Here is a 109,308-nt window from a genome sequence, read left to right as displayed (position 1 = left end):
CTAAATTAGTTTTAGTGAGAAATTATACCAAGTCAGTTAATATAAGATTCTATACTAGGCTCTAACTTTTTGAAATGTTAATTATAAATTGAGAGAAGATACACACATTCATATCCCACTGATAAATGATTACAATTTGTGAGCATTGGCATCATTATAGATTTCAGAAGCAGCCTTTAAAACCATTTGCTTAACCAGAAATATTACTCTAACATATGCCCTTGGGGGTTTCCAGTTGAAATCAATGAGCTTTCCCCACCAGGACTTAACATGACATATATTTCTCCCTCAACATGCTATGAAAGTAGCACTGGCACAGGTACACTACCATGTGTAAAATAGATAGCTGGTGGGAAGCTGCTGTATAGCACAGGGAGCTCAGCTTGGTCCTCTGTGATGACCTAGAGGAGTGGGAGGCTCAAAAGGGTGGGGATATATGTATACATAGAGTTGATTCATTTTATACAGCAGAAACTAACACAACAATGTAAAGCAATTATATTACAATTAAAATGTTATTACAAAAAATCTAAGCATATATATTTTTGCTTCTAAATTTGTGTTATTTCTTACTTTTATCATCAATGTATAAAGACATGTGTTTTATTCTTTGAAATAGGACCTTACCTTATAAGGTCACTGACTTCACAAAATTCAATGCTACAAAATTAATTTTAGATATAAAACCATCTCTCTTTTAGCGAGATTGACTCAGGTTTAAAGCTCTGACTGAATGCTTCAGGATACCCATTTTTTCCCTATTTTCTTGCACCAACAACCTGGGCTCACTTCATTTCTAAAACACCTATATCATTTCCAACTTTGTTTCTTAATGGTATTTAGAAACACGAGCAATGTTATTATTATTATATTGTCATTGTTATAAGAAAGAAGAAAATAATTCTAAAATAATAACACTATACAAGTATTTTAAATTGTTTGCCTCAGTCTCACAGGGAAATTTCAAACAAATTATATTACTTGCTATTCAGACATGAGGAAACAAGACTGATTCTGGTTCCTGAGTAAGTGGATGTCTTTTTTTTTTTAATTTATTTATTTATTTTAATTGGAGGATAATTACTTTATGATATTGTAGTGGTTTTGCCATACATTGACATGAATCAGCCATGGGTGTACATGTGTTCTCCATCCTGAACCCCCCTCCCACCTCCCTCCCCATCCCTCAGGGTCATCACAGTGCACCAGCCCTGAGTGCCCTGTCTCATGCATCAAACCTGGACTGGTGATCTGTTTCACATATGGTAATACACATGTTTCAATGCTATTCTCTCAAATCATCCCACCCTCACCTTCTCCCACAGAATCTAAAAGTCTGTTCTTTACATCTGTGTCTCTTTTGCTTCCTCGCATATTGGGTCATCATTACCATCTTTCTAAATTCCATATATATGCATTAATACACTGTATCAGTGTTTTTCTTTCTGACTTACTTCACTCTGTATAATAGACTCCAGTTTCATCCACCTTATTAGAACTGATTCAAATGCATTCTTTTTAATAGCTGAGTAATATTCCATTGTGTATATGTACCACAGCCTTCTTATCCATTCATCTGCCGATGGACATCCACACTGCTTCCATGCCCTAGCTGTTGTAAACAGTGCTCCGATGAACATTGGGGTACACATGTCTCTTTCAACTCTGGTTTCCTCGGAATTGCTGGGTCATACGGCAGTTCTATTTCCAGTTTTTTAAGGAATCTCCACACTGTTCTCCATAGTGGCTGTACTAGTTTGCATTACCACCAACAGTGTAAGAGGGTTCCCTTTTCTCCGCACCCTCTCCAGCATTTATTGTTTGTAGAGTTTTTGATAGCAACCATTCTGATCGGTGTGAGATGGTACCTCATTGTGATTTCTTTTAGTCTGAATCACAGGTGCAGGTCTTCATCCTCAGTACAAAACTGCTTTGTTACAGTTACCCAGCTCTCTGACCTTCTGGTATTCCCAGCGTTCTGCCCAAATGTGTTTATTTTAGAACTAAGTAGTCAGTTCTTCATTCTTTTTCTTGTGCTACATTAACCTTGTAGTTAACGATCTCCAGTTTTTTCCATTACTCTTCCTCGTTCTATACTACCTCTTGCAAATTTTAATATAATTGGTCTAAATACACATTTCTAAAGAAGAGGGAACCAAATATGAGTGTGTTCTTAATTGTAATCCATGAAGGACAGATTCTCTTCTCTCTTTGAAGAGAATGAAATAGTATTAATAATAAGAAATTTGACCTCTTCTTTGAAGCTAAGGAAGTTAGAGGACATCACAGTACACTGTTCCCTTAAGATTTTAGGAAATCTATGTAGAAGATTCTAAGAATAAAAGAAGCATGATCCTTCAAGAGAAAAGATAGGAAGCTAAAATATCTAAATATCTAGATATACCTGTTGTAAAGTGTATACATCAAGACTGATACGAGGAAGAGAAAGAAGAACCAGCATCATCCTCCCATTAATCTCCTAGGTCTCTTAGTTACTCACGCTCAGAAAGGCTTCATGGAACTCAGCGATGACTTATAATATTTCTCTCCCAGGACCCAGTAATTCTACTCCATAGCTCTCTGTATGGCTATTTAATCAATGTCTGAGTTCCCATGTAATTGTAAGCTTCATGCAGAGTTGCATCAGGGGCCAGGAAGTGGTTTTGTTCATCATTATTTCTCTAGCACAGGATTTGGTGGATAGCTGTGACTCAAAACATTTATTTTACAAAAAGACTGAAGGAGTATGTAATTATTCATTTTGAGTCCTGGTCAAAAGTCCTCATGTTAGAAGAATGGTAACAGATATCACACAGTATATCTGGCAGTTAAGGATGGAGAAATGAAAACGAAAACCATAATCCTCAAAAAAGGGTACTCTGAGTACATAAGGAAGAGAATTCTGATCAGAGGCTTTCCTGACAAGGAAACTCTCAATGGGCCTGTGATGTAATAAAAAGAAAATACAAGGAGGACATTCTAGGGAGAATTTTATAAAAGCAGGTGATCATGACAATCAAAAATAGGAAGTCAAATGTGACTGGTAGATTTGTTCATGCATAACTTGTTTTCCCATGGGACCTCCTGACTAGCTGGCTACTCTAACACACCAATAAAACATCAATAATATAGTTTCACAGTGGTACATTTTCAAAAATCAGAGTTATTCAGTCTTTTGCAATGTCAACTTGTTTTCAGCATAAAGTCATTATTTATTCTATATTAGAGTGCCTAAACAGAATTGTACAAGGGGCAAAAGTGTGATGTCAAAGACTTGTGAGATCTTAAATGAAAGCCTCCTGAATAAGGCAATTCAGGAGGCCCCTATGTAGGACAGAAATAAATTAAAAGTAAAAATAGGGGGAAAATTGCTGCAAAACAGCCTCATCTGGCATGTCACCTATCTAAAAGATTCTTATTCACTCTTAAAGATCTTTGTTCCTATATACAATGAACAATAAAACCTCAATAACAGTGCTAAAACCAGAAAGATGTTCAATCAGGTATTCTGCAGTCCTGGATAAAGGAGTACCTGTCTGTAAGATTAAAATTGTTCTTTTGCACAACACTGAGCCAGCCTAGTTCAGAAGCAACTATTATAGTTCAGATATATTTCAACTCAAATGAGATTCATCTTCCCATTCTATACCAAATAGAACAGGTGGATAGCTAAATAAATAAATAAATACATGTTCATAATTTGAGAGAGAGAATATCATCTTACTCTTTCCAAATTTGACTCTAATACATTTTTTAATTTTAATTGGAGGATAATTACTTTACAATATTGTGATGGTTTTGCCATATATCAACATGAATTGGCTATAGGCACACCTGTGTCCTGTTCCTCCCGAAGCCCCCTCCCAAGTCCCTCCCCACTCCATCTCTCTAGGTTGTCATGGAGCACCAGCGTTGGGTGCCCTGTGTGATAGGTTAAACTCCCACCAGCTATCTACTTTAAATAAAATAATGTATATGTTTCAATGCTCTCTCAAATCATCCCAGCCTCTCCTCTCACTAAGTTCAAAAATGTGTTCTTTATGTCTGTGTGTATGTACAGGGCAGCAAAGGAGATTCTAATATTTTTTTTTTAAAACCTAGATGTCCATCAGCAGATGAATGGATAAGGAAGCTGTGGTACATATACACAATGGAATATTACTCAGCCATTAAAAAAAATACATTTGAATCGGTTCTACTGAGATGGATGAAACTGGAGCCCATTATACAGAGTGAAGTAAGCCAGAAAGAAAAACAACAATACAGTATACTAATGCATATATACGGAATTTGAAAGATGGTAACGATAACCCTATATGCGAGACAGAATAAGAGACACAGATGCATGGAACAATTTTATGGACTCTGAGGGAGAAGGTGAGGGTGGGACGTTCTGGGAGAATGGCATTGAGACATGTGTATTGTCATATGTGAAACAGAGCACCATTCCATGTTCGATGCATGTGACAAGGGCTCAGGGCCGGGGCAATGGGATGATCCAGAAGGATGGGATGGGGAGGGAGGTGGGTGGGGGGTCCGGGAAGGGGAACACATGTAAACCCATGGCTGATTCATGTCAATGTATGGCAAAAACTATTACAATATTGTAAAGTAATTAGCCCCCAACTAAAATAAATAAATTTATAAAAAAAAAAAAAAGTAATAAATAGACTTAAAGAGCAAGTAATGATTGAGTTCTACAAATAGCTACTTTTACAGGAAAGAAGAGATGTGATTTTAACAACTGATTATCTTTCAACTGTTATGCGTTTTTGTGTGCTCAGTTGCTCAGTCGTGTCCAACTCTTTGTGATCCAATGGACTGTAGCCTGCCAGGCTCATGTGATTTTCCAGGCAAGAATACTGGAGTGGTTTGCCATGCCCTCCTCCAAGGGATCTTCCCAGCCCAGGGATCGAACCCATGTCTCTTGCATCTACTGCATTGGCAAGCAGATTCTTTACCACTAGCTCCACCTTCTAGTGTTGTGTGTTTTATGTACAGCTTATATATTTAATGCTAAAGTAAAAAGTGAAAGTAGTTCAGTCATGTCTGTCTCTTTGAAACCCCATGGACTATACACTCCATGGAATTCTCCAGGCCAGAATAATGGAGTGGGTAGCCATTCCCTTCTCCCGGGGATCGTCCCAACCCAGGAATTGAACCCATGTCTCTGGCTCTGCAAGTGGATTCTTTACCAGTTGAGCCACCAGGTAAGTCCATTTAACACTAAACTTGCTTGATAATATGGAAGACTAAATCAAGAATTTGTAAATAAGTAGTATTACAAGTACTTGTAAACAAGTAGTCTTATATGTATAAATCAGCATGGAAATTTCATTGTATGCTTTTAAGAAACTACAAACTATTTGGAATCTGAAAGGAATTAAACATATTGAGGCTTTTTATCATGCGTTGGTGTGATTTGAAAAAAATTTTAGAATGCCTTTTTTGGATATTAAATACAAAATAATATTCCAAAATAACCTGTAGCATGACAAAGTTCAGTAGAATTAAACTAAAAGAGAGAATTAGAAATGGGAGAGGGGGGAAAGAGATACAGAAAGAAACAAAGAAGCCAGAATATGTAAGGGAAAGGGATAGAAAAGATGGAACAGGAGGAGAGAGAATTTAGCAATATCATAACAAGATGCTTAGTTGACTGTTTAGCTTTTTCTTTTTATTCCTCTTTTCATTAAAATTAGAAATACTTGTACAAAAAAGTAATAAAACACTAAAATACACAGAATTACCTACAATTCTATCAATTATAAATAAGAATGTAAAATATTTTGGTTTATCTCCTCCAAATTAATTTCATATGTAAAGTTAGTGAGGGGGTTAAATCAATAGATTCAAGTCCAAACTTTCCTAATCTATATGTTCAAATACATGTAGCCACAGCTAAGCCTGCACCAACTCACCAGCTTCAGGAATAGCCAACGTTAGAAAAAAAAAAATGTACAATCCAGACTGATAAATGCTCTAAGCATGTCTCAGCACTGTAACTGTGGTCCAAAGAGTAAAGCTTACTGGGATGGAAAATTTACTCCCGGACTGGGAGTAGCTACTCTTCTGGGGCTCCACAGTATGAAAGCACCAAAGAAAATGAATTCACAAGTTCTTACCACAGGTTCAAAGGCATAAAAAAGGACATGGGCAAAGGAAGCCTTCGGGACTTTCAATTTTCTCCCCATAAGTTCCCAACTTCCAAGTATTTCTAATTCTCTAACAACCCAATAGTTCTAATTATTCCCTTGCCATCAGTCCTATAAGAAAAACATCTGAAGCAACATATGATTTTTCTATCTGGTCCCCCAAGGCTGTTATATTCTCTAATTATTGTGCCACTTATTTTTCCAGCAAATATCTTTGCCTTGATCTAGAAGTCAAGTAGCCATTGAACACTTATTTAAAATTAAGACTGTGTAGACTTCTCAGTGGTCCGGCGGTTGACTCCATGCTTCCGCTGTAAGGGGTATGGGTTCCATGCCTGGTTAGGGAACTAAGATCCCTCATGCCACATGGCCAAAAAAGATTAAGTATGTGGTCAGATATGTTTTAATCTGTAAATCTTTTCCCCATGAGGCCTATATTCTGGTTGCATAGACAATACTAACCACGGGATGTTGTTGTTTAGTTGCTAAGTTGTGCCTGACTCTTTTGTAACCTGTCTGGCTCCTCTGTCCATGAGATTTTCCAGGCAAAAATACTGGAGTGTGTTGCTATTTCCTTCTCCAGGGCATCTTCCCCGCAGTGCAGGCAGATTCTTTATCCCTGAACTACCAGGGAAGCCCCACTAACTACTCATAAATGTGCAAATAATTAAGTTTAAGTTGTACAGTGTTAACACTAGAGCTACAGAAATTCAGAGAATCTGTACGTTTTCTATGCTCTCTAGCCTAATTTCCTTTAGAAAGGGCTTGGAAGGTGGCACAATAAAAACTCCAAAGGAAAATATAAACTTACATTACTTGTGGACATCACAGAAGGATTATGCACTGTGTCTAGCCTGGATAAGTATATAATTGTGAAGCTGACTTCCTTCAGAGAAAGAAAAAAGCAATTCTAACAGTTGTCACTGGCTCACTGGACTGGCACCAATATCTTGACCATGAAAATACCCACTTAACATAAACAAATTTTTAAGATATGAACATCATACAAAGTCACTCTGCGTTTGTGATGATGGAGTGAATTGAAGTGCAAAGGGTAACTTCCTGAGATACTGCCAAATAGTTTTCTAAAATGATTTTACCAATTTACCATCTCACCAGCAATGTTTGAGGATTCTAGGTGCACACATTTGGTACTTTGGTGGTTTAGTCGCTAAGCCGTGTCTGACTCATGTGATCCTTTCACTTTATCCATTATGGTCAGTATATAGTGGAATTGCTTAGTGATTTTATATGTATTTCCCTTGTGACTAAGAAAACAGTGCATATTTTCACGCTCACTAGAAATTTGGACATCTTCCTCTGCAAAAGCCCCATGCAAACCCTTTTCTAAGTTTTCTAGGTGGTAATGTTCCATTTTCTTATCAATTCATAAGCATCATGTATATATTCTTTAATATGAGGCATTTGGTTTGTCTATTCTCCCTATTATTTATTTGATAAAATATATATTTGATATGTTTGTTTGATAAAAGATGTTTTTAATGTTAATATACACTGACTAATCAATATATTTCCCATATTGTTAGCACATATATGTGTATGTATTGTGTCTTTATAATCCATTCTTATTGGAAAGTTGTGAAGATACTCCCTTTTTGTCCAGAAGTTGTATGGTTTTCCCTTTCAAGTTTACATATACAATTCATTTGGGAAGGATTCTTTGTGTAATGTAAGATAAACATCAAAATTCACTGTTCCTTCCTGTGACTCTCCAATTTATCCAATACCTTTTACTGAAAATATCATCTTTTGTTACTGTACTACAATGTTATCTCTCCTATAATTCGTGAAAACATGTGTCTGTGGGTCTGTTTCTGGACTCTTTATTCAGTTTCATTGGACTAGTTTTCTATACTTGCACCAAAACAATAATCTCCAAATTACTATGGTTTATTATAGGTCTTCAATACTATAGCTTTAGAACAGGTCTTGTTGTCTGTCTTCATGTCTTCCAATATAATTCTTCAGAAAGAAATGGCTATTTTTGGACACTTTTCATGAATATGATACTATTCAACATAGTATAGATTATTCTGAGCTAATATCCACTCCCTTCCAAATTTCAGTGTATTAAGAAATAAAAGGTTTAATTCTTATTCCTATTACATGACTAATACAGGCTTTGGGAGTGGGGAGGGAATCTATTGTATAGTCACTCAAGGAGTTATTCTGACAAAGGTCAGAATTTTATGACATGACATCTGAACAAAAGCCTTCAGTGAACACGAGGTGGGAGAGAGAAAATGAAAAAATACATAATTAGTCTTAAATATTTCACTAAGAATTGACAAAGGTCAGTTCTACAAATATTTTGCCATAGCAAATCCTATGGCCAAGTCTAACTGCAAGAAGTTTTACACACATAAACCCCCCATGTTCCTGGAAGAAAAAGAAAACTTGAAAATATCGGTAAACACCAGGAACGCCTAACTAAAACGTGTCAAAAAAATTTTTTTAATTTTCATCCTCTGACTACTGAAAAACAAATTGGCTAGCTATATGTTCTTCCTCAAAAGTCTTCAGGAGTTTTTTTTCTTACTGTGATTATTTTATCCAAAGGCCCATTTTGCTATAGATAATGTTCTAAATTTTTTTTATGTTTACTTATATCTGAATATGATAATATTATTTTTGCTTGTTAATGTAAGCTCCTCTGATGTCTTTTTGGATGACTAAAACTTTCTTGCCTGTCTAGAGTCAGAAGGTTCTGAATATATAGGCTAGCTTGACTCAGTTTATCTGATATCTGTTTATTTGCCTGAGTATGTTCTTCTGGTTTGTTAAATTTTCTAAACACAAGAGATTTAGCAGTTGCTATGGAGTTTTTTTAAGCAGGTATGATATATCCATGCCTATGCTGTCCTGTTTACAACATTTTTGCTAAAATTAGCTGTAAGATTTAGAAGAAAATACCTATTTTTTAAATTTCTCTATGACAGTTTCTGGTCATACAGTAAAATGTCCATGCTCATAGCTGATGAAGAATCAGAAGTAAAAATTTCTGAAGTAACTGAAGTAAAAGAAATAATTGTGGAAGACCCTCGTGAATGCAATTTCAAATGACACCTCCTTTATGGACTAAGTCAATAACTTTTTGTATGATTATTCTAGAAAGTGGAAAAAAGCCAAATATATTTCTAGTTTTGCCTGGTATTCTTCAATATACTGATGCAATATTTGTAATATTTATTGGATATTATTGCAAATTTTCTAAAAGGCTCCTCCCAAAATAAAGTAATATACAAACCTATAACAGAATGTTCTTAGCCTTAATAGCCTAACTTTCCTACCATGGGATTCTCAGGACATAAGACTCTCCCTTTCCATCTGTGTATCACCAAATAGCCACATACAACTTAGCATGTGTTGAAGTTCATAAATATTTATTTACTGAATGTATTTTTCATAATTATGCACTGTTATTCTTTATGCACCATTCTTCTTCTTCTTCTTATTATTGTATGTTGCCCCAAGACTTGCAGAATCTTAGTTCCCCAACCAGGGATCAAACCCATGCCCTTGGCAGTGAAAACAGACTTCTAACCACTGGACCACTAGGGAATTCCCTATTTCATTTCTAACGCATAGTTTCTCCTGTTTCCCTAGGGTGAAAATCATGATCATAATTTGTTTTGGAGAATTTTATGACCCATCATTTGCTCATATAAAAATGCAAATTTTAAAAGTAATCACGTCACAGAACTCACATAAGAAATACGTGTGTTAATATAAGTAAATTTTCTAGAACAATAAATACTAATGATTCTAAATAATATCATTGTTATTTTTTCTAAAATCCTACTACTGAGTTTATTCTATTGGTTTCACATTTCCTCTGGTGATCCAGAAACTATTACAATTTTAAAGCTACATGACTTAGTAATCTACCTTCCACTAACAACTGAATTTTCAGATGAATCAACTATTCATTTGAAGTTTGCAAATAGAGTAACTATTACACAGGGCTATCTTGATCAAGCAATCTAACTATAGACAGTTTTCAAAAGATATAATCCTTACAGATGATTATATTATCACCAATAAACTCATTATTCTTAAACTAAAAGAATTATGGACAAAGGAATGTCATTACTGTTAATAATCACTGTTAAAGCTCCCTGCCCTCTATTTTTTTAGACAATGCTACTGCTGCTAAGTCGCTTCAATTAGACAATAACCCCCTTCTAATAAGCATATGGAGAAAATATGAACTGTTAAACATTCTAAGGCTACTGATGGTTAACCATTTTTTAAAAAAAATTCCTCAAAACTCGTTCCCTAATTCGCTTAGTTCTGATTCCGTAGATTACAGGATTGAGGGCTGGTGGAAAAATCACATATAGATTGGCTAAGAGGATATGGATAAACTGAGGAATGTTGTGGCTAAAACGGTGTGTTAAGAAAGAGAAAAATGCTGGTGTGAAAAAGGTTAAGATAACACCAATGTGGGAGCCACAGGTATTGAGAGCTTTGAAACGGGCTTCCCAGGAAGGCAGGTGGAAGACAGTATAGAGGATCCTGATATAGGAAAGAATGATAAGAAGTACATCCAAGAATAAGATAGCCATATTCCCAAGACCAAATAATATGTTGACTTTGATGCTAGCACAGGCCAGACGGGCAATGCCCATGTGCTCACAGTAGGTATGAGGGATGATATGGTGCCCACAGAAGGGTAGTCTCAGGAGGAGAAATATCAGTGGAGCCACCATGTACAGACTCCGCAGAATAGCAATGCCTGCAATAACGCCAATGATTTTGCTGGTGAGAATCATGGTGTACTGAAGAGGTTTACAAATGGCAATGTACCGGTCAAAGGCCATGGCCACCAACACAATGCTCTCCATGGCAGTGAAGAAGTGGATAAAGAACATCTGGGAAAGGCAGCTTCCAAAGGATATATCTTTGAGGCTGAACCAGAAGATGCCCAGCATTTTGGGGATGGTGGCCGTGGACAAACCCAGGTCAACGGAGTCCAATATGGCCAGGAAGTAGTACATGGGCTGGTGGAGACTATGCTCGGTCTGGATCACAAATAGAACAGCAGTGTTCCCCAGGAGTGCAAGAAGATACACAAAGAAAAAGGGAAATCCAATCCAGATGTGCACATCTTCTAGCCCGGGGATGCCCAACAAAAGGAATGAAGAAGGATGGAACTGGGTATCATTAGGCATAGACATTTTTTCTGCCACAATTATTCTGCCACATCATTTCTGCCACAATTTTTCTGCTGTCCGTATCAGAAACAATTGCTGGCTTCCAATCAGTGATCCCTCCTCCATGTCTCCATTTTTTCAGACTCCTGTTAAGATGCAAAAGAACATTTTAATCTTCCTTTGTTTTTATTAAAAAAAATAAGATAAATAATTTTTGTCAGCAATACTGATTACGTAGTTCAAAATTGCTAACCGACTGAATGTTCTCATCACACAGAAAAAATGTCTATGTGATGTGAGGGGAGTGATAGTTAAAGCTATGGCAGTAGTCATATTGTGATATACAAATGTATCAAATCAACACTTTGAATACCTTGAACATAATGCAACACTATGTATCAATTATATCAAATTTTTTAAAAAGGGAATAAGGTTAAATACACTCCCACTTCTTATTTTTTGCTAGCCTCGCCTGAGCATCATATGACACCAGGAATAGAAATTGCCTTACTTTTTTGCTGCTTTCCCTAATAAAAAGCTGATATAAACAAGAGAGGGCAGAATAATATCCTCTGCACAATGAAAATTAAAAATCTGGAGTATAGCCAGAAATAAGTGGAAAGAATAAAATTCCAGAGTCTATGCATGTGATAGTGTTCCACATATTTTTTGCTTAAGGTGTGTGGTGATTTCTTTGGTGTTTGTAATCTCAACTATTACCCTATTAGGGAATCTAAAAACCCCTCAAAATATAATGTGCTGTGTGTATGTTTATGCATTTTTGTGGTGTTTGTGAATAATAGATGGTCTGGTTTTTTAGGACAGAAGAAACAATTTACTTTTATTTACACATATGAATGAAAAAATTCTACCACATAAAAATTAATTTAAAAACTTCATAAATAGATGAATTGCTGAAGAAGAAACAGGACAAGAAATTTCTATGTCCTATTTTAGAAAATAAACAACTCATTTCTCATCATATATATTTTTTTAAAGTACCCATCAAATTTGGAAAATGGATAATATGAAAGAGAGGGAAATACTTGACAGAGTATTTTTTTAGTTATGATGAAACATGAATTGAGAGATCATTCTAGTCTAAATAAGCCTATCATTTAGAGAGTTCATTCTTTACATTCAGTAAAAACATTGTCCAGAAACAGCCCAGCAGAGGGAGCAGAGATTAAATATTCTGGACTAGGCAACTTTTAAATATATTTCTGCCTTGTAACCATGAGGAGAGGGCAGAGCATTTTAGATACCCTAGATCTTACTTCCTAATAGGGTTCTATCCTGGCTGTCATGTCTGTATGGATACCTTCCTTATAGTGACATTGAAAAGAATTATCAAGTGATTTTGTTTCATAGCACTCATCCAGAATACATGGGAATTCTGAACTTAGTTATAATAAATAAATATTTGAAGCAAAAAGAGAAGATTTTGTGGGGAAAACTAGCTGTATAGAAAATGTGGAAGTTTGACATGTGCAATTGTATGGAAAGTTTTGATTCAAATTTAGGAATATTCAAATATTGAGGGAAGTCAAAGTTGAGAAGGATCCATCAGAGATAAATGCACAAGAAAGTATATACATCTTTGACTTTGACCCATGTCAAGATTTTCTGTGTCCTTTAAAGCCAATGAAGACTAGCAAAAATGAGAGATAATTTGATACTTTGGGAAATCCTCTCAGGAAATATATATATATATATTTATATGCTATGTTATATAATATGCCTGTGGGGTAAAATTGGACTGCTAGGGCTGAGGAGAAGACAGTTGAAGTTCTCAGTTTTGTAATGTTAAGCTTTCAGAGATAGCTTTCTGTCTTTCATTAGTGAGAATATATAAGGTAAGTGGAGAGGTGTGTCCATGCTGTCATGTCCAACTCTTTATGACTCCATGGACTGTAGCCTGCCAGCCTCCTCTGTCCATGGGATTTTCCAGCCAAGAACACTGGATTGGGTTGCCATTTCCTTCTCCTGGAGATATTCCTGACCCAGGGGTCAAACCCACGTCTCCTGAATCTCCTGACTTGGCAGGTGGATTCTTTACCACTGGGCCACCTGGGAAGCCCAAGTGGAGACATACTCTTCTCAATTTAGCCCATCAAGTACTTGAGAGGTCCTCTGTGTACCAACCTAGATTAGGGAATTTGAATACAAGTTTGAATAAAATTGCCCACATACCCTCAATGAGACCTCTGAGTAGTAAGGGAGATAAAACTCCAAAGATGAAATTTGGAAATTGTATTGTAAGTTCAATTTAGAACTATGCACAGAATGCTTTGGTGTAGAAATGGGTCAGAAAAATTCCATGGAGGCAGTTAGGCTTATGCTAAGAATCACAGAACTGTTCTTCAGCCAAAGAACGAAATGTTTTTTTATTTCAAATGGAGTGAAGAGTAAGAATAAAGTGAAAATGAAAGCACAGTGGACAGAAAGGACATAAAAAAGGACTAACAGATTCTCTCAATGATCTTATCCAGAAATCCAGTAGATTAGTGACCAAATCCTTAATCATCTGATGTCTTAGTCTCTCTTAAGGCCACCATACAGCAAAAATTTAGAAAATAAATACAGTTACATCCCAAGAAAACCAATTACTCCACTTATTTCTGTGAATTTTCTAAGTGGACTTGAAAATGGATGCTTACCTCTTCTCAAAGTCAGCATCATTTCCAGTCTGTAAACACTTAACAAACCAACAAATCATTTAATCATTTTATAACGTATTTCAATATATATTTATATATCTTTCAATCTCTCTAGGTTCAGAATTAAGACTGGTCCCAATCCCTCATTTACCTTCTAACTTTAAAGTTCTATATGAGAGTATATTTAGCTCTCCAGCAACCATCTCTTTGACATGGTATCTACTTACTCTGCCCTATTCCACCCACCACCAGCAGACTCCAACTATCCACATTCCCATTTCCCAGAACTGATGAGCACAAGGAGCATGTACACCTTCTTCTTGTCCTGGCCTAACTTTGTTGTCTCATGGTAATCCTGCTATTTCCTTTCTCAGATGTTTCATCAGCCTAGCCCTTTTCATCAAGTCTGTTCTCCAGAGCTATGCTTCAAGATTCATTTATTAACAAATTCATGAATTCAAAAGCAGTTCTAGAAAACAGAGAAAACTAGTCCTTGTCCTCTTGCTATTCACATACACACAATTGCAAACTAGGTCAGAAACAATAGCTAAATCAATGCAGGCTATATTGGTGCATCTCCTTCCACATTTTCCATATGAGATTTTGCACAATCATAGGTATAAGAACATAGAGGTAAAAGTGTAGCCTCAGGAGGTTGTGACTGTGCTTCTCATTTCATCTTTTTTTTTTTTTTACCTTCACTTTTCCTCCAACTCTTCATACTATCTTGGCATACACTCTTTTCCCATTCGTCTTGATATTTTCACAGCCTAACCATTATATAACTTACCTTGGTTTCTAAGAAACATCCTTTGGCATACTATTTATTATGCTGAGTGGGAGGTATTTATACTTTCCTTAAAACCCATATCCCCTGGGATGGGTCCCAATAGTATCTTACGGGCTTTGATGCAGTTAATAGGCTCCAAAGAATTCTTTATTATTACTATTATTGAAATACACTTGACACACAATATTATCTTAGTGTCAGGTATCCTACACTACATAGTGATTTAAAATTTGCAACATTATGATATAATCACTGCAATAAGTCTAGTAAACATCTGTCCACATACAAAGTTCCTACAATATTATTGACCATATTCTTTATGTTGTATATTGCATAAGGCTTATTTTATAACAGGAATTTGTCTTTAATCCCCTCCACCTGTTTCAACCCCTGCAGTATTTTTCCCCTGTAACTAATCTAATAATTTAATCTAAACTAAACTAATACAAATAATTGTTATTTGTATCTATGAGTCTGCTTTCATTTTGTTTGGTTTTGTTTTTAGATTCCACACACAAGTGAGATGATATTGTGTTTGTCTTTCTTTATCTGACTTATTTCACTTAATATAACAAACTCTAGATACATCCATGTTGTCACAAATGAAAAGACTTCAATTTTTTATGGCACAGTAGCATTCCATTGGATATATTATACCATATCTTCTTTACCATTCATCTATCCATAGACATTTAGAAGGCTTCAAAATCTTGGCTATCATAAATAATGTTGGAATGAAAGTCCAGTTCAGTTCAGTTTGGTCGCTCAGTCGTGTCTGACTCTTCGCAACCCGTGCACTGCAGGACACCAGGCTTCCCTGTCCATCACCAACTCCAATTATAAACGAACTGCAATCTTTGAAGTCTCACCCACAGAGCTGATGCACTGCTTGGGACCCTTTCCTAACTAGGACACCAGATGTACTGTGACATGGGACTTCCCAGCACTGATTAAGTCTGGATGTTGGTCAAAACCCAATTTGGTGATGTATCCTCAGTTCTTTCTATTTCTCTTTTCTTTTAATGTTAGTATATTGAAAGTAAGCTAGATAATTCTCTAATAAATATTTGTACTATTTATTTGCATATAAGGAGTGGGTTATTTTGTTGACAAATCCTTTGAACATGAGACCAAAGTGAAAACTTTCAGCAAAACACAACCGTGAGGTGATATCTCATTCTGGTTTTGCTTTGCAATTCTATAATAATTAATGATGCTAAGTAATGATGAAAAGAATATTTCTTTTCATGTGCCTTTTGGCCATTTGTATATCTTCTTTAGAAAAATATCTATGAGGTCTTCTACCAGTTTTTTAATCCAGGTGTTTATTTTTTATATTAAGTTGTATGAACTGTTTATGTAATTTGGATATTAACTCCTTATATCAGTCATATCATTTGAAAATATTTTCTCCCATTCTATAGGTTGTGTTTTTGTTTTGTCAACAGTTTCCCTTGCTGTGCAAAAGCCTTTAAGCTTAATTAGGTCCCATTTGTTTATTTTTGCTTTTGTTTCCTTTGCCTTAGGAGACAGATTCAAAAAAATATTGCTACAATCTATGTCAAAGACTGTTTGGGAGTGTTCTTGGGGGTTTTATGTTGAGTGAAATAAGTCAGAAAAAGACAAATACTGTTGCTATCACATATGTGGAATCTAAAAAAAAATAGTGAATATTTTAAAAAAAGAAAGAGACTCACAGACATGGAAAATAAATTAGTATCTATCCATGGGAAGAGAGAAGGAGACAGACAAGATAAGGGTAGAGGATTAAGAGCTACAAACTGATATGGATGAAATAAACAAGCTTTATAAGGATATATTGTACAACAGAAGAAATTCAGCCAATATTTTAAATAACTATAAATGGAGTATAATCTATAAGATTTTTGAATCACTATGTTGTACACCTGCAACTAATATCATATTGTAAATCAACTATATTCCAAATTTAAAAAGTTAAGCATAGAATTGGACTTCCCAGGTGGTACAGTGGTAAACAATCCACCTGCCAATGCAGCAGTTGCAGGAGATGTGGCTTCTATCCCTGAGCTGGTAAGATCCCCTGGAGAAGGATATGGCAACCCACTCCAGTATTCTTGCCTGGAAAATGCCCTGGACAAAGGAGTCTGGAGGGTTACACTGCATGGAGTTGCAGAGTCGGACATGACATAGCAACTAAAGGACAACATAGAATTGTCATCAGTTCAGTTCATTTCAGTCGCTCAGTCATGTCCGACTCTTTGTGACCCCATGAATTGCAGCACTCCAGGCCTCTCTGTCCATCACCAACTGCCGGAGTCTACCCAAACCCATGTCCATCGAGTCGGTGATGCCATCCAACCATCTCATCCTCTGTCGTCCCCTTCTCCTCCTGCCCCCAATCCTTCCCAGCATTAGGGTCTTTTCCAATGAGTCAACTCTTCGCATGAGGTGGCCAAAGTATTGGAGTTTCAGCTTCAACATCAGTCCATCCAATGAACATCTAGGACTGATCTCCTTTAGGATGGACTGGTTGGATCTCCTTGCAGTCCAAGGGACTCTCAAGAGTCTTCTCCAACACCACAGTTCAAAAGTATCAATTCTGCAGCGCTCAGCTTTCTTCACTGTCCAACTCTCACATCCATACATGACCACTGGAAAAACCATAGCCTTGACTAGACGGACTTTTGTTGGCAAAATAATGTCTCTGCTTTTAAATATGGTAGCTAGGTTGGCCATAACCTTCCTTCCAAGGAGTAAGCGTCTTTTAATTTCATGGCTGCAATCACCATCAGCAGTGATTTTAGAGCCCCCAAAAATAAAATCAGCCACTGTTTCCACTGTTTCCCCATCTATCTGCCGTGAACTGATGGGACCAGATGCCATGATCTTAGTTTTCTTAATGTTGAGCTTTAAGCCAAATTTTTCACTCTCCTCTTTCACTTTCATCAAGAGGCTCTTTAGTTCTTCTTCACTTTCGGCCATAAGGGTGGTGTCATCTGCATATCTGAGGTTATTGATATTTCTCCCGGCAATCTTGATTCCAGCTTGTGCTTCCTCCAGCCCAGCATTTCTCATGATGTACTCTGCATAGAAGTCAAATAAGCAGGGTGACAATATACAGCCTTGACGTACTCCTTTTCCTGTTTGGAATCAGTCTGTTGTTCCATGTCCAGTTCTAACTGTTGCTTCCTGACCTGCATACAGGTTTCTCAAGAGGCAGGTCAGGTGGTCTAGTATTCCCATCTCTTTCAGAATTTTCACAATTTATTGTGATCCACACAGTCAAAGGCTTTGGCATAGTCAATGAAGCAGAAACAGATGTTTTTCTGGAACTCTCTTGCTTTTTCGATGATCCAGCAGATGTTGGCAATTTGATCTCTGGTTCCTCTGCCTTTTCTAAAACCAGCTTGAACATCTGGAAGTTCGTGGTTGACGTATTGCTGAAGCGAGCATTACTTTACTAGCGTGTGAGATGAGTGCAATTGTGCGGTAGTTTGAGCATTCTTTGGCATTGCCTTTCTTTGGGATTGGAATGACAACTGACATTTTCCAGTCCTGGGCCCACTGCTGAGTTTTCCAAATTTGCTGGCATATTGAGTGCAGCACTTTCACAGCGTCATCTTTTAGGATTTGAAAAAGCTCAACTGGAACTCCATCACCTCCACTAGCTTTGTTCGTAGTGATGCTTCCTAAGGCCCACTTGACTTCACATTCCAGGAAGTCTGGTTGTAAGTGAGTGATCACACCATCGTGATTGTCTGGGTCGTGAAGAACTTTTTTGTACAATTCTTCTGTGTATTCTTGCCACCTCTTCTTAATATGTCCTGCTTCTGTTAGGTCCTTACCATTTCTGTCCTTTATCGAGCCCATCTTTGCATGAAATGTTCCCTTGGAATCTCTAATTTTCTTGAAAAGATCTCTAGTCTTTCCCATTCTGTTGTTTTCCTCTATTTGTTTGCGATGATCGCTGAGGAAAGCTTTCTTATCTCTCCTTGCTATTCTTTGGAACTCTGCATTCAAATGGGTGTATCTTTCCTTTTCTCCTTTGCTTTTTGCTTCCCGTCTTTTCACAGCTATTTGTACGGCCTACTCAGACAACCATTTTGCTTTTTTGCATTTCTTTTTCTTGGGGATGGTCTTGATTCCTGTCTCCTGTACAATGTCATGAACCTCCATCCATAGTTCATCAGGTATTCTGTCTATCAGATCTAGTCCTTTAAACCTATTTCTCACTTCTACTGTATAGTCATAAGTGATTTGATTTATGTCATACCTGAACGATCTAGTGGTTTTCTTCACTTTCTTCAATTTCAGTCTGAATTTGGCAATAAGGAGTTCATGATCTGATCCACAGTCAGCTCCCGGTCTTGTTTTTGCTGACTGTATAGAGCTGTTTCCATCTTTGGCTGCAAAGAATATAGTCAATCTGATGTCAATGTTGACCATCTGATGATGTCCATGTGTAAAGTCTTCTCTTATGTTGTTGGAAGAGGGTGTTTGCTATGACCAGTGTGTCCTCTTGGCAAAACTCTATTAACTTTTGCCCTGCTTCATTCTGTACTCCAAGGCCAAATTTGCCTGTTATTCCAGGTGTTTCTTGACTTCCTACTTTTGCATTCCAGTCCCCTATAATGAAAAGGACATCTTTTTGGGGTGTTAGTTCCAGAAGGTCTAGTAGGTCTCAATAGAACTATTCAACTTCAGCTTCTTCGGCGTTACTTGTCGGGGCATAGACTTGAATTACCGTGATATTGAATGGTTTGCCTTGAAACAGAAATAGAGATCATTCTGTCGTTTTTGAGATTGCATCCAAGTACTGCATTTCGGACTGTTGTTGACTATGATGGCTACTCCATTTCTTCTAAGGGATTCCTGCCCACAGTAGTAGATATAATGGTCATCTGAGTTGAATTCACCTATTCCAGTCCATCTTAGTTCACTAATTGCTAGAATGTCAATGTTCACTCTTATCATCTCCTGTTTGACAACTTCCAATTTGACCTGATTCATGGACCTAACATTCCAGGTTCCTATGCAATATTGCTCTTTACAGCATTGAATCTTGCTTCTATCACCAGTCCCATTCGCAACTGGGTGTTGTTTTTGCTTTGGCTCCATCCCTTCATTCTTTCTGGAGTTATTTCTCCACTGATCTCCAGTAGCATATTGGGCAACTACTGACCTGGGGAGTTCATCTTTCAGTGTCCTATTTTTTTGCCTTTTCATACTGTTCATGGGGTTCTCAAGGCAAGAATACTGAAGTGGTTTGCCATTCCTTTCTCCAGTGGACCACATTCTGTCAGACCTCTCCACCATGACCCGTCCGTCTTGGGTGGCCCCACACGGCACGGCTTAGTTTCATTGAGTTAGACAAGGCTGTGGTCCACGTGATCAGATTGGCTAGTTGTCCGTGACTGTAGTTTCAGCCTGTCTGCCCCCTCATCCCCTCTCTCAGTGCCTACCGTCTTACCTGGGTTTCTCTTACCTTGGACAGGGGGTCTCTCTTCATGGTATTGTCGAACACTTCTTTCTCATTGTGTTATCTTAATTCAGAAAAAAACATGTGATGTGAATTGTCATTTTCACCCCTTTTTAAAATTTTTTATTTATTTATAAGGCGGAATGTGAGGCTTATAGAGGTAAAAAAAAGTATGCTCAAAGTCTCTCTCTTTATTGTATTGTATAAAAAAGATTTAAACTTAAGTTTTCTGACTCTAAAATGTTGACTCCAGAGATAATGCCATAAATTAATTAAATAGTCAGTGTTTAATAGCAATTAATTTCTAATAAACAGTGATAGAGTCCTTTCTAGGCATTATCTTATTGTTTCATTATGACAATCCCGTTAAGTTGATTTTCTTTCCTCATTTCCCTGTGAGAAAACCAAAGCTCAAAAGGTAAATTGAATGGACTAAAGTCATAGAACAAAGGGGTGGGCAAAGGGACCATGTTCCTAATATACATGATACATAATTACTATTATATCTAGTGTTAGAAGTGCTATATACTCTCACAAAAATCACTTAGTGTAATTCTTAAAACAAATATAGCTCAAAGTTTGTAAACTTACTTATGAATTCTGGCTCTGGCCTTTATTAAATGTACATATATTTCTGCACTGAGTTTGAGAAATGCTGGGTTTTTTCCTGCAGTGCTCTTTCACTGTCTTTCCTGTCTTCCAAAAGTAACTTCACCTGATCCACAGTGAGATTTAAGAGTTTGGTGAAAAAAAGGTGAATCTGAAAGTTGCTGAATTGTGTCTGACTCTTTGTGACCCATGGTCTGCAGCCCGCCAGTTTGGTGGGAGGCCATTATTCCTCCAACTGACTAGATTCCTGAGAGTACTCACTGGAGGATGCAGACTATAGATCTGTAACCAGAGGGAATTTCTGACCAGAAAATTTTAAGATTGTCCTCAGGGATATGGAAATTTTCCATGCCATATTACAGGTCTAGGGACACAGTGGGAAGGCCCTTCCAGGGGGCTAGAGTTCTCATATAACTCCTTGGCCTTGGCTACTGAGAACTCAGACATGTGCAGGCTGCAGTCTGTGGCATCCAGTTCTTCACAAACGGTTTCTCTGATGCCAGCCAGAGGTAGGTGAGCCAGTTTCTGGTTATGCTGGAAGAGGGATCACAATGACAGTAACTGAAGTGATTCATGGAATGATGGAATTCCAGTGGCTCCATCAGAGTCTCTGTAGAGAAGGCCATCTCCAAGCAGAGCAGCAAGAAATTGTGTGGAGAAAAACCTGAATTTATAGATGCACATCAGTCATTAACACAAAATCACATAGCAGGACACAGGACTAAATATGCAAACTGATATCAACAAACTCAGCAGATAGGGAGACAGATATTGAACAGATAGATTCAAACCTATGAACAAAGAATGTGATATGCAAACAGGAGGGAAAAATACTAATGGTAACTCATTGGCTGGAGCAAATGAACTCCTTCCTTCTCTATAGCCTTCAATTTTGTCATCTCAGAAGAGAACCTCTTACACTGGGCACAGTTAGCCTAGTGGGAGGTTACAGCATCTCTGAAAATGAGGCATGGAGGGGTTGAGAGATGGGAAGCCTGGAAACCTGGGCAAAGAGATTATTCAATTCTGCTGCAAAGATGGAAACCAGTCCCTGGGAGAAGCTCACCACAGTTTACCTGAGGAACTGTGTGTCTGAAAGGAAAGAGAGGTTCAGAAAGGAAAAGAAAGAGCATCAGAGAGTTATAGCGACATAAACTTTAAAAATATACATGAAAGTGTTTATTAAACAGAAAATAATATTAAGCACACAGAAGGTGAAGATGACTGCATGAGTAGTGGTCACAGTAATGGCAATGCATGTGTACATGCTCAGTCATATCTGACTCTTTGTGACCCTATGGTCTGCAGCCCACCAGGCTCCTCTGTCCTTGGGATTCTCCAGGCAAGAATACTAGAGTGGGTTGCCAAGCCCTCCTCCAGGGGATCTTCCCAACTCGAACTGAACCTGCATCTCTCAAATCTCCTGCATTGGCAGGTGGGTTCTTTACCACTAGAGCCACCAGGGAAGCCCAGTAAAGACAATGGTTTCAACATATTGATCTAAACAGACAGTATTTTTGCCAATGACAATATGCTTCTATTGATATTAGCCCCCAGAAAATCCTCCATGATCATACAGTGGGATGATAATAAGATCAAAACAGTAGTAAACATTGGAAACACTGGACAATCTCATTGAACAGGAAATGAATCTTTGAACCCCCTACTCCCTTTGAACAGGATATGAGTCACCGCATCTCAATCACATTTTATTGATAGTATTATATTGATCAGTCATATGTTTTTCAAAAGGAGAATTACTGAGAGTCATTGGTGAAGAGGGATGAATTATTGAAAAATTAAGATAAAAGATTATAGAAGTCTTAATTAACTCAGTAGTTGTGAGGGGGAAGAAAAATAGATTTGATAGCTATTTCTGAAGACTAACACTATTAAAGTACTTGTTGGCTCAGATGATAAAGAATCTGCCTGAAATGCAGGAGACCCAGGTTCAGTCCCTGGGTCGGAAAAATCCCCTGCAGAAGGGCATGGCAATCCACTCCAGTATTCTTGTCTGAAGAATTCCATGAACAGAGGAGCCTGGCGGGCTATAGTCCATAAGGTCACAAAGAGTCATACACAACTGAAGCAACTTAGCACGCATACAAACGTGAATTTTAGTCCAAGCCATGTCCAGTAGCAAATTAAAGTTTTGCCCCTGACACAAGAAATGCAGAGAATATTGGCAGGTAGAGAAAGAAGAAAAAGTAAGATGTGAAGTTCAAATGCAGACAACTAAGTAAGGAAAGAGTAAATTTCCTGAGACTGAAGGAGAAATACAGCCAAGAATGAGCAGAAACACAATGCCATCTGTGGTATGCCCTGTGACACACCTTCCAGGTCTGCTTTTTAGGAAATATGCATCTACCTCCCAGATACTAGGAATATCAGATACTGGGATCTCACATCTGCACCCCTTTCTGGAACTGTCATCCAACCCAAGAAACGATCTCAACCAAAGTTTTGCCCCATCACTCAGGGTAACACACGGCCAATGGCAGGACACCGTGGAATGCAAATAACTGACTTCCTTGCATCATTGTGGGACAACATAGAAGGGCCATTCCAGCTCCAGAGCTTCCCATAATATCACTGGAGGCCCCAGATGCAATCTCATGGTGAGTCAGCTTCTCCTTAGACCCTGTTCTATTTTACTAGCTCTTTTACAAGTATAATTTCTGAGAGATCTCCAAAATCCCTCTGCATGCCACTCTATAACCCAGTTTGTGTTTATCTAGGATCTCATATTTATGTAATAATTGGAAAGATTATTTCCACTAAACCTTTAACTTTTATTTGCTAATTATTGCTGATCTCTGCCTATCACTATGTAAAGTATAAAGATACTTTATACCATGAACATAAATGTGACACAGATTTTGACCTCAAAGACATTATGCTGCTAAGTCGCTTCAGTCGTGGCCGACTCTGTGCAACCCCACAGATGGAAGCCCACCAGGCTCCTCCATCCCTGGGATTCTCCAGGCAAGAACACTGGAGTGGGTTGCCATTTCCTTCTCCAATGCGTGAAAGTGAAAAGTGAAAGTGAAGTCGCTCAGTCATGTCCGACTTTCAGCGACCCCATGGACTGCAGCCCACCAGGCTCCGCCGTCCAAGGGATTTTCCAGGCAAGAGTACTGGAGTGGGGTGCCATTGCCTTCTCCTCAAAGACATTATACCCGTCCAATTACCAAAATAATTCTTAGTCTAGATTTAATGAAACACTATCCACAGAGCCTTCCCCAGCTGGCTTATTTCATGATTATTTATTATTTTTGTTATTTTCCAGAAGTCTATTTATCTTGCTGTTATGCTAGTTATTATTGATTATTAGTGGTTCTTAAAGTGCAGTCCCTGGGCCATGGGTATCAGCATCATCGAATGAGCATTAGAATGGCCTGGAGGGTTTAATTAGCATTATTAATATGTCTCAATCCCAGAGATTCTGATTTAGAGAGTCTGGGGTAGTGTCCAGTAATTAGCATTTATAACAAATTACTAGATGATGCTGATACTAAATGCTGATCCTACATTATAGGATACTAAATGTAGCTATCTGTGATATACAGTAGGACCTTGTTGTTTATGTATCCACATACCATCTTCTTTTCAGGCCTTTCTTGAAAGAATATGTCATTCCCCTAAACCATCTATATCAATACAAGTCCTATGATTTTATACACACACGCACAGATCATATTGTTTAGGCTTTACATGATGATAAATAGATATAGTTAACAATCAATATTTGTTATTTTATAGCCATATACAGTTTCTTCCTTAAAGAGTGAAGGGAAAACAATACAAGTGCAGACTGGCTTTTTTTTGAAATTTTCCACGTGGTTTTCTATATGGGTGAGGTAAATACTTTGAAGTGAGAATGTCTTTTTAATTCTGTCTCATATTCCGTCTCTAGGTCTCCTCAGCTATGTTATGAAATTAAAGAGTGGAGTTTTTATTCTTCCAGAAAACAGGTGACATGCTCTGAAAGCGGTTATGGTCTCTCCCTGGAAGCAAAAAAACTGCAAAAAATATATCTATAACCACTCCAAACAAATATGCTGCACCCCAACAAGACACAGTTCCATCCTTCTTCCTTTATTCTGATTGGGATTCCAGGGCTGGAAGACGTGCACATCTGGATTGGCTTCCCCTTCTTTGCAGTTTATCTAATAGCTCTCCTGGGAAATATTACCATCTTGTTTGTGGTCCAGAGTGAACGCAGCCTCCACCAACCTATGTTTTACTTCCTGGCCATGTTGGCCTTCACTGACCTCAGCCTGTCCACAGCCACCATCCCCAAGATGCTAGGCATCTTCTGGTTCAATCTCAGGGAGATTGTGTTTGGTGCTTGCATCACACAGATGTACACAATTCACATATGCACTGGCCTGGAGTCTGTGGTGCTGACAGTCATGGCCATAGACCGATACATTGCCATCTGCAACCCCCTGAGATATAGCATGATCCTCACCAGTAAGGTGATAGCTATCCTTGGCATAGTCATCATATTTAGGACTTTGGTATTTGTGACTCCATTTATTTTCCTTATCTTGAGACTGCCTTTCTGTGAAGTCCGGATCATCCCCCACACCTATTGTGAACACATGGGTTTGGCAAAGTTGTCTTGTGCCAGTATTAGAGTCAATGTTATCTATGGCTTGATTGCTTTCTCTGTGGGATACATTGATCTTTCTGTAATTGGATTTTCGTATATCCAAATCCTCAGAGCAGTCTTCCACCTCCCATCCTGGGATGCACGGCTCAAGGCACTCAGCACCTGTGGATCCCATGTCTGCGTCATGTTGGCCTTCTACCTGCCAGCACTCTTCTCCTTCATGACCCACCGCTTTGGCCACAATGTCCCTCACTGCATCCACATACTTCTGGCCAATCTATATGTGGTTGTACCTCCTGCCCTTAACCCTATCATCTATGGGGTCAGGACAAAGCAGATAAGAGAGCGAGTACTTAGGATGCTCAACCCAAAAAGCTATTGATGTTTAGCCCCAAGAAAATCTTCCATGATCATCAGTGGGATAATAATAAGATCAAATCAGTAGTAAACACTGGAAATATTTTCATTAAAATCCTCTGGCATTCCCACACAAGCCAATCACACTACTTTTTTGCCCATCAGTCATAATCTGTATATCCCCACTGGAAGGCATAGCTCAAAGATTCAAAAATAATCATGCTACTTTTTGCCACAGGAAAAGTACATCAAAAATTCTCACATTGAAATCCCTCTGATGCTACAAAATTCCTAAGAGGAGAAAAAGGTTTGAAAAAGTCATGCCCCGGTACCTTAAATAATTTTCTTTCTCATGGTCTTGTCATTCATGGGTCAGAAGCTGAAGTTCATGACTATAAAATGATGAATTTCATGAAAGTCAAGCAGGACACAGTGGTAAGGGACATGCACGAGTCATGAGATCCAGGTTTGAACTCAGGCTCTGTCCTTGACTGGAAGGTTTACCTGAGTTTGTCACTTAGAGCTCTTTGAGTGCCAGTATACTTGCTAATAAAATAACTGAAAAACAAAAAAACAAAAAAACTATTGTGAACATCTTTGCAGCTTCTAAGAACAAAGAAACATTGAAAATAAACACATGTGTTTCTGGTGTGGTTGTTACTTCTGGTGCATGTAGATTAATTTACTAATTTCAATTCTACTCTACAGTCACTGGTCCCAGCTGCAGATGACCCCAGTGCTTGGGGGTCTGCAGGGACTCAATCCTGACCTTGGTCAAAGCCTTTAAGCCAGAAGGCTATAATACCTAAACAGTTAAGAGTGCTTTCTCTGGGCTTGAGGACTCAGTGAAACCACATGCCCTACAGGTTAGGGCATGAGGCAGAATGGTTAGCTTTAGGGCAGAATGCACGAAAGTGGCTACTGACATAAAGTCATTCTCATCTGAGTGTGGAAGCTAGATAGTATAACTAATTTCTTTGGGTATTCTAGGAATTGCAGAAACATTCAGTTGGCTTCTAATTGGAAACAGGACCCTGGTTAAAATTCAAGAGAGAGTGAGCAAGGAATAAACAGAGAATGGGACTATGGTAATGTAAACAAAGAGAGGTAGCGAACTGCAAAAAAAAATGATACTTTGTATAAATTTATAAAGAAAAATGACCAAATGATCAGTTTCTACATAGAAATTACAATATTGACACAAACAAGATTTTAAAAAACTAAACAGATCAAAATGAAGGGAGATGACAAAATAGGTCATTGTAGATTTTCATCCAAGTAAGACGGTGTGTGTGCTCAGTTGCATCCAACTCTTTGCTATCCCTTGGCTCCTATGTCCATGGGATTTTCTAGGCAAGAATACTGAAGTGAGTTGCCATTTCCTCCTCCAGGGGATCTTCCCTACCCAGGGATCGAACCCACATCTCCTGCATTGCAGGTGGATTCTTTACCACTGAGCCATCAGGGAAGCCCCGGTAAGATGGTAAGAAACCATAATAACTTGTCATATGTTTTTTATATTAATACTATATTAACTGTTTTGCAATATTAACAAATTTGCAAATCTTTCAAAATCATTGAGAAAATTAATGCTATCCTGATGACAAAATCAGAAAATAGAGAAGAAAATACAGAGTCTTTAAATCAATGCAAATAGCAACACAATTATGAGAAATCTGACTCAAAGTCAGTGTTCACAGGGCTAGATACTACCAATTTGTTGTAAGGATTTGTAAAGGATGTAGGATTCCACACACCAGTTGTCATTCCTCATGATAACTAGCACGATTTTGGCACATGAAGGGGCTCAGAAAACATTCCTTTACTCACGATACTGAAGTGTATAAATGTTGAGTTGACAAATAGTGTTTACAATGGATCTCTAGTTCTACAGATGTCAGTCTCTAAATATAAGAGTGCTTCTCTGCTCTGGTTCCAAGGAGAGAGGTTAAAGAGGACCACAGGTTCTCACAAAATTGTCAAAACTAGGGAAGGTGGTTCAAGGAACTGGACACAATGGTCCTAAGCCAAGGTTTCAGGTGACTCTACATACAGATAAAGGGGTTGGGAATAGGGGGCCAGGATTACTCAAAGAACCAGATCTTAAAGGGCAGATCCAACACTGCCAAGAAGTTTCGACAATATTAAGAAAAAAAAAAAAGTCCTCTTAGCAAAGTCTTAGTTGGCCAGATTTAGTATTAACTAAATGCATTTTAAATTAGTAGACTGTAGTTGTTTTTGTCAATTTAACTGAGAAAATCTAAGAGTCATTTTGCTATTATAGTCTGACTATGGTTCAGCTGTTCTGAAAGAAGTTGTACGAAGAACCAGAGAAGGGTAAGGTGGGACCAATCAAAGCCACTCACCTCACTCCCTGGTTTGCAGGTTTGTCATATTTGCATGAGAAATTTACATGAGCAACACAAATCCTTTTGAGAAATAAAGATCTGAAACTATTGAACAGTATTGAGAAATAGAAAATTTTAATCAAGGGAGCAACAGGTTACTTGGGAATTAAATATCTAGAGGAAAAAGGAATCTATCCTAGTGACCAAGACTCAAAACAAAGAGCTAAATATTGTTGAGGAAATAAAACTATGCATTCAACATATCATAAATGGAGCTTGCAAGCCTCTTAGTACATCTGATGTTATATTTTGCTTAGGATATATTCCAAGCATGTGGGTGCTAATGATGACAACTGTGACCTCAGAGACCCAGAGTGGGACCTCAAGACAGGGAATCTTGGAGACTAAACAACATTTGTTGTTGTTGTTCAGTTGCTCAGTCATGTCTGACTCTTTCCGACCCCACGGACTGCAGCATGACAGGATTCCCTGTCCTTTATCAGCTCCTGGATCTTGCTAAAACTCATGTCCATTGAATTGGTGATGCCATCTAACCATCTCATCCTCTATCATCCCCGTTTCCTCCTACCAATCTTTTCCAGCATCAGGTCTTTTCTGATGAGTCAGCTCTTCACATCAGGTGGCTAAAGTATTGGAGCTTCAGCATTAGTCCTTCCAATGAATATTCAGGATTGATTTCCTTTAAGATTGACTAATTTGATCTCCCTCCTGTCCAAGGGACTCTCAAGAGTCTTCTCCAACACTACAATTCAAAAACATCAATTCTTCGGTGCTCAGCCTTCTTTATCGTCCAACTCTCATATCCATACATGACTAGTGGAAAAATCACAGCTTTGACTAGACAGACCTTTGCTAGCAAAGTAATGTCTCTGCTTTTTAATATGCTGCCTAGGTTTTTCAAAGTTGTTTCTTTTTTTCCCAAGAAGCAAGCATCTCTTAATTTCATGGCTGCAGTCACCATCTGCAGCAATTTTGGAGACAAGAAAATAAAGTCTGTCACAGTTTCCACTGTCTCCCCATCTATTTCCAATAAAGTGATGGAACCAGATGCCATGATCTTAGTTCTCTTGAATGTTGAGCTTTAAGCCAGCCTTTTCACTCTCCTCTTTCACTTTCATCAAGAGGCTCTTTAGTGCCTCTTCACTTTCTGCTATAAAGGTGGTGTCATCAACATATCTGAGGTTATGGATATTTTCCCCAGCAATCTTGATTCCAGCTTGTGCTTCATCCATCCCGGCATTTCACATGATGTACATTGCATATAAGTTAAATAAATAAGCACGGTGACAATATACAGCCTTGACGTACTCCTTTCCTAGTTTGAAGCCAGTCCATCGTTCCATGTTCAGTTCTAACTGTTGCTTCCTGACCTCATACAGATTTCTCAGGAGGCAAGTGGTCTGGTATTCCCACCTCTTTTATTTATTTTTTTTTTTTATAAATTTATTTATTTTAATTGGGGGCTAATTACTTTACAATATTGTAATAGTTTTTGCCATACATTGACATGAATCAGCCATGGGTTTACATGTGTTCCCCTTCCTGGACCCCCCACCCACCTCTTTTAGAATTTGCCACAGTTCATTGTGATCTACACAGTCAAAGGCTTTAGTGTAGGCAAAGAAGCAGAAGTAGTAGTTTTTCTGGAATCTTCTTGTTTTTTCTATGATCTAACACATGTTGGCAATTTGATCTCTGGTTCCTCTGCCTTTTCTAAATCCAGCTGAACATCTGGAAGTTTTCGGTTCATGTACTGCTGAAGCCTGGCTTGGAGAATTTTGAGCATTACTTTGCTAGCGTGTGAGATGAGTAGAAGTGTGTGGTAGTTTGAACATTAGTTGGCATTGCCTTTCTTTGGGATTGGAATGACAACTGATCTTTTCCAGTCCTGGGGCCACAGCTGAGTTTTCCATATTTGCTGGCATATGGAGTGCAGCACTTTAATAGCATGATCTTTTAAGATTTGAAATAGCTCAGCTAGAATTCCATCACTTCCTCTTTTGTTCATAGTGACGTTTCCTAAAGCCCACTTGATTTCACATTCCAGGATGCCTGACTCTAGGTGAGTAATCACACCATCGTGGTTGACTGGGTCATTAATATCTCTTTTGTAAAGTTCCTCTGTGTATTCTTGCCACCTCTTCTTAATATCTTCTGCTTCTGTTAGGTCCATACCATTTCTGTCCTTTATTGTGCCCATCTTTGCATGAAATGTTCCCTTTGGTATCTCTAATTTTCTTGAAGAGATCTCTCTCGTCTTTCCCATTCTACTGTTTTCCTCTATTTCTTTTCACTGACCTCTTAAGAAGGTTTTCTTGCTATTCTTTGAAACCCTGCATTCTGATGAGTGTACCTTTCCTTTTCTCCTTTGCCTTTCACTTCTTTTCTTTTCTCAGCTATTTGTAAGGCCTCCTCAGGCAACCATTTTGCCTTTTTGCATTTCTTCTTATTGGAGACGGTTTTGATCACTGCCTCCTGTACGATGTTATAAACCTCCATCCATCATTCTTCAGCCATTCTGTCTATCAGATCAAAACCTTTGAAGCTATTTGTCACTTTCACTGCATAATTGTAAGGGATTTGATTTAGGTCATATCTGACTGGCCTAGTGGTTTTCCCTACTTTCTTCAATTTGAGTCTGAATTTTGCAATAAGGAGTTTATAATCTGAGCCACAGTCAGCTCCGGGTTTTGTTTTTGCTGACTATATATTTCTTCTCCATCTTTGGCTGTAAAAAATATAATTATCTGATTTCAGTATTGACCATCTGATGATGTCCATGTGTAGAGTCAGCTGTCTCTCGTGTTGTTGGGAGGTGTTTGCTATGACCAGTGCGTTCTCTTGGCAAAATTCTTTTAGCCTTTGCCCTGCTTCATTTTGTACTCTAAGGCCAAACTTGCCTATTACTCCAAGTATCTCTTGACTTCCTGCTTTTGCATTCCAATCCCCTATGATGAAAAGAACATCAGTTTTTGGTGTTAGTTCTAGAAGATCTTGTAGGTCTTCATAGAACCGTTCAACTTCAGCTTCTTTGGCACTAGTGGTTGGGGCATAGACTTGGATTACTGTGATATTGAGTGCTTTGTCTTGGAAAAGAACAGAGATCATTCTGTCATTTTTGAGATTGCACCCAAGTATTGTATTTTGGACTCCTTTGTTGACTATGATGGCTACTCCATTTCTTCTAAGGGATTCTTACCCACAGTTGTGGATATAATGGTCATCTGAATTAAATTTGCCCATTCCGGTCCATTTTAGTTCACTGATTGCTAAAATGTCGATGTTCACTCTTGCTATCTCCTGTTTGACCACTTCCAATTTACCTTGATTCATGGACCTAACATTGCAGGTTCCTAAGCAATATTCTTCTTTACAGCATCAGACTTTACTTTTACCACCAGACACACTCACACTTTGGCTCAGCCTCTTCATTCCTTCTGGAGCTATTTCTCCGTTCTTCTCCAGTAGCATATTGGGCACCTACCAACCAGAGGAGTTCATCTTTCAGTGTCATATCTTTTTGTCTTTTCACACTGTGCATGGGGTTTTCAAGGCAAGAATGCTGAAGTGTTTTGCCATTCCGTTCTCCAGTGGACCACGTTTTGTCAGAACTCTCCAAAAGGACCCATCAAAGGCTTCATTGCTGGCAACTCAACAGTGTCTCCTTGTGGCTATTAATCAAAATAGCAACACTGGAGTTATTCCTCTTAATGTCTGCTTGGTGTTTGAAAGGAGATTGACAACTTTGAAATCAAAATTTCTGGGATCTCCAACAGTAGGGGAAGGATAGTGGATAGCTTAAAGAAGAAAATACTGTACTTCATGATCATAAGGCACATGGGAATTTTAATGTTTAATTTAAAAAATAAAAGATATATATGACAATTTATACTCTGATTTCCTTTTCTCCATTGACATTGAAAAGTCAATATAAAATCAATGACATGAGTCAAGTATTCATAAAGATAGAATATATCTCAGTATTTTATAAGATGTTACATTAGCAATATTTGACTAGAGACTATACACAATTGTAACATTTATTCATTTTTCAACTAAAAAATTAGTTATCAAGTGCCATATGTGTGATTCACAAAATAGTGGTTAGTACAGACAGTTACCAAGAAATAAGCTACTTTAAGAAAGATTATGTTCAAAACAGCCCATGAATTATCATTATTTCCAACCTTGCCAGTTAGGCAATTAAGCAAAATGATACATTCCTAATGATCATTTAATTAACAGTGGCCGGAATCAAGACTGGTTTAGGCACATCTGCTACATAAATCTTCTTTTCCTATTACATTTTTGAAGAGTGAGTTGCATTGTTAGACTTCGACTGGATAGTTTTGTAGTTTTCTGGACTTTTTCATGGTCCATATTATAAATAGCAAAGGCAGACCACTGTACAACCCGACATATAGTGACTTGCTCAGTGTAAGTAAAGTTGATTTCTCCATCAAAGATATCATAGTAACTTGACACACTTAACAATAAAAGTTTACTTCTCATCCACATACCATTCCAATACCCGTGGGCTTTGTTTCACATCAGCATTTAGAGACCCATGCTTCTTTGATTAGTTGACCCCTTCATGTTCTAATCCCTTACAGACTGCCACTGGTGCTTCTGAATCTGTCAGGCAAATAAAGGGGGAGAATGAGCAGTATTTTGCAAGATATTTTACGGATTCAATTTAAGAGAAATTTACACCATTTTTTCTGTCATTCCCTTGGCCAGAATCTTTACATAAATCTAGCTGGAGAGGCTGGTGACTAAATATTTATTTCTTAAGAGAAATGAGGTCAAACTAGTCAATCCTAAAGGAAATCAACCCTGAATATTTATTGGAAGGACCGATGCTGAAGTTCCAACACTTTGGCCACCTGTTTCGAAGAGCAGACTCATTGGAAAAGAGTGCGCAACTGGGAAACTTGAGGGTGAGAGGAGAAGGGGGCAGCAGAGCGTGAGATGGTTGGACGGCATCACTGGCTCGATGGACAGGGATTTGAGTGGACTCTGGGAGATGGTGGAGGACAAGAAAGCCTGGTGTGCTGCAGTCCATGGGGGCTCAAAGAGTTAGATGTGACTTAGTGACTGAATAACAATAAGAAAAATGATATGAGAGACCCTCACATGTAAAACATATATAACCTCTTCCCAAATGAGACTACCGGAACCCTCACCTAGGCACTGTATTCTCAGAGAGTCCAGGGTCTCCAGGGGTGTGTGGTCATCTCCATCAAGTCCTGATGTAGTTCCTCTTGGATGAATCATCTGCCTCCTCCTACCATACATCTAATAGTGGAGCATAAACCAAAAAGATTCCCAGTTGAACTACATTTAGCAGGAATACATTTAGCAGGAACTTGTCAGTGGTAATTCTGAAATACTTTGGGGGCAGGCACTGCAATAATTTTATCTCCTAACAGTTGGGTAAGTTCCCTTGACTAGACACTTTATATGATTCTGGGAAAATCTCTCCTGGCTGTTGCTTTCCGTGTTCTTTTTCTGCATCTGTGGAGTTGTGTCTTCTTCAATGTTCCCCACTGCCTTATATGAAGCAGGCACTGGAAAATGTGACTTCTTTTGCAGATATTGCACCTGGAGACTGTTTTGTGTCTGTCAAATATTAAAATCAATGATTGTTTCAATTTTTAATCAAAAACTTTTTAAAAGCCTTAATCAGGTTCCTTTAGCAATGAATCCCCTTAAAAACTTAACAAGATTTTTCTTAGGTAAACTTTCTTTCCTTTTTTATGTATTTTTGCTTTCCCCGGGCAACTGCTTTTCTACATAATGGTGTCTATCTAAGGCTATCAGACTTGAGAGGACAGCGATTCACATAATCTAGTCTTTTCTCAGGGTCATTTTCTATGAGTCTTTGCTACTCAAAGACATTCTAAATCTTTCTCTTAATCTTTGACTAGGAAAATTCTTCAAGACTTTATATTTACAAACTTTATCTATTGTGATTAATTTCTTCTTGGAAACCAGCTAACTTTCTGTTAAGCTCTCTTATTACTCGTAACAACTTATTAAATTAAATCAACAATTGCAAACACACCACACTATTTTGAATTCTTTCAACCTTTCCCCTAGAATTACCAACTTCTGTGTGTGTGTCTGTGTGTGTGTCTGTGTGTGTGTGTGTGTGTGTGGTATGTTCAGTCAGGCATGTCACTCAGGCATGATCAACTCTTTGGACCCCATGGATTGTGGCCCGACAGGCTTCTCTGTCTATGGGATTTTCCAGGCAAGAATACTGGAGTGAGTTGACAGTTCTTCTCCAAGAGACCTTCCCAACCCAGGGATCGAATCCACGTCTTTTGCATCTCCTGTATCGACCAGCAGATTCTTTACCACTGCACCATAACTTGCCAGCTGTCAAAACAAACAATTGCAATTTACCAGTGAATTAACACAGTGAAATTGCATACTTTTTAATGACAGTGAAATCAGTGTATGTAAAAGGTGAAAGTTCTCTTCATTCCAGCCATTCAGGGTCCTAGCCTTGTTCACTGTGTGGTTCCACTATTTTCTATGGGTTCGTGTCTTCCAGTGAATTATCTGCAATGAGTCAGAGGAGGAGGAAGAGAGAGAATGCAGAGGACATTAAGGAGGTTGTAAAAGCCATTCCTGGAAGAAGTGCATGCCATTCCCTTGGCCAGACTTAGTCATAAAGCCTCACACAACTGCAAGTATGAGCTTCCCAGTTTGCTCAGTGGGTAAAGAATCTGCCTATAATGCAGGAGACACAGGACCCAAGGGTTTGATCCCTGGGTCGGTGGAGAGCATGGCAACCCACTCCAGTATTCTTGCCTGGAGTATCCCATGGACAAAGGAGCCTGGTGGGTTGCAAAGAGGGTTGCAAAGAGTCTTATGCAACTGAGCACATGTGCAACTGCAAGTATGCCTGGAAAATGTAAATTTACTTGTATTTAGAAGGAAAAAGAACTCTGCTTGGAAAAATTAGCCTTGTCTCTGTCATTTATATACACTGATTGCCAAGCTAAAATACAACCACGACATGAGAATGGTGAGAAGTGGTAGGAGAACCTCCAAATGTGTCTATGGCTCTTCTGGTCTCTCTGAGGCACTGTCTGTCCTACAGCCTGATCTACTTCTTGTTTACTTTTTCCAGATGCTTCATTAAATATTCCCCATGTTTATTTTAGACAAAAGAGAGAGAAGCAGAGGGACACATTTAGATGCCTTCCATGTTTTCCCATCATCCCCCTCACCTGTGGTAGGAAGGAAGAGGAGGCATTGAGTGGAGTATGGGTAAACTGAATGTCAGAGACAGAAGTTCAACAGATGCGGGACAGGGATTTGAATTCCTCCCCAGACCCAGCCCCCAGCCCAGAACCATCTAAATATTCTCTGGAGACCTGCTTTGCCATTTTGCCGGGGTGACATCAGTAGTTCAACATTTAATTCAAACAAATGAGGATTCTCTTTGAGTTTACGTAGTTTGTTGCCTGTCAGAAGACACTGTTGTTGGGATATAACTGGGAAGGGAACTAGAGAAGTTAATATCTAAGGAAGACAGACCTTGATGGATTTCCTCAACAAAATCACCGAATTTGCATTTACTTGGATGTTTATAATAGAATTAAGAACTGTGTTCTATTTGAGAAATAGGCTGAGAGTTTCCCAAGACCTGTGCTCACTCCTATAAAAGTAAATATTGATTTGTCTGTAGATTGAGCCAAAAGGTGGGAGAACGTTGTACTTGTGGGTCTGAGTATCTTGCTTCCTCACGGCCGAGGTGAGAGCAGGCTGCCTGACTTTAGGTACTCTGCTGACTTAAGAGATGTCTGAGGAGTTCTGTACATTTATCCAGGCAACTAATATCAGTGAGAAGATATTTCTGAGATTTTTCTTCCTGTTGTGGGCTAATACTGCCTTGCTTAGTGTCATCACTTCATATTCCTTTTGCACCAATTTTCTTTTCTTAGAGAAAGGGATTGCTTAGTTCAGCAAATAATACACATGTTATAATGATCACCATGGCTGATTCTTCGTACATTGCACTGAGGGACAGATTGGTCAATATGCCATATACTCTTGAGAAAGATCTTCCTGACATTCACTTTCAGTGTAAAAAAACCTGGATTTTAAGTGTGGAAGCCAAGTTTAATATTTCAGCTAGGCTATTGCCAACCACACAAAATAAGCAATTAATTTAAACTCCCCATATTTCTGTCTCATTGTCTAAAACACTGAAAACAGTAATTATTTTACTTTTTTCACTCAATTATATACGCATGTAAAAACATTAATTCACTATCTTTGTGTTTTTTTCCTTCTTATAACTTGTTTTCCTTCCCCTCCCTCCTTGTTTTTTTCTTCTCTTCTTTCGTTATCTTCCATAGCTCCTTTCCTCTCTATTTCACCTACTTTCTCCTTTATTCTCTCCTTCTTTGTTTCATAAGAATCTCAGGTAAATTATTCTGCTCTTGACTGTGACCCCAAGACTATCTTGGTTTTTTCATACTCTCTTCCTCCAAAGTGGGTCACCATTAAAACATACTTTCAAGATCAATCAATTACTTTGGGTAATCTAGTAAGTATTTTGAACTCAGGTAGATAAAGCACAGGTAACCAGCTTAATTATCTATCTAGCTAAATCCAGAAGGAGAGAAAATAATTGCATGAATAAAGGTAACAAAATTTTAGAGTGCAAACACTTGCTACTTAGTGTCATTTTCTCATGTTGCACACTGAAGGTTATTTCACACCATTATATGAGGAAATGAGTCCTTCCTTCCTGTAAAGAACATTTCTGACTTCCTGGCCCCCACAGTTGCCCACAATCCAAGCTCCTTGGAGGCCCCTGCTCCTTTGATCACTAGGGATGTCACTCTGTCATCTCCCTCTGAGAGTAATTTATTCAGTTCCTTCCCCACTGGTGCAACCATAGAAATTTTTCCCAAGAAGATTCTCATCACTCAGTTCTTAACGCTTCTTTTCTTGGGGCAGTTTTTCTTTGTTCAGATTCCCCAAGAGCTTTTGGTCTCTCTCACTTTGTTCACAGTGCTGAATTAAGTCTTTTACAATATACTCTCCTGGGAAATAGACCATAGGGCCTCGGGGTCCAGGCACCAACCGTTGAAAGTAATGGGGATGGAAGGGGCACAGAAGAGCCAGAGGCCATAAAATCAGCCTCTAGAGCCTTTGAAGAGGTCAGGTCAGGTGTTTTTTCCAACAACCAGAAATAGAGGCAGTGCAAACTTTAGAAGCTGGTAAGTCCTAAGTTGAGGCCAGGAAAATTGTGAGGAAGGAGACAATGAAGAAAGGAGGTGAGTCCAGGAGCCTGGAGTGAAAAGGAGATGGAATATTTCAATAGGGCCTGATATAGATGTCGACTCTGCAAACACATTTAGATCCTGTGGCCATACAAAGTTTATTGACTCCAAACAACTGTAGACTCAAAGCCCCCATCTATATCACGACTAGAAGACCAAGGTGGTGTGACTGGCTGGGTCAGGACCTTCCTTTCTTCTCTTGTCTAAACCCATCTGTGAGCCAAGATGATCACTTTGCTTCTAGGCAATCATAGCTGTTATCATTTGGGTTATTTAAGACTTGTCCGTCCTTTACAGACTCTCAATATTTCATGGTCAGGGATCATGTCTTGTTCTTTAGCACTTGGAATAAGGAACCACTATGACCACTCCTTTGTAAATATCAGTCTGTGAGCATAACTAATGGAATTAATGGAGTTAATGAAATTGGAGTATTGAAGATCGAAGCAATGCCCCAGATGGCCAACAAGTCCTCATTTCTCATATTAAGAGGCTTGAGTTTCATTGAGGAGAATATTTATATAGAGAAAAAATGGTCCCAGCTATTGAGGAATTTAAAAGGATTCTAAGATTGGATTAAAAGCTAAACTATATCAGCGTTATATGAGATCCGAAAAGGACATTTCTTCCCTGTGTCTGTTAAAGACTTTTGATGATGTTCTTGACATCTCCAGTTTCTCTGTGTCTTCAGTCTTCCTTACACTAAATCTAAGTGTCCTTCTCACCCCTCAAATATTAATATATCCTTCCTTCTCCAGCTACCTGCCCGTGTTCAGATATTGATCACTTTTCCTTTGGACTCTTCAGGATTCTCTAAAAGTCTGGTGTGTGACTTTCCTTTGTCCCATCTGTAGCACAGAACTTCCCTGTGTCAAATTCTCTGTTGATTCCTTAGGATGTACCTGACAATGCCTACTGGCAGGTGGAATGTGAATGGCTGCATATGCTCCTGCACACATTTAAACCTTGTCTCCTGATACTCTGCTCTCCCACCTCCTATCCCCAAAGACCTTAGGATCTACCAGCCCCTAATACTTCATCATTAATCATTACTGAACAGCCACCTAGGCAGACCTTTCTTCTCTTGCCATTGCCTACAAGAGTAACCCTCCCCTCTCCCCAGATGAATAAAACCACTTTATGTGTCCTTCTCAGATGATCTAAGCTTGTTATGTCCCTGGGCTAATAGGATCTCAGGAAGTGATCCTTTCTGTCCCCACAACAACAGCAAAGCTAAGTATCATTTATCTGTTTCACATATGAGAAAATTAGATGCCAAAGAGTTTAAATAGCCTTCGGGGTCATATAATGAGTATAAGAGCCAGAGTTGGAACTCAAATTTTCAACAACAGAACATTCGTTCATTCACCTGTACTTTTGTCTCTTTCCCACTGCTTGTAAGATCATTTTTACTATAACCACAATTATAACATGTGTTATTCATGTTTATAAGGCAAGTTTTCTCTATTAGTTAATCTCCTTGAAAATGATCATTTTTACTTAATCCATGTTATAGTTATACATCTGTATGCCAAACAGGATCAGGTCTGAAAAGTCACTGATTATCTTCTTGACTTTTCAAATAGTTTGAGTCACTCTGAGGATCTAGAACTTTATCATTGAGAAGGAGAAGGCTTTTTAGAAGAGATAGGTATGTTTTCTATCCTCCTTATTTCTCTGATTCATACTGAGAATAATTTCTCTAATCGCAAATGGAAATACAGAACTGAGCTAATAGATAGCTGTGCCTACCCCAAATTTGACCCCTGAGCCCCTGAATCTTTGGTTTCCTAAAGCCCTACACTGAGTAGAAAGTTGTGTGTGTTTATTGCATAATCTGCATTTGGAAAGTCTATGATATTCAAAGTGAAAGTCTTTGGATCAAGAAAAACCCTTCATTTCCTTCTCTGGCAGCCAGCATCTGACACCTTCTCACACACACTTCACTCTCCTGGAGGAGGCTGGTCAGATGGAATACATGAAAAGAACCAGTAACCCCAAATCTACTGATTGTATGTCTCCTGGGCTCCTTCTCTCATCCTTCCATGGCTCCCTGGCTCTCTCCTGGTCTTCGGCTGCTGTAGTCATTGTTATCACTCTTCTTAGTGTCCGTCAGTCTGCTCTTTGTTTAGCAGTGAGGGGGTTAAGACAGAACCCAACACACACACACATACAAAAAAAAATCCCAACTAGAATCACAGCAGGTAAATTTTCAGAACACAGATTCCATATGCTGAAATAATTGGATCCTGGTCACAAGGATTCATGGATAATTTTGCTTACCAGTTAAGTAAGCCCTATTTGAGTTTATGCTACAAACTCACTCACTAACTATTGAAAACTTCTATTTCACCTTTGGTAACCTCCTGGCGTACCTTGTGACTGACTGTCTCTGTCACTAGAATAGGAAATTCACTGTTTTTTCTAAAGGACTCAAATCTAATAAAGCACTCTTGAAATTTCACAAAGAGAAGCAATAGCAGTTAATTGAGTAAGAGAATGATAAACATTATACTTTGAAGTGAAATCCTCTTCGGAGCTGGAAGAAATTGTTGTCCTTGGATGGTGCAAAGGGCTGCTCCACCTCTAAGCCAATATTTCCTGAATACTGAAAATAAAGAATCCTGAAGTCAGTCCCTGTCCAATTGTATGGGGCAGAGGGCTCTGCTTCTCTAGAATCAGCTGAACAGAGCTCTCTTCCTTATAAACTCTGAGGGAAGGAAAAGCTGAGTTAAGTCATTGGGCTTAATGAGGCTAAATCTTGTACAGGGGCTGAAAACACAGGCTCTAGAATCAGATTCCCTGGTTTTCAGTTTGGCTTTGCCACGTGTGTGTGTGTGTGTGTGTGTGTGTGTGTGTTAGTCACTCAGTCATGTCCGACTCTATGACACCATGAACTGCAGCCCACCAGACTCCTCTGTTCATGGAGTTCTCCAGGCAAGAATGCTGGAGTGGGTTGCCATTCTTTTCTCCAGGGATTTAACCCAGGTCTCCTGCATTTCAGGCAGATTCTTTACCATCTGAGCCACCAGGGAATGTGGCTCATGTTCTAGCTTTCCAATTTTGATCAAAGTACTCAGCCTCTCTTTCCTTGTTCCCTTCGTTATCTATGAAAATAACAGTATTAGTTACTTTCGCATGTTTTTAAAAGAGGAAGTGATATAATGAATATAAAGCATTTAGCATGATGCCACATGCATGGCAAGTCTTTAGTTAAATGTCAGCAATGATTAACAATGATGATGATGACTTGAACACATCACTGAGGCAGTTTCAGAGCTCTAGTGAAAACCCGAGTTTTACTACAATTATAACATACACTTCCCATGGTGATATTTTCTGTTCTACATTTTAAGGACTCTGGATTTTCAATGTGATCAGGATATGCTGCATGGCATCACACAGCAACTACACCGCTGCTCCAGTCTCTGAATTCCTCCTCATCTGCTTCCCTAACTACCAGGGCTGGCAACACTGGCTGTCCCTGCCCCTCAGTCTCCTCTTCCTTCTGGCCATGGGGGCCAACACCACCCTCCTGATCACCATCCGGCTGGAGGCCTCTCTGCACGAGCCCATGTATTACCTGCTCAGCCTCCTCTCCCTGCTGGACATGGTGCTCTGCCTCACCGTCATCCCCAAGGTCCTGGCCATCTTCTGGTTTAACCTCAGGTCTATCGGGTTTTTTTCCTGCTTCCTCCAGATGTTCATCATGAACAGTTTCTTGACCATGGAGTCTTGCACATTCATGGTCATGGCCTATGACCGCTATGTGGCCATCTGCAAGCCTCTGCACTACCCATCTATCATCACTAACCAATTTGTGGCCAGAGCCACCATCTTTGTAGTGGCCCGGAATGTCCTTGCTTCACTCCCAGTTCCAATTCTTTCTTCCAGACTCAGATACTGTGCAGAGAACATCATCAAGAACTGCATCTGCACTAACCTCTCTGTGTCCAAACTCTCCTGTGATGACATCACCTTCAGTCGGCTCTACCAGTTTGTGGCAGGCTGGACCCTACTGGGCTCTGATCTCATCCTTATCATTCTCTCCTACTATTTTATCCTGAAAGCTGTGCTAAGGATTAAGGATGAGGGAGCTGCCACCAAGGCCCTGAACACCTGTGGTTCCCACTTCATCCTCATCCTCTTCTTCAGCACAGTCCTGCTGGTCCTGGTCATCACTAACCTGGCCAGGGAGAGGATTCCCCCAGATGTCCCCATCCTGCTTAACATCCTGCACCACCTCATCCCCCCAGCTCTGAATCCCATTGTTTATGGTGTGAGAACCAAGGAGATCAAGCAGGGAACGCAGAAACTGCTCAGGAGGTTATAAGAGGTAAAATGCGAGAGGCCTAACCTTGGGAACAGAAATTGCTAACAGGAAATAATTTCATTGGAATGACTGATGTTGAAGCTGAAACTCCAATACTTTGGCCACCTGATGCAAAGAGCTGACTCATTTGAAAAGATCCTGATGCTGGGAAAGATTGAAGGCAGGAGGAGAAGGGGATGACAGAGGATGATATGGTTGGATGGCATCACCAACTCAATGGACATGAGTTTGAGCAAGCTCCGGGAATTGGTGATGGAAAGGGAAGCCTGGCGTGCTGCAGTCCATGGAGTTGCAAAGAGTTGGACACGACTGAGTGACTGAAGTGAGGTCTTGATTAAACAACTTTGGTTGCGTTGTTAAATTTCTATCAGATCATTTTGGAATTTGAAATCTAAAAGAGTTAATCAGTTCACCAAGAAAGCTAAAAAGATAAATGGAAACTTTGATGCCAGAAGACTTTTCATAAGTTACGTACTATTTATACTAAAAAAAAAAAAATTCCATTGAGGCAACATAAAGGGTTCTGTGCAAATTTCTAAAAGAAAATAACTGTAAAGATAACCTCATATCCTAAGCAAGTAATGTCTTATATAATATTGTCTTACATCTGGCCTCTGACTTTCCTTGAGTTCTCTCTAGTTATCTACATACCACAGTAACCGTAGAGGTAAATTTTAGACCCAATGAGATCCCAGTAACATCAGGTATGTCCAGCATGCAAGCTAACATAGTTAGCTTCTGGCACAGAAATTAAAATGATGGCCACCAGAATAAATCAGGATATGCCTATGGTAGTGAACAGACCCAAGTGATAATCAAAAGAACTGGAAAGATCTTGTCAAAATTCTTTCCACCACAATTTGAAAAATGTTTCACAAGGCTTTAATCCCCCTGACACCTCATTTCAGCCATTGGGACTCATGGCGTCCCAACCATGAGTCTATCACACTTCCCCGGTTAGAGGGTACTCCTAGGCAGAGTCCCAGGAGTTTGCAACAGAACTGCATGGATGTTTGTTTTAGTTGGAGTAAAAATGCTTTACAATGTTGTTAGTTTCTGATGTAGAACAAAGTGAATCAGCTATATGTATACATATGCTGCTACTGCTGCTAAGGCGCTTCAGTCATGTCCGACTCTGTGCGACCCCATAGACAGCAAACCACCAGGCTCCCCTGTCCCTGGGGTTCTCCAGGCAAGAACACTGAAGTGGGGTTGTCATTTCCTTCTCCAATGCATGAAAGTGAAAAGTGAAAGTGAAGACGTTCAGTCATGTCCAACTCTTAGCGACCCCATGGACCGCAGCCTACCAGGATCCTCCGTCCATGGGATTGTCCAGGCAAGAGTACTGGAGTGGGTTGTCATTGCCTTCTCCAATGTATACATATATTCTCTCCCTTTTAAGTCTCCATCCCAGCCCTCATCCAGCCCTTCTAGGTCATCAGAGAGCAGGGAGCTGAGCTCCCTGTACTATACAACAGTTTCCCACTAGCTATGTATCATGAGAAGAGTACCCTTGTGTGGGTGTTAAAGTGCAGGAGCAGCAAGGACAGGGCACTGACAGCTTCTGCTACAGCCACTCCTGTACTGTCAGATGGTCTCATTCTCTGTGTTCATTAGTGCTGACCTTCGCTAGTTCTTCAAGACAGTGGCCTGTCACAATTTTTCTAAAGAAGGATTCAAGACAGGGAGATATATTACTGCCGCTGCAGCTAGTCCCTTCATTCTTCACCTCCTCCTTCACCATTCATTCTAGATTCTGCTCACACTCAATCAGTGTTTTTAGAAGTCACTACATCTAGCTGTCGCGTTGTTCCTCACCTCCTTTTCCCTGATACAAGCTCCTTGGTGGCCGTTAATATGAACCATTATATTCACATGTTTTTTGCCAAATCCCATGGGAGTATTCATATGCTTCTTCCCCAAAACCTCTTTGCCTCTGATTGTCAAGTCTTGCTAATTCTCTCTGTACATCAAGTTGATGACCACATACACTGCTTAGAGCTCTGCCTCTATCTTTGTAGTTCATTCATGACTTAAGGCTGTAATGTGACAACATTTTAGCTTGCACGACATAGTAATATCACTCATTCATTACTAGGCCTAAGCTCTGACCTCTCCCTTTTATTTAATCATAGGGAACCTCCTTGAGGCCATTGACATGAAGAGAAGGAAAGACAGTCATTTAAATGAGGTAGGCAAAATGAGGTCTGGGACAACCGACTATATAATCTATGCCCCCGTGGTTGCTCTAACCAGTGGTCCCCAACCAGTTTTGTGGAAGATAATTTTTTCCACAGACTGAAGGTGAGGATGGTTTCAGGAAGATTCAAGTGCATTAAATTTGTTGTGCATTTTATTTCTATTATTATTACGTCAGCTCCACCTCATATCATCAGGTGTTAGATCCCGAAGTTTGGAAACCCCTGACCTAGGCAATTCCCAAAATACAATCCTGTTGGAACGGGCTACTGCTATGCATATACAACTTTGTTACTTCTTGCTTCATACAATCCAAGCTGTGTTTTGAATGATAGCTAGTTTTCTGCTGCATTCTTTGCTGTAGACTCTATGGGTTTCCTCTGGGACTCTAATATTATGTAAGAGACTCTACCCAGCTATTTTTTTACTTACCGTTAACACCAGGAGCACTTTTGTATCCCCCAAATCATATATTTTGAGGCTGCTTGAACCTCAGCTTAAACTTACTGTAGAGTTCTTTCCTGCTCTTCAGCCCAACCAAAACTATGAACCTTCAGTCTCACCTAGTAAATAGATCACAAATCAAATCAGAATCTTTAAGAGTGTTATGAGCTGTCTCCAAAATCCAGAGAGGTTGCTTTCTTAATGGTAGGAGGTCAAGGTGAAATAGTTTGTCCTTTGACACAGGAGTGATGTCTGAGTACGTTTCTAACCATTGGAAATGTAAAAATGTCCTTAATGTGGCAAGCTCCTGAATCCTCCGGATCCTTTATCTTTCACCATTGTCGTGTTCATATGTTGTATCAGAGAATTCAGGGAACTTGACAATTTCTGCTTAGCCACTCAGGTTAATATGATTGATCCATGTACTGGATCAGTGTGATATGAAGTGTCAAAATGGTCACGATTCTTTCAGGCTACATTGTGACAATAAACAAAAAAGTCACCGTAGCCTTGCAAACATTCTTATATATGCACTGCCTACCCCAGTTGAACAAAAACTGCTTTGGATATGTTTCAGTGATAGAAATTAACTAAAAGAAAACATCAGCAAGATCAATATCTGCATAGCAAATGCTAGAGATATTTTATTAAAAATTCCTTTTTAGGGATTTCCCTGGAAGTCCAGAGGCTGACTTCGCACTCCCAATGCAAGGGGCCTGGGTTCAACCCCTGGTCGGAGATATAGATCCCATATGCCGCAACTGAAAATTTGCACTTCACAACGAAAAGACCCCGCAGGCTACAATGCAGATGGAAGGTCCCAGATGCCACAACTAACACCTGGCACAGACAAATAAATAAGTAAATAAATAAAAATTTTTAAAAGTCCTCTTCATTAAAGATGTCACATCTGGCACAACAGTTGTCACCAGGGCTGTTACATCTTGGTGAGATTTACTTTGGGCCATCTTTATCTGCCAGAGGCCATGGTTTATTCAGGGACTGTGCTGGTGAACTAAATAGGGACAAGTCTGTGGGCTACTGCCTTGCATTCCTTGGTCTTTGTGCCCTTCCACCAGGGATGCAGTACTTATTATGATTAATGACATTGATCATGATGAAAGAAGCTCTAGTTTCAAGGGCAATACAGGATGTGCTAAGTTATTGCCGTGGACAACTGGGACCCAGTCCCAGCTGGGGGCTCATGAGAGATTGATTACAAACTCTTTCAGATTATTCAGTTGAGGGTAAGAAAGCTGGAGTATCCAACATCCATCAGTCATTGTTTGAGGATTTTTCTTGTAGGGATTGACCACCCTGCTCTTCCTGTTTGCACTGGGCTCAGGCTAAGATGCTCTTGAGACCAGAAAATGTAGTCCATCAAAGATTCACAGGTAATTTTGAGAGAAAGCTATTGGTCTATGAGAGGGGTGAACATCAAACAGCAGTGTCTTCCACTTCAATCAAACAAAGCTAGTCCCTGCCATGCCTCTTTTCTGATGTGCAGCCTCACCTCAAGTTGAAAGTGAAAATGAAAGTGAAAATGTTAGTCACTCAGTAGTGTCCAACTCTTTTGCGACCCCATGGACTATAGCCCACCAGGCTTCTGTGCCTATGAAATTCTCCAGGCATGAATACTAGAGTAGGGTAGCCATTCCCTTCTCCAGGGGATCTTCCTGGCCCAGGGGTTGAACCCAGGTCTCCCACATTGCAGACAGATTCTTTATCATCTGAGCCACCAAGGAAGCCCCTAACTCAGGTTACTTACACAAAATTTTTAAATGCCTGGCACCGAATTGCTGGATCTCTGTGACAAAGTTTTCGCAAGTCTGGGTTACAAAGCTGAGAATGACAGAGTACTAGTATATGGGATGCAAAATATATTTTTCATTCTAAGATTTCTAATCATCCATCTCCATTTTGGACGTTAAAATGTCCAGTTCTAAAAAAAATAATGGTGATAGTGTGTTATAATATTTTAATGTGCAACTTGCAAATTGCCTTTCTTCATTTGTGTGCATTTTTAAATTTTTATTTTCAGTACATTAACTTTACTCATAAAAATATGCATTTTTATCAAGTTTATTAAAGTATTATTTATATGTAATGAAATACATATTCATTTTCACTTCATTCATTCATTTTCACTTTCCATACAATGAGTTTTACAAAATGTGTATCATCTTAACAACCATAAAAATCAAGAAAAAGTCTATTTTTATCACTGAAAAATGTTGCCTCATGCCCATTTGCAGTTGATATCTTACTTAAGCAAGTATTGGTTTGCTTTAAAGTATGCATTGCTGCTGCTGCTGCTGCTGCTGCTGCTGCGTCACTTCAGTCGTGGCCGACTCTGTGCAACCCCATAGACGGCAGCCCACCAGGCTCCGCCGTCCCTGGGATTCTCCAGGCAAGAATACTGGAGTGGGTTGCCATTTCCTTCTCCAGTGCATAAACTGGAAAAGTGAAAGTGAAGTCGTTCAGTCATGTCCGACTCTTAGCGACCTCATGGACTGTAGCCTACCAGGCTCCTCCATCCATGGGATTTTCCAGGCAAGAGTACTGGAGTGGGGTGCCATTGCCTTCTCCGAAAGTATGCATTAGCTTCTCATATTGTAGAATTTCATATGAAAGGAATTATGCAGTATGTATTTTGTGTTTAGAAGAAATAATTCCAATTCTACATAGATTTTTCCAGAAAAAACGAAGGAGAGGAGATACTGTTCAACATATACTATGAGAACACATTTACCTTTATGCCAAAAGCAGACAAATACATTATATAAAAAAATAATAGATATCCTTTAAAGACATAGGTCCAAAACTTTAAACAAAATTTTAGAAAATTAAATTGAACAATATACAAAATTTAGATACGTCCAACTAGATAAGATCCAGTTTGGTTAATTCCAGGAATACAGAGTTGATTTAACATTCAAACATCAATTAATGTATTTCACTATATTAACAAACAAAAGCTCCTATAATCACCTTAGTACATACAGAAAAACTTCTAACAAAATGCAGCCTACCTCTTACCTCAGACCCTTAGTATGCTAATGATGTCAGAGAAGTTTTTAAATCACAGAATGCAATACAAAACCTATGAACATTTTGGAGTTATCTTGATGCCTAGCACTTGGAACAAGAGAGGATCAGCCTTAGAGGAAACCAGATGAAAGAGCTAAACTTTATGGCAATCTTTACTTCGCCCATGCAGTCACTTGAGCTTGTGGTGCCATCTCTGAAGCTGTTGAGAGGGAAGAAAGCTGCAGAATGTTTGTCATGGCTGTGCTATATGTAAGCACAGAGCAGGCCCTCTGTAGTTCCAACTGAGGTCTGTATAATCTTACTTAATAGTAGACCCTGAAAACAGCAGTGCTGGGGCAGTAATGGGTGATTAACTAAGAGGCCTGTTTGCCTCAGTTGTAGAAAACAAGAAATATTAATGCCCAGAAGGCAAGGAAGCATTTCTCTGACATCACAAAGCTCATCTGGAGGATTCGCAGCCTGGAACTTGCTCTTTATCCCTGACTCCCTCTACCCCTAGGTGCACTTTACTAAACAAAATAAGCATTTATTTGGTAAGTAAAAGCATTGATGCCCTCAGAGACTTAATGGAAGACATTGGAAATATAAATTCAGGAAATTCAGTTATAATAAAGAATTAACTAAAAGACAAAATAGTTGATATGAGGCATCCAGTAGATGAGTTGAAGAGCTGACAGCTGAATTAATGAACTGTCTGTAACAAAAAAAATTTCCCAGTCATGGTATATAATGGTCAGAAGATGCAGAAAGAAGGAAGAGGGAATGATTAAAAGACTTTGTGCAAAGGGGCCAAAATGTTAATTTGGTCTAATAAAAAATCACATAAGGAAATAAATGAATGGAAGGGAAGCACCTGAATAAAAATGAAGAATTGCTCATCTATTTTTAAAATGTAAGACTGAAAGGTGTCGTATAGAGACAAATTAGATCCTAAAAAAGAAAGCTCCTAGATATACTATGGTGATTGTAAGGCAAGCGCAGAGAAAAAGAGAGCAAGCCAGACATTCAAGCAGAGAAAGATTTATCATAGGAAGAAAGAAAGAAAGTGACTGGCTTTAGAGTAAAACCAGTGCTCTTTTCACAGCCAACCCTTCTTATACCCTATCAGTAAGAAATCATGTCCCAGAGGGAGGGGGCCTCAGTTTACTTTTGGTCTGCAGCTGGGGCCTTGTGGTCACGTAGTTGAAGGGGTCTCATGGTTCGGGTGGTCACGTAGTCTTGAAAAGCTGGCACCAGCAGGGAAAAATAGGATTTCACCTTAGGGAAAAACAGGATGCCCAGCACGGCAATGTAGCCACTGTGACTTCATCTCTTGTTTGTCAGGTCACCACAATAGGCCATATTTTAATTATATGCTATGAGGCCCTTGTGAACCCTAACAGCGATATCGGAGAAAAAGAATAAACTCTTAAGGATGCATGTGATTAGATGGATTCCTAAACAAGCTCAGAGATTCTGTTATTTGTTGGCATTTGGGAGAGTTGACATTAAAAATAAAAGGACAGAGAAACATAAGTAAATCAAAGTAGCAATTTTAGTAATAAAGAAAGAAAATCACAAAGCAGAAAAATTAACATTACCTGTGAAAGTTTTAAAGATGACCACAAATTGTTTTATACTTCTCCATGAAGTTGTTTACTGTCCCTCCTTGTGAATCTGGGTTGGCTTTAGTGATTCACTCGTAATCAACAGAATGTGGCAGAAGTGATGCTGATTATAGAATATGTGTAGAGAGTAAAAATCTAAAAATCCCTCAAATTTTTTGGATAGAATTCTAATAGGAACTCACTTTGATATATAATAGTATGACTTACAAAGCATTAGTAGTAAAAATATTGTGTCACTGCTTTTAAGTAAAGTCAGATACACCAGTGATGGAACAGAAACAGAGACGTGTATGTATTAGAACCTGGTATGTAATAAAGCTGAGGAGAAGGGGACAACAGAGGATGAGATGGTTGGATGGCATCACCGACTCAATGGACATGGATTTGGGTAGACTCCGGCAGCTGGTGATGGACAGGGAGGCCTGGCGTGCTGCTGTTCATGGGGTCGCAAAGAGTCAGACACGACTGAGCGACTGAACTGAACTTAAATCAGTGGAAACAGGATCAATGTGTCCCTATGTGGATAATAATAAAGGTAGAGTCATATTTAACACTATTAACAAGAGTGGTATTCAAAAATACTTAGTAACTAGTAAAGCACTTCCACCAATAAAACAGAAGATACTCAGGCCTTGCTCTAAAGCTAGGCACTGGTAGACCCTGAACTTCAGGCATTAACCCACTACTTGATGGATCATGGGGAGGCCTAGATACCACAAAAGGGGCCATGGTTGAGGTGAGTGTGTTCAGTGGCTCACAGTAGAGAACAGTTATAAAAATAACAAGCAGTATTATTTGTATTTTCACACCTCATATGACTATAGCACTGTATACTAAATAACACTTCTAACTCTTGACAATATAAACCACAAGTAGATGTCAATATATCAGCAAGAAACATAAGACACCATGTTTAAATTAAACATTAAGACAAACCAAAAAATTAAACAAAACTTTGTGATTTTATGGACTGTTCTGGAAATACAACCCCCAAAGAAAATCTATTAATAGAAAAATAGCTTGACTTGATCAAATTTAAAGATTTTCATTAAGTAATGGACAGCATGCACTAAAATTGACAGCTGTATGACAGACCAGAGAGGATATTAACAACATCTAGTCAACAGGGGCTTTAATATATAATTAAATTTTAAATATGCAAGGAAAACAGCAATTAATAGACAAAGAAGGCAAAGGATGTGAATATGAAATTCACAATATAAAACCCACAAATGGATAAATAGTATATAAAGAAAGCTCAATTATCAGAAGAAAATAAACTTAAAATAAAGAGATACTATTTTACATCCATTGAGTTTTCAAAAAAAGTATCAAATGGTATAAAGAATGTGAAAAATAAAAAAACCTCAGGAATTTCTTCTGGGATTTTGTAAATATTTTGGACAGAAATTTGGTAATTCCTAGTCAGATTAGCTCCTCTGTCCATGGAATTCTCCAGGCAAGAATACTGGAGTGGGTAGCCATTTCTTTTTCTAGGGGAATCTTCATGACCCAGGGATCAAACCTGAGTCTCCTGCATTGCAAGAAGATTTTTTACTGTTTGAGCCACCAGAGAAACCTGATATTTATATTTAAATATGTTTATATTTTTATAACTGAAAAAATCATATATATACAGTTACTAAGTCCATAAAGAGAGATATAAAATGATATTGACAGCAGCAGTAATTAATTTATGGTAACAATTAATTATAGGTCACTTGGGTGCTGGCTACTTACATGAAAAGGGGCAAATGCACATAACAGAAATTGAACAGCAGTTTAAAATAATGAAATCACATATATGAGCATGGATATATTTTTAATATTTAGGGTTGATGGAAAATTAAGTAGCATCAGTCTTACAACCCAATGACCTTTATATAAATTCAACATCCAAACTATCCTCCCATAAATGAGCAAACAACTAAATAAGCATACTAGTGATTAATTAGAAAGACGTTTTAAGTGCACTTGAGTTTTTACTTTTCTGAAAGCGAGACAGCAAGGAGGAATGTTGAAGCATGTAGAAGAAAAATCAAAATAAAGCAAAGGGCCTTAGAGAAACTGATAATGTCTGTCCCCATAACTTGAGATATATGATTAATGCCTATAAAGTTCAAAATGAGAATAAAAAATAAACAACAAATTATGTTTCCTAAAAATCAGTTGTAATCAAATCCCATTTAAAAATCCTTTATATAGCAAAAATTAATGTAGAATTTTCTTTCTGAAAAACACATTGCATTTTCTCAATAATATTTTGTTTAGTTTTCTCTTACATTTTTATTATTACAATGTCATGATAAATTCATGATAAGATAACATTGATCTGTTCAATAGCATGATTCAGGATGTACCTAGGATGATTCAGGATGTATCTATCTAACAGCAGGTACAGGAAATCCAAGAGAACTTCTGAGTGAAGTTACTGGATCTAGAAAGTACCAAGTGTGCATGTACAAATTAGCATGAACATGTAGGGATGTATGTAGGACACTCAAACCCAGGAAATGAACTAACTGCCTACAGAGCACCCAGTGTATGTACGACTACATCATTAGAAGTACTTTCTTTTGAAAAGAAAGAAGATAATTTCTTCTCCCAACTGCCTGCCTTCCTATTCTAGAATGGCTTTTTGTTCCAAAGGGAGAAACAATGGAGAAGTTCCCAAAGGGAAGAGTCCCTTAGGCTCCAGAGGTATAACTACCCCAGGTACTTCAGGAACTATCCAAGGCTCCAGTATCCGTAGAGCCAGACCCCATCTTCACATCTTTGGCAAGTGAGTCTGGGTGAAGGGTGCCTGAGAGGCAGCTGTACCAAGATTAACCAGAAGACAGGAAAGACCTATATCTTCATTGGATATCTGTGTTCCCCACTATTCCTGAGTCAGTACTGCTGAAATAGTCAGAAAACCAGGTGGTAGATACTGCCTCCTGTCTCAGGTGAGTAAGCACAGGTGAGATTCTCTGCTCTGGGACCTCCTTCTCTCCTTTGTCCTTCTCTTCTTTGGTGGCATCTCTTGGTGGCAATAGAGATGCAGAGAAGCTGGAGTTTGCCCATAGGAGATTAATAAATAGTGGAAGAGTTGGAAAGAGCCCATTTGTAAAAATTGGATATTTACAACTATAAATATGGACATTTAGGTGCCCTAAGGCAAACCTTCTACCCACAAATGCTCCAGTCATGGAGTAGGAATTTAACCTAGTCTATATAAGTTCACAGATTGAGGACAGAGACCACAACTAGAGGTCAGTGGGGATCTGAAAATAGTTCCTCAGTTTTCAAATCAGATTGATTTTCAGATTAAAGAATTTCAAAAAGCTATGGCTGCCAAAATGAGAAAATGATGCTCAAAGATCAGTGAGGTATCTGGCACTGGATACCCTCAATATTGTCTATAATTTTGGACAGATGCCTTATAGGTATATCTGAGTTTTGTGCAGTTTTGTTGTTTAGTCAGTAAGTTGTGTCTGACTTTTCATGACCTGATGAGCTGTAGCCTGCCAGGCTCCTCTCTCCATAGGATTTCCCAGGCAAGGATACTGGAGTGGGTTGCCATTTCCTTCTCCAGGGGATTTTCCTGACCCAGGGATCCAGCCCATTTCTCCTGCACTGGCAGGTGGATTCTTTACCACTGAGCCACCAGGAAAGCCCTTTGTGGAGTTAGGTGATCCCTAACAACCTTTTCAATTCATGAAACAGGGCTTCCGTAGTGCTATGTCGTGGCTTAATCTGCAGCTTGGGAAAAAGCCTGGGTGTATATGTCTCCACTTTAGTCTTGAACCGTCAACTTTCCTGGCTTTTTCCTACTCCTGGCTAGAACCAGTAACCATTAGCCCCAGGTCCTCAGCCCTAGAGCAGTAATTGGCAAGTTTTGATTACAAGCAAAGACGGAAAAGGAGAGGGTGAGAAACTGATGCTTCTTTACTTCTAAAGTGGAACAGGTTGTTCAGTGCTTTTTGAATGACATGGGTTGAAGAACATGTAGGAACAAACTTTCCAGAAAAAAAGAGGAGAAAAGAATGGTCAATTAGTAGGAAAAGAGACAAAATAATCTTTTTGCGTTGTTCTCAGAAATGTCATCTTATTACTAGAAATAATTATTCCAAAGCTCTTTAGGAGATGAAAATCATGCTTCTTCCTCTAGGTTTCCCCATGGATATTCTTGTCTGAATTGCTAATTATTCCAGACTCTCTGAAGGTCATTTCAAGAGTTTCCCTGCTTTTATTCAGGGAATTATGAATTCTTTCAGGAATTATTTTAAAATCCTCAGATACGAAAAGTATCCTGGAGATGGTGAGATGTGGGGGTATAACTTGTAAGATGGAAAAGGGAAGCAGAATGGAGATGAAAGGACTCTAGAAGGTGGACTTCAACACCCTCACACTATTGTAATCAGAAGAATCAGCTTTTCATCTTTAATGACAGGCATTGCTCCCATATAGCTATGAGATTTTTCTCACTCTCCTTTTAAAGTTGTTTCTTCCAAAGGTTAGGAATCCTACTAATATGAAAATCTGACAAAGAGAAAAAAAAGCAATTCTTTTCAGGATCTGTACCTATCAAATGAAAATGAATTTTTAGGCAAAAGGCAGATTAACTAACTTGATTTTCAGTGTATAGTTTTAAAATTACCTAATTGAAGAAAAACAAGTATAAGTGAATTGTCAGATTGGGGTAGCTGAGAAGTTAAAGCCGTTTTCTTTTGTCCTTAGTTTGTGCCAGGATCTGCTGCTTATTTGGCTGTACTGCTATAGTTCAATCATATGTATGGTGGTCTATGTAGTCCATAAAAGCAAAAAAGAGGAAGAAATTAGGAGTACAAATTTGGAGATTAACCTTTCACAAAGTAGTTTTCTAAGTTATTTTCTCCTTCTTTTAGCTTCTATAAAGATTTAAAAGTTCTAATAAATATTGAATAAATCCAGCATATATAGACAAATCATATCACTCCAGTTCTAGTTTTTTAACATAAAAGGAATATACCAGTAGTATGGCACAAAGGATATACAAATAAATTTCCTTGGCTCTGGAAAATCTGCTAGGATGCAACACTTTCACTTAAGCAACTTATTCTACAATATCTTCATGCACCTTGAATCAGTAGCTAAATTTTATCCTAATTTTACAGATCACTGAAAGAAAGCTGTAGAAATATATGACAAAATATGACAGCACACCAAAATGGCAGCATCTCCACTGAGATTTCAGACTTCCTCCTGAGCTGTTTTGTCAGGTCCCCCAGCTGGCAGCACTGGCTGTCCCTGCCCCTCAGTCTCCTCTTCCTCCTGGCCATGGGGGCCAACGCCACCCTCCTGATCACCATCCGGCTGGAGGCCTCTCTGCACGAGCCCATGTACTACCTGCTCAGCCTCCTCTCCCTGCTGGACATGGTGCTCTGCCTCACTGTCATCCCCAAGGTCCTGGCCATCTTCTGGTTTAACCTCAGATCCATCAGCTTCTTTACCTGTTTCCTTCAGATGTACATCATGAATTGCTTCCTTGCCATGGAGTCCTGTACATTCATGGTCATGGCCTATGACCGCTATGTGGCCATCTGCCATCCTCTGAGGTACTCATCCATCATCACAGACCAATTTGTTGCAAAGGCAACCATCTTTATTTTAGCCAGAAATGTCTTTTTCACAGTGCCCATCCCCATCCTCTCTGTACAACTCCATTATTGTGGGAGAAATGTCATTGAGAACTGCATCTGTGCCAACCTGTCTGTGTCCAGGCTCTCCTGTGATGATGTCACCATCAATCGTGTCTACCAGTTTGCTGGAGGCTGGACTCTGCTGGGATCTGACCTCATCCTCATCTTCCTCTCCTACACCCTCATACTAAGGGCTGTGCTGAGACTCAAGTCAGAAGGAGCTGTGGCCAAGGCCCTGAGCACATGTGGCTCCCACTTCATCCTGATCCTCTTCTTCAGCACCATCCTCCTGGTCTTTGTCCTCACTCACGTGGCAAAGAAGAAGGTGTCCCCTGATGTGCCAGTCTTGCTCAATGTCCTCCACCATGTCATCCCTGCAGCCCTCAACCCCATTGTCTATGGGGTGCGAACCCAGGAAATCAAGCAAGGAATCCAGAGGTTATTGAAGAAAGGTTGGTAATTAAGACAACTTGGATCTCTGCATTCCTAAAGTAGGATGATTTTGAATCAATAATGGGTGAGTGGACTGACGTTCATAAGTTTTACTCTCAAACTGGATGAACTGTCTATGTTGCCTATGAACTCCCTTTAATAATGCTGAAGTTTCATTTAGAATTTCTCTTTCTCTCACTCCTCAATCAGGAATTTTCTTGGCCCTTTCTCCTTTTTCCCACACCTATTATCCTATTTTGTATAAAATACTATGCTTCCTTAGGGCAGGCTCTAAAGTGAGAGATTTACTTTCCTGAATAGCCAACTGTTAATATGACGTAAAATTTATAATGTTAAGTATACAACTGTGGGACTTCCCTGGTGGCTCAGACAGTAAAGCATGTGCTTACAATGCGGGAGACCAGGTTTCAATCCCTGGGTGGGGAAGATCCCCTGGAGAAGGAAGTGGCACCCCACTCCAGTACTCTTGCCTGGAAAATCCCATCGACGGAGGAGCCTGGTAGGCTACAGTCCATGGGGTTGCAAAGAGTCGGACACGACTGAGTGACTTCACTTTCACTTTTCTTTCATACAACTGTGGATATTTGGTGACTTGTGTTATAATGTGTAATGTCTTATTATTTCCACAGTAAGGAACATACTGGAGAATAAAAATAAGAGTTGACATTTCAGTCCTGAATGGTGGAGAGTTACTACTGGTCTTTAATTGGGTCTTTTTCTCTCATCCTTCAACCGCATGATTGTCTTTTTTTGTCACTGCTTCCGTTTCTGGTTCCTGCTCTGCTCTTGTCTGGGCCTTTGTCTCTATCTTCTCTTCTAGAAAGCAAGGTGATTTCTGGCAATGTACTTTGCAAAAAGGCAGGGTGGTCTCCTGAATTGCTCATGTGTTATCAATGAGTTTTATTAGATTTAAGAGACTTCTAAATTCTCGTTACCACCTATCATTTGAATCCAGAGTGTCACCGTTTCTGGTATGCAAATAGAGCTCTGCTAATGAGTTAAAGAATTGCAAGCATTATAAATACAATCTAGTAATAATTCTGAAATATAAAACACACTAGATGAACTTTGTTTTCTTTTCATCGGACAGTTTCTAAGCACACCTTGTATCTCTGGGAAATCTGTTAGCTATTAAAGTACAAAGATATTAAAACATTATTGCTGTTTTCATTGGCTCAAAGTTTTGTTTGGAGGAATACAAATATTAATTCCAGGAATACACACTTCTCAAATGAAATATCTCCCCCAAATTTCGTTTTCCCAAAGATTTTAGCATAACAGAAATCCTATCTAGTCTAAAATGTGCATAATTGGATGCCAATGGGAAGGTCTTATGAATACAGATATAATATTTCTCTAAATTAAATTTAAGCCACTAAATCTTAGAAAATATTAAAGTCTTCAAGTTTTAACAATATTATATTTATATACTAACTTAAAACTTTGTGGAAGATCTGTATTAGGGTAACAGTGTTTGTATATCAAACCCAGATCTCTCCAGTAGAAAAAACTTGAATGTAGAAAAATTTTTTCAATGAGCTACATTGTCAGATTTGGAGCACATACTTTCCCAGGACTAAGGAAATTTTACATAACTTTGTCTCCCAGAAGAGACCAGTACTATGTTCACATTTTAAAAATATATGTCTGAAAGCTTTATGTTGTTTTGTTTATATACATTTATACGTTTGTGGCCCATATCAAAGCAGTATTGACAGACTCATTTGATAAACAAGGTAAACAGATTTAGCAATGGCTTTATTTCCCTAAAATGGGTGATACAAAGGAAGATGTCTTCTAGAATATTTCTCTCCATTTGAACCACATATTTAATTTTGGGGTTTTGGTAGCCAAATCAAAAATTAAAAAGTTAATTATAATAGTGCATTTTATTTACTCCAATATAATCTAAACATTATCATTATAGTACATAATGAATATAAAACAATTTAATAGTGAAATAGTGTACATTCTTTTTTATGTGCTACATCTTTGAAATCCCTGGTGGCTCAACAGTAAAGAATCTGCCTGCAATACAAGGAACACAGGAAACCCAGGTTCAATCCCTGGGTCAGAAAGATTCCCTGGAGGAGGAAATGGCAACCTGCTCCAATATTCTTTCCTGGGAAATGACCTGGACAGAGGAGTCTGGCATGCTATAGTCCATGGGGGCACAAAAAACTTGAATACAACTTTGTGACTAAACAACAACAACAACTTTGAAATCCAGTGTGTATTTTATATTTAAAGCATTTTTCAGTTGGAACTATCTACATTACAAGTGCTCAATAGTCACATGTGACTTGTGGCTACTATATTAACTAACGCAGCACTAGACTTGAAATGGGGAGGAGACCAAATGAATTGGGGATGAATGCATCTTTTTTGGAAAAGAGGTACAGCGATTTTCTTTCTTCTTTGCTGTAATTTTTCTCTTTTTCTTTGCTTTGCCACATGGAGAAAACTAAGCCAGGATTTTAGACATTAAATAATGATTTCTTGTATTAAAATGTGCATATTATGAAAGCTAATTCCTAGAAACCAATGTGTAAAGATTAAAATAAGAGATGGTTTATATACTGGCTTTTTACAACATAAAGTCTTCAAATCCTGCAGTGACGAAGCTGAAAATAAGCCCTGTACAAATCTTCAAAGTTACAGAGCCTAAGGAAAAATGCAAATAAAGATTTTACTCATCTTAAGTAGGGAATATTAGTGCTTAGTGCTAGAGTAAATAAGTGTTATTATCAAAGGTTTACCAGAAGGTGATAATAATCATAATTTATAATTCTTTAAGTTTCTTTTTACACTACTTACACACAGGTGTATGTATTTCAAGTTAACTGAATTATTTTAATAGAATATATTTTCTATGAAACATTTAATAGTGAGATTATTATAATTTATTATCCATTCAACCATATGAGCAGGAAACCTGTCTCTTCAAACCTGATAGCCATTATTAATAAAATGTTAAAATCCAGATTTTGTTGGTGAGAACTTGCAGTTTGGTCACACATTACCCATAATTACATCCTTCCTCCTGCTCTCCATATTTGAGAGCAGACACACCGGACATAGGATATTGAGCTGGGAGAACAATGCAGAGCACATACAGAAAATGGTGACAGCCCTTCAGGGCCAACATTTACCAACAATCATCTGTCAAATATACATTATCCCTAATGTAAAAAAATCCTTGTTATGGTAGTAAGGTTGCAAAAATGAGTAAATAGGCAAGGTCCATGTGTATAAGTGCAAAGTCTCTGAACCTGGCAGAAGTAGTAGTTCAAGAAGCAGTGGGAAACATCAATAGATAGACAGGATATAGCCAAGAAGAACCTAAGGTAGGGGTCCAAGGCCATGGCCACTTGGCAGAAAGTCCAGACCTAAATCTAAGAAAGGATTTGAAGATCTAAGCAGAACATTATAACAGAAACTTGAGTTTGAGTCAAAACAGAAACATAATCCTCTAAACTATAAACATACAGAAGAAATTAAGACTGAAAAAGGAGGCCCATTATCAGAATCAGGCACAAACCAGAGAAAACACACCACGGTCTAATCTAGCAGAGATAATAGCTCAACAGTAAGACCTCTGTTCTCCAAAACTGTAATTAAATATTTATATTTTTACTCCAGCCTTTCTAGATGAAGTGCTATGTGGGTAAAAGCTAAGAAAAGTAGCAGAAAATCCTCAGATCTAGCTGCTTACAGTAGAACCTAAGATAAGAGTGAGAATCTAATTCCAAGACCAGGGACACATTGTCTTTTGTCAGTGAGGACTTTCTAATGCTAGTGACTAATGAAGTACATATTTATATTTTTCTTTTTGCATAATTGTAAATCTTATGTATGGTTGTACGCCCTATTTTGTGTATATGAAGATAAGATTACTTATGATGTATTATTTTAGTGGATGTTTTATTGTTGTCAAAGTTGTACTTACTTTTATATTAGGACTCCATAACCTAGATGTTAGCTACTGGAAATAAAAAAAAAAAACCAACTCATTAATTTTTGTTTTTCTTTCCTATGTGTCAGGCCCTATACCATAATTCCTAGAAAACAGATGAATTGCACACTGTCCCTGGTCAAAAAGAGTTCACAGTACAGTAAGAGAGACAGGTAAAGACAGGTAAATGTGGGTTTGAAAGCTCATGTAGTCGAAACAGAGGCTTCCCAGGTGGCTCAGTGGTAAAAAATCTGACTGCCAATGCAAGAGATGTGTTCAGTTCCTGGGTCGGGCAGATCCCCTGGAGGAAGAAATAGCAACTCACTCCATTATACTTGCCTGAAAAACCCCATGGATATAGGAGCCCGGCAGGCTACAGTCCATGAGATCACACAGGGTAGAACACGATTGAGTGACTGACACTTTTCATAGCCAGCCAGAGTGGAGAGACTATATTCAATATCTGGTATTCAGGAGGATCTCCAGGATAGCCATATATAATTAGTGATACTAAACTAGCCCTGGGGATAAGATTACTCTATATCTACCTTAAAAAACTAAAAACAAATCTTGAGAGGAACAGCCTGATCAAAACATGCCTTACTGGTTTGCCAAAACAAACTCACATACTCCTCTCTCTGGTGTGAACTTTTGTGCCCCTCCTTCACTGATCTGTTGAAATCCCAACCCTCACTGATGATGCTATTAGGAAGTAGGAACTTTGGGAGGTGTTAAGGTCAAATGAGAGTGGAGCCCTCATGAACGGGATTACTGTTCTTATAAAAGAGACCCCACAAAAGCCTCTCACCTTTCCATTATGTCAGGACAAAGCTAGAAGTCGCCAGTAATGAACCAGGAGGAAGGGCCTCTGCAGAAAGCAACTCTGCTGGTGCCTTGATCTTGGACTTTCAGTCTCCAGAATTATGAGAAAGAAATTTCCTCTGTTTACAAGCTACTCAGCCTGTAATATTTTGTTTCAGCAGCCCAAATGAACTAAAACTCTCTTTAAACCAAAACAACTATCAAAAAACCTAGATTTCCAACATTGTAAGATTCTCAACATCTAGCAAAAAACCAATACCCATACTAAGATGCTGGAAAATGTGACCCATAACCAGGAGAAAAGCTAGTTAGCACAAACAGACTCAGAAACTTACAGAGATGATGCAGTTATAAAGCTAAAAATATTAAAACAATATTATAAATATGTTAAAGGAGAGAGAAAAAACAAAGAAAAGGAAGGTAAAAAAAGAAATTAATGGAATTTCTAGAGTAAAAATAAGTAATATCTGAACAAAAATTAAAAGTCACTGAATGGGTTTATAGAAGATTTGGCATTGCAGGGAAAAAAAACTTATGTAGATAAAGATATAGAAATGCAGCTTATTTAAATTAAAGAATGAGAGAAATAATGCAGAAGAGATATAGAGACAAAATGTACAAAGGAAAAAATATGAGACAATATTAACCAGTCTGGTACTCATGTTCTAAACTTGGTAACTGAAGGTCTAGACAAAAAAAAATGGACGAAGGGTCCAGTGAAGAGAGGTGGATACACTGTGTGAGCTGTTTCTTGTCTCTCTGGACTGACTTATCAGAACCACCTGCATGTTCTGTATCTGTCTGGGTGGTGTCCTCAGAGCTCTTGACATTAAGGTGGGCTCCAGTGGTAGTTTTCTGTTTTTTTTTTTTTTTACATGAAGTAATAGAAATACAAAATACAATTTTTTTTCAAAATTTAATATTTTCCATAAAATCTGATGGCAAAACCTCTTCTCCCTCCCCATCTAATTTTTTAATTTTTACTTGCTTGTGGGTTTTTTATAATTCTTTTCCCTCTCATATCCAGAGGACTAAATAAGCAGCACAGACAGATGTTGAGTAAAATAGCAAGTCATGATAGGTGGTAGTGTCCCTCATTTTTCTCTGTTAGTGAGTTTTAAAAGAGGGCTTTCCTGCTGGCTCGGTGCTAAAGAATCCATCTGACAATGCAGGAAACGTGGATTTTATCTCTGGATTGGGAAGATTCCTTGGAGAAGGAAATGACAACCCACTCCAGTATTCTTGCCTGGGAAATCCCATGGACAGAGGAGCCTGATGCGCTACAGTCCATGAAGTGGCAAAGGAGTCAGACATGACTGAGCGACTAAATAACAACAACAAAGTTTTAAAGGAGTGTATGAAGATAGTCGTGAATGTATCAAGTGTTCGACACCTGCTTCGGTCCACTTTGGCTACGTCTACATGACAACACATGGTTGAGAGGGAACAAAGCTGCGTCCAGTGTCATGGATGTTATTGTGCCTCTCCCTCTTCAGTGTTGGCCCCGAAGCTTCCTTTCTTTTTTAAGTTTAAGGGGAGGAAGCACCACATCAACAGCAATCATCAACCAACCAGTGGGATCTGAAAAAAGTGAAAGTGTTAGCCATGTCCAACTCTTTGTGACCCCATGAACTGGGGCCCACCAGGCTCTTCTGTCCTTGGAATTCTTCAGGCAAGAATACTGAGTGGGAGGCATTCCCTTCTTCAGAGGATCTTCCCAACCGAGGGACTGGACCTGAGTTTCCTGCATTGCACGCCAATTCTTTACCTGCTGAGCCACCAGGGAAGCCCCACCAATGGGATCTACTTAGTGCTAAATGGATTAGATGTTTAAATGCTGAGTCACTGTCCTGACCACACCACAACATGGCCACTCAGGTTCCTGCAGAAATGGCCTCAGTTTCCACCTTTGCCCCTACATGGTTATTTCTTGCCTACTTGAAGAGGAGGGTCTCAAGACCCTGAATTGGAGATCATTGAGCTCTTATTCTGCCTCACTGAGTATATCAGCTCATTTCAGTTCAGTTCAGTCATTCAGTCATATCTGACTCTTTGCAAACCCATGGACTGCAGCACTCCAGGTTTCCCTGTCCATCACCAACTCCTGGAACTTGCTCAAACTCACGTCCGTTGAGTCAGTGATGCCATCCAACCATCTCATCCTCTGTCGTCCACTTCTCCTCCTGCCCCCAATCTTTCCCATCATCAGGGTCTTTTCCAATGAGTCACTTCTTCACATCAGGTGGCCAAAATATTGGAGCTTCAGCTTCAGCACCAGATCTTCAGATCTCCTTGCAATCCAAGGGACTCTCAAGAGTCTTCTCCAACACCACAGTTCAAAAACATCAATTCTTCAGCACTCAGCTGTCTTCACCGTCCAACTCTCACAACCATACATGACTACTGGAAAAACCATAGCCTTGACTAGACAGACCTTTGTTGGCAAAGTAATGTCTCTGCTTTTAAATATGCTATCAAGGTTGGCCATAACCTTCCTGCCAAGGAGTAAGCATCTTTTAATTTCATGGCTGCAATCACCATCTGCAGTGATTTTGGAGCCCAAAAAATAAAGTCTGACACTGTTTCCACTGTTTCCCCATCTATTTGCCATGAAGTGATGGGACCAGATGCCATGATCTTAGTTTTCTGAACATTGAGCTTTAAGCCAACTTTTTCACTCTCCTCTTTCACCTTCATCAAGAGGCTCTTTAGTTATTCTTTGCTTTCTGCCATAAGGGTGGTGTCATCTGCATATCTGAGGTTATTGATATTTCTCCCAGCAGTCTTGATTCCAGCTTGTGCTTCATCCAATCCAGCATATCTCATGATGTACTCTGCATATAAGTTAAATAAACAGGGTGACAATATACAGCCTTGATGTACCCTTTTCCCTATTTGGAAGTAATAGAGACAATAATAAATGATAGAAACAATGCTAATTTTTCCAAACAGAGTTCTTTTACCTCCTAAACACAAATAAATTAACATTTTCCAGCATACCTGCAATTGGGAGGGGCTGTAAGGCTGAGTCTGGCCAAGAGAATGGCATTTACCTCTTCCAAGAATGGCTTTTACAACCTCTTCAATGTCCTCTGGATTCTATCTCTTCTTCCTCCTCTGACTAGTTGCAGATAATGCACTGAAAGATACGAACCCATAAAGAATGGTGAAACCATGCAGAGGAGGAGACTAGGACTCTGAATGAGCACAAGGAAGAGAAATTTCCCCTTCCACATGCATTGGACTGGATGTCAGCAAAAAATAAAATAGTATTGTGTCAAACTATTGACAAGTTAGAATTTTTTGTTTTGGCAACTGCCAAGTTATCCTGAATAAGGCTGAAGATAATGAGAAAATTGGCATCCAATGCTAGAAAGATCACATAACAAGGAAAGCTGATGTGTCTGCTAAATAGTGTATTTGCAGTGGTTGATTTCATTTAAGTTATTATGAGAAATACATGAGCTTAGCAGAAAGTTAGCTGGCTTTCAAGCAGAAACTAACTATATTAGAGAAAGATCATAAATATAAAGTCTTACTTGGAATGTCAAATTTTAACAGAAAGATTTATAATGTCTTTGAGTAGCAAAGCTGAAATCAAGTTGGAATCTTATTGCCGGGAGAAATATCAATAACCTCAGATATGCTGATGACACCACCAGAAAGTGGCAGAGTGTGAAGAAGAACTAAAGAGCCTCTTGATGAAAGTGAAAGAGGAGAGTGAAAAAGCTGGCTTAAAACTCAACATTCAAAAAACTAACATCATGGCATCCGGTCCCATCACTCCATGGCAAATAGATGGGGAAACAATGGAAACAGTGACAGACTTTATTTTCTTGGGCTCCAAAATCGCTGCATATGGTGACTGCAGCCATGAAATTAAAAGATGCTTGCACTTTGGAAGAAAAGTTATGACCAACCTAGGCAGCATATTAACAAGCAGAGACATTACTTTGCTGATAAATGTCTGTCTAGTCAAAGCTATGGTTTTTCCAGTAGTCATGTATGGATGTGAGAGTTGGACTATAAAAAAAGCTGAGTGCTGAAGAATTGATGCTTTTGAACTGTGGTGTTGGAGGACTCTTGAGAGTCCCTTGGACTGCAGGGAGCTCAAAGCAGTCAATCCTACAGGAAATCAGTCCTGAATATTCATTGGAAAGACTGATGCTGAAGCTGAAGCTCCAATACTTTGGCCACCTGATGCGAAGAACTGACTCATTGGAAAAGACTCTGATGCTGGGAAAGATTGAAGGTGGAGAAGGGAATGACAGAGGGTGAGATGGTTGGATGACATCACCAACTCTATGGACATGAGTTTGAGTAAGCTCTGCGAGTTGGTGAAAGACAGGGAAGCGTGGCATGCTGCAGTCCATGGGATTGCAAAGAGTCAGACACCACTTAGCAATTAAACACACACACACACCCCAGACATTTTTAGCCAATAGCATCACAAAACACACAAGAATTTTTTTTTGGCATAATGTAGCATTTTTCTTTCTTTTCTTTACTTCCTTTTTCCCCATGCCACTCCTTTTCTGAATAATTGTGTCTATCTAAGACTATCAGTCTTGCTGCTGCTAAGTCGGCTTCAGTCGTGTCCGACTCTGTGCGACCCTATAGACGGCAGCCCACCAGGCTCTGCCGTCCCTGGGATTCTCCACGTAAGAATACTGGAGTGGGTTGCCGTTTCCTTCTCCAGTGCATGAAAGGGAAAAGTGAAAGTGAAGTTGCTCAGTCATCCGACTCTTAGCGACCCCAAGGACTGTAGCCTACCAGGCTCCTCCATCCGTGGGATTTTCCAGGCAAGAGTACTGGAGTGGGGTGCCATTGCCTTCTCCTATCAGTCTTGAGAGGACAGCTATCCACATCATCTAGTCTCTTCTCAGTGGTAGTGTCTATGAGTCTTTGCTACGCCATTAAGTTCAGTTGCTCAGTCATGTCTGACTATTTGCAACCCCATGGACTGCAGCGTGCCACGCTTCCCTGTCTTTCACCAACTCCCGGAGCTTACTCAAACTCATGTCCATAGAGTTGGTGATGTCATTCAACCATCTTACCCTCTGTCATTCCCTTCTCCACCTTCAATCTTTCCCAGCATCAGGGTCTTTTCCAATGAGTCAGCTCTTCACATCAGGTGGCCAAAGTATTGGAGCTTCAGCTTCAGCAGTCTGCCAGGCTCTTCTGTCCATGGGATTTCCCAGGCATTCTTGGGAGTCAGTTGCCAATTCCTTCTCCAGGGGATCTTCCCAACTCAGGGATTGAACCCACATCTCTGGAATTATGTGTTCCTATTCCTTGCAGGGAACCCCCAGAGATATTTTCCCAACCAGAGCCAATGCTGAGGCTTAATCAGTCCTTGTAGTTCTTACTAAGATTACAAGACACCCCTCAGCCACAAAGATCAAGAAACTTTGGGAAAACAAGGTTTATTGCTCACAAGTCCTATAGGGTAAAGAGCATACCTGAGCCACACAACAAGTTCAGGGGTACAGAAGAGGGAGAGACAGAGAATGGACCTGAGGTTCTGCTTTTACTGGGGTCAAGGGTGAGGTCCCCAGGTTTTCACAGTTTCACTCTTTATTGGTGAATTTAAAACAGAAGAGAGTGAATTAAAGTACAAGAAAAGAAAAGCAGGGACAATCAACAGATCATTTATTTACTGGACCAGAGCTTTCTAAAATTTCACAGGCTGGTATCCTGGTTCTTTATCTAGTCATGTCACTGGTGATATGTTTATTTGAGATTAATGTTTTTATTTTTTAATTAATTTTTGTTGGAGTATACATAGGTGCTTCACAATGTTGTGTTAGTTTCTGCTGTGCAGCAAAGTGAATCAGATATATATATATACATGTGTATATATATATATACATATATCCACTTTTTTTTTAAGATGATTTCCCATATTGGTCATTACAGAATATTGAGTAGATTTCCCTGTGCTATACTACAGTGGGTCCTTTAAGTTATTTATTTTACATATGTTGTGTTTAGTCGCTCAGTCATGTCTGACTCTTTGCAACCCCATGGACTGTAGCCCACCAGGCTCCTTGTCCATGGGATTCTCCAGGGAAGAATACTGGAGTGGGTTGCCACGCCCTCCTCCAGGGGATCTTCCCAACCCAGAGATCAAATCCAGGTCTCCCGCATAGCAGATGGATTCTTTACCATCTGAATCACCAGGGAAGCCCATTTTACATGTAGTACTGTGTATATGTCAATCCTGATTTCAGATGTGCACAGCAGTGAATGTCAACTTATAGCAAGCAGCAGCAAGCAGTAGTGAGAAGAAAGGTCTTAGTTTCCCAGGCTAGGAGTCCTAATCACTGAACCACATGGGGCCAGCAGTTAGAGCCAGGGTCCCTAGTCTTTGCCTGCCTCGTCAAGAACAAATTCAGGAGAGGAGGCAGAAGGTAAAGAGTAAAGTAAAAAGTTTATTGAACAGTACTTGCAGAAAGGAGCACAGGCGAGCTCAGAGAGAGAGTCGCTCCTTTGGGAAGTTTAAATCCTTTATAAGGGGGCAGTTTTCTGGGTCTTGGTCGTCTCTCAGGCCAATCATCTTGCTTTGTTCCCCGCCCCTGTTAAAATCTGTTTCAGGACCCTCCCCTGGCGTGCGCACGCACACCTCTACCCAGATGGATCTCAAAGTGAAGGCTTCTGGGAACAGCAAGACTCATTATGGCCTGGAATTATTCTCTGACTTTTGACTCCAGGGAGCCTTTCTGCACATGTATAGGGTCTCCCTTGTCCCAAAAGAGGAGGAAGGGGAGATCCCTCAATCCTTTACTCATACAGAGTTTTTGCCTCTCTTTGTCCTTGACTTGTTTATTCCCTTGACATGTTTACAGGAGGCAAAGACTGGCTATTTACCCTGTTTCTGTGTTACTTCCATTTTGGAGAACAAATGGGAGGCTTGCTCATTATAAATTTCTCAACTGGAGCCCACCTATCTATTGCCTCAGGAAATGCAAAAGGAGGCTGGTTGATTGTAAATGTCCAACTTGGAGCCCCTGTATCTCCTATCTCAATCCCAATCTCCCAATGTATCCCTACCCCCAATCTCCCCCTTGGTAATCATATGGTTGTTCTATATTTAGTTTATAAAATAACCTCCATAATGTTCTCCATAAAGGCTATACCAATTTACATTCCCATCAACAGTATAGAAGGGTTTCCTTTTCTCCACACCCTCTCCAGCATTGATTGTTTGTAGATTTTTGATAATGGCCATTCTGACCACTCTTAGGTAATATCTTATTTTAGTTTTATTTGAAGGAGAGGAATATTTTTAAAGTGTATGCTTCAGCAATCAAAAGCCTAATGTTAGACACTTATATTATAATCAAAAATGCTACTTGTCAGGTGCTTACGCTACAGTGTGGTTCTAGCACCTGGAATTGACCTAGTACTAACACATCAGAGGGCTTCCCTGGGTAGCTCAGCTGGTGAAGAATCCACCTTCAATGCAGGAGACCCCAGTTCGATTCCTGGGTTGGGAAGTTCCCCCAGGGAAGTCATAGGCTACCCACTCCGGTATTCTTGGGCTTCCCTGGTGGCTCAGTGGGTAAAGAACTTGCCCACAATGCAGGAGACCTGGGTTCCATCCTTGGGAGGATCCCTTGGAGGAGGACATGGCAACCCACTCCAGTATTCTTGCCTGGAGAATCCCAATGGACAGAGGAACCTGGCAAGCTACAGTCCATGGGGTTGCAAAGAGTCAGACACAACTTAGCAACCTAGCAAATGCATTTCCAAATATAGGCTTCCCAAATGGCTCAGTGGTAAAGAATCTGCCTGCAGTGCAGAAGATGCTGGTTCGATCCCTGGATCGGGAAGATCCCCTGGAGAAGGAAACGGCTACCCATTCCAGTATTTTTGCCTGGGAAATCCTATGGACAGAGCAGCCTGGTGGGCTACAGTCCATGGAGTCGTAAAAGAGTCAGACAAGACTTAGCGACTAAAACAAACATTTAGAAAACAATTGCCAAATATAAATGAGCCTGGCTTTTAGAGAAAGCTTTTGATAAACAATTAAAATAATTGTTGACCCTAATATTTTATGAGCAGGGAACAGGCTGCAAATACAGTACCTCCAAAAGAAGTCACATGCTCCAATGCCTACTTCATTTAATGTCATTGGGGACAACCCCCCCCCCAACAAAAAAGAACAAGGGGACATAGAAAACAATGGTCAGGAGATACTCTCCCAAAAAACATAACCAGTATCTAGTTAGGGATCTTCCCCAGCTGTCAGGAGATTGAAATGTGATGCCTGCCCCCAAAGTATTCCAGCATTACCATTGACAAATTCCTGTGAAATGTATCCCATGCTTCACTTTCAACTTAGAATCTTAATGGCTAGTACCCAGTTTCTGCTCCACCATTAAATATGTGATGAAAGAAGGAAGGTGATGGTCCAAGAGGAGCCACATCAGGACTGATGGAGGTAACCACACACTCCTGGTGATCTTGGGCTCTGTGCTGCATTTAGTGGCCAAATGAGAGTTTGGGTAGCCTCACTTGGAAAGAGTCAAGCTTGTGTTACATGTGAGAGTTTCTCATATCATTTCTCTTAAGAAATAAATATTTAGTCACCTGGCCTCTCCTCTAGGCAGCCAGATTTATGTGAGGATTCTGGCCAACACAATGGTAAAGAAAATGATGTAAATCTCTCCCAGATTGGCCCCTAAAATATCCCACAAGATTCTGCACACTGTCTCCCTTCATTTGTGACATGTTCATGCTTAGTCATTCAGTCATGTCCAACGCTTGGTGACCCCATGGACTGTAGCCCACCAGGCTCTTCTGTCCATGGGGATTCTCCAGGCAAGAATACTGGAGTGGGTTGTCATTTCCTTCTCCAGGGAATCTTCCTGACCCAGGGATCAAACCCATAGCTCTTGTGTCTCCTGCATTGGCAGGCGGATTCTTTATCACTGAGCCACCTGGTAAGCCTCACTGTGTGAAAGTCAGATGCAGAATGATCTGTGAAAGTCACTAAGGGCTTAGAATGCAGAATACCCACATGACAGAAGCACGGGTCCCTAAATAATGACATGAAGCAAAGCCCCCATGCACTGAAATCAGGATGTGGATGAGAAGTAAACATATTGTATTAAGTTCCTGTGGTATCTTTATTGCAGTAACTAACTTTATGGGCATTTATTAATTCAATATATCATGGATTTTGATGTGCACTGCCTTTGCTATCTATAATTTGGAGCATGAAAAACTTCAGAAAACCCTACATCTATCTAATTAAAGTAGAAAAAATGTAGATCAATCCCTAGACAATATAGTAGGAAAAATAGATTTAGTAGCAAATATGCCTAATTTCTCTCTCTTCACTCTTGTGCCTGTTAGCTGAATGACCATTAATATTTTATCTTCTAACTCAGTTGTCTCTCCTGCAAATTTTCAAAAATGATAATTCATGGTATTTTGACCAAAATCTCTCTGAAAGTAGTTTACCTCTTGGTAACCATCTATGCTAATCACTACCATGCTAATCACACATGAAGCACTCAATAACTAATTTTTGGTTGTGTAGATGAAATGGAAAAAAAAGTTACTATTTCATACAGTCCTTAGCAAAATACACCTAATTTAGAATCTTATTAAATATTATGATACAGTATACCCTTATCAATGTTGTAGTGGAAAGGAAAAGAGAAGAATGATTTTTTTTTCTTTCCCTTTCCTAAGAGCAGAAAAGATAAACAGAACAGTGAGTAGGCCTGAACATTCAAAATTTTCTTTTTACTTTAACTCCTTCTAACTCTGCATGTCTGTGACTAAGTTTACATTTCTGCTCCCCTAACTCTGCAAGAGCTACATTTTGCACCTAATATCTCTTCCCCTTGTTGTTGTTGTTCAGTTGCTAAGTCATGTCCAACTCTCTGTGACCCTATGAACTGCAGCACTCCAGGCTTCCTTGTCCTATAGTATCTCCCAGAGCTTCTCTAACTCATGCCCATTGAGTCAGTGATGCCATCCAATCATCTCTTCCTCTGTTGCCCCTTCTCCTCCTGCCCTCAATCTTTCGCAGCATCAGAGTCTTTTCCAATGAGTTGGCTCATCACATCAGGTGGCCAAATTATTGGAGCTTCAGCTCCAGCATCAGTCCCTCTAGTAAATATTCATGGTTGATTTCCTTTAGGATTGACTGGCTTGATCTCCTTGCTGTCCAAGGGACTCTGAAGAGCCTTCTCCAGCACCACAATTTGAAAGCATCAGTTCTTCAGTTCTCAGCTTTCTTAATGGTCCAGCTCTCACTTCCATACATGACTACTGGAAAAATCATAGCTTTGACTCTACGGACCTTTATCAGCAAAACGATGTCTCTGCTTTTTAGTACACTGTCTAGGTTTGTCATACTTTTTCTTCCAAGGAGCAAGCATCCTTTAATTTCCTCTTGTAGTTCTTCTGTTTTGCATATCAGAAAGAAGGCTACTGAGCTACTGAACTGCCAGGCTCAATAACGGGGTTTCTGACGCCAGCCTATGACTATTTTTGAAACAATGCAAGAAGGAGACACAATCCTAACACCTTTGTTCCTCATCACTGACTCTTGACTGCAAGCCCTCATCTTATATAAGCCCCTAGACTTCTCATGGAGAGAGGGCACAGTTCTCGAGGCATGAGCCTACCCTGTTCCCCTCTTGGCAGACTAAGAATTAAAGCCACCTTTCTATTTCCTCCAAACTCAGTCTCCATATTTTTTAATTTGGCTTCAGTAGGCAGAGATAGCCAAGATGTAAGCCAGCAACATGAATATCTGATTCATGTGATTGATTTGATATTGTTCTTAAATGTCACTGAAATAAAGGAAACCAGATTGTAAATTATTATATCATTTTATTTTTTAATCTTTCAACACCCCCCCCCACAGGCTTCTGAGCAGGCAGTACAGTATTTTTGTCTCAAATCTACCCTAGCCCTCCCGCTGAGTGTTGGAGATCCCAGGAATTCTTCAGAGTTGTCAGCTCCCTTTTAAGAAGAAGAGGTTGAGAATCAAATTCACTCCAATATTGCTATTCCTACGTATAGCCACAGGGGGGCACCGTTGACATGTCAACAACGAAGCATTTCTTGACTCCTTGCAGTCATGCTATCCTGTTGAGACTCCCTGGCTGCACAGTCTTGATGTCCCACAGTCCGCCTTTGAGGTCATACCTTTCACGGTTAACACCCGCATGCTCAGAGTACAGCCCGAAGCACACTACAGTATCAAATGGCTATGTGCTAAGAGGCTCCCAAACTCCATTTTGTGATCTGTGGAAATGTAGTTTTGCTCCCTCAACCATGTTTAGGTCTTTGTTTTCAGCATTGATCACCAGCATAGACTCTCTTTCCTCCAGATAATTTAATTCCAGGAAACTTGCTACTTTGTCTTGACGCTAAATCTTGACTTAAATCTGCTCTGTTCCTAGAGAGCAGTGTTCAGTGGTTTCAGATCTTTCTCAAAAGACTCAGTTCCTCGTGTAAGTTTAACTAATTTGAGTGGCCTTGACAGGTCAATTTTCTCCCCCTCCTCTTGTTCTTAGTACACCCCCTTCCAGTACAACTGGACCACCGTTAGCAAAGTGACTCTTCACAGACTTTATCAGTTAAACTGAAAAAAAGATCTATATCCCTCCATTTTATTTATTTATTTTTCTCTCAGTTTCATTGAGATATAATTGACATATAGCATTGTATAAGTTGAAGGCACACAGTAATGACTTGACTTACATATACCGTGAAATGATTACTACAAAATTTTAGTTAACATCCAACATCTCACATAGATAGCCAAAAAAAAGAAAAACAATTTTTCCTTGTGATGAGAACTTTTAGGATTCGTTTTCTAAGCAGCTTTCAAATACATCAGTTCGGTTCAGTTCAGTCGCTCAGTCGTGTCTAACTCTTTGCGACCCCATGAATCACATCACACCAGGCCTCCCTGTCCATCACCAATTCCCGGAGTCTACCCAAACCCATGTCCATTGAGTCAGTGATGCCATCCAGCCATCTCATCCTCTGTCGTCCCCTTCTCCTCCTGCCTTCAATCCTTCCCAGCATTAGGGTCTTTTCCAATGAGTCAATCCTTTGCATGAGGTGGCCAAAGTATTGGAGTTTCAGCTTCAACATCAGTCCTTCCAATGAACACCCAGGACTGATATCCTTTAGGATAGACTGATTGGATCTCCTTGCAGTCCAAGGGACTCTCAAGAGTCTTCTCCAACACCACAGTTCAAAAGCATCAATTCTTCAGTGCTCAGCTTTCTTCACAGTCCAACTCTCACATCCATACATGACTACTGGAAAAACCATAGCCTTGACTAGATGGACCTTTGTTGGCAAAGTAATGTCTCTGCTTTTAAATATGCTATCTAGGTTGGTCATAACTTTCCTTCCAAGGAGTAAGTATCTTTTAATTTCATGGCTGCAATCACCATCTGCAGTGATTTTGGAGCCCAAAAAAATAAAGTCTGACACTGTTTCCACTATTTCCCCATCTATTTCCCATGAAGTGATGGGACCAGATGCCATGATCTTAGTTTTCTGAATGTTGCATTTTAAGCCAACTTTTTCACTCTCCTCTTTCACTTTCATCAAGAGGCTCTTTAGTTATTCTTTGCTTTCTGCCATAAGGGTGGTGTCATCTGCATATCTGAGGTTATTGATGTTTCTCCCGGCAATCTTGATTCCAGCTTGTGCTTTCTCCAACCCAGCGTTTCTCATGATGTACTCTGCATAGAAGTTAAATAAGCAGGGTGACAATATACAGCCTTGACGTACTCCTTTTCCTATTTGGAACCAGTCTGTTGTTCCAAGTTCAGTTCTAACTGTTGCTTCCTGACCTGCATACAGGTTTCTCAAGAGACAGGTCAGATGGTCTGGTATTCCCATCTCTTTCAGAATTTTCCACAGTTTATTGTGTTCAGGGTGAAATTGTCACAGGAAATCCTGGACACAGACAGGTTGGCACAAATGCGGTTCTCAATGACACTTTCCCCACAATAACGAAGCCTGGCAGCAAGAATGGGAATGGGTAGAGTGAGAAGGGCATTTCGTACAACACTGCTTGGCCACAACGTGGTTAGTGAAGATGGATGGGTACCTCAGTGGGTGGCAGATGGCCACACAGCAGTCGTAGGCCATGACCAAGAATGCACAGGACTCCATGGGGAGGAAGCTGTTCATGATGAACATCTGGCGGAAGCAGGCAGAGAAGCTGATGGACCTGAGGTCAAACCAGAAGATGGCCAGGACCTTGGGGATGACGGTGAGGCAGAGCACCATGTCCAGCAAGGAGAGGAGGCTGAGCAGGTAGTACATGGGCTCGTGCAGAGAGGCCTCCAGCCGGATGGTGATCAGGAGGGTGGTGTTGGCCCCCATGGCCAGAAGAAAGAGGAAGCTGAAGGGTAGGGCCAGCCAGTGTTGCCAGTTCTGGTAGTTAGGGAAGCAGATGAGGAGGAATTCGGAGACGGAAGGAGAGGAGTAGTTGCTGGGTGAGGTCATCCAGTGAGTTTGAGCTCAGAAGTCTTGTCTTGACTATTTGCTTGGTCAGATGCAAAAGGTAATTTTGTTTAATTGATTTCAAAAGTGATTTCTCACTCTCTAGGTTGCTAATGATATACAGAAGAAGGAAAATTCCAGGCAATATCCTAAAGATAGAGTGGTGGGACTTGATCATTAATGCTACAGTCTATGAAAGAGAGAAAAAGAATCAGTGAAAACACTAAGATTTGAAAAGAGAACAATGATAGGTAGTAACCTCACAAGATTAAAAATGTGCAACAAATTAAGTCAGTGTGGTACCAGTTTAAGAGAAGCACAATGATAATAGTATAAAGGAGAAGTTGCTTTCTCCATGAAAATTTTAAGGAGCATAGGATCAACTTGTCAGCTAAGCAAAAGTCTAATATTATGAGACTATGAATGGTCATTAAATTTTATTAAAAGGGTGTCATTAGTGACCTGGACATGGGTAATTCATTGGACTGATGGCAGTAGAAACCAGAATGAAAGGAGCTGAAGATTCAGCAAGTGAAAAAGTGTAGCTAGAGAAGGCTGACTACATCGCTAAAAGGCTCATTTCAAGCTTGCAGGTAAAGGAAAAAGCAAGACAAGAATGAAACATATTGTAGCATGCCTATTTGGGGAAAGATTACAAATTCAGATGGAAAGTAAGATAACTGAAGTAGTTGTTTATTAAGAAAGCAACTTTTTTTTTTACTATCATCATTTCTTTGTAACTTTTTATACGTAGATTTTGTACCTCTGTCTCCCTCCACCGTACTCTGAAATATCTGAGGACTGACAACATGCACTTTTCATTGATACACATCAACATTCTCTAACACCCCAAAGATTCTTAACAAAAGCCTGTTGAAAAATACTGGACCTTAGTGTTTTACACAGATGGAAAATTTCAAGGAAGGAGAGTGAAACCAGGGTTTCAGTGCTGAAGGAACTCAGAAGAGGGGAAAGGAGAAGCTCTGATCAATACTACAAATGGTGGCTATATTTAAAATGGATAACCAACAAGGACCTACTCAACAGCACAGGGAACTTTGCTCAGTATTATGTAGCAACCTAAATGGGAAAAGAATTTGAAAAAGGATGCATGTATATGTATAATTTGAATTTGCTCAGTGTTAAAGAATCTGCCTGCAACACCAGAGACGTGGGTTTGATCCCTGGGTCAGGAAGATCCCCTGGAAAAGGAAATGGCAACCCATTCCAGTTCTTCTGCCTGGAAAATCCCGTGGACAGAGGGGCTTGGTGGGCTACTGTCCATGAGGTCGCAAAAGAGTCAGACATGACTGAGCACAGCACACACACATAATTTGAATCACTTTGCCCCAAACTGTCACACTGCTAGTCAACTATACTCCAGTATAAAATAAAAAATAAATTAAAAAATTTTAAATAAAAAATGTTTAAAAAAATACTACAAATGATGGGCACTGAGGGTTTGTATGGTGGACTTCAGGGGATGGACAGAGCATGCCATAAGATGCATGTTGAAACCTGGAGGCTTATTCATGCCACTGTCTGCAGGTGCTGCTCAAGATCCTGTCCCTTGGTGAACGGCAAAACCCTAGGCTAGGTCTCTGACTTAATAAATCTTTTGCCCTTGCCCTAAAACAAACTCAGAGCCAGTCTATTGTTCCTGCTATGTTAGTACAAATTTTCTTGAATTTCCTTCAGCTTAAATTATTACCAACTTATCCATACAAACTCTCATCTCTCTGCACCCAGCTTTCCTGTTCTTCTTGACCTTCATTCTCTTCATATCCTGTTTTCTCATCCCTGTTGAGTGCCCTTCTTAGCACTTTGCCCTTTTCTAGCATTGTTAGACATAATATTTATTCCTGTTCATGCTCCTCCTCAAAGGCTACTTGCTGATCAGTTCTCTTATTTATCTGCTTCCATTCATCACATGTTCACCATTTACTTGTGAAAGGGTTACATCAAGTCCAAGGTACTTGCCTTCAGCCACCCAGTGTTATCACTTGGACTCTAAGCTTATTAAAGTCCAATTCAATTTCTTCACTATTTAACATTGGATAGCAGGTAGGAGGAGAGAAAATCTGGAATGGGAAAGAAGGAAAAGGAAACAAATTTCTAGATGTTCTAATAAGTGTAAGTGTTGGTTCATGGAGTAAAAAATAATGTAAGGACTCTAAAGCTGGATTGACAATATTCACTGGTGTGTATCAGGCATCTCGTATATACCAGGCATTATTTTGAGAATATCATGTCTATTCATTTATTTCATAGAAGCACAGTGTCAAAAACAAAACTGAGAATCTTTCTCAACTCTGTTTCAGTTAGCCCTCTGGAGCATCTTATCCAATTCAGGGCACTACTAGGAAATTCCTTGTCAAACTTAGACAAAGTCATAGGAAGTTAAAACATGATAAAATGTACTGACCCCTTTTGTGGGGTCAAGTAATTGTTACAAAATATAGATGTGTGATCTGCAAAGGACATCAGTGATAACATCAAAATATTTGAATTGTTATCTTCAGCAAAAGGGCAAAACTAGAACCATCAGAGAAAAATCAGAGAGAAACTGAGTTTGGTTAAATGTGAAACACAGAGTTCTGTCAGTCTAAAGAAAGCTGTCTATCCCCAGTTTAAACTACACTATGGGGACAGAGTTTGGGGAAACTTCTTCATCAGTTTTTTTCCTGAGTCCATGTGCCAGATGTCCAGTGACATACTAATTCAGAGTCTCTACACGTTTTATCCCACTGTAGGATTTATAAATCTCCTTTCTTTTCTGGTCAAGCAAGATGAAGGCCAATTCTCTTTCACTAAGTCTCCTAACCAAGAAATGAAATGCGGTCCTCTTCTAGGAAGGCAGAGAGAAGAAAGAAAACTAATTGGCTCCTTATGGATCTGCTTAGGGTTTCTAGATGCTAATGCATCCAGAGTTACCATACCTGTCACCTTGTCATTGCCTTTTTCTTCCTATGTATTGGAGGCTATTAGAAAAGGGCCCTTGACTGCCTTGTCGTTCTTCTTACCTCGATCCAATAGAGCCTGTGCTATCTGCCCTTAGCCCTGGAACTTACAGAAGATGTAGAGGGATGAGTCTTTATGATGTATCAGCTGTAGTAAAACCATGTCGGGATTTTGCTAAATAAATCTTGAGGGTTTTATGAGCTCCTATTCCTCTCCTACCCTTTTTCTTGGACCCAGATGGGAAAAGGTAACTTGGGAAGCAGAGACTTGATGGATAAAAAGCTGAGTCCTTTGGGAACTGTGTCATATGATGCTCCTGCAGGTAGGGAGTTAGGATGTGAAAAATGGACTGGTTTGAAACTAAGGTCAGAACTTGCCCAGAAGCCAGGGATCTGGTGCATAAGCCCTGACACACAAACATGGTTGAAGATGAAGGAAAAGAGACTACAGAGTCTTTATTACAATAAGTCCAATGTTTTGAGTGCTTTCTGAGTGACCTAAACTACTTGAGTTCTTTATATAATTTTTCTCATTGAATCATCTCTCTTAGATGTGGATGAGCAACTTTTTGGAGGAGAAACTGTTATCCCTACTGTGTGTAGGGGATACGTGCCCAAAGGTACACAGTTAGTCTACATTTATAGCTACATCCATCTGACTCCAATGTCTATGTTCTAAGTGACCCTTTCCCACTGTCACCACTAATCTGATGAATGTGGCTATAAGTATTGAAATCCTGAATAAAATCCTAGCACTTCAAATTCAGAAAACTGTTAAGATTTATTTAACTGATAAATATATTTTTTCCCTAAAGAATGCAGAGAAATAAAAGGAAATCTGACAATCTAATTTAAGACATCAAAGTTGTGAATAAGACAAAGGAATAAAATCATTCAAATCAAAAGCAGATTTTAATCACAGCTCTGGCATTTGCTGTTTGCATGCCCCACCCATTAAACAAACACTAACTCCAGCCTATGATCCACAAATTGTATTAGACACTGTATATTGGATTGGCCAAACAGCTTGTTTGGGTTTTTCCATAACAGCATATGGAAACCCAAATGAACTTTTTGGCCAACCCAATACAATGGTAAATAAGCAAATGTGGTCCTTGCCTTCACCAAGAGTGCATTCTAATTATATGGTTGTTAAAAGAAATGGCATCTCTAAATGTATTTATTTGAATAATTTCTAAGATACATTGTTTAGCAAAGAAGCAAGAGGCAAAAACAGTACATAGAATGCTACACAAAATAATTTTGCAATGCTATACCAAGAATATAATATAAGTAAGTGTATATATATATACACACACACACACACTTTATTACATGTTCTTAGATGGAATCAAATTCCTCTGGAAGGATACACAACAGACCTGTAAGAGTAGTTCTTTCTGAGAAAGACAAATTTGTCAAACTTGGCAGATGGGTAAAATGGTATGTTAGAGATTACTTGTTACTTACCCAATACCTCCATTCTTCCTTAGTAACAAAAACCATTATTTTATTTGGTATCCATGTATACTACCAAAATACTACACCTCTCAGATTTCAAATATTAGTAGAAGTAATTTGGTGAAGTTTCCAAGAAAACTCTCTAAAGTGATAAAGTAAACTAATTTAGCTGAAGAATGAAGGTCATTTGCCCTCTCTCCTTCCACATAGAACAGGCACAGGATTGATGCCTGAATTTCTAGTAAGCACCTTAAACTGTCAGTAACATTGAGGATGAACATTAGATTCTAAGCATGGTAAAGCAGAAATAGAGAAACCAGTGGAGCTCTGGTTTCAGTCCTAGATGTCCTTTTCTGAGACTCTTCTACATGGAAGAAAAAGTATTTTCTATTTTGTTTAGGCCATAATTATTTAGGTTTTCTATGATATGCAGTCAGAAATAACACTGATATGGAAAATTAATTATTTTTACTGAATACCTTTAACTTTTTTTTTTTTTTTTTTATAAATTTATTTATTTTAGTTGGGGGCTAATTACTTTACAATATTGTAATAGTTTTTGCCATACATTGACAAGAATCAGCCATGGGTTTACATGTGTTCCCCTTCCCGAACCCCCCACCCACCTCCCTCCCCCTCTCATCCTTCTGGATCATCCCATTGCCCCGGCCCTGAGCCCTTGTCACATGCATCGAACATGGAATGGTGCTCTGTTTCACATATGACAATACACATGTCTCAATGCCATTCTCCCAGAACGTCCCACCCTCACCTTCTCCCTCAGAGTCCATAAAATTGTTCCATGCATCTGTGTCTCTTATTCTGTCTCGCATATAGGGTTATCATTACCATCTTTCAGATTCCATATATATGAATTAGTATACTGTATTGTTGTTTTTCTTTCTGGCTTACTTCACTCTGTATAATGGGCTCCAGTTTCATCCATCTCAGTAGAACCGGTTCAAATGTATTTTTTTTAATGGCTGAGTAATATTCCATTGTGTATATGTACCACAGCTTCCTTATCCATTCATCTGCTGATGGACATCTAGGTTGCTTCCATGTCCTGGCTATTGTAAACAGTGCTGCGATGAACATTGGGGTACACGCGTCTCTTTCAATTCTGGTTTAACTTTTAAAACTTTGAACCGTGTGTATGTATTTTCTATTTTTTAATTAAATATGCTTTTAATTTTATTCTTTAGATCATAAAATTAAAATATAGAAAGGTTTGGTAATTTTACAAAAGAAAATATACAGAATCCTGTCAAAAGCCATCATAGAGCATTACTATGGGAGCATTACTTTAGATAAGTTGTTGAATCAAAATGGCCTTAAGGAAGAGAGGTATGAATGGGAATTAAAACAAGAGTAGAAGCCGAGAAGCCAGTGGGAAGACTGTTACTTGCCCAGACAAGATGGTGGCCTGGACCAGACTGGTGGCAGAGGAAATGAATTTGAGTGGACAAATTTTGGAAGGATAATCAAGTAAATATACTGATGAACTAGAAAATGAGGCATTCAGTGTAGAAATCAAATATAATTCTTAGGATTCTCTTTGATAACCTAGTAGACATGGACCCATTTACTGTAATGGTATCACATAGTGAGATTTCTGGGTATTGTTGAGCTTACATTTGAAGTTCATAATGATAAATTTAATGTGAAATCAACAAGTTTACTTAGGGGATTTTTTTCTAGAAAGCTTCAATCTTCCACAAAGGAGACAGATATTTAGATTTAGTCAGTGTTTGGGTTATTTCAAGCAATTGCAGTGGAGGAAGAGAACAAAGGAGGTCAGATTATTTCCAAGAGCATAATTGAATGATGGGCCATAGATGTTCAGCTTGAGAAGGAATAAAGTCAAGAAAAAAGAAAGATAAAATAAAATGAAGGTGATTTTTTTCAGTGGCTTGGTAGTCTTGATGTTCAACAATTGTGACTGTATTAAGGATAGTTAAAAATTTGAGCCTGCAGTTAGAAGGTGATAGTCAGAAAGTAGGATGTTTCAAATCTATGTTTTAGAGATGAAACTTAGATTCACAAAAATGAGATACGTCAAAAACTGGTAGTTTAAACAAGAAAGTGTAAGTTTTGAGTACAGGTTGAACTAACTATTCAAGCATTTCCAGTTTTCCCAGCTAAGGGATGCCGACTGTTTGAAAATCACATTCTGATGAAAAATAAATGTATGTAAGTGAAGTAAGTAATAATAAGAGGGATACATATAGCATACACACAATATAATTTCTTAAACTAAAGATAAATCTGAGAAAAGTTTTAGAGAAGTCTAGACTTCAGATAAAGAATATATTCAACAGAGAAATAATCTGATATACAGTCTTTAGCCTGTAGCCTCTCACTGATTTTAGACAAATAATTTAGGCAATAAGTAATTCATTTCATTTCTTTGTTGTCTCATCTGATGCATCTGCAGACACCATCACCTGGGAGCTACCTTGCATTAGAAAATGAGCAGAAACTTATTCCAGTGCCCTTTATACATTTGTCTGGGATTGGTGTAATTGTAGTAGTCTGCTACCTGTATGGAGCTTCCTGACGCTTTATGTTGCACTGCAGGATTGAGTGCATGGATAATAGATAATAATGAGGAGAGCAAAGAAATAACAACTCAGTGGGCAAGCAGGGAAGGAGCTGTTTCTGCTGGGAACTTAGCACAGCTCTGCTCTTGTGCTGGGAGGTGTGCACCTGGAACACAATAGGGCTGTGCATAGAGAGCTCAGGAACCGACTGACGGCCAAACTAAAGTTTCAAAAGGGGTACTGTAGTCAAGCCCATAAAAAGTGAAAGAGCTGCTTTGTAGTTCCCAGTCTTCTCTTCATTTTTACTGGTTCCCATGAGTTCCTAACTGATGACCTTTAAATGGGTCCCTGAATTCACTGACTTCTCACATTTGTTTTCTACTTATAAACACCGATGTGTATTTCCCACCAATCCAACATTAATCGTTCAAATTCTCATTCTGAACAGTATAGTCCAATCAATAATAATTTTTCATTTTTCCTATATTACAAAATAATACATTGACATTCTACCGTTCAAATTATGATATTGTACATCATTTAAAGTCACCCCGTAAAATCTTAGAACCCATTAGAAACAACTGATATAAACAATCAGTTGTCTGTTTTTCACCTATTTTTATGGTATGTTTAAGATCTTATATATAAGATACCTTATATATAAAATACAAAATATCTTATACATAAAATATAAAATATCTTATATATAAAATAAGAACTTATATATAAATATAGATCATATATATATATATATATTCTTGCCACCTCTATAATGAGTACACAGAATAGAGCAAGAATACACAGAAGAACTGTACAAAAAAGATCTTCATGACCCAGGTAACCTCAATGGTGTGATCACTCACCTAAAGCCAAACATCCTGGAATGTGAAGTCAAATGGCCCTTAGGAAGCATCACTACTAACAAAGCTAGTGGAGGTAATGAAATTCCAATTGAGCTATTTCAAATCCTAAAAGATGCTGCTGCTAAAGGGCTGCACTCAATATGCCAGGAAATTTGGAATACTCAGCAGTGGCCACAGGACTAGAAAACATCAGTTTTCATTCCAATCCCAAAGAAAGGCGATGCCAAAGAATGTTCAAACTACTGCACAATTGCACTCATCTCACACACTAGCAAAGTAATGCTCAAAATTCTCCAAGCCAGGCTTCAACAGTACGTGAACTGAAACTTCCAGATACTCAAGTTGGATTTAGAAAAGGCAGAGGAACCAGAGATCAAATTGCCGACATCCATTGGACCATAGAAAAAGCAAGAGAATTCCAGAAAAATATCCACTTCTTTACTGACTATGCCAAAGCCTTTGATTGTGTGGATAACAACAAACTGTGGAAAATTCTGAAAGAGATGGGAATGCCAGACGACTTTAACTGCCTCCTGAGAAATCTGTATGCAGATCAAGAAGCAACAGTTAGAACTGGACATGCAACAACAGACTGGTTCCAAATCAGGAAAGGAGTATGTCAAGGCTATATATTGTCACCCTGCTTATTTAATTTACATGCAAAGAACATCATGCGAAATGCTGAGCTGGAGGAAGCACAAGCTGGAATCAAGATTGCCAGGAGAAATATCAATAACCTCAGATACGCAGATGACATCACCCTTATGACAGAAAGTGAAGAGGAACAGAGGAGCCTCTTAATAAAAGTGAAAGGAGAGTGAAAAAGCTGGCTTAAAGCTCAATATTCAAAAAACAAACATCATGACATCCGATCCCATCACTTCACAGCAAATAGATATGGAAACACTCAGAAACTTTATTTTCTTGGGCTCCAAAATCACTGCAGATGGTGAGTGCAGCCATGAAATTTTTATAAAAGACACTTGCTCCTTGGAAGAAAATCTATGACCAACCTAGATAGCACATTGAAAAGCAGAGACATTACTTTGCCTACAAAGGTCCATCTAGTCAAAGCTATGGTTTTTCCAGTAGTTGTGTATGGATGTGAGATTTGGAGTGTAAAGAAAGGTGAGCACCGAAGAACTGATGTTTTTGCACTGTGGTGTTGAAGAAGACTCTTGCATGTCCCTTGAATAGCAAGGAGATCAAACCAGTCAATCTTAAAGGAAATCAATACTGAATATTCATTGGAAGAACTGATAGTAAAGTTGAAACTCCAATACTCTAGCCACCTAATTCGAAGAATTGACTTTTTGGTAAAGACCCTGATGCTAGGAAAGATTGAAGGCATGAGGAGAAGGGGACGACAGAGGATGAGATGGTTGGATGGCATCACCAACTCGATGGAGATGAGTTTGAGCAAGCTCCAGGAGTTGGTGATGGACAAGGAGGCCTGACGTGCTGCAGTCCATGGGGTCGCAAAGAGTCGGACACGACTGAGCGACTGAACTGAACTGAAGATCTTATATATGTATATATGATATTATCATATATATATCATTTATATCATATCATTTATATCCCATGCTTTTACACTAGCTAGGCAAAACCATTTTATAAATCATGAGTTTGTAGTATGCTTTATTATCTAATCTAAGGTGCAACTTGAATCTTTTTTAATTGGAGGATAATTGCTTTACAATGTTGCGTTAGTTTCTGCTGTACAGCAAAATGAATCAGCTATACGTATACATATTTCCCTTCCCTCTTGAGCCTCCCTAACACCCCCACCATCCCACCCCCTAGGTCATCACAGAGCCCCGAACTGAGCTCCCTGTTCTATACAGCAGCTTCCCATTAGCTATCTATTTTATACATGGTAGTATATTTATGTCTATGATACTCTCTCAATTCATCCCACCCTCTCCTTACCCTCCCGCTCTGTCCGCAGACCTATTCTTTATGTCTGCATCTCTATTTCTGCCCTGAAAAATAGGTTCCATTTTTCTAAATATATTTCACATATATGTGTTAACATGAGTGCTTTTAAAAACTCTCTTCCATTTAGTAAGACTTTCATCTTCCATACACATTTAAGAAAAACTGTAACAAACATTCCTCTGAAAATCTCGCTGGAGTGTTTCTTGAAAGTACATTGAATTTATCAATTAATTTGTGAAGAACTGACATCTTTAAAATGTTCATATGTTCTTTTCCACATACATTCTTTTCTCTACTTTCAGGGTGTAAAAGTAAAGTGGAAGTTTCACTTAAATAACAGCATAATTTTTAAATTATGTCCTTAAAGGTCTTGTGTATTTTTTATGATGTCAATTTCTACATATTAATAAATTCCTCCTATGGTAAGTGGCATGTTTATTTCTAATATTTTTGGATAATTTTTGCTGGTATAAAAAAAACTATTGAAGGACTTCCCTGGTGGTCCAGTGGTAAAGAATCCTCCTTCCAATGTAAGGATGGGTTTGATCCCCTATCATAGAACTAAGACCCCACATGCCTGGATCAACTAAGCCCATGCACTACAACTAGAGAAGCCCATGCTCAGCAATGAAGACCCAGTGCAGCCAAAATTTTTTTTTAAATAGGAAAAAAGAAAACTACTAATTTTTTCAAGTTTATCTTATCTTTGGACATCTTATTGAATATATAACTAATTCTAAAAAATGTTCATTGTTTTAAATTATTATACCATATAAAAATATAAAAATCAGGTTAATTTAATCATTTTATTCTGATCCTTAAAATCCCTTTTTCTTCCCTGATATATTTTGTGGGTTAGGACTTCATCTTTTACATTGAACTGTAACATGATAAGGGCATTCAGCTGTGTTCCTTTTGGTACATTGCCCTTCGTAAAAGGGGGCTGCCTCCTCCAATGTTATGCACCCTCCCTGAGGCAACCCCCATCCAATGACTAGTTGATGAGAGAAGAAAAAGGCCTGGCACACAAACCTCAGTTTGGAAAACTCTGAAGATGAAGGTGAAAGTTGCTCAGTCGTGCCCGACTTTTTGTGACTCCATGGACTGTAGCCCACCAGGCTCCTCTGTCTATAGAATTCTCCAGGCAGAATACTAGAGTGGGTTGCCATTCCCTTCTCCAGGGGATCTTCCTGACCCAGGGATCAAACCTATGTCTCCTGTATTGCAGGCAGATTCTTTACCATCTGAGCCATCAGGAAAGATCCAGAAAACTCTGAAAGGCCATCCCAATCTTCCTTTAGAGTGGTTATGTGAGTTCTTGCTTTTGTTTTCTCAGATATTTATGAGTAGTTTCCACACAAGGATTCATTGATCAGTACTCTGTTGAATACTTTAAGGGAACCCCTCTGTAGATTTTTGGAGTTCTCCTTCTAGGCAGTTCTTTTTTCTCCAGTACTCTGCCCCGTGAATTCTTAGCTGCCTTAGGCTCCCCTGACTCCCATGTCCTCAACACAGGAAGACTGTCAGGCTACACTTAAGTTCACCCTCCCTTTGACATGATCTGTAACTCCTCCTCAGAATGCTGCAACAATCTTTCTCTAGTAAAAGGGACTTAGCTCATTTACTTCCCATCTCTATTGCCTAATGTCCAATGCCTTCAGAACCATTGTTTCATATATTTTTGTCCAGTTTTGTTGTTGTTTCAAGCGAGAGGATAAACCTTGACTTTGCTCCATATTTACAAACTAAAGTCCCTCTTAACTATGTATAATCATACTGAACAAGCAGATGAAAACACCATCCCACTTCTGAGACCTCCCTGGGTTCAGGGCTGGATTTATGACTGCATAAACCCTCTACCCTCCCCACAGCCAGAGGAGACATGTTTTACATCTGAAGACTTAGTATCTTAAGGGGACTATGCACCACAATAAAAGGGGATATACTTCTGGGGGAACCTGAAGTTAGAGTGATTTGGGAGCTCTAAAATATAGCCAGGAAATTTGAAGAAAATAGATTTTAGGACTGGAGGAAGGGCAGTGAGATTGTAAAAATGTGAAATCAAGTGAGATGTGACTAATTCAGGACCTTCAAGATTAAGGACGGCACTTAGATTTATTTTTAAGTGGAAAATCTATGAAAATTTTCTTCCTTGTATATACGGACAATAGTATGTGTACTCAGAATTAATATGAGTGTCTCAGGAAAAAGCATGCAACTATAAATCTTTTATTCATGGAGTCAAAGGGCTAAGTAAAGACGATTGCATGACCAGGCCTCCAGGTCAACTGTGTTTGACTCTGGGGAAACAGTCTCTATCTTCACTCATAAGAAGATAATTTTAGGCCAATATTCCTTGAACAACCAAGGTTAGAGATAATAAAACCCACAGAAGTGTCAGCATGAAATACAGTCATTTTTCTCTCCTTCTCACATACACAATTGTTAATCAAGTTTTGCTCATTCTTTAAAGAAATTCCTCTGAAATACTTTCTAAATATGTTTTCATGCTTTTTGCAAAGAAATCAAGCAGCCCCCCCACCAGCTCTCCAGCTTTCACCAGTTTTTTTTTTTAAATACTCTAACACCATAGAGTATACATCTTTTCATCCAGTATTTGTAGTTTACTAGTCAAGAGACAATTCAAAAACAAAGATCGTATTTGTTGAAAGCAATGTACTAGTACTGTCTACGTTTCAAAGGCCTTTAAGAATTTTGGAATCTATTCACTGGAACCAGTGTTTGAGGACCTCTTAATAGAGTGGCCCTTGCTTTCATTCTATGGAATTTTTGCAAATAAGAATTATATCTGACCTCTAGGAAAGCCTATAGGATAAGCCCAAACCCTAAGTTCCCTACTACCAATGTAAATAATGACACCTCTGCCTACCAACTACAATAATATATTATGTTTTCTCACCCATTTTCACCAGATTGTGACATCCAGAAATTTAACCATATGCCATACTTATACTCTCCTCTTGAGTGGAGCTCCAGACTAGATGGTACATGGTTTTAAGTAAACAGAATGTCCCCATAAACCACCACACTTAGTTTATCCATTTCCCACATACTGGTCTTCTCATTCCCCAGTTCTACCTCCACTTGGGTCCTCAGTATCCGCCCTTTCCATGAAGAGTTTCCATAAAGCTTTTGAGGATTCTGTTGGGCCTAAACAGTACCATTATGAATATTAACCTTTTGTAACAGAAGCTGGAACAGTCATGATGAGATAAAGATGGTGATCTCTCTGAGCTCTGTGCCTCTGCTTAGCTCTTCCTGATTCTCAAGGGAGAGGATCTAGAGAGAATATACTTATTAGCTGCAGGTTCACAAAATCCTTCCAGAGATCATGGCCTGAAGAGCAGAACTAGAGCTTCAATTGTATCTAAGAAAAGAGTGCTGTGTCTTGGAAGGCTCTGGAGTCAGAGAGACCTGCACTTGTATTAATGCTTTACCACTCACCAGATGTGACCTTTGTCAATATTTTTCCATAAATTATTGTTTTCTAATACATAAAGTGGAATAGTAATCCCTGTCCTGCAGTATTGTTATGAAGGTGAGATTATTTAAATATATAATACTTAGATACAAAGTTAGGTACCTAAGAATATTAGTTACCCACTCTATGCCAATGAATTTTGATACCAGAAGGACAGAAACTGGGTAGGAAATGTTCACTATCAAGCATTATTTTGCTTTCTGGAATCACAAATCCTGAAATAGAAACAGAGGAAATAGTAATAGGTGTTTCCACAGAAAGCCTTCTTCTGTGTGTTTAAAACCCCCTCCGCAACAACTTCTGAAACCCCTGCTTTAACTCTTTGGTTTGAAGCCCATATATAATAGGGTTCAAGGCAGGGGGTATGAGGTGATGAAGGATATTGAGCAGGATCAGGATGTCCATGGGGACCCTCTTTCTGGCCACATTTGTCAACACCACAACCAGAAGGATGGTGCTGAAGAAGAGAATGAGGATGAAGTGGGAGCCACACGTGCTCAGAGCCTTGACAGCAGCCCCCTCGCTCCTGAACTTGAACACGGCTCTTAAGATGAAGATATAGGAGATGAAGATGAGGATGAAATCTGAGCCTAGTAAAGTCCAACCAGCCACAAACTGATAGATTCTGTTCACAGTGATACTGTCACATGAGAGCCTGGACACAGACATGTTGGCACAGATGCAGTTCTCAATGACATTTTTCCCACAATAGCGGAGCCGGGCAGAGAGAATAGGAACAGGTGAAAGCAGCAAAGCATTCCGAGCTATGATGAAAGCACTAGCCTTGGCCACAAATTGGTCAGAGATGATGGATGAGTATCGTAATGGGTGGCAGATGGCCACATAACGGTCATAGGCCATGACCACGAATGTGCAGGACTCCATGGGGAGGAAAGTATTCATGATGAACATCTGGAGGAAGCAGGCAGAGAAGCTGATGGACCTGAGGTCAAACCAGAAGATGGCCAGGACCTTGGGGATGACAGTGAGGCAGAGCACCATGTCCAGCAGGGAGAGGAGGCTGAGCAGGTAGTACATGGGCTCGTGCAGAGAGGCCTCCAGCCGGATGGTGATCAGGAGGGTGGCGTTGGCCCCCATGGACAGAAGAAAGAGGAAGCTGAAGGGTAGGGCCAGCCAGTGTTGCCAACTCTGGTAGTTAGGGAAGCAGACGAGGAGGAATTCGGAGACTGGAACAGAGGAGTAGTTGCTGGGTGAAGTCATGAGGTAAATCCTAAACTGAGGAGATTTTACTTGGGTTTATGTATGGTAAGGTACAGGAATTAGGTCAATAAAAAACAACACTCTCAAAATGTTCTCTAGCACTTACTCATCCAGAAAACTGATGAGCTATAGAAGAACAATCCCAAATAAAGGCAAAGTTTTCTAAAGATACATATTAATGGTGGGAGAGCTTGGCAAATTATTGCCAAAGTTAAATGGAAAAGCAATAAGACAAAGAAGCCACAAGATTTAGAAGAAAATAAGAAGAATCACTGCATTAAAACATACTGTAAAGCTATAAAAAAGTTTCCAAGTGACACTGACCAAAGCAAATTGGCTAATTACGGATCCCGTAAGCCAGAAATGCTCACTAGTTTACAGATTAATCTATAATTTATAAAGATGTCAGAAAATCACATTTAACTATAGATCTTTTCAGTGAGTATTGCTGACATAATTTATTAGACAGTAGTTTAAAAAATTAGTTTTTCCTCACTTTTTAGTCACACACCAAAGTAAATTAGAGATGGAAAAATTTATACTCTCAATTCTATCATCATGAGTACTCAGCCACTTCAGTAGTGTCTGACTCTTTGCAACCCTATGGACTGTAGCCCACCAGTCTCCTCGGTCCAAGGGGTTCTCCAGGCAAGAATACTGGAGTGGGTTGCCATTCCCTGCTCCAGGGGGTCTTCCTGACCCAGGGATCAGACCCGTGTCTCATGTCTCCTGCATTGGCAGGCAGATTCTTTACCATTAGCACCATCTGGGAAGCATCCCCCAGTCTGTAACATACCCTTTACAAATCCTAGTTTCTGATCCATCTACTTCTTTGTCCTCATTCCTTCCTTACATCATAGAGAACTATTGTAATTAAGTTCATCCCTCAGCTACCTGGATTTCACTGAGAAGAGTGTACTTAGTGTAAAGGGTAATAAAGGAGGGGATAAGAAGGAATAAGCACAGAGAAAAAAAGGATCAGATGCCTGGATGTACTGTCAGGTAGAAGTATAGAAACAAATTTAAGTTGACGTTTTTATATATTCAGGTGATAAGAATGATTAAAAACAAACTCTCTACTTGAAGAAGTAACAGTAATCAGAGGGAAAATGATAATTACTCTATGCTTTGCTCTGGTTCAACAACGCTTATAACACTGTGTGTGGTTCAGTGCACCTTGATTTAAAGGATGTTTTTTGAGACGTTACCACTTAGAAGACTTCCAGGATAACAGGGTCTTAAGAACTCATAATGAGGGACAATTTAGGAAAGTGAAGATATTTTGTGTGATGTAAACATACCATTGACTTTTAAGAGGAAGAGAAAAACTAAGACCACTAAGGAGAAAAATTACAGAGAAATCTGTTTCTGTTGAATGTGAATCCTGTATAATCATTAGAGGAGACTTTTTTGTTAACATTACTCTGCTGGAACATGTTGGGTAAAGGCAATAATCAAATCTCCTCACCAGCTTCCTCACTGAACTCATGGGCTCGGTGCCCAATGTCATATGAAACTCCAAACAATATCCCATCCTTTCTTTTTCTAAAGTCCCTTAGACTGCTTTTCTGGGCAAGCCAAACAGATTTTAGTCACATACTTGAATGAAATTCCCAGCCATAGGATCCCTTGTGTGTAATGATATGGGATTGCTGAGACTATAGAAGATCATTCTCTTCCAAAAGGAACATAGAATTTCTGAATTTCACCCATCCAGTACCACCAGCCTTTCTCTTCTGTTATCAAGGGAGCCATTATTAGAATGAGAATGTCTCCCATTCTGAGTCTTTCGACGACTCAGCTCCTGCAGGTCCAACACAGCCTTGCTTCCCTCCCTTAGCCCTGAAACTCACAGATGATGCAACAGATTGGCTCCCAATTAAAACATCAATTGGCCTGCATCCAGTAACCAGACTGAAACTGCTTCCTTGGCTCTGCTGAAAAAGTGTAGAGGGTTTTATGACCTGCAGTCAGTTCTTCACACTGTTCTATCCCCTCCTCCAAGCCAGCTGGGAGCAGTGGTAGTTTGGGATACTGGGACCCTGGGGCTGGTGATGAGCTGGATCTCCTGGGAACCTTCATCTTACCTTGTGTTAAGGTGCCACTAGATGGTAGTTAAAAGGTGGGAAACAGGACTTGAAACTAACTTGAAGTTAAAATCTATATCTATCTGTTTGACTCCACAGATCATCTTCTTAAATATTTCTTTATGCCACTTTCAGCATTCTGAAATGTTATATTGAAATGTTCCAAAATTTCTTAATGACGCTATACTGTTTCCTGCTTTTTTATATTATCCTGAATTCAATTCTGCTATTTGTTATCTGCCTGAATTGGGGCAGCTAATTTATCCTATGTAAACCTCAGTCATTCAATATGTGTTTATTTATTATTATCAACCAGTTTTCCAGTAGTAGAATAGTCACAAGAATAAAAAGATGAATAAAGTAGTTAAGGTCTCTGCCCTCATCAAGATTCCATTACAGTATTTACATTACATTATGGTATCAGAACTCTCCCATTGTTCATAAAACCAGTTCTCATAACATGTACTACTCAAGACTACACATAAACTGGACAGTTACTTTCGGTGAGCTTAGATCCACATTTATTTTGTTTCTCATTAATGTGTTTCACACAGTATTTGGAATGTAATAGAATCAACATATTTTTTACCTAATTAATTAATTCAAGGTCATATATAATCTGACTCCTTCCTACCTCGTCAGTGTATTTTGAACCACTTCTCCGAGTGGGTAATTATTTCAGTGACAGATATCATTGAATATCTCTTGGGGGTTTGTGATAAAAATCAATCAGATTCATTGCCCGATTTTTATTTTTTCTTCACCAAACAGAAAAAGAAAGAGGGAAGGGAAGGGTAGAATTTCTTTGAAAAAGGAAAGACTATACCTTGAGAATTCCTAATCTCAAGTCTGCACTTATGATGTTTGGGGGCTTGAAGTCACATAATTTGTGTATCCTATAATCTCATAGGTAAATTATTAATTTTGTCAGCTTAAAATTGTTTGTGTTGTTCCTTTATTATCCTTCTGCTCTTTAGTATGGCCTGTGTAATAACTTTTTCGATCATTATATTGATTCTTTGTGCTTCTCTCTTTTTCTTTGATAAATCTTTCCAAGGCTTTATTAACATTATTAATCTTTACACAGAATCAACTTTGTTCTTTTGATTTGTTGATTTTTTTTCTATTGTTTCTGCTTTCACTATTATTGATTCAGGTCTTATCTACTGATTTTTTACTCCTGTTTACCTTGGGCTTAATTTATTCTTTTTTTTCTAAATTCTTAAGTTGTCAACTTAGATAATTGACATTAAATCTTCATTCTTTCTTAATATAAACATTTGAAACTATAATTGTTCTTCTAATTTCTCTATAACTGCACTCCATAACTTTTACTATGTGTCATTATCAATTAGTTTGAAATAATTTCTAACATTCTCTCTGATGTCTTATCTGAGCCATGGATTATTTAGATGTGTTTCAATTTGCAAGTCCTTGGGATTTATCATAACATCTTATTGTTTTCCAATTTAATTATGTTAGTTTTTTTCTTTTGAAATTTATTGAGACATAATTTATGACTCAGCACAAAAATGTACCCTGTCCCTCACCGCATTTTCCAACCTTCCTGTAACATTATCAGCCTCTCCCAAAGAAAGTGAAAGACACCCGCTGCTGCCTATCAAGGAAGAACCTTATTTCCTCAACTTCCACTTTCATGGAAGAAGGCTTTTTTACTCACTACAAGGAGAAATAATAAGAGCGAATACTTTTGCTCTGTCTTCCCCTCTCTCCACTCCTTGTCTTGCTTTTCCATATGAGAAGTAGGATCACTAATACAACTGGACAGATATTGTCACAAGCAGTGGATGGGGTTATTGTATCTCAAGAGTAGGAAATATGTTCCAGGTTCTGTTTTACCACCTGCCTGGGGGATCTGTAAGGACAGCAGTGGCCTCTCCTTGATCATACTCAAATATCATAAACTCACCAATAGAAGAGCCTGTGACCTGCTTTTTCTTTTTCTTTTTATTAATGCATTCTGCTAGGACTCCATCCTTTAATGGGAATTCTGCAAATCTCCTTGCAGATGATAAAGTATTTGTACTTGGAGCCAATTTTCACATTTAATGTCTCTGGGCACAGGAGGGGGCAGGGAATAAGAAAAGATCCTAATATCCAAAATTAAGGGAATGAGGTTGATAGCTTCCTCTTTGTCCTCTGCTCCCACATACATCTTCCAATCATGACTTACCTACCAGACAGATATGCATATGAAATGTATTCTTTTCAATCATGTCTGACTCTTTGCAACCCTTTGAACTGTATCCCACCAGGCTCCTTTGTCCATGGGATTTTTCAGCAAAAATACAAGAGTGAATTGCCATGTCCTCCTCCAGGGGATCTTCTCGACCCAGGGATCAAACTCACATCTCCTTAGTCTCCTGCATTACAGGTGGATTCCTTACCCCTGAGCCATTAACTATTGTTACTTTAATTCTTCTTTTATTCTTTGTGGCACTTCTCTACTGCTAGAAATGCATAGGGGTTAAGGAGTGATAAATTTGCACTTTTAACTTCCAATAGCACACTTGAGCTTCTTTCTCTCAAGGGGCACCCTGTCTGTCAGGTGAGAGCATCTAATTCTAGGATGGGAGATCTGTCTTCCCAGTCCTGAACAGAAAATCACAATAAAAGTTAGTAAAAGGAAAAACAAAGCATTCATTGCAGAGGTATCAAGTTTGTGCATTAATTGAATCTAATATTACAAATAATTATTGAGGACATTTGTTGTGTTGAGGAATAAGTCAGACACTTCGTATTGAGAAGTAATGAAACATAGAAGGCTCTTGTCTTCTTGGAGTCAAGCATAGCATGAAAGATATATACAACAAAAGAATATCATGGACTTTAACTAAAATTATAATAATTCTGATTGAAGATCTTGAATTGACAACATTATTCACTTCTTCTCTTTCTCTCTCAAAGTTATCTTTTTTCTTTTTACATCTCCAGACTTGTTTGTCTTTATCCAGAAAATTCTACCTTTTGGCCAACTTTGCCCATTTCCCTGACCCCCATACTCCATGTCTATCAACCACCAACTCTTTCTCTGTGTCTATGAGTTCAGCTTTTAAGATTCTACATGTAAGAACATACAGTATTTGTCTTTCTCTGACTGACTTATTTTCTTCAGCATAATGCTCTCAAGTTCCATTCATGTAGTTACAAAAGGTTGGATTTTCTTCTTTCCACAGCTAAATATTAGATATACATATAGTACATATACCGCATTTTCATTATCTATTCTTCTGTCAAGGAATGCTTAGGTTGCTTCATGGATATTGTAAATCATGCTGCAATGAACATGGGTGTGCAGATATCTATTTAAGACAGAGATTTCATTTCCTTTAGTTATAGCCGGCAGTGGGATTGCTGGATTATATGTAGTCCTAGCTTTAACATTTTGAGGAACCTCCATAATGCTTTCCATACTGGCTGCACCAGTCCACATTACTGACAGTGCACAGGATTTCCTCTTCTCCCTGTCCGCCCCAGCTCTTGCTCTCTCTTGTCTTCTTGATGATAGATTTCAGCAAGTATAAAGTGAGTGATACTTCATAGTGGTTTCAATTTGCATTTCCCTGATAATTAGTGATATGGAACACCTTCTCATGTAACTGTTAGCCATTTGGATGTCTTCTTTGGGAAAATATCTATTCAATTCCTTGGCCTATTTTTAATCAGATGGTTTGTTTTTTGTTTTTGTTTTGTTTTGCTATTGAGCTGTATGAGGTTTTATGCAATTAGATATGAACCCCTTATAAGATATACATTTTGAAAATATTTTCCTTGGTTCCATAGGTTGCCTTTTCATTTAGTTCCTGATTTCCTTTGTTTTGCAGAAGCTTTTTAGTTTGATGTAGTCCTACTTGTTTATTTTGGCCTTTGTTGACTTTGCTTTTGACGTCAAATCCAAAAATTATTGCCAATACTGATGTTGAGGAGTTTACCCCTTGTGTTTTCATTTGAATTTTTATGGTTTCAGGCCTGCAGATCATTTTGAGTTGATTTTTGTGTGTTGTGTAAAATAGGGATCCAATTCCATTCTTCTGCATGTGGTTATCCAGTTTTTCCAACACTATATGTTAAAAAGACTATTCTCTTTCCATTGCTTATTCTCAGCTCCTTTGTTGTAAATTAACTGACCACTGTGCATGAGTTTACTTCTGTTACTTTATCTGTTCTGTGCTATTGATATATGGTCTGTTCTTATGACAATATCATGTTGTTTCGATAACTATAGATTTGTAATATAATATTAAATATAATGAGTAAAGAAACATAAAAATAATGCAGTAACAGTATTAGGATATGGGGAAGTATAACTGTTTCACATACTTTAAGATTTTTCTGGAATTCAAAAGTCAGAATGGATTGAATTTATAGTAAAGCCAGAATGAAAAACCCTGGAAACCAGTGTATGTATGGAGTGTAGAATTATGAGTTAGAGAAAGAGGAATTGGAAAAGCTAAAGCTTGGTGTGAAGATGGGAAGTATTCTTATTAAGAGATCCAGGGAATACTCTAGGCTTAGAATAAATAGAAATGATAATAGAAATGGAAGACAAGTCTTCAGTGGATTGATGAGGAAATTATTCTCATATTGAACCGCATAGAGCCTATGAATGTGTTTAGTGTCCTGTGCACACAAAGTAACAAGGAAACCAGCTCCCTTTATAAATAAAGAGGATGCTGTTCTATCTCAAAATCCTGTCATTTCTGTGGGGCTGGATGAAGAGGATCAGAGTCAACTGATTCTATCTCAGAGTCAATTCTGAGATAGTGTCAGTACTCAAGGTTAGAAATAGAGAAAAAGTATGGAAAAACAGTCCACTGATCAGCAAAATACACGATAGCATCACTGGCTTCAGATATAAAACTTCTCTACTTCAGCAAAAGAAGAAACTCAGTGCACTTTTTCATTTTTCTCTTGACACAGCCTAAAGGGAATTCTGCCTGTGAGCAAATGACCTATAGAGTGCTACCATCAGGGCACAGGGGCTGTGACATTCACAGCCTCTGAGGAAACTCACACCATCTACCCAAACCAGTTTATTTTCATCAGTGAACAGACAGATAAGCGTAAGAATACAAAGTTTTGTGGAAAACTAGCAAGAAAAGAAAGGGCAATGCTAAATAAGCATAAAAACTAATCCAGTAGAAAAAAAACTAATCCACTAGAGCCAAAAAGTGAAAAAAAATAGATATAAAAAAAGTAATAATTATTTTGGTATCCTTTTTAATGCATCTTTGAGATGGTAGAAAAGTAAAGGAATCTAAATCAGCAGAGGAGATAAGAAAGTTAAATGCAAAAGGAGAGGGTAGGATGATGAGAGAACAGCACTGAAACATATACATTACCACATGTATAATAGATAGCCAGTGGGAGTTTGATGTACCACACGGAGAACCCAAAGCCAACGCTCTGTGATGGCCTGGAGGTGTTGGATGGGGAGAGCGGAAGAAGTTTCAAGAGAGAGGAGACATTTGTACACCTAATGCTTATTCATGCTGATGTGTGACAAAAACCACCACAATATTGTAAAGTAATTATTCTCTAATTTAAAAAAGAAAGCCAAAGCTACCATTTGACTGAATGCCCATACAATTTAACTATTTTAATATTTTAATAATATTGATAAATATCTAACATTGATGACCAAGGTAAACAGAAAAAACACAAATAAACACTGCTAGGAATTAAATAGGGGATATAGTACAGACACCGTGGAAAATAAAATATAAGAAGAAAATGACATAAACAGTTCTCTGATAATAAATTTGAATAAGCACAAAATAAATGCATTTTACCCAAACAAAACCTTGCAAACATTTTTAAAGAAAATTCTAGAAGACATACGTATCCTACTGGAAAGATCTAAAACAAAAACATATTTTTAGGTTTTAGTTACTAGCTCCAACAAAAATTCCCCAGAGTACAATGGCTTAAATCACCTACAAGTCCATTTCTGTCACAGGTTTAAGTCAGGTTTGGTGGCCCAGAGAGCAATAGGACACAAGCTCTTCAATAATGTTCCTCTGCCTTCTTCAACACGCATTTCCATCTTTTGATGCAAGGAAACTCCTTCACATCCGCCTTCCAAGTATCAGAAAATGGTACAAATGAAAGAGAGAGGAAATTACTCCTTGTATAATCTACTCAAACTAAGTACCTCTTACTTTGTTTCCAAATGAGTGTGATACACATTATCAAAGCAGTTGCTTTCCAATAGATGTGATACAGCATAGCTCGGACTTGCCCAGGACAACTTACCAGAGTTTTAAGTCCTAGACATAGAACCAAGGTGATGAGATTGTGTCATTCCTCCTGCAATAAGAACCCATACCAGTCCTCCCTAACTCACCCACAGTGCCAACCAAATTAAGACTTCATACTCAGCTCTATAACAGAAAACTATTTATTTGGAGTAAAATTTGCCAAAAAAATTAAAAAGAGAGAGAGAACAACTAGAAACACTAACCATTGATTCCACCTTTTCTACCCTGATAGAAACCTATCATCACTAGAGCATCTTACCTCTAAGTAGCAGTGACCCGATATTTTCCAGGACTGAAAAAATTGTGTTACTTTTTAGGAACACAAAATAATTAAGTCCAATCTCAGGGCACCATCCAACAAACAGAGTACAATGCACCAACCGTGACAAACCTCTTGTAAGTTTTGACACAGTTCTTACTAGCGGAAGTGGATGGAGGGCTTACGAACATCACTCCATATCCACATTCCAGAAAGATCTGTTCTTTCAAGCAGCATAACTACTTATACATATATTAGTAAGCCTATTTTTACTAACACCAGATACTAATACATTATATGCTTGTCAGATACTGATAATTACATATTTGCTTTGGTAAATTAAGACATAAAACACATAAATGTATATCCAACACCTGGTTTTATTTCCTCTTTATCCTAGACAAAATTATGGATAAGTTAAAATACAAACAGATATTTTAAAAATAAATTCACTATACACACACACACACACATACACATATGCACATAAAGAGACAGATATTTCCTTGGAAATAGAGATTATATCTTATTACTCTATGGACCTACTATAGTGCCTTCCCATCTTAAGTTTATTTTAAATAAATAAATAACATTCATTTATTTAACATTATTTAACATTTATTTAACATTCTCCCACTACTCTGAGAGAAACTCTGCTGCCACCCAGGAGCGCAATGACCTAGAACTCACACCACTAACTTAGAGGATTTGAAGACACTCTGAAACTAAAACCTGCCAAAAGTTAGGACTTTCCACCCTTATCCCAGATGATCTTGAATGGTCAGTTATTAGGTGAACGCAGAAAAGATGACATATCCAAAGCTATTATCTTTTCTCTAATACTCAAGGTAGCAGTGACTTGATTTCTTCCAAGACTAAAAAAACATTGAAACTTTTTAGGGACTCAAAATAGTTAAGTTCAATATTAGGGCAACATCTGACAAACAGAGAACAAAGCAATTGTGACAATCCTTTTGTAAGCTTTTACCCAGTCCCTGTTAGCAGAGATGGTAGGAGGTCTAATTGACGTCACTAGGTATCCACATTTCAGAAACAGTTTAAGTAGTATAACTGTGTCTACATTTACTGATAAAGCTATGTTTATCAACACCAGACTCTAGCAAATGTTACACTTATGAGACACTAATAAATACATAGCTACTTTTGCTTTGTTAAATTAGTACTTATAAAACACAAATATGTTCACTATTTCTTCCCTTTTTATCTTAAGCAAAAATGTAGGTAAATTAAAACACAATAAAGTTAAAATACAAATAGACCTTTTAAAAAAGAGAAATCACTACACGTGTTTTTTCATTTAAAATAGGGATCATATCACATTATTCCCAGAACCTATTATGTTACCTGTCCCACTTAAGTTTATTTTAAATAAATAGCACCTACCTTGCAGTGAATGGTATGCTCTCACATTGTGGCTGTCTCAAATGCTTTGAGAAAGACTCTTACTACAGAGGAATCTGGTGACCTGAAGCTCACAGCACTTACAAGCTTTAATGACATTCAGAACTAAAACGAGGCAAACATTAGAACTTCCCATACCCACGCCAGGTGTGTTGCCCAGTCATTAGACAGAGATAGGAACAATGGCATATTCAGAGTGATCATCTATTTCCCTATCCTCAAATTCCTCCATCACCAGGTATAGAGAACTGTCAGGATCATGAAAGAAAGAATGGGGAAAATATTTACAAGTTTAGCTCTCCAGGCACATCCCAATCAGCTGTGGAGCCAAGTGTTCATGTTCTTTGCCATGAGACTGTTATGATCACAAACACGTCTCACAATAGCAGTGGACTCTATCCATATGGCCTAGACCAGCCATGGGCTCCTGGCAGCATGGCTGGCAGGAACATCTGAAGAAAATGTTTGGGATGTGTTCAGATCTGTCCTTTTATGTCAAACACCCTGAGTACTCGCTGGCGGATCTGCTGAGTCTTCACCCCATAGACCAGAGGATTGAGTGCAGGTGGCACCAGGAGGTAGAGTGTGGCCAGGAGAACATGGACGTGATGGGGCACCTGCTGGCCAAAGCGGTGAGTGAGGAAGGAGAACATTCCAGGCACATAGAAGACCAGGATGACACAAATATGAGATCCACATGTGCTAAAGGCCTTAAGTCGGGCCTCACCCCCGGGTACCTTCAGCACGGCCTGCAGGATGAGGGCATAGGAAACACCAATGGCCAGGACATCTAGGCCAACCACAAGCAGTGCCACTGCCAGCCCATAGGCTCGGTTCACTGTGCTTTCTGAGCAGGCGAGTTTTACCACAGCCATGTGTTCACAGTAGGCATGGCCTATGACGGTGGCCTGGCAGAAGACAAGTCTCCTCAACAAGATGGGGAAGGGGAGGAGGAGGAGTATCCCCCGCACCAGCACCGCCATCCCAATGCGCCCTATGACCCTGGGATGCAGGATGGTAGAGTGGTGCAGAGGGTGACAAATGGCTACATAGCGATCCAGAGCCATGGCCACAAGTACACCCGACTCCATGGAAGAGAACGCGTGGATGAAGAACATCTGGATCAGACAGACGGTGTACCCAATCTCATGGGCATGAACCAGGAGCACTGCAAGGGTTTTGGGTGCAGTGGAGGAGGCCAGGACCAGGTCAATGCCAGAGAGCATGGCCAGAAAGAGGTACATAGGCTGGTGCAAGGATGGGTCAGTGCAGATGGTGAAGAGGATGGTGACATTGCCCAGCAGGGCAAGGAGGTAAAGGACAGACAGCGGGAGTGCTATCCAGTGCTGGCTTTCCTCTAAACCCGGGATGCCGATCAGGAAAAAGGATGGCTGGATCTGCCTCCAGCTAGAATTACTCAGAGTTATCATCAGTGGCTTGGAAAGGGAAGAGGCAAAAAGAAAATCATAATTTCTCCATTCCTGGTGCATTTTTTTGTCCCCATAACTCTCTATTTCAAACTTTTGCTATGTCTGTCTCTTATCATGATGATTCAGTGCTTTTGAAACTCCCACTTAACAAGAAATACTTATTAAATAGCTACCATGTTTAACTTCTGCAGTGTTAAAACAAAAATCTTTAAACTAGATATGTTTGTGTATGTATGTTTGTCTTAAAAGACAAAAACAGTGTGAAATAATTGTCTTTTCAGTGTAAGAGAGGATTACACACTTGTATTTATGTATTATCAATAAGAGTCAGAAATGATTCAATTCTTGTGGATTATAAATCTATACATCACTTCAACTGTCTTTTTCGTAACTCAATGATAACAAAAAATATTGCCCCCAAACTGTGACCGTGGCAGGTACAAAATCTGAAATGCCTGGTAGGCACATATCTCCCACCTTTTGCTTTCCTTCCAGATTCAAATCCATAAGTAAAGGGACATTTTTCATTGACACCTCCAAGAAAATCTCACAATTTTACAGAACTTCACATTTCAGTGCTGAACATTCTACGCAATGAGAAGTTAATTCTCTCTTAACTACTTCCTTTCTGATACAAGTTTCAACCCCTTTCTCACGTATCAGCTGAGGAGTCAGAGGACAGCTGCGCATTTGTGGAAGGCCACCACCCATTGCTCTGATAGGGGCAGTGTCAGCAGAGCAGCGGGGGAAGATGAAGATCAACTTTAGCTGGCGAAGGAGAAGAGCAGAGACATGTGTCTGAGTACAACCTGCCTCTTCTTTGTACTGTGTTGTTGTGAGTCTAGGGAGAAAGCTGAGAGCTGTTTGTTAAGCATTAATTACTAAAGTAAACAAGAAATCCCTCAATGATTTGTAGAGGAAAAGCAGAAGGGACTTTATTCCCAGGAACCTAACAATGAAGACATATTTAGCTCTCTGGCCAGAAGGCAGACAACAAGTAACAAAATTTGAAGTTGTTCATTCCTAATTATTCGTGTAAATTTAGTCCAAGCAACCTCTCTTCTATGAAGCCTTCCCCAAATCTGTGAGGTAGCCTGGCATGTCTCCTTTACTCTTCTATAAAATCACGTTACTGGCCATGTCATTACAGTGATTACCTTGAACTGTAAAACTCATTAGTGTGTCAGTCCTTAAAAAGTGGGGACTATGCCTTGCTTATGGGCTTTCCTGGTGGCTCAGTGGTAAAGAATCTTTGTGCCAGTACAAGAGACGCAAGTTCGATCTCTGAGTGGGGAAGATACCCTGGAGAAGGAAATGGCAACCCACCCCAGTATTCTTGCCTGGAAAGTCCCACGGACAGAGGATCCTCATGGGCTATAGTCCATGGGATTGCAAAGAGTTGGACATAACTTAGCAAATAAGCATGCATGCATGCCTTGCTTATGGCAGCAGTCACAAGGCAAGTCCCAGAAAGGCCAGAATTTAATTGGTGCCTGGTAATGTTTGGTGAATAAATAAATATCTATATGACTACATTTAAAATAAACAAATGAGTATAAAGCAACCAGGAATTATGAGAACTTGACAAGACAGACCCTGAACTTAAGCGACAGGAATGATGTTGAGGAGGGGGCATCTATGAGACATGGACCGACCAAGCCTCAGTGCTCCTCATCAAGTGATATTCTGGGCGCCTCATGGCAGAAGAACCACACTGAATTGCTCCGCCATAGGAAACTGTAGCAGGATCCTAGGTGTCTGTCAGAAATGAGGAACTCCTCATGGTGGGCAGTTCCAGCGCTGTCTCTGTCACTACAGGCAGGAAGTCTCTTCTGTAGGCTGTGGCCTGTCCCTGCCTCATTAATCTTCTTTACAGTGGTGTGCATTTTATGACAGTAGTAAAGGAAGACGCAGGGACACAGGCAGAGATTAGGCGAGGACACAAAAAGTGTGGGTTCTTGGGGATGACCTACTAGGAGAGAGAAAAATAGAGATCAAACCCTCAGATGTAGAGGTCAAGTGTCAAATCTGAGACACATAAATAATCAATAAAATGACTAGAACAGGGATATCATTCTCTTGACCTCTAGGCTATCTTCTGAAAATGCATGCTTTACAGTCCCAACACGTGTGTGTATGTGTGTGTGTGTGTGTGTGAGCCGCTCAGTCATGTCCGACTCTTTGCAACCCCACCGACTGTAGCCCACCAGGCTTCTCCGTCCATGGGATTCTCCAGGCAAGAATACTGGTCAGTCCTAACATAGAATTGAGCAAGACTTAGCAACATGAAGAGAACGTAGAAAGAGGAGAAAATTCCCAGACTCAAGAAGGAGGGGGCTAGTTCCCATACTTCCCATGGTTTCATATCCTTCAGTTCAGTCGCTCAGTCATGTTTGACTCTTTGCGACCCCATGAACCACAGCACGCCAGGCCTCCCTGTCCATCACCAATTCCCGGAGTCCACCCAAACCCATGTCCATTGAGTCGGTGATGCCATCCAACCATCTCATCCTCTGTTGTCCCCTTCTCCTCCTGCCCTCAATCCTTCCCAGCATTAGGGTCTTTTCCAATGAGTCAACTCTTCGCATGAGGTGGCCAAAGTATTGGAATTTCAGCTTCAACATCAGTCCTTCCAATGAACACTCGGGAGTGATCTCCTCTAGGATGGGCTGGTTGGATCTCCTTGCAGTCCAAGGGACTCTCAAGAGTCTTCTCTAACACCACAGTTCAAAGACATCAATTCTTCAGCCCTCAGCTTTCTTTACAGTCCAACTCTCACATCCATACATGACTACTGGAAAAACCATAACCTTGACTAGATGGACCTTTGTTGGCAAAGTAATGTCTCTTAGTTGAATAGCTTACTCTTAGTAAAAACAGATAATACACATTACGTACTTTTCACGCAATGGCTTCAAAATTGATAAGACATTGGATCATGAAGAAAGTCTCAAAAACTCCAAATAGTAAATAAGTTCCAAACATCTCTGAATCCACATAACAAACTCAGAAATCACTGTACTTTCCTCCTTCCACTCTGAAAACTAGCCATACTGACATGATGTTCAATAGTAAATCAATCTATAATATGATACAAAACAAATGGAGAGGTGTTTATGAAGCAGATAATATGAACATACTTCAAAAGATGAAAGACAGCTGTGATGAAATTATGGGAAAGAATGGAAGCCCAAAATGTGCACAGGAAAGGACTGCTACAAAAATAATATTTATTCAGAAATGTCTGATACTAGACAGGCAGGACTAGCCTTTTGCACATGCACTATTAGACCAAGAAGTGAGCCAAAAATCAGACAAGAGGGGTGAGTGTTTCAGAATAGTGGTGACTGGGTCAGAAAATAGGACAGTGATCCACATAGCTATAAATAGCCATGCCCCATGAGACATGGGAAAGAAGCTCAACCATGCATCAAGCCCTAGCACACCCCGCAACTCCCCAACAGTTTTCATGAAATAAATACAACAACATTCTGAGATTGCCAACTAGAAAAAAATAATAATAATCACCCAATGACCAAGATGACTTGGTCTAAACTTTGGACAGTTTTCTTTAAGACTACAAACCCCTAGCCTTAGATTCCTTAGAACATTTGCTTGAGAAACTTTACTTTGAGAAATTGTAAATTCTTTCTCTGCCCTTTCGCCATGTACATAAATCTTCTCCCAACCTCCTCCCAATTTTACAACCTAGAAATGTCTTTCTCAAGACGTGGAAACTTTCTCTTAAAATATAAACATCGAGTCTCCCCTGGTGGTTCAGTGGTAAAGAATTCATCTGCCAATGCAGGAGGTATGAGTTTGATCCCTGAACCAGGAAGATCCCACATGGTGCAGAGCAGCTAAGCCTGGGCTCCATGACTACTGAGCCCATATGCTGCAACTTCTGAAGCCCAGGTGCTCTAGGGCCCCTGCTCTGCAACAAGAGAAGCCACTACAATGCGAAGCCTGCACACCACAACTAGAGAGTGGCCCCCACTCACTGCAACTAGAGAAAAGCACATGCAGCAATGAAGGCCCAGAGCAGCCGATAAATAAATAAATAATTATTTTAATATATATACACATCGAAGGAGATAGCACTCCATCTGTCACTCTCTATGGAGAGTAGGAGCCTAATTTCCAAGAGCAGCAGTCAGCAAGCACAGATGACCTAATCACAGACTAAAGCTTTTGCAATCTCAAGAATGACTCAATATGTTTGACATACCGTATTGATCAACCTCCCCCTAAAGCCTTCCAGTACTTTTTCACTAGCTCAGGACATGACTGAAACCCATTTCTCCTGACACTTTACCCCAGTCCAACTCCACCTTTTGTTTTTGTGAAACTGGGTATCAAGACATGGTCTTTGATGTCTAGACACATCTGTGCTGTGGGAATACAGTCACTCATTTGACAAGTGATGTTACAAGCCCTAAGTAACTGCACTATTGCTTAGGATCTCTTACAGACCACATCCTTATAAATAGTCCCTTCATAAGTAAACCATTCTTAAATTATTCTAATATGAGTATATGCTCTGCTCTCTAGTGGGACTCTACCTAATTTGATGCACATTCATTAGCAAGCAGTTTCAAGTTAGTGATATGACAGATTTTAAATGATCACAGCTTTAAAAAATGAATAAGTAAAGGCAATATACAAGATACCTCTTACAAGATAATAGATCAGTGAAAGGCAGATCTGGGGATACCAGGGTGAGACCGGGAAGTACTTGGAAAGACCTAGACGAAACTTTGTGGAACAGATATTTTTTGGCAGTTGTTGGAATTATGGAAAATTGTTGACAGTGGGAAAAAAAAGGATACAGTCAGTTTTGCTGTATCACTTGGTTTGAACATACAAAGGTGTTCCAATACCAGTAATATATTAGAAAACATTTTGAGGATATTTGAATTTCATACTTGCCTGTGTGTAATTTGAACACAGAGAACTGCAGCAAGCTGAAGATGACCGTCATAAGAATATACAAAACACACAAATGCACACATGCCTAACAGCTACAAGGTACCTTACTTAGTTCACTTCACAAATTTCCATCTAATTTCAAATAAAGTTTCTTTTACCCCTTCAGAATAATTCACAAGCTGCAACTCTCCTGTCAATTTCCACAAGCATGCTTCCTGCATTTTTCAAAATAAAGCATTGTATTCAATGCAGTGTTTTTTAACCATTTAATATGCAAAACTCTACTACTGTATATTGTTTTCTATCTTTTTTATCCTACTCACTCATTTTTCCATACATCCTATGGTTTTTCACATGGGATTTTGCATAACATAGTGACTTTTAAGAATTCATGTGTTATGTGATAGGAGAACCAACTGTACCTGATAGAGTGAATGGTGAGGAATCCAAGCCTGAGAGAATGGAGAACACAACAGTTCGACCTGGCAGAGCTGTCCATCTGGGACAGCTGTCCCTGGAGCTAGGCTTGAATAGGACTGTTGTGGGAGTGACCGAGTGTTGGAGGGTGAAGGGAAAAAAAAGTGCCCACTGAACTGAGATGGTATCTTGAAACCAAAAACCAAGGCAGGCAGCTCCATACCCAATGGATCAGTTTATTACAGGATAACTTACATGGTGGGTTTGGGCAGATGACAATCCAGAAGGATTTGCAGTTGCAAATGACAGTCCAGTGTTCACTAGGACAATGTTATAGTTAACCTAGTGTTGGGGGTAGGTGCTTAGAAACAGGAAGTGTATGCCTAAGTCAAGATTTATAGTCTACATAAGAACTTCTTCAATCATCATATTGATCTTTTGTGTTTCTCTCTTTTTCTTTGATGATCTTATCAGGGCTTTATCAATATTATTAATCTTTCCAAACTACCAATTTTGCTCTTTTGTTGAATTGTTAAATTTTCTCTATTGTTTCTGCTTCCAATTTTATTCATTCTGCTATTAGCTTTAATAATGCCTTAATCTTATTTACCTTGTCTAAATTTATATTTCTTTTTCTAACTTCTTGTCACCTTAGATAATTGATATTAAATCTTCATATTTTCCTAATATAAACATTTTTAAGTGTAATTTTCCCTCTACTTTAGCTATATTCCACAACTTTTACTACATGTCATTATAGTTTGAAATATTTCCTAATATTCTCTATGACTTCTTATTTGAATCACAGATTATTTAGAGGTATTTTGTTTAATTTCTGATTGTTTGGACCTTATCATGACATATATTGTTATTGTTTTCAGTTTAAATATATGTTAGGTTTTTTCTTTGAAATTTATTAAGACATAATTTATGACCCAGCACAAAAATGTACCCTGCTCCCCCCACATTTTCCAATCTTCCTTTAACATTATCAAGTGAAAGTTGCTCAGTTGTGTCCAACTCTTTGTGACCCCGTGGACTTTAGTCTGTCAGGCTCCTCTGTCCATGGAATTCTCCAGGCAAGAATACTGGAGTGGGTAGCCATTCCCTTCTCCAGGGGATCTTCCCAACCCAGGGATCAAACCCAGGTTTCCTGCATTGTGGGCAGATTCTTTACCATCTGAGCCACCAGGGAAGCCCAAGAATACTGGAGTGCGTAGCCTATCACTTCTGCAGGGGATCTTCCTGACCCAAGAATTGAACTGAGGTTTCCTGCATTGCAGGGGGATTCTTTACCAGTTGAGCTACTAGGAAAGCCCTTGTAACATTATCAACCTCACCCAAAGAAAGTGAAAGGCACCCTCTGCTGCCTACTAAGAATAGATAAGAGGAGGATAAGAACCTTATCCTCCACTTTTCTCTCTTGCTTGCTTTTCCATATGAGAAGAAAGGTCACTAACTGGACAGAGACTGTTGGAGCAATGGGTGGGGTTGTTGAGTCTAAGAGTAGGTAGCATGTTCCAACCTGTCCATTTCACTGACTGCCTAGAGGATCTATAAGGACAGCAATGAACTCTCTTTTGCTTCATATTCAAATTTCATAAATTCACTTGCATAAGTACCCATGATCTGCTTCCCAAAGAAAACTTGGTAGCCAGCCATTATCTTTTTGTAGTTTACATTTTTCTAGATCTTCATCCATGGCTCAGTGGTAAAGAATCCTTCTGCTAATACAGGAGATGCAGTTTTGATCCCTGGGTCGGGAAGATCCCCTGGAGATGGATATGGCATTCCACTCCAGTATCCTTGCCTTGAAAATCCCATGAACAGAGGAGCCTGGCAGGGCTACAGTCCATGGGGTCGCAAAAGAGTCAGACAAGACTCAGAAACTAAGCAAGAACAACAAAGATATTTGTACTTGGAGCCAAATTTTCACATCAAGTATCCCCCCAGATTGGGGAAGGGAGTAAGCAGCGATCCTAAGATCTAGAATTAAGGGAATGAAATTGATGGCCCCCTCTGTGTTCTCTGGTTCCACATATATCAGTCATGACTTACTGGAGAACTATGCATATGGATGTTATTAAGCTATATTATTATTTTCAGTCAGTTCAGTCATTCAGTCATGTCTGACTCTTTGCAACCCCATGGACTGCAGCACGCCAGGCTTCCCTGTCCATCACCAACTCCCGGAGCTTGCTCAAACTGATGTCCATTCAGTTGGTGATGCCATCCAACCATCTCGTCCACTATTGTCCCCTTCTCCTGTCTTCAATCTTTCCCAGCATCAGAGTCTTTTCCAATGAGTCAGTTTTTTGCATCAGGTGGCCAAAGTATTGGAGCTTCAGCTTCAGCATCAGTCCTTCCAATGAATATTCAGGGTTGATTATCTTGCTGGTTTGATCTCCTTGCTGTTCAAGCGACTCTCAAGAGTCTTCTCCAACACTACAGTTCAAAAGTACCAATTCTTTGGCCCTCAGCTTTCTTTATAGACCAACTCTCACGTCCATACATTACTTTGGCCCCTCTTTAATTCCTTGTGAGTGATCACTACTGCTAAGAATACGGAGAGGATTAAGAGGAGAAAATCTGCACTTCTAATCTCCAGCAGTACTCCTGAGCTTTTTTCTCTCAAAGAGGCACTCTGTTTCTACCAAGTTGAGGAACATCTAATTCTAGGATGAGAGATCTGTATTCCTATTCCTAAACAAAAAACCACACCAAAAATTACTAACAGAATAAAAGAAGCACTCTCTGCAGAGGTACCAAGTTTGTGCATTCATCCTGTATCACAATTACTGAAGATGTTTCTTGCATTGGAGATTAAGTCAGACACTTAGCTTTGAGAAGTAAATGAAACACAAAAGACTCCTACCTACCAGAAGCTTATGGCTTAAAATGGAAGCTATATACAAAACTACTAATAGCAAAAAAATGAAATCTAAAATGTAATAATTCTGATTCAGGATGCTGGATTGAAAATATGATGTACTTTCTCTCTCTCTCAAAAGTCTCATTTAATAGACAAAGAATTATGAAAACAACAATAACAGTTCTAGGATACAGGGAAGTGTAAAAGGACTGGTTCAAATATTTTCTGAATTTTCTGGATCCATAAGTCAAATTGGATTGGAAATATAGAAAAAAAACAAAATGAAAAAATCTGCAAACCAATGTAAATGTGGACAGTAGAATTATGAGTTAGGGAAAGAGTAATTGGAGAAGTTAAAGCTTGATTTAGAGATAGGAAATCTTCTTATTAAGAGGTCTAGGGAATACTCCAAGCTTAGAATAAATAGAAATGATAACATAAAAGAAAAATCATTCAGTGACTTGATGAAGAAATTATTCTTGTAGTATCAGAAGAGATGGGTCAGTTTAGTATCCTGTGCACACAAAGTGACAAGGAAACCAGATCCCTCTATAAATGAAGGAGATGTTGCTGAATCTCCAAGCCCTGTCACTGCTGTGGGGCCAGACAGAGAGAATCAGTTAATTTTGAGGTAGTGTCAGTAAACCAGCAGAAAAGACAAGAAGGTTAATCCAAATCATCAGTACTAACACCTAACTGAATGGCTACACAGTGAAATACTTTAGTAATATTGATAAATGTTTATCATGGGTAATCAAGGAAAAGAGAAAAAGCACAAGTAAACACTGCTAGGAATGAAATAGGGGATATACCACAGACACAGTAGAAAATTAAATAATAAAATAATTTAAATAATTTTCTCATACTAAATTTGGATGTGAGTAAAATAAATAGATTTTTAGACAAGAACCACAAATCTTTTCAAAAGGAAATTTTAAAAGACATCCTTTAGGCAGAGAAATACATATACTACTAGAAAGATCTGAGATGAAAACTATATACTGCTCAAGCTATAGGTTAGTCTGTTGTAACAAAGATCCCCCAAAATACAGTGGCTTAAACCAACTTCAAGTTCATTTTTGTCACAGGTTTAAGTCAGGTTTGGTGGCCCAGAAAGAATCAGGACACAGATTTCTCTATAATGTAGCCCTGCCATCTTCAACACACATTTCCATCTTTTGATCCAAGGAATCTGCTTCACATCCACATTCCAAGCACTGGAAAGTAGTATAAATGGAAGGACAAAGCAAATTACTCCTTTTATAATCTACTCAAACTAAATACCTCTAGTGTCAAAGTAGTTGTTTTCCAGTGTGTGTGATATAGCATAGGCTGGCTTCCCCAGGATAATTTACCAGTTTAAATCCCACATCTAGAACAGAGTGATGAGAATATGTAATCCTTCCTGCAATAAGAATTCAGACCAATCCTCTTTTACTCACCCACATGTGACAACCAAATTAAAGACTTCATACTCAGCTCTATAATAGAAAACTACCTATTAGAAGTAAAATTTACAAAGAAAGGAGAAATTGGAAACACTATCTACCCTACCATTTCTACCATGATGGAATCTCAAGATAGGA

At 39.1% G+C, this 109,308-nt stretch overlaps 6 protein-coding genes across 9 annotated transcripts; 3 read left to right on the top strand and 3 right to left on the bottom strand.

The window, feature by feature from the left end:
* Positions 1-10,426: 10,426 nt before the first annotated feature.
* LOC145526129 (olfactory receptor 52E8) lies at positions 10,427-98,397 on the bottom strand. 4 transcript variants are annotated; one of them, XM_081541051.1, is made up of 8 exons: positions 98,057-98,391; positions 96,074-96,211; positions 63,085-63,170; positions 33,383-33,494; positions 32,717-32,831; positions 26,160-26,385; positions 20,250-20,307; positions 10,427-11,478 (listed from the first exon to the last, which is right to left on the bottom strand). In XM_081541051.1, the coding sequence occupies exon 8, from the start codon at positions 11,354-11,356 to the stop codon at positions 10,427-10,429; it is 930 nt and encodes a 309-aa protein (XP_081397177.1). In that variant the 5' UTR covers positions 11,357-11,478; positions 20,250-20,307; positions 26,160-26,385; positions 32,717-32,831; positions 33,383-33,494; positions 63,085-63,170; positions 96,074-96,211; positions 98,057-98,391. The 4 variants fall into 4 exon arrangements, 2 of the variants coding, with proteins under 2 accessions (XP_081397177.1, XP_081397179.1); XM_081541053.1 differs by lacking the exons at positions 63,085-63,170; positions 96,074-96,211; positions 98,057-98,391 and adding an exon at positions 40,023-40,115; XR_014068707.1 differs by lacking the exons at positions 10,427-11,478; positions 20,250-20,307; positions 26,160-26,385; positions 32,717-32,831; positions 33,383-33,494 and adding an exon at positions 59,078-62,922 and having other exon boundaries at positions 63,032-63,170; positions 98,057-98,397.
* Positions 24,220-26,525, top strand: LOC145526127 (olfactory receptor 52E5). Its single transcript, XM_081541049.1, has one exon. The coding sequence runs from the start codon at positions 24,911-24,913 to the stop codon at positions 25,850-25,852; it is 942 nt and encodes a 313-aa protein (XP_081397175.1). The 5' UTR covers positions 24,220-24,910; the 3' UTR covers positions 25,853-26,525.
* LOC145526128 (olfactory receptor 56A4) lies at positions 40,899-41,840 on the top strand. Its single transcript, XM_081541050.1, has one exon. It carries the CDS (start codon positions 40,899-40,901, stop codon positions 41,838-41,840), a length of 942 nt encoding a protein of 313 aa, XP_081397176.1.
* On the top strand, positions 51,431-56,045 carry LOC145526125 (olfactory receptor 56A3). Its single transcript, XM_081541047.1, has one exon. It carries the CDS (start codon positions 54,314-54,316, stop codon positions 55,259-55,261), a length of 948 nt encoding a protein of 315 aa, XP_081397173.1. The 5' UTR covers positions 51,431-54,313; the 3' UTR covers positions 55,262-56,045.
* On the bottom strand, positions 87,081-88,620 carry LOC145526126 (olfactory receptor 56A1). Its single transcript, XM_081541048.1, has one exon. It carries the CDS (start codon positions 88,023-88,025, stop codon positions 87,081-87,083), a length of 945 nt encoding a protein of 314 aa, XP_081397174.1. The 5' UTR covers positions 88,026-88,620.
* Positions 98,398-98,480: 83 nt separating the features above from the next.
* LOC145527971 (olfactory receptor 52L1-like) lies at positions 98,481-101,975 on the bottom strand. The gene has a single exon (XM_081546526.1). It carries the CDS (start codon positions 99,562-99,564, stop codon positions 98,551-98,553), a length of 1,014 nt encoding a protein of 337 aa, XP_081402652.1. The 5' UTR covers positions 99,565-101,975; the 3' UTR covers positions 98,481-98,550.
* Positions 101,976-109,308: the final 7,333 nt, after the last annotated feature.

Source organism: Giraffa tippelskirchi, chromosome 11, assembly GCF_054371585.1.
Source record: "Giraffa tippelskirchi isolate mGirTip1 chromosome 11, T2T-mGirTip1v1.2.pri, whole genome shotgun sequence".
Lineage (NCBI taxonomy): Eukaryota > Metazoa > Chordata > Mammalia > Artiodactyla > Giraffidae > Giraffa > Giraffa tippelskirchi.
This window is presented reverse-complemented; position numbering and strand designations above follow the sequence as displayed.

Excerpts from the sequence above, each read along its gene's own strand:
- LOC145527971 (XM_081546526.1), bottom strand. The coding sequence starts at position 99,564 with ATGCACCAGGAATGGAGAAATTATGATTTTCTTTTTGCCTCTTCCCTT.
- LOC145526126 (XM_081541048.1), bottom strand. The coding sequence starts at position 88,025 with ATGACTTCACCCAGCAACTACTCCTCTGTTCCAGTCTCCGAATTCCTC.
- LOC145526128 (XM_081541050.1), top strand. The coding sequence starts at position 40,899 with ATGGCATCACACAGCAACTACACCGCTGCTCCAGTCTCTGAATTCCTC.
- LOC145526125 (XM_081541047.1), top strand. The coding sequence starts at position 54,314 with ATGACAGCACACCAAAATGGCAGCATCTCCACTGAGATTTCAGACTTC.
- LOC145526129 (XM_081541051.1), bottom strand. The coding sequence starts at position 11,356 with ATGTCTATGCCTAATGATACCCAGTTCCATCCTTCTTCATTCCTTTTG.
- LOC145526127 (XM_081541049.1), top strand. The coding sequence starts at position 24,911 with ATGCTGCACCCCAACAAGACACAGTTCCATCCTTCTTCCTTTATTCTG.